Genomic DNA, 144,179 nt, shown 5'->3' on the forward strand with positions numbered 1-144,179 from the left:
GAAATCATTTTTAATCCATACTCCTAAATACTTCATTTTGTCATGTCCCCATAAGCATGGATATTGCTGAACCAATTTATGTGTGGGTACATAGTTTATTACTATTGCCTTTTTTGTTTGTTTCATTAATTTTGTACCCTGAAAAGATCTGAAACTGTTTCAAAATATTCCATAACACTGTAATGTCAGTTTCTGGTTCTGTCAGGTATAAAGTAATAGCATCTGTAAATACAGCCAACTCTTCTTGACTACCATACCAATTATATCCTTGAATTTCTGAGTTTTTTGTTTTCTTTGCCAGTTGTTCTAAATATAATGTAAATAACAAAGGGCAAAGAGGACACCTCTGTCTGGTTCCTCTGCTCAAGCAGAAATTATCAGAGGGGACCCCACTCACTTTCATTTTCATTTCTGATCCTTCATGTATCCTGATAATCAACCTTATAATTTTATCAGGAAATGCAAATGCTTCCATCGCCCTACTCATAAAGTCCCAGCTTATTCTGTCAAATGCTTTCTCTGCATCAGGACCCACCAATAACAGTGGTATTTTCTTACATTCTACTTCCCTCTGGATCATCAATGTTCTCTTAATGTTGTCAAATGTTTTTCTTCCCTCCACAATACCCCATTGATCCATATCTAACAATGTTTGCATCATTTTTGCCATTCTTTTAGCCATTATAGACATAAACACTTTACAAACATGGTTTAGTATTGAAGCAGGCATGTATAAAGCTGGATCTTTACCCTGTTTAGGTATTACAGTTACCACAACTTTCTTCCAGGATGTTGGTATTTCGCCTCCTGTTAAAATACTGTTAAAGCCTTCTACATCTTCATCAGTTTTTTCCTCTTAACTTCAAAACTTTCACACGAATACCATCTGTTCTTGGGGACTTTTCTGTGGATTGGTTATACATCACCATTTTTATCTCATCTCATCCTATCCTGTTAGTATTTGAGCCTCATCTACCTTTAACCTTGGGATATTTAATTCTTCCATAAACATTTCCACTAGTACCCGTTCTTGATTTCCATATTTCTCTGCTTTATACACACTTTCATTGAACTTCGTAAATATTTCTAATACCACTAGAGGATCTCTTGTTACCTTCCTCGTTCTAGGCTCCCTAAACTTGATGACAGTCCCTTCTACTTTCTGTTGCCCAAATCATTGTGATAAAAGTTTTTGTGTGCTAAGGTTATTATCAAAAATAGTTGCTTAACAGCAATCTTTCTAAACTCATGCATATTATCAAGGTAATCCCTTATTTTCTGTTTAGCATTCTGCAGTTGCTCCTCTTCTTTTTCTTTGAGATTCACCCCATTCAGCAATGCTTTAACATTTGTCAGCCCTGCTAAATAATTCTTGTTACTTCTTAACCATATCTCCCTTTCTTTTATTTCCACCCTATTTTTAAACTGCACTTTAATTTTATCCCACTCCCTTGCTATATTTTCATAGAAATTTCTATCTTCTCTAATAGCTCCTGAATAGTTTCCACTACCCATTCCTCAAATTCCTTTCTTTTCAACACATGGGTGGGAAAGCACCAGTGTCTCACTTTTATTTCATTACCCCTTATTTTTATTTTAGTTATTATTGGTGCATGAGCTGAAATAGTTATAGGGTACATACCAAGACAGTCAATTAAATGTGCATGTTCCTATGAAATGTAAATTCTGTACAGCTCCCCCACCTTTTTTTTTTATATATATCTTGGGGAATCTTCTTCTTCTTTCGGCTTTTCCCAGTTAGGGGTAGCCACAGCGGATCACCTGTCCGCTCATGATTGACAGTGGAATTTTCCAGCATCGAATTGCCAGCCCGGCACCCAACCTTCCACAGAAGGCACACACACTCATGCCTAGGGCCAATTTAGAGTGTCCAATCCACCTACAGTATGTCTTTGGGATGTGGGAGGAAACCAGAGAACCCGGAGGAAACCCATGCGACCACAGGGAGGACATGCAAACTCCACACAGAAGGCTCCCCAGCCACGGATCAAACCAGAGAACCTCTTGCTGTGAGGCAGCAATGCTAACCGCTGCACCATAATATGTAAATTCACTATGAACACCTAGTACTGAATTCACATCTTCATGTCAAATATTTTCATAAATTTCTTCAAAGGTCTCTACCCTCCTTTGTTATACTTTCCCTTCTGGACCCCCCCCCGACACATCTTCACTGCTTCAAATCAAATTCCAGTCCCCACCTATAAGTCATATTCATTGCTGACAACTGATTATTTCTCCCAGAATTTTTCTTAAGCTCCATTATAGCAGTTTGAGGTGGAATATAAATACATGCCAATGTAATCCTTCTCCCTTACCAGTAGCCCCTTAGTACTACAAATCTACCGTTAATATATATTTTTATCTTCTTCTATCACTATTGGAGCTCCTCTTGCAATTTATATAAGCACTCTCATTTTCCTTTGTCCCAGGCATTCTGCTGAATATCCATCCTGAAAACTTTTCTTTATCAAATTCACATGTTCAGTTATTTCCAAGTGAGTCTGCTGTAGCATAGCTATTTGCACTCTACATTTTAATACAGTTCACTACTCTTTCTTTTTATCTGTGAGACCATTGACATTTAAAGACATTACAGAAAGCACCATTGTTTTTAAAAGTTATTATTCCCGCCTTTTATGTATAACAGTTTTTTTTTTTTGTTAAATGTCTAGTTCCAGCTTTTGTATTACATGCATTCACTGTTTGGCAGGTTGAACTTTTATATAGTTGTTTCTTGTTGTGTCCATTTGAGCTTATGGCACATCTAACAAAACATTTTGTTTTATTGAAAGTCCTCCAAAAAAAAACCCAATACCTATTAACTTAATGCTAACACACAAAACTATGTACATGTTCAAATACTGAAGTTGTACCCTCCTAATAGCAACAAATGTCCCAAACTGACAGCCACACTCACAGACTTGAGTTAAATGGTTATCCATGTTAAGATAGATGGTGCAGCCTGTGCTCCTACTAACTTTGGTCTGGTTTTGTCTTATCTTTATAGCTCTCTGAGCTGGGAAAATCCTTGAATGCTTTCAGAGAACATTATCTGCTAGACAATTTCTCTATTTCCTAGCCAATTTGTCTTTATCAGATTGTCTCCATGGAGACATGAGGACCAGATGGAGAACTTCTACTAAGCATACATTTATTGTTAGAAAAAAGCCTGATGATGTTCAATATTCCTTTTAATTTACTCTCTTAAAACTTGTCACTAGTTCAAGCTAATGGCCTTAATCCAGTTATTTCCCTGCGCAAGAATGAGAAAAAGCACATTTTTATTTTGTCATGTTCTTTTAACCAGACTTTTTTTAAAATATTGCAGTGCCTACATTTCTTAAACTGAAAAAAATAGAAAGAGAGAAGATGGGAGAAAGAAAGAAAAACAGGAGCACCTGTTTACAACAGTATCCTCGTTACACTTACAAACAACTGAGAAAACTTTACTTTACAGAATGCAAAGAAAATCATATACTATAAAAACAGTACTATTAAGAAAAAACATTTGTTTTACTTACCTTCTTCCTCATCTTCTCCTCCCCTAAGTATTTTTCTGAACATTAATGACATGAAGTAGGGCATATACTTTAGAGTTCCCCACAAGTGCAACAAAGTCCAAAAAAGTCCAATATTTTCAGATTTTCTTCTTCTGTCATACTTCACAAATATAAATATTGCTTTGTAATCGCACATTTGTTAGTTTCAAAGTTACTAGTTTTATTCCTGTTCATCTCCATTTTGCAAATCCTGTCTCTGCTTCATTTCCAAGCTACTCTCAATTATTCTGTTCAATGCTTGTGCTTTTTTTCTTCTCTCAAGCTTCTTCCATTTTTTTCCAGCCTTTTGTTGTTTGAGTTGATATACTCCATCAGTGTTTAATTTATTTTAATTGTGTCCATGCAGTTGTCTTATGCTTTCCTCTAGGTTACTTGAAGTCTGGTGCTTGCACTAGTTTTTGCTGAACAGCTGCAGTACTTTCCACAGTCAGTGTTTTTTCCTCACCTTTTGTAGCTGATTTTCATTCAGGTCCTCTGTATTTCATTTTCCTTGGCATCTGGGCAATGCAGTTACTAGTCAGTTACTGAAATTTACCCAGAAACACAAATGTCTTGTGGCCTACTCTGTTGAGCTTCTGTTTTCATAATGGAGAGAGCTAGAATTAAGCTGTTGCTCAATGTGCAGCCATCTTTTCCTACTGACTCTTGAGAGGCAATCTCTGCCTTTCCTACAGACCCTGAAAATATTTATTTATTGATTTGCTTTTGTTTAATGGGAAAGTCCATCTAGGAACTGAAATAAATGTCATTTTCAGTGGAGGCCCAATGAGAAAAGCTCTAAAACAAACATAATACATTTTGACTATTCAAAATATAAAATATCAATGAACATTATTTACAAAGCATATTAGATTAAGGAATACATGTTATCAAGATATTGTGAGTAGAATCAAAAATACTATATTAATACACTTGCATAGACTCCATGGGCAGAGTTTGGATTGAATCCAATCCAATGTAACCTCCTACTCATCCACAGAACTAATACCAGCCTATACACTCACTCAAGAGACCTAAACTAACACTGAAACATAAAAAGGACCTGTTAGCAGTATAGATATCTTTGACAAAGTGCTTCTTTTAGGGCTAAACTTACTTCTCTGAGAGGTTAAAGCAGATTAGCCCTTATGGAGAGGAGACAAAACTAAGTTGTATCTTGGTAAATTGGTAGGATGGTTGCCAAGGCTACAAATGGTTCACTGAATCAACAACCTTGGTATGAATCTATGCTTCTATGCACCTGTGGCCTCTCTACTACTCAGGCTCTATACCTTGGTGTGCAGTTATAAGCATTGTGATTCAACCACAGCAAATTATTCTCATGGGTATATTCATTTTAATAGCAGCTTATTATGATAGTTCATAGCAATACTCAGCTGAACAATGTTAATTAGTCCACACAAATTATGTAGTTGTGAATCCTCATATGACTTTGCCAGTGGGAATTTTTTCATGCCACAATCTTGCATCATATTGGGAGCACACCATGTCATCAAAGGTAATTTTGTCAAATGCGAAAAGAATGAGTGCCATTCACTGAAATTACTTTCACTGACAGTGTTTTTCTCCACTGTTGTGTGACCTCAAAGTTGGTATATATAAATCTGGGGAGTGTGGGCAAATGTCACGAAAAAAAGTGGATAAATGGTGCTGTCGCAAACCAGTAATCAAAATCAGAGCACCACTCGATCAGTATGGATATAGGCAACAGTTTATTTAATGTCCAAGCACCAAACCAAGTCAAAACCTGATCAAGTCAAAAACTGATCGAGTGGTGCTCTGAGTGTGGGCAAATGGATGGGGGCTTGCCCCCTAGCCAAACAAAATTGTTGAGTTGTTCGTCAAAGGTAGTTTTGGCGAACAGTTTAGATTTTTTGCCATTCGAGAAAATTAACTTTGATAACTCGACATGCATCCATCATCATATTGTAAATAATTTCATGATTTCCTTCTACTGTCCCTACAAAAGTTTGGATTTTTTTGCCACAGGGTGAGGGGATTCCCAAAGATGGGGACAAATCTGCTGACTGGTATGCGTTACTGCTGCTTCCTCAGTATAACTGCATACTTAGGCCATCACTTCCCACCACTGAATCAGTATGGCTTGGGAGGTGGTGGGTAAAGGAGATTGCATAATTAATGCTCCCTCTGGGGAGGTTACTAGACAGACTACTAAGTGAATATTCTTATCTCCCAATCATGCTGAATGATGCAGCTGAGTGAACTTTGAGTGGTATTGCCCGCACCGATGCACTGGCGTATTCCTCTACACCTCTGACCATCCTAGAACAAGTCAATCCTCCTTTGATTCAGGCCCTAGTTTTAAACAAAAGCCATAGCTTTCTTATGCCTCCACCACATGCCCATATCATGTCTCCCAGGGAAAGGTGAGTAGACATTGCTTCATTACTCCTCTTCCACCAGCTCCTACAGTGTCAGGCAGCTAGTTGAATTTGGGTCATGTGATATTTCTGTTGAACTGGTTAAATCATTTAAGGTGTTTGTGCTTATATCATTATTTTAAGAATTCAGTACTGCAACCCAAGAAGAATAAACTAAAAGAAGAAAATGGCAATTCTATGTACAATGACTGCATTTGATGAAAATGTTCTGCACAACAATGCAATTTGTTGTGGTAAGTGATATTACAGATAAAGAAAGAGCTTCTTCCTTTCCTTCTGTGTGGATCTAAAACTTACACTTCTACTAAACCCAGCATAATACATATGTGCACCTGCTATTCTTAATTGCATAATCATTTAAAACTAAACTCGTATAAAAAAAAATGAATAAACCAGTAAATGAGGCTCAGACAATAAAAGATGTTGAGATGTGTAATTAGGGATAAATATTTCAGCAGATGCTGAAAGACAGAACTGAATGTGGAATAAATACACACATACACAAGATCACCAGAAAGTAATCTGATATTTAAAAAATACCTTAATGTTGCTTTGGTAATGGAAGTAAAAATATGCAAATGAAACAGTAAATTAATTAATTAATTAGTATAGTAGTATGTTGCCATAGACATTACTGCTTAACAGTATGGCAAGCAACAAAGTTACACTTGCTAAATGTACCTCACATACCTTCACAATGTACATTTAAGGAAAAAAAAAAAAAGACAAGCGTGTGACAATGTGGGACACATAGCAACAAATTGTAAATCTTAAAAAAAGATTTACAGAAGCCTATGCTGGTGGTATAGAGGTTACAGACCTGACTGCAGCGCGACTCAAGTCTGTCCAGCAGCTTGGGCATATGAGAGTGTAGTCAGGGAGGATGGGGAATTACCAGCCTGAAGGGGGAGGCGTTGGTTCCTACCCATCCCACTGCCCCAATGACAGGACATTGGCTGCAGAGTAAAATCCTGTCATAATTTAAGGATAGAGCCAGGCTAGTGCCAGGATGATGTTGGAGTGTCTAACCAAACCAGTGACAAAGGCCCCTGTCTGTGCATGTAGGGGAGCATGTATGACAAAGGGGCATACGCAGCCCTTGCAGTGATAGGGTTAGACCTCATAACAGAAATAGATGCCATTTCTGGGATGCCATCAAAAGCACAGAGCACTCTCACAGCTGCCTGGAAGATGGCTCTCCTCAGTCCATGTAATTCCCAGTTGAGGGAGATGCTTGATGATCAGCAAGCATGGATGCAAAATTGCCATAAAAAAGAAATAAAATACAAAAAATTTGTGTTAAGCTGAAAGGAAGCTTAGAAATAGCTCCTAAGGACAATATTTCCTTTACATGCTGTGCAATGTTTAAACCTGCAAAAAACTAATAGTAGAAATTAATACAAAAGGCCTACCTATGAATTTTGAAGTGGATGCCAGACCTAGGATAACCCTTATGAATGAACAAGAGAGAAACTGATACTGTACTGAAAACTCATATAGGACAGCAAGTAAAAATTATGGGAAGTGTAAAAATTGCTTATAAGAATCAAAAGGAAACATTATCCGTCTTTTTTTAAATAATTTAACCATTTATCTTACAAACATAATACATGGTCTATCTTCCAAGTCCAGTAACACTACATTCACTGATATTAAAGTTGCAGTCATTACCATCGCAGTGTGTTTGTATATTTTTTTTAACACCTTGCCCCACTACCTGTTGACCATTAGCCCATTCAGGCTAATTATCCCACTTGTTCCCGATCACCAGGGTTCAGTCAACCAGAGTGGCCATCATTTAGACATGCATTAGGGGTGATTCAAGGGTTTTTGTCTTTGGCCCTAATTTTCCCTCACAGATGCTCAGCTTGGGAAGCCAAAGGGGATGTGCAATTGGCTGCCCATGTTGGTTGTCTCTTACGTCGACAAGGGATATTATCAGAAAGCAATCCACAACCTCTCATCTTAAGCACAGTAATTGGTTTCCCTAGTTGCCACCAGAGAAATCACACATCCCTTTATGTTTCCAGAGCACTCACTTTCCTCCCTAATCCTGAGAGAGTTGAATAAGCCATGCCCCTTCACACTTCCTCTGTCCCTACCTGGCTCCTGTAGTGCCAGGGTTGCTAATCAAACTCTGGTTCCATGATTTGCAGTAAGGGCTCCATCCCTCTGCACCATGGAGACAGTCTCAAGTGTATTTCTTTGTGGACCATTTTGGAAACCTTACTGAACTGATTATTACTCTGTTTGCAACCATTGACAGGACCTAGCATCTTAAAAGTCATCTTATTACTGTCCACTGAAGTACTTCATATTCAGATGTTGTCAGAATGCTCCACCTTACGTCGTAAGAGCTATGGGTTTGGCCACAATGCTTGGTGATGGTGGGAAACCTCTTAGTTTTATATCATACACTTAGGCCTGCTGTGTAATAGAAATACTCACTACTGCATATAGAATATTTATTTTTGTTGAAATCTAAACATTTCAAAAGTATTTTATGTCCATTTTATTACATATAATGGCTTGACAGACTTTGATAGCAATGATGAAGAAAAGGAAAGCTGAGATTATGGGGGAAAGGCTGCCAGAATTCTAATTAATTTATAGAATTATCCCCAGAATTATAACCAATTTATTTCAAGCAGAATTGTCTAAGTTAAGAAGCAGTTGGCTTACTTTGATTTGATTTGAAATAAATATGTGGAAAAAACAATAAGCCCAGAAAAAAAAGACTTTTAGTAAAAGCAAACAAAACTGATTTTTTTTCCCACCTGGAGATAAAGTGCATGTGAATTACTGCAATTAATGTCTTTCAGCATAACCAGGAGTTTGTATATCTTATGCTGTATTTAGTGCTCATGATTTATATGTGAAGACAAGTCAATCACCTCAGAATAACAAAGATTCTGTACCTGTTTTGTGAATCTGAACAATAGAGGCAGAAGATACCCTGAGCAAAGTTGGTGTTCATACTTTTTTTTGTAATGGAAACAGCTGAGATAGCCTTGGAAGTTGAAAAAACTGTCCTGCATCTGTGGCGAATGTATAAATTATATAACAAATAAAAAATAAATTAAGCCAATGCACAATTCTTTTATGCACTTACTGTGACAGAAAACAGACTTTCATCAGAAGTCTTAAAAATTGTCCCTGTTGTCATGATCTCTAGAGAATTTACATATAAAAAGGCTTTTTTTATGTGAAAGGATGTAGAAGAGTGGTAAAGCCTTTTTGCTTGGAAACAAAAAGTGTGCTATGGTTCCATCACAGCTTGGGTAGACCAGTAAGACCTTTTTAGTTAGAAAATGTCAATAAAGCCCTGGAACGCTAAACAAATACCTTACTGCTTGTAATGTCTTAGAGTGAAACATTTTAAAATGGAATAAAATTAAAGTTAGTGCACTCTTAGGGAATCTGATCATAATTTGATTATAGCTAACTAAAAGAGATTGAAGTCTGATCACCTTGCCATCATACAATCTCAGAAGCCAAGATCACAATGCTCCACTGCTCAGAACACCATCTCCCAAACTTTGGCATACTGACTATAGCTTCTCTACTCTAGGCCCAAAACTTTGGGAATCTCTTCAACATTATCTCATAAAAACATCAAGGAGTCAAATTCCTTAGGACTCTGTCTTGGGTCCTTTATTGTTTAACCATATTTTTGTTAAAATCTACATTCAGTAGATGGTATTCTGTGAATTCAGATAGAGATTGTAACTATGGGTATTCAATCCTTGAAAATATTTTACAGATTACTGTAGAACCAACAGTAAAATGAATAGGGAATAGTAGCCTACCTAGACAATGCAGTCAAAAATTGATAACTATATATAAGAAAAAAGATGAGGTAATTAAGACATTTTTAGAAAATATTCTCTGAAGAGGAATAAAGCTAAATTAAATAAAATACCTAAAAACTTTCTTACAAAAATGCATCGGAAAACAGAATTATATAAGATTATGATAGGACTGATAAAAAAGGAATTTTAGAGTTATATTAACTATTATTGAAGGGTTAAGAATCCCATTCTGACTTTGACTATGGAGCATCAAACACTGTCAGACCCCAAGAAATTACTGATGAGTTTCTCAAGCATTTCTCTAGTATTAAAATGAGAATGTGAAATTTAGGTACATTTTTTCAATCTCACCGTACATCTCATGAGGAGGATTATTGCCCAGTTATTTCCTTGAGCATTGTTAATAAAGACTTGCACAAAATAAAAAGTAATACATATATGGGTCCTGACAAAATACCTCTAAGTATGTTAACCAGTATTAAATCAGATTTGATTTCTTTGCTGCAATTTTTTCAGCAATTTGGTCAGCACTGGTACAATTCTTAACATGGGAAAAAATCATGTACAACAATTTATAAAAAAGGGCAAGGCAATAGACATTACAAACTACAGGGCAGATAGCATTACTCCAGTTTTGGGGAATTGTTTTGAAAGATGTCTGCTTGACCTTGTGAAGTATGACATTAGGTCAGTTGAAATCCCTACAGTTTAATGTGTGAGAGATCGACACTCACAAATCTGGTCAAATTTTATGACTGAATTACTCTTGTATTAAGACTTGTGGATTAGGACTAGCATGAGGCATAATAGTTCTTGCCTTACCCAAAGCCTTTGATTCTTTGCCTCATAAAGTAATACACATTGCACTGATTATGTTGGTTACAGTTCTTTTTTACCAGGGTAAAAAACTGGTTCACTGGGAGAATCCAATCTACTGCTGTTCAGGGTTTTTCATCTGAGTCATCAAAAGTTATTTGTAGTCTTCCACTGGGTTCTATCTTGGGTCCTTTGTTTTTATTCTTGTTTCTGCTGAAGTTCCAATCTATCCCAGATGTTGGTTTAATAAATAAATTGTTTTTTGCAAAATTGGCTTTAACATTGGAAGTAGCAAAGAGTTAGATGCTATAATTTCCTAATTTTCAAAAATAACCAGTTGGGCATCTGAAACAGGTATTGACTTCAATATGGATAAATGTAAAATAATGTTTTTCGAAAAACAAGATTTATGGAACTAATAACATTACAAGGTTTGATATTAGGTGAAGTCTCTGTTTATAAGGGCTCAAGAATTAATATCTCCTGCAGTCTATCTTTTGCAAATTGTTAACAGAGCTTCAAGACATTTGCTGACATATGAGATACATGTTTAAAACATCTATCTGGTAGAGACGAAAGCAGTGTGACCCATTTCTATAAGACATACATATAACTGGGTCTTGAATATAACAGTTCTATTTGTATTTATACATTACAGCAGTTAAATAAACGTGAGTCATTTCAAAGAACACAACAAAAAGAACAAGAAATGTTAAGTACAATGAAAGCTACCAACAATTAAAAATCATACACTTAGCATTACTGTTACATAAGAAACTAATATTAGCTTATTAAGGGCCTTCATTGTGAAAAACTGATATTGGCATCAAACTTGCATATTTATAACTGTAATAAAATTTCTAAATATAATAACATGAAGTTTTGCATCAATTATAATAAAACTATGTTGTTGTCTTTCGACTTTTCCCGGTTAGGGGTCGCCACAGCAGAACTCCAGTTCGCTAATGATTGGCAGTAGATTTTTATGAACGCTGAAGTGCCAGCTCGACGTTCAACCTTCAGCGAAGGCACGCCCATTTATGCATGTCTTTCGAACACCCACCCAACCGTGGGGAGGACATGCAGACTCCACACAGAAGGCACTCCCCGCACTCCAGCCAAGAATGGAACGGAAGAATCTGTTGCTGTGAGGCAACAACGCTAATAAAACTATGATACAGGGAAATTTCATTTCCCAATATATTCCTATTATCTGGAATAATATCTCTTCATACAAAATTCAGTTTCCATCTCTGCCTTTAAAAACAGGATTAGTGTTGGTGCTTACAATCAAAACTTTAAGGAGTCAGAGTTCCTTGACAGCCTTTGGGACTGAACTCTGTAACATAACTTATGAACTTATACAGACCACTGAACTAGATATACGCTTGAGTTTACACAGATACTTACTCAGATAAGAAATTTAAGTTGTTGTACCTTCAATATTAAATGATTAGTCCTTGCTAATGCAAACTGCTGAGACTAAATCACTGGAAGGTACTTTAAAAATAGTTTTGAATCCCCCCCCAAAAAAATCCATGAACTTTGACACAAAACCTAGACTTAAACTCCTTCCATTATCATATCAACAGACAATACAGACACTGAAAATGGCACTTCCTTTAAATACCCCTGAATTTGACTAGGAATGTCTCTTAGCTTTTAAATCCACCTAGGCAAAACTAGAATAAAAGTAAACTCCCTCCTATTCTGGGCTAGACAAATATCCTTGTGTAAAATAGACAGTGGGGAATCAGCCACAGGTAAAGGCATCCTTCTGTTTTAATATGACCTACCACTTATTGCTGCTGCCTCAAAAATGGACAAACAAAATTCAAACTCTTTCCAAAAAAAGTATCACTTTCTCCCCCCAGACAAGAATACCACTGCTCAACCACAACAACAGAGAAATGGCTTTGAGTAAAAGGGCAGACCATCTATTGGCCTCCCACTTAAACTCTTAGCATTCACATTCTTCTAGCTATTGGCAATCAAGCTCTATCCCACAACACCAAGCTACAATCTCGAGAGACAAGATAAAAATGTCCCTCTACTCAAAATATCATCTTTCGAATAGTGTATTAGGAATCGCTTCTCTATTCTAGGCCTTACAACTTTGGTAATATCTTACACCCAATCTCAAAGAAATTACTTCTTATCCAGCATTCATAACCGAGCTGTAATCCCTCCTCTTCACTAAAGCAAAATGTAAATACTTGCAAACAGGATACACAACACCTCTTCCATATCATCACCTCACTCGTCACAGAATACCTTTATCCATTAATTATACATTATATGTATAGATCTGCAACCGTGGGACTCCACACATTTCTACTGACCTCACAAGATCCAAATGTGGTGAAAGTTTTGAAATATGAGAAGAATAAATTAAAGATGACATCTCTGCTTAATTTAGCAGAAGCATATCGACGTCAAGCAGGAATGGAAATCAAACCAGAAGTGGATAAAAAACAGGCAGCAACTGAATGTGCTAAAAAACAAAAGAAAGAATATAAAGTGAAGGACCAGATGAGAAGGCAAGAAATGTGGAAAAAACAAATAGTTGCAAGTATAGAAAACTTCTGGAAGAGCCTCATATTGATCAAGAACGAACGCATCAATGGTTAAAGAGAGGTGAATTTACATCAAGAAATGAAAGGTTAATATTGGCAGCCCAAGATAGTGGGCTACGTCCACGCTGGTTTACTAAGTCCATTAAACATGTGGGAGAAAGACATATGTAGGTTTTGTGGACCCGAATTGGAAACAATCACACACCTTATTGCTGGTTGCGACTCTCTAATGGCAGTGAGACTGTATACATAATAATGTGGCGGGATTGTTACACTGGAAATTGTGCAGACATTATGGTATCGAAGTGACTGGAAACATGAGCCACAGAGAATCATAGAAAATGATGAAGTTTACATCACATGGGATCACCCAGTACCAACACTCTAAAAGATAGATGCTAGAAAACTGGATATAGCGGTCCAAGAAAGGAAGACAAAAGTAACATTGATTATTGAAATCACCACACCTAGTGACTACAGTGGCTTGCATACAGAGAGACACAAAGTCATAAAATAAAATACCTCTATCTGCAGGCAGAAATGAGAGCCATGTGGAAAAAAAGATACCCAGACAGTTCCAATAGTAGCAGGAGCAACTGGTCTTATAAAAAGAATTTACAATCATATTTAGATACATTAACAATTCATGTAACACTGTACGAATTGCAGGAGTCATTACTGGGCACATTGCGGGTGCTGCGAAGAGCACTTTTGGCTAATATCAAAGAGTGAAACAATACTAATTTCATGAACTTTAATCGTACTTTGACTTTGGAATGGGGTCCATTCCTGTCATGGTATTAGAAACCCAAAAGACTTGGAGAAATTAAAAAGGCAGAATACCTACTTGCCTGTAGACTTTTACTACATTTAACAACGTTATTTCCCTCCTCCCTCACCGATTTTTATTTTTCCTATATTGTACATATGGGAATAATGCTAGTCAATATACATTGTAGTCTTTTACTGAGATATTCTAGAATTTTATATCACCTGTTATTCATCTACTAAATGTACCTACTGAGGTATCCAAGTTACTCATGTCAGTCTTGTGGTTTCCTCTGAGCTTTCACTGTAACTAGTCTTTTGAAATCAGGGCAATATCTCAGTTAACAAATTTCAGTAACTCAAAACTCCATTTTTATTAATACTGCTGTTAGAATTTCTTTCACCATTAAAAGTTGCCCTTAAAATAACGATCACTGTACCTGCACTCCATTAACAAATTCATAAAACATACATAGAAAGCAAAGAACCACGCTGTAAGAGACTTGTGTGCTATAGTACTAACGGATGAAAATGAAACAGCCAGTACAACGAATGATATGTTTACAAGGCCAATTTTATTGATGCGCGCTCCCGCAACATAAATGCGCGCTCCCGACGCCTATAATTAGAAAATCGTTTGCGCCCCTAACACACGGGAACGCGCACACGTCACGTGGCCCTTTGAAGCCCAATCCCTTTGTTGGGTGCAAGGAGAAACGCGCGTTCTCGAGATTAACACCGGCGGGAGAGAAATAAGGAAAGTTGGGCGGAAGAAAGGGTGCTTATTTTTTGTACTAAGTCATTTCGAAAAATGTCCGACGATAAACCAAAGGTGAGTGCTTAAAGAACTTACGAATTTCTTTTGTGTAAAAATAATGTGGAATATTATTGCATTACAATTAAAAGAAAACGCAATTGTGGCCTTCTGTAGTTACTGTCGTTGAAGCCGGGTTGTGGCCTAATGCGCCAATTTTACGGGAATAAATCTGTAGGATCGTAAAAAATGCAAATATTCCTTGGAATTGTGTCAAGTTTATCTTCAAACTATGAAGTCCTCGTTGGGACCTGCAATAGACTCTTAGCTGCAGTAAGTGGAATAGAGCTGTGTTTGTTTTGAAAGTAGCAGGCCACGAGCGTACATTGCGCATGACGAGGAACATTCATTTTTATAAATTGCGACTTGTATTTAACGATAAGGGTAGTATAAGATAAATGGTTAAGTGTTTGCAAGTTTTAAGTACTTAAATGCGATCCTGTACCGGCTTCCGTATATTTGAAGGTTTACAAACTGGTTCAGTAGGGACGAATACGAAAGCTGGGGTCACGTGTTACTTGCGTTATGAGTTTCGAATTGGTTGGTGCGGGAAGGTACACAATAGGAAATGCGTGGGAGGAGCTGTTAAGCGCGGGTTAACACCGGTTTGAGGACAAGGAAAGGCGCTGCACTTTTAGTATCAGTTAATTTGGAAGTATTTTTTTATCAATAATGCAAGATAAGGGTCATAAGGTAGGGTACTTTTGTCTTGCTTATCGATAAGTAGTTGAGTTTAATTTTCTGTCTTTAAACTGTGCGTAGATTCAGATGCACTTTTGTGATGGATGCAATATTGTAAGGAATGTGGCTATTTAGTAACCAGAAATTATCCCAGTAATTTACTTTCCAGGGATATATTTAGGCTTGGAGTGATATTTTAGTGTTATGCTTTTTTAAGGAAACCAAACTGATGTGTAGTTGGAAGCGTCGTAGGTGCAGGAACTTTTAACGTACGGGGGTATGAGACAAGCTGTTTAATTCTTGCACCTCTGTCTCAAAATGTTTGGTTTCAATAGAAACTGTGTATAAAATTTGCAGAACAATTTTTTTGGCATTCTCTTAAGTCTTGCTGTTTATTTGCTGTGTAAGAGGCGTTTTGCTGTTGTGTATTGCTGTAGGAGATGCTTGATCAAGAAACTGCAATCTTCGCTCTGGTATTCCGGAGAGTAAAGTGTGGGATTACAATTTTTTTGCACAAATCGTTGGCTTGTGCTACATACAGTCCGATGTCTCAAAAACGAGGCGAGGATTAGTTGGAGGAGAAGGGGGGATTCTGTGTATGTTTGCAAACGCTGTATGCTGGTGTAGCTCGTTTTAGAAGCGATGTTTGTAGCAGATGCTGACTTAACTGCGGCACACATTAAAAACTAGTACTAATGAGCGTGCGGACATGATGTTTTGGTAGTGTTTTCCGTTAATGCACGCGGTGTGTTCTTTCCAATTTACTCGCAGATTTCTAGGATTACTTGTTGGACTTTTCTGTTTAGAGATGAAAGACCCGGATGCTGGGGGTGGGTTTTCTCCATCTGTAAAGTAGCCTCACGTTTTACCAATCTCCAAAGGTTGCTGCTGTAGCTGCATCGCTGTCTTGTATAGATGGAACTTCTCTTTAGACAGATTTACCGAAAGTCGAACGACATGATTTCATCTCTCACAATATTTCTATTAAGTATCACATGGGATGCGCAGTGGCGCCGCCCCCTTCAAGTTGTAACATGTTTGTCATTGTGTATTTTCTGAAGGATATAATGTTTGAACTTTGCCAGCTAGTATTGTTTAGTGACTGATTTTATAAGAACAGACCAAACGTAGGAGGCAAAAATCTGTTCTACGAAAATCTGTACAGTGGCGAGGTATGTGCTAGAGTAATAGTGAAGACTGAACCGCGTTAGCGAGTTGTGTACTGTTTAGATTATCAAAGTAGTAACTTACTTTCCGTTGCGCGCTGCTGTTCCAACATTCTAAACGTAGTCAGTCAGGGTTTTAGGGAAAACATTGGACAAAGCAAGTAAAAACGTCCCCGGCTAATCTTATCACATCGGGTGCTAACATATCACGTTTCTTCGTCTTGTTTTGCTGAACTATTCCGGTTTTGTGATATCCCTCAAAATATTTAAATTTTCTGGTAATTCGTCGTTATATTTTGCACATATTGTGGCTTCTCTCTTGGCTCTCTCAAAATCCGCATGGATACAAATTATCCCTGGTATTTCTCTCTTCCCCTGCTCCATTTCAAATTGTGCTGGCTTATCGTTCAGGGATTAGAGTTGTATTCTTATTCCGAAAATACAAAACAGTAATAGCCCGACTATATGTCTAGTGTAATTTAAAACTAAAACACGAAATTTTGGGGTAGTAATGGAGAACACTGGACTGTTGACTGTGCCTAAATGCGAATCTAGAATACCAAGTGCCGTGGTTACGCAAAGTCCAGTGTTCTCCGTTATCACATGAAACTAAAAATTAAGTTTTCCATTATCCTTGCGCATATCTCTCGGCTGACCGTGATATTGAGGTAGAACATCGAGAAGTATGGACTTGGGGGTATGTGTGACCATAATGGGCCCATAAAAGTGACCGTTATTTTTAGCTTTGGTCAGTTTCTTGAGCAAAGCAGTTGACACTAGATAAAATGATATTCACACATTTTAGCAGCTTGGAGTAAAAAAAAAATCGGAGAGCTCAATTAGTGTCCAGGCATTGTCAAATTATGGGGAGGCAATCACATCGGCAACGGTAGCACCCATAGTGCTACTTTTGAGTATGGCACACATTAACAATTAACACCAACTACTTAGTTGCAGGTGGGTTAGTACTCCACAAAAAGCCAGGTGGATTAGTACTTTACAAAAGCCCAGTATACATATCAACTTATGAGCATATATGTCCTGTGACCCAGCCCAGTATACATATCAACTTATGAGCATAGATGTCCTGTGACCCAGGCATGTAAACAATCATATATGTGGTAAATATTATTCAAACTAAGCATGCTGACTGGACACACCACTCAATGTGCCAGTTGTAAACAGAACATTACTCAAGCAGAGAGATCCATCTGATCATGTAGTACAAAGTTTAATTTTTAAAGATTATCACTTAATAGCTCAGAAGCATTCATAGTAATTTTTGTGCACACTCACAGTACTAAGGAAGAACAAGAAACTGCTAGGGCAATATAAAGCGTACTAACTCCAGAGCGGGACCGAACGGATTAGTGAACAGACTGTCAAACAATGACTTGTAAACCAACTCCACCCATTAAATTAGATGTTGGAGCAGTTATGCATTTGCACAGGTTTTTTTTTTTTAGGTTTCTAGGAAAAGTACATATTTTAATTAGTACTTCTCACAACACTTGTCAAGGATGTACAGGGATATCCATCATGGTTATGAGCACTTATGAAATGCTGTTCATTACTGTAGTTTTACTGTAACACTAACCTGCTTTTGTTTTCAGACTCTTGAGCTGAGGCAGAAGGGGAATTAAGAATGGTATTGAGTGTGATTATTAGCGTTTTTTGTTGAACCTTTACGCCATGATGTGCCATGGAAATTAGCATGCCTGTCACTCTTCCTGTATCGCATACCAATCATGAAAGGTGTGCCCAAAGCTGCGCAGAACTAACTGCGACACTGGTATATTACCAAATGATATTTGGCTGTTAATTATTATGCAACTGCCATCATTTCTTTTTCCACGTGTAGCTCTCAGAATTTGAGAGGCCCCGTGTTATCCATTATCACCAATTTTGGTACCCTCAGGAGATGGGCATGTGAAACCCCCACCCTCAATCTGTCTCTTATTGTGAAGTGATATCAAGATGTAGATGAGCATTCATTAGCTTGCGTGATCTACTGTTGAGTATTAAAAAGCAACCACATGCACACACGCGCTTTTTTTAGTTGCTTTGTTTTCCAGACGGAGCTTATCCCCCACAGTAGATATTTTAATGCGTTTGTGGTAGTCAGTTCTTGAGGTCCAGGACGAGTTATTTGTGTTTACCAAGTTAGTGCCTTTTTTACAACGGACAATTTGTTGCCACAGCTTTGGTAAAGAAATTCACAGAAAATAGAAGTAGTTTACAAATGGGTAGCAGTAACGGAAGATACAAAGTTTAGTAAACAATAGAGATATTGAGCAAATATTAATATGGACTAATTTTATCTCTAAGGATTCCTCAACATCTAATCCCACCCCTGCCCAACAGCCACATTTGTCCACCTTCAAACCTGTGCCCCACATCCTATATAAAACTACTCCGTGCTATTCACCTGATGACCTTCCAAGCGACTACATAAAAATAGTAGTCAGTAACATTACCTAGCCTGTCTCAGTCATTAAATAGGCTAATCCAAGAATCTTGCATTCTTTCTCCTTGGAAAAAGTCACACATTATCCCTCTGCATAAAGGAGGGCATTCAACAGACATTAAAAATTTTAGATCTATGGTAGTCTTGTCTTTCCTTGCCAAAATACTTCAAAATTGCTGGACTTGAAAATCTCCCACAGAAGAACTCCTGCACAACATGGGTTCTGTCCTTCCCGTAGCACTAGTGTATATAGATAGTTTCAATAAAACTAGAGAGAGAGGTGAACTAATCCCCTTTTCCCTGGACTTGTCTAAAGCATTCAGCACAACTTGTCACAGCAAACTTCTACTTAAAATTTCTTCACTAGGTCTCTCACCCCACCCTTCTGTGGTTCAAAAGCTACCTGTCCAGTAGGTATCGGTCAGTAAAGTGGCACCTTTATGCTGTCTCCTTACCTCCCTCCCACTCACCACCGGTGTACCACAAGACTCTACCCTTGGTCCCCTCCCTCCTTGTATGCAGTAGGCCATCCTAATACAATACACAAGATTTCACTCACATTTTCACATCTGACAACGTGGTACACCTCCAAAACATACTCTAAACGTAGCCACTGACACATGGCTTCATAACTCACAACTCATGTTGAACTCAAGACCAAACTACTACTATTTTGTCCCCAAGTCCCCCTCTCATGGGGGGGGGGAGTTTAAAGTTCTCTCTTGATGATTCAACCATTGAAGTCTCTTCTCATAGCAAACTATTAGGTATGATAGTGGATGATAATGTTACATTTGACCCGCATAAGCAACATTGCGTAAAAAAAAAAAAAAAACCTCTCAACTATGGATGCTTTGCAGAGCTAAAAACTCACAGGCACAACTAAAGCTACCCTTGCCACTAATCTCTTCTTTATGGTACTCCCATCCTCACAAACCACAGGCTTCACAAAATTAAAACTTGAACAATGCTGTAACAAAGTTGCTAAATTTGTAGCAAATAACACCTTTCAGAAAGGCTCTACTTAAAAATGTTGATTTACCAGAACATTGCCGTTAACAGCATAATGTCAACTTCATAAAGCCGAACTCCCGGAGCATTGCAAATTAGCTCTGGGAAAGTAACCACTGGGCCACCATGGTGACCTCTGTCCTGTTCACTGTAGTGCAGACTCAGAGTTGGTATATTTACTTAGCGGTGGTGTGTGGGGCAAAGCCCCCCAAGCTGGTATTTAGATTGCTTCTTGTCATATTAAGGTGATTGGTGGTCTAGTGGTTGTTTTCTGGGGTTAACTTGCGGTATTCCGGGAGTTCAGTTTTATGAAGTTTCAACATTGTGGTCTCTCTGTGAACATCATTCTGGTAAGTTGGCATTTTTAAGTAGATCCTTCAGAACACACCACTGTATAGCACTGAAAAACTTAAATTGGTTGGAACTGCCACATCAGTTAACATACACAACTTCTTGCCATCTAAAAATGTGTCCTGCATCCGTCTGCCTGTCCAGTAGTAAAAACATTCTATACAAACTGTTCCCCATAGGTCATTGCAATCAAGTGACCATAAATTCCTGCCTAGCAAATCTGCTGGGTATTGTCTGTACTTGTACACATTTTGGTAAGGCCTGGAACCCCTTACATGCATCTGTCAGGTCTATACCTTCCCATTGTTCAAAACCACTCTGAAAGACTTCTAGCTAAAATCTGGCTCTGAGCGCAAGCATCTTTTTCATTCCTTTTATACCTTGTATCAATTTTTATCAATGTTTTTGTCTAACTTGTAATTATTTAAACTGCAAATGTTTTTGTTGAATTTTTGAAGATTGTAAAATTATACTTAAAATGTTATGTAGTTCGTAGCTTCCCCTCTGCTGAAAACTGGCTTCTATCCTGCCTGACTTTCCCGTTAATCAAATGTTAGTATAAATATGGGTGGTAAGCAGCGGTTGGAAGTTGAAGTGATGTAGTTAAGTGAGGTGTTCATCGGAAAAGCTCTTGTCAAATTTTTGGGTGTCTTGTGCGGTGTCTTGTGCTGTGAAAGTGGTAAGAGAGATTTCATTGAAGGTAGGTTGGGGGGGGGTACCAGAGTTTATATGCAAGAAGGCATCTGCTTGAAATAGTTTGAAAAGAACCTAGGCGTAGCACGATTCTGTAGTTGATTCAAAATATGCTTGTCTTTTGGAAGGGGGTTAGGAGTAGCTTGTGGTGGTTTAGCCAAGAATGAATCCTGTTGGAGGATAGTTAAGTGGAGCCTTGAGGCACTCCTTTTGGTGAGGGGTGTTTGGGATGTGATATGGATGAACTGATTTTTGACTCTTAAGTCTTGGAACAAGATGACTGGGTTGGACACTTTTTCTTAGAAGTGAACAAGGAAGTAGTGGTCAGTAAGGTCAATGAAAAGTGCTACTGAAGTTTCACTGAGAGAAAGATGTCATCACTGAATGTTCTAGCCAGCCCAGAATCCATACCATTTGAGAATACGGTGCTACTGGATTTGAGTGGACAGGTGGTTGTAGATTAGGAAGTATTTGCAGAGAGATGAACCAGGGGAGTAGGTTGTCTTCAGTGATGTTTTCTAGGAATGGCTCTGTCTTTGTGTGTGAATTATTAAACGGAAATGGGGGTGATAATGGTAGGTTTGGGGAGGCAAAGGGTGTGGCCTCTGAGAACCTTTACCTTTGTCAAAAATGGTTGTTTAGCAGGGTGAGTTGTTTGTAATAGGCTTTTTCAATTAATGGCTTGCATACCTAGGTTACACATAAAGGTAAAAACAGATTTTCTGGTGGTACATGAAGACCACACATACTTTCTCAGGTTTGTGCAGAACTTTTAGTTGAGTTGGCCAGGAGTTTTTGTATTTGAAATGGTGTGTGAGAAGGGAGCAACTTGCCTTGTAGTTGTATATGTTTAAGAGCTATGGCAACAAGTTGGACACCTTTCCATTTATAAAGGTTTGTCTTGAGGGATATTTTGGTATCACTTTTTATACGTAAAATATTTCTCCTGCTCAACAAGAGGTTAAACAAATTCAGATACAAGGGAACATTTTGAGTAATCTATCTCTAGCGTGTCTTGTTTTCCAGATGTTTGTGGAGTCAGTAAATACCCATTACCTACATGGTCAGCTGTTAAGAATGCTTGACATTTTAAGTGGGAGTATTTATTATGCACCAAGCTTCCTATCTGGTGTTTTGCTTTAGTTCTGTTTTCATTATCCACCTGAAAAGATTGTGCTTCCTGAGTACTTTAAACATCTAGGTGGTGTATTGGAGAGAGAAATTAAACTGAGGCGTAATTAATTTGTGTAGGTTGTTACAACTTGGAACCAGTTGCTGTAACGAACACCATTTAAATTCTAAAACAGCTTTGCTCATCCTTAGCAGCTGTCTGGTGTAGCTTGCTTGCACATGCTTTCTTGAATGCAGATTCAAGTCCAATAGCTGGGAGTCACCAGGGTTTTTACTTGTTGCAGACTAACACACCTACCAGTGAGCAAAACCTACTGGATATTTCTCCTTGATGAGATTATGCCAATTAATGTTGGGTTTTACCACCTTTGAGATGATTGTGATCATGATGTAGGTTAAACGATTGCTAGATGACACTGCCACGTGGAAATCTGTAACAAATGCATGCCACGTGGAAATCTGTAACAAATGCATACAGTGTATGGAAGCAAAGAAGTCTGTCTTAAGCCCAATCACTTTGCAGTGCTAGCAGAAGGAATGTGACTAGTTTTAAAGGAGAAAACTGTTCATCCCAAATTTTCAAACTCCCTTTAATATACATACTGTCATTCAGCAAGACTAGTGTAGAAGTGGTATCCCACACCAAACTAATAGGTGTGGTTGTAATACTTGCCCTATTGTATGCCACTGTGTAAGTAACTAAAATTGGTACTTTTCCATTAAACCCCTACCCACGTGTCTTGGGACCCTGACTGGTGTGTCTCGCCCTGTTCTTTCCCCAGGGCTTTGTGTTGGGGGGAAAAAATATATATATATTTTTTTCCCAATTTTTGGGTGCGGTTCTCCTTTTAAGGTTTATCCTGCTACAACTGACTGTCACAACCTAAGACAAGTACAAAACATACCTGTGCAGCATCTAACCTCATCACTGCAGTAAAATACATGACGTGCATCAACATAAATGGGCCGCAAAAGGTTGTTTCCACTCAGAATCGCGCACCTGGACGTCATTGGCGACTGATAAATCGTCATTTTCCATCACACTCTATTCATAGTCTATGGGCTAATATCATTAGGCGCCCTCGTTTTGTCCATCCATTTACTATTTTTTATGAACCTCTTCAACTTCAATATTCTTTGTGGACCTTCTTACAAAAGGTGTGTGACGTGAAGTAATTTATTTTCATTCACAACAACATTAATTTCCCTTTTTTTTTTTTTTTCCAAAGCCCTGGGGAAAGGGACTGCCGAGACGTCAGTCTGCGTCTCAAGACGCATGGTAGGGGGTTTAACAGAAAAGTACCCTAAAATTTATTTTCAGACACAATAGTGGGTATATTTACAAATTCTTATGCAAAGCAGTTTATCTACACAAAAGGGAGTTAATTTGTGTAACCTGTCAAAATTGGGAGGCAGTTGGGCTTGGCCATAACTGGGATCATACCATGAATAATCTGAGGAGACTCGTGTGTGGTATAAAGCATTTAGGGAGCGGTCTTTGTCAGTTTGTATTACGTGGAGCAGTCTTGGTATAGTTTCTGTATTCCCATCTTCAGATCCAAGTTGCTCCTGAAAATGGATGTTTGTTTTGTGTGGGTGGGGTGTCTCTTCCACAATCTGTATCTTTTACAAGATCTATTCCTCTCCAAACAATTCTGTTGCAGACAGAGTACTGTTTCCACTTGACTTGCTGAGCACTAAAGGATTCTTTGTATGCCAGACACAGATCACCTCTTAGCAGTCTTGTTCATTTAGGACCAGTTTGTTTTCTATCCTTGTAAAGTATGTGTTCCAGTTTGTGTCTGGACAAATGCATGCCAAATGGCATATTATATTTAATAGCCTAATGAGGACTGAGTAAAGGGGGACTCTCTAAACCTAGACATTGTACAGTCCCTTTGTTTATAAGCTGTGCATTACAGAAGGGTTTTCTTGTAACAGTGGGTATGTTGGTCAAAAGTCGGGTCACCGTCCATACAAGTTCACAAATCCTGAACTGGGTCCACTCTTGGTGACATGTTGCCAGTATGGTAGTTGGTATTCACATGTATAAATACATTGGACCTGGTATTTACAAGTATGGGAGAATGCTGCTTCCCACCTAGTGCCTATTCTCTCTGGGTAAGGTCAGATCGCAGACTAGTCTCCTTTTGAAATAAAAATAAATTTTGCAGTTGCAGAGCGCACTGTTCCCAAAACTGATTTCAGCCGCTATAGCTTTAATTGGTCTTCTGCAGCTGTTCAGCTTTCAAAACTTCGGGTCATCTTCCAAGTGACCAAACTATCAGGCAGCTTTATCTGAGCAGACAAGACTGGGGCGAAGCCCTTCAGAGCTTTACTGCTGCTGAAGCGTACACTCCTGAAGCTTTTGATGATCGGCTGTTGGCTTGCGCTTTCCTTTTGTTGGTCTGATAAGTTACCTTGGGGTGAAAACTTAATTTACTTTTCTTTTATTACTTTTCTCATAAGGAAAGTTATTTTAGAGGTAGGGATATTGTGTTTTAACAAACCTCTTTCGAGTTATGTAAAGTAACTAAGTTTTCTGTGGAGATTTTATACTTGTGGCTTTGGCTTGGTGTCTTTTTGCTGTGCTTTTCTGTCAAAAATGTTTGTGGACTGGTAGTGTGTACTGAAATTGCTGTCTCCCACAGGAAAGGGACACCATTTTCAGCTTTAACTTGGAACAAACTATTGGTCCCATAGTCCGGCCCCAAAAGAAAAATATTAAGCAAATCACCTTTGCCTACTAACAATCTGCATTCACCACAGGTGGGTGACACTGCTGTGGCAATTTCTACCTCAGACCATTTGTCTTTACCCCTGGATCTGTCTGGTGTAGAACCAGCTGCCACTGTGAACCTGGGGGTTGGCCACTTCTGTGGCTGTTGGAACTGAGTGGGCAAGGAAAGAGCCACTTTCCCTGTTGAGTTTGTGCTGTACTCAACCTTCAGAAAGCTGCTGTTGCCATTATTAACATGGTTGGTCCTTTTTCCTGTCAAAAAAGAAACTGACAACCTAGCATGAATTTACTTCATTTTGTTTTGATAGGAGTAGTTTACTTTGGCTCGTGGTTTAGTTTGGGCTATTGATCCTTCTTGTAAAGTGGTTTCTGGTAAGCAGGAATATTTTCCTGAAGAATTTCGGTATTCTGAATCTGAACAGGGAAACTGAGATGGATACAATATTTTCTCCTCTAACTTCTGATTCGTACACGAGGAGCTCTTTCTCGATGTGGAGTGTTTCTCTGAGATCTGCTAGAGTGTGGCAGTGGTCTCAGTGGGAAAACTGAGTTTTGTCAGTCCCTCAGAAAAATCTGTGGGTTGTTAGAAGCTTGCGTTACATGTATTGGCATATCTGAAAACTATAAATTCTTTTTGTGAACACCATTGCTTCTACTATTGGAACTGTGTATCCTCATTTGTCTACCCTACAAATCATGATATTTTATGATTGTCCCTGTACATAAGATGGTGTAATCACTGGTTGTAGCAATTTCAGTGATCAGTGCTACTCTCGTTATTTTCGTGGACTGTGTCCCGCATCTGTGTTTTGACCTGTTGGTGATCCCTTGTGTCGTGCCTCATGTTTCCAATGCTTCTTGGCTACTTCAGTATTGTAGTCCCCAATGCAGCAGTCTTGCCACAGTGTTATGCATTTCAAGTATATAGGCTCTCTGCCATTAGTGGTCACACTCCACAACAAGATAATGCGACTGTTTTACAAAACCTGCGGTTGATGGCCCCACTGGAATATTCCCCTTTGATTTTTTTTTTTTTTTTTTTTTTTTTTTTTTACTCGAGAGGATAATTGGTTCTTTGTCGCGGTTTAGCTACAAAGTTGTTTTGTTTGCTACTGTTTCATAGTCCCAAATGTAATTAAGCAATGTAGGGTGCATCTTGTACTTCTATAAGCACTCCTTTTATCCATGAATGTGTCAGTTGCCACCATTTCCTGCTCCTTCCTTTGCAACTCCAACTGAATTTCTGCACTGGCTTCCCTCTGAAGGCTGCAGACTGTCCTTCATGTGGCATCTGATCAGATATTTCTGTTCCACTTGTTTCTCCTTTAATTTGGGAACCTGCTGTTCCCTTATGCTGTAAAGTTACCAGAGTTGGATTTTCTACACTAAGCCCTTCATCACAGGTAATCCATATCTTCAGTTTATATATTTTTTCTCCTTTTTACTAATTCTTACCCCCCCCCGGAAAATTTTCATATCTGTATGCCTTTGCAGCATTTCTCTTTGCTGCTTTGCTTTTTATTTTTATTATTCTGTCATTTAATTTGCATTTGAATTGTTTGACTTTCTTGTGAAGGTGTTTTTTCTTTCCATTTCTCGCTCTTTAACATCTGTCTGGAAATTCTGGGCTTTTTGCATAGTAGTAATTATGTAATTTTCTTTTTCTTAGTCTATTATATTTATACTGTAAATTGTTAACTAGCACCCATAGGCATTGGTATATGCAGGATAACTAGTTTCTGGTTGCTTGAGTTGCTACTAAAATTAGGCCTGACTAATACTGTACCCTGTACTATGTGGTTTGACTTGTTCACATGTTGGGGGGAAGAGGGAACATCTTTTTTAAGTCTTAAGCATGTAAGGTATGTTTCTGTGGGGCGGGGGGGCAACACATTGTACTGTATTTCTTTGATTTGTTTGCCGGTTCCTGAGTTCTGATTAACAACTGTAGCGTGCTCTTGGCCTGTCATTTGTGTGTTTTTTGACCCCTTCTTACAGGGGAGCCATCTTTCCCCCAAGCCTGGCCTCCTATTGTAGGAATGTTTCCATGTCTTGAAGATTTTCTCTTTTCAAGACCTGGCACCAGTGTGCCTACCAGGATTGGGCATCTTTTTATCCTGGGGTTTGTGCCATCTGTCCATGATACATGTGCTGTATAAAATAATGCATCAGTGCATCTTGGTGATATTTTGTAAAAACAGGGTCCACCTCGTGAGTATACTCAAGACTTTAGGATTATTTAAATTCTAGTAGTACTCTACTCTCCTTTGCTGCTGCTTTTTATCTCTTCATTTGGACCCCCTTCCTTTGTCACTTCTTTTTCAGGCAGCTAAATGTTTGAGATTGTATTACTGTATTTTACAAGTAAAATACATTTTGTCGTTTAATTCTTTTTATAGGGGTGGTGATGAGAAAGTAAATTGTTTTGGTTATGAGACTAATTATTTTTACTCTTGTCATCAGCTGTTTATCTTACTGCTTTATGCTATGAGCTGTATGGTGTCTCTTCAATCTTGTGTTATGGTGTCCTGCTGCAACATTCTGACTTCCTTCCTTTGCATAGGAAGGGGTGGGGCCTAAGTGAGTGCTAGGTGATGGAATATATTGGTATGTCTGTGTGGCAACATCCATGCAGTTGCATAGGAGGCTTCTTTGCTGAGAAGAGTGCTGAGATTTAATCTCACAATCTTTTAGTTCTGCCTGATAAAATTATTGTGGCATTCTTTTACATGATTACAACACTGCCCCATCACATTAGGAGTGCCAGACAGCAGACAAACTCCCATCTTGAATGGGCATGTTGACAACTGCTGCACCCCCCCCCCCAAAAACAAAAAAGCTCTTGCCTAAACTGAGTTGCTTTCCTTTATGGATGGCTTAGAGTAGCAGTTGGGAGATGCCCTTTTAAGAAGAGTGAATCCATAGCCTGGCACAGTAATATGTTGAGAGTGTTATCCTTTTAATATTCAATGTCGTTGAGGCTAGGGACAGCTTGTGCACTGGAGTTAAAACTGTAGTTTTTGGGTGATGGCAAGGATTCAGGATGTTCTGCCAAAAATCGTTTTTGGTATGTCATTGTCACTTCTCATCCATTTCCTTTGAGATTCTGGTAATGAGGGGTTTGTCAGTGGTTTAGCTCCCTCAGAACATTTGTTACACACACACAGTTTGCACTCCTTGGTGATTACATTTGCAGTTGTTAGTGTGTGTACTGGAGTGTCTTTAGTTTTTTGTCTAAAATGACAATCTGTGTTTCCTTTTTTCCAAAGCCTTGGAAATGTCTACTACCTAGCAGGAGGAAACTGCCTTCAAGCTCACACTTGCATTTTTTTTCTTCTTCCCTCTCTTCTAGTGTGGAGTTTTACTGCACACTTGCGAAAGAGCTGTGTAGAATCTGCAGCAGTGGTGATGTATAGTGCACACTTTGGCATTTGTAGATCCAGCTAGACTTTTGGATGGGTGTTGAGAAGTGAGTTTTTTTTGGGGGGGGGGGTTAGCTTTTTTATTTATTTTTTTTTATTATTATTATTTTGCTGTCATCTGCTCATCCCACAAAGGGAGACTACTTGAATTACTTTGTGTGGAATACTTTACTGTTTGATAATGTCATAACCCCCATGTCAAATATTTAACAGTATACAACGATGTGTGTGCTTAAGTAGTTTGCCCGGTTTGCTAATGCAGGTTAAAACATGGTGATGGGGTGAAAAATGCAGATTTGCCACACTCATTTGTTTTACCATATTTCTTACTGCAGGAGGGAGTCAAAACAGAAAATGATCACATCAACCTCAAAGTGGCTGGCCAAGATGGATCGGTGGTTCAGTTTAAAATTAAACGCCATACACCCCTCAACAAGTTAATGAAAGCATATTGTGAGAGACAGGTATGTAATTTGACTTGTCATGTTTTACAGAACCAAATACCCATTGTTAGAACTTGAATCCCAGAATTGATATCTAGTTGTAGATGGCTGCTGAGAAAGCTTTTCTGGTTTTGAATGGCTGACATGGAGTTGAAAGAATTTGCTGATTTCCCGTAGGGTGTTTACCAGCAGTACTTTGTCCTGATTGCTATCGCTTTGTTGTGGTCTGAAACTATATGGGACACATCTTGCCAAGGGTTAGATATCTGGCCAGTGTGCAAAAGCTTTTGGGTACTTTTCACATGCATTGTTTGTCCAAGGCAGCATTAGGGCAGGCTGGCATAAAAAGGAGACATAACGGGCACTAGTATTAAGAACCTTCTTGCTGAGGCAGGTTTTTTTTTTTGTCAGATTTGGCTTTGGGGCAGCCAAGACTGACATGAGCCAGCCACCAAAAGCTAATCAGAAGTTTGCTTAATAGCATTAGCATTTTTCTCAAATCAACATGTCAAGTCCTTTACTCATTTTTTTCAGTGGATTCTGTTTCAACTTCCTCTGTCCACTTTCTGATGGCTTAAATGCTTCCAAAGCTGTTCTACAGTCTACCTGTAATCGCCTGTCTTCGACAGACTCTGCTGTGGACTTGGGGTTTGGACTGTCTGGATGAACTCAACCCCTCTGGCACTGCCCTGGGGGTTGTTGCTCGGGTCAGGAGTGTGGCCTTGTGCTTTCAGAATGACTTGGAATCTGTTGCTCAAAGTGTGGATGCAGTCCAGTTATATTAGTGCGGGCTTGTATTGTCAAAGTAATTTAGATTAGGCCTTTTCTAAAGCCCTTAAGTCCTTGGTGGTGGTCTCCAGCCTTTCTTTTTTTCTCGCTCTTTCAAGTAAGGTTGGTTAAAACTATTGGTAGTCACCTTCTGATTTAAAAATCTGTTGGTTTTGCAGGTAACCAAATAACCACAAAATGTTCATATTGTGCAGCTGATGCAATTTTCAGTGCTACTGCCAGTGTTTTTTAAGCACGTGATAAGCTTGGCTTAGATTGCAAAGTTTCCTTGTGTGCAAAGGCCCCGATCCTTAATGCTTCTGTGGGACAAAGTTTTGTTTGGTTTTCTTGGATGACATTGTAATGTTTTGACACTAAGAATGCATTCAGGAGAGTAAGAAATTGGTTTTTACTTTTCTAGTCCTGGGTCCTTTCCCAGGAAAATCCTTTTAACCTGTCCCGGCAAAAGTTTGGGAAACTTTAATGTAAGAAGTGGCAAGGGTATTCAAAGACAGTAGTTCCCAAGTTCTAACCAGTGCTGAGAGAATATTCACTACTATGTACTCGTACAACCAAAACCCAGTGCATATGTCATTAAATAAAAGGGGAAGTTTAGAGAGACTGGATCTGTCTTAAGTTTTAAAAATGCTACCCTTTAGAAGCTTTCCCTCCATTCTGCTTTCTAGCTATTTTCTGTCGTGTCCATTCACAGAGACCTCCAATCTTGTTTAAGGTTTTCTGTATCTAGCTTATCCTTTTAATTCATGTCTTGCCTTTTGGGCTTTCCACGGCTCCAAAGGTGTTTTACAAAATGCTTTGCTCAAATAATTTCTTCTTGGAGACTCCAGGGGATTTGCACTTGTCCCCATTTGGACAATTGCTTTATTTTTAGCAGACTTTCTAATTTCTCAGAGATCCTCTAAATCTAGATTTTCATCTTATCCTGGATAAATCTTGCATGTCACAGCTGACATTTGTTATGCAATCCTCAGTGGTTTATCTTCCTCAAAAAAAAAATTGCGTTGTACCATCTCCACTTCCTATTCGTGAAGTTAGTAATGTTTCAGTCATTGGTGTTGGCCAAAAGTGCTCTTCGCAGCACCCACAATGTGCCCAGAATGGGCGGCTGCATTTCAGAGTTGCGTGTATTGGTATAGTATCTAAATATGACCCTAGATTCTTTGACCCTTTCCTCCTACTACTACAAGAGCTGTCTGGATATTTTTCCTCCACACACACATTAGACTGCAAATTCTGATACTTTAACTGTCCACTGTGTGAGGGACTAAATCGCTAGGTGTAGCAATTTCTGTAATCTGTGCTTTCGGCCTTTTTACAGACCCCCTTTTTTCCCCCCTTATACTCTTCAGTGGCATCTTGTGCCATCCATTCCTCCTTTATACAGGAATTTATTGGCCCATCACTCTGCAACATCGTCTTGTTTCCACCATTTCCTTCTCCTTTCCTTGCTGTACAACTCCCAACTGAACTTTTGTGCTAGTTTCCTACGGAAGGCTCTAGAGAATCTCAGTGGGTATAAAAGTTAAATAGTATGCCCATTGGGGTATTTGTATTTTTGTTGTAACTAAATTTTTTGTGAAGCAATATGGTTTTGATGAATTTTCTTTTGAGATGCATCCTACGTGTAAGTAGACTTGGTGTTGCCCCCAGAAATTAGTCTATGCTGTCAGCAGTTATAAAGGTGAAATTGCATGTAGCCTACCATGTGTTTAATTGTGTAAAAAAATCGTCATCTTTCGTCTGTTCCCGTTAGGGGTCACCACAGCAAATTACCTGTTTCCATTTCTTCCTGTCCTCTGCATCTTGCTCTGTCACACCAACCACCTGCATGTCCTCTCACCACATCCATAAACCTTGTCTTAGGCCTTCCTCTTTTCCTGTTACCTGGTAGCTTCATCCTTAGCATCTCTTTCCCCAATATACTCCGCATCCCTTCTCAGCACATGTCCAAACCAACATAATCTTGCCTCTCTGGCTTTGTCTCCAAACCTTCCAACCTGGGCTGACCCTCTAATATACATATTCGTAATCCTGTCCACCCTCTTGACACCCAGTGCAAATCCTAACATCTTTAACTCTGCCAAATCCAGCTCAAACGCCTGCCTTTTTGTCAATGCCACAGTCTCCAACCCATGTAACATAGCTGGTCTCACTACCCTCTTGTAGACCTTCCCTTTCACTCTTTACAGGTACTTGTCTGTCACAAATCACTCCTGACACACTTCTCCACCCACTCCATCCTACCTCTATTCTCTTCTTCACCTCTCTTCCACACTCACCGTTACTCTAAACTATTGACCCCAAGTATTTAAACTCATCCACCTTCACCACCTCTACTCCTTGCATCCTCACCATTCCTCTGTCCTCCCTCTCATTCACACACACATATTCTGTCTTAGTCCTACTGACCTTCATTCCTCTTCTCTCTAGAGCATATCTCCATCTCTCCAGGGTCTCCTCCACCTGTTCCCTACTCTCATTACAGATCACAATGTCATCTGCAAACATCCTAGTCCATGGGGACTCCTGTCTGATCTCGTCTGTCAACCTGTCCATCACCATTGCAAATAAGACAGGGCTCAGAGCTGATCCTTGATGTAACCCCACCTCCACCTTAAACGCATCTGTCACTATCACCGCTGTCACACTACCCTCGTACATATCCTGTACCACTCTTACATATTTCTCTGACGCTCCTGACTTCTTCATACAATACCACAACTCCTCTCTAGGCACCCTGTCATATGCTTTCTCCAAGTCTACAAAAACACAATGCAACTCCTTCTGACATTCTCTTTACTTCTCCCATCAACACTCTCAGAGCAAACATAGCATCTGTTGTGCTCTTTCCTGACATGAAACCATACTGCTGTAAACTAATCATTACATCCCTTCTTAACCTAGCTTCCACTACTTTCCCATAACTTCATGCTGTGACAAATCAATTTAATCTCTATGTAGTTACTACAGCTCTGCACATCGCCCTTATTCTTAAAAATCGGTACCAAAACACTTTTTCTCCATTCCTCAGGCATCCTCACTTTCCAAGATTTCATTAAACAATCTGGTTAAAAACTCCTCTGCCATTTCACCTAAACACCTCCATGCTTCCACAGGTATGTCATCTGGGCCAACAGCCTTTCCATTCTTCATTCTCTTCATAGCTATCCTTACTTCCTCTGCAGCAGTTCTGATGTACTGCGCATGCGTATGCCTACGCAGTACATCAGAGCTGTGGGCAAAAGCAACGGAGAAAGCAAGATCTCCGTTGCTTTTTACAAACTGTCTCGCTATGTTAAAGGAGTTTAACATAGCGAGACAGCTTTTTTTTTTTTTTTTTTTTTTTTTTAAAGCTGTCTCGCTATGTTAAACTCCTTTTAACATAGCGAGACAGTATGAAGCAACTGAGCTGTTGCGTTCTCCGTTGCTGTAAAAAAAAAATAGTAATGGAAAAGGTCCAGGCGACCGAACCTTTTTCCATTACTAATTCTGATTTACAACGTGCACGCTGACCAATCAGCATGCACATTTTTGAACATTAATGGGGGGTCGTATAATATTTACCCCACAGTTGGCTTTATTTAATCACTCTGGCTTCGGCCTCGTGATTTAAACCACACCAGCCATGGGTAAATCTTAATGTACCCCAACAAAGTCTGTTATTGCTGTACTATACAATGACATTATTCAAAAGAAATATTTCTCTTAAATGTCTTTGTATAACAGCGCTGTGGTGTGGCGCTTCAGTTTCTGCTGCATATCCTATTGCTTTTTTTATGTACTGTGCATGTGTATGGGACTTGTGTTCCCTCTCTACTTTGGAAAGGAAGCAATGGCGAAAGGAAGGTCTCCATTGTTCCTCTTAGTAGGTTTTTTTTTTTTTTTTAAATAAAAAAAATCCTAAATTTTAGGGGTAGGAGAGAGAATGGAGGAAATGCAAGGAAAATCTGATACATGTCAAGCTTTGAGTAGCGTACCTGATTTTCCTAATATTTTCTCCAGCCTCTCTCTCGTATGTCTGGACTCTGTATTCTAATTTTGTTTTAAAAAAAAGGGAGAAAAGTCCATGTGACTGGGCCCTTTTCCATTCTTATATGCTCTGATTTACAACGGGCACGCTGGTTGGGCTGACCAGTCACCGTGCTTATTTTTGAATGCTAATGGCCAGTCATTTATATAATAATGCAACAGATTATATGCCTGACTGTGTACTTCATGTCCTTCAAATAAAAATCAAATTAGAAGTTTGTGTAACTGCACAAAAGTTTGTACAAAATGTCTGTAGCTTGTAGAATACTATGCGAGATGCCGTACTGTGTTTTAAATGCGCATGTCTGTGTGCAGTTAAACACAGTTCAGTATTTCCTTTTAACGTTTTTAATGCAAGGGCACATATTAAATGTGTTTAAATTCCCCTGTATATTGTAGTTGCCATCAGTGGTCACATTTCTTTATGGACTACAAAATGCTCATGCACTGTAAAGACTGACTAGGTGGGAATCTTACCTTGGGGTCTGCGTGTACCAGATATGTATCCCCCTCTGGAAGGATGTCGCCAAAAATAAAAAAAAAAGCTAGACCTTTTTAGGAACAGTATCTGTGCATGTAGTTGATAGGCTTGCCACTCATCTCTCTGCAGTTCTGTGTTGTCTGGGGCTTGAAAATGGTATATTTGATATTTTACAAGAGAAGTATTTTCTGATGTTTCTCTAAATGTCACCAGAAGTCATTGTTACAGTTAAGTTGTCTTGACAGTATAAGTAACAAATTTTAGCATTTCAGCACTGTGTATGTAAATTTGTCAGAAGTGACTGTTGCCTTTAAACACCTGACTGCTTTGCAGTGGAGGGGAGTGTTGAGTTATCTGTACAATAAAATCGGTAGAAAATGGTTCCACAGATTTGTCTTGTTTTATAGCAGCTGCTTTGTTCCTGATGTTGGCAGGATTAATTGCCCATCCTGAGACTGCAGCAGTACCTGACACACTAAACTACAGATTGATCTGTGTCCATGCTATGTCATGCAGGCATAGAGAGACAAATTCCTCTGCAAAATGTGAGAAGTTCAGCTTTAAAAAAAAAGGTAGGCTTTCCCTTCCTTGATTTCAAGGAAATGAAAGTTAAGTGTACAGGTAGATTTCTGGTACTTGCACAATATTGGAACCATATTACGGGGAGAAAAGAACCCTAAGTATTGAGTCAAACTGTAGGAAAGGGCAGAGTTTTTTCCATTTATATTGTCATTGTTCCCAAACAGGTCTACACTGAACGTATGCCTACTGTCTTCCCCTGTTCTCTTCTGTGAAGTCTGCCTTCACAGCAGAGGGCAGCGATGGTCTCCAACCCCCCCCCCCCAAAAAAAGTTTTTTTTAGACTTCAGCCAGCAGTTGCTTTGTAATACAAAACTCAAGCCATTACAGGTCATGGTCCATTCCAGGTCACTGTAGAGCGAAATGCAACATAGTTATAAAATGAGGAAGTGATGTGGTTAATATTAATCGCTTATCATTTTTGTAGACTTTTGCAACGAGCTGTGAATGCAGCCTGTTTTGTAACAGCTTGCTAATCATTGTGTATATTGGCAGTCGGGGATTTGTTTGGTAGCAACTGTACAGAGGGCATTATTGTCAGCTCTAACATGCAGTAAGCTGCATTGTATGTACCATGTTGTGCACAGTACTACTATCTTGCATGTGTGTTGGGTTTTTAGCATGTATTGCAAACCGGATCATAACTTTCATCCTTTTTTTCCCTCCCCAATATACAGGGTTTGTCAATGAGGCAGATCAGATTCAGGTTTGATGGTCAGCCCATCAATGAAACGGATACACCTGCACAGGTAAGAGAAGTTCTTCAGGCTTGGTGTCTGCCACTGTTTATCTTGCAGTGCATTTTGATAGGAATTTATAAAAGGTTGTTCTGACCAATCAACAGCTGATATTTTTGGTAGTATTTAAGTTGGCTTGAGTAGTTGGTTCCCCTTTCGAGGCTTTTGTATATGGTGTCTTAATCGGGTGGAACTGTGACAGATTTAAAATGGGTTATTCACCTTACATCCTTGTGCATTTTTGGTGCTGTTTGAGCTCTTAACCAAGGTGGATTGAGCTGCAGACTTTCTTTTATAGGGATTGGGATTAAGTTTTCTGAAAGACTGGTTGCAGCTGATTATTATTTTGGAAGCTTTCTTCATGCTGTCAGTTTCCTTCTCTGCTATCCCCGTTTCAGTAGTCTGCTACCCATTTCTTTCCAGCCTTTGCCAAGTTTATACTGTTACTAAAAGTTCTAGTTTTCAGTACACAAAAAAGCTAGAACTAGCCAAGTGTTCCTTTGTCTACCACATTGCAAACCATGCTTCATGCTGGCAGTGGTCTGATTAGAGCAGGAAGGTAAGCACTACAGAAGTGCCACTTTCAACCTTGGACATCTGGTATAATGGGCCGCCCATGGGGCAAGGATTAACAGGAGTGTTCTAGGTTGTCATGTTATCATGTGGAGGTGAAAGTGTGTGGCTAGGTATCATTTGCACTCTCTTGGAAAGATTCCACTGTTGAGAGAGGCTTAGGTTCATAAGTAGTAGTTCCTGGGATTACATTATGGGGGACCATCAAGGAAACTAGCTCAAATTTCTAGATGCCACCAAGCATTGTTTTGACTAAATGTCTTTCTCAGGTTCAGTAGGAACACTAAGGATTCAAACCACATACCACACGAGCTAGTTCATTAACATTTCCTAATCCTCTGCACTAACTACAAGGCTTCTATGTTGGCAGTTCCTGTTTCTTAGTGAGAACTGTTAATGAGGGGTTGCTCCTTTAGGTGTCTACATTTAGCACAGTTTGACTTTGTGTTCTTATGCCTAACACTTGCAGAGCTGTACTCTCGAGTCTCTGGTTCCCTGCATCATCTGAGACAAATGCTGTTGCAGGAGCACACATCTGGGGAACATAGCCAGGCCACCAGCACAACTTTTATATAATTTTGGTGTCCTAGTGCCTGACAAGTGCTTTTCCAAGTTTTGGAGCCCCTCCAGGCGATCTTGTTCACACCCAGTGTGTATGGGACCTTTTAATTTTCTGTCTTTTTTTTTTTTTTTTTTTGCTGTTAGCTAATTTTTTGAAGCTTAAATAATCTCTCTGGCTTTTACTTAAATTGTTTGTGTAACTAGCTGTCGTTTCTCGCAATTGTCCGTCCCCCCCCCCCCCCAATTTGGCTGTCTCTTGTTTGGCCTTATTCACCTCCTCTTTATTGTGCACTGTATTGTTTAATAGTTAGTTACACTTTGCTTAAGTTGGAAAGTGTTAACTTCGCCTGTTTTAGAGGGCTTTTGTCTATCGGATGTTTGCTGGGTTTTGACAGTCTGTTTAATTTAGAGGGCTCTGTCTCCTTCCCTTTCTCGTGTGTGTCTGAACAGCTTCATCTGTTTGTTAGAGGATGACGGTTTCCTATCTTTTAGTTAAAAAAAACGTGTAGTTTTCTTGGTAAAAATGCCTTGTAAGGATACTAAGCCATTGGGCTTTTTAAAAAAAAAAAAATGCGTGCAGTGTGCAAAGAAAATGCCCCTGAGTGAGCAGTGTTTGTTTTTATTGCTTCGGGGCTGTCAATCTCAGGAGTCGTGCTCCGTCATGCTTTTAATCATAGAGCCCTCCTGGAGAGGAAAAACAAACTCTTAAAAGGAAAAAACCTTCTCAGAGGTACTGGAGGATGGCCCGGGTTCAGCTAAATCAGGCAAGTCTGCCTCCTTAAGTATGATAAATCTGGGAAGAGTCTTCCTCGATCTCTTTATTGGAGCCTACAAAAAAATGATTCAAAAAGTTTCCTCCTCCAATCCAAGGTTTATCGGATCCGACAAAGATTCTTCTGTTCTGACGCCTCTCTCTCTGCTGGTTCAGTTAGAGCTACGGAGCCAGTCTCCTACCTTGAAACTGGTCTCCCCTACAGTTACATCTCCGACTTTGAACAAGTCTAAATCTCCCACTTCCTCTGCTCTCCTTGACTCCAAACCTTGGTTTTGGAGTCAGAAGATCCGGAGCTGGTGGGTCAGAGACCTACCTCAGGTTCTTTGGATCCAACCACGGCTTGGATGTCCTCTTCCCCATCGGAGCAGGAGGACTGGTCTGTCGGGGGGGGGGGGTTGAGTCACATCGGACAGATGTCTGAACAGATATTGCTTTTCGGAGGCCTCATCTAGGTTGTTTGGCTCCTACCTCATCCTCTGGTTTGTCGTCCTTGATTCTGTGAGGGGGTCCCAGAGATCCGGGTATTTTCTTGGATCAGGGATGTGGGGCTTTCGAGGTAATGAGGCTGCTATCTCTACACACAGTTCCAGTGTCACCTCCAGGTATTCTGCCACCTCCAGGTATTCTGCCACTAAAGTACTAGTTTCTGTGTCTGCCCTTCATCCACAGCGACAGAGATCCTAGGCCTCAGGTTCCCCCACAGGGCACCCCCCACTCTTCTGAAACCTCCCCAGAGTATCCTGAGGAAGTCCCTTGGCAGAGGCTGTGCAGGAGGAAGCACTTGACTCTCCAGAGGAGTCCATCACTTCTGAGACAGACCTCGAAACCAAAGGGTCCCTACGGACACCTTCTGGTGTCTCCTTTGGAGATGTCCTGGAAATGCTTAGAGAGGCGGCTGGAAGTCCACCACCCCTTCTGCTGAAGGTTACCTGAAGGCGTTCGGATCTCACTCTTCCACCTCTTGGATGTCCCTGCCATTCGTTGAACTTATGAACCTAGTTTCCCGAAAGGCGTGGGAGTCTCCAGATTCATTAGAACCTGTTCCTAGGAGACTGCCAAATTTATTACACCCCCCCCCCCCCCCAGATAAATTGTCTTTTTAAGGAAGTCGCAGTAGATGCAGTGGTTGTGGAGATGGACATCTTCATTGTCTACCCACCAAATAGGGAATCTCAAATAATGGATAGGTATGGAAAGCACATCTCTTCAGCCTTTTTCCCTTAGATCGCTGAACTACCTCACTCATTTTACAGGACTGCAAAACGATTTCCTGAAGGATATAGGAGATGCTTTTCAAGGTTCATTAGCTGAAGGGGTTGTATCTACTCTGCTTTCTACCTTTAATGTCTATTGTCAGTGCTTCTGTGAGAGACTCCTATGCAGCCGATGGAGCAAGTAGAGTTGCGGGTTCCAGGTTTTCCTTAAGGCCACATTCCTGGATGCGCTTCTGACTTTGCAGAACCCTTTAAGTCTTCCTTTATAAATACCCTGCTTGATGGCTCGTCCTTTGGGCCTAAAGTAAAGGATACTCTTGCCAGGTGTGAACAGGAAGGAAAGACACTCTGCCAAAGGAGTCTGTTTTTCCTTGCTTACTAGACCTTGTCCTAAAGGTCAGCAAGGTAGTGGTAAAATGTTCCGAAAATCTCCATTCTTTTCAGGACATGTGTGGTGAATCTTCTCCCAGAGGCACAGGGGGAAGTGATTAATGGAAGATGCCAAACTTGTGGCAGAGGGGGGTCTGCAAACTCAGAGCGGCAAAGAATCTCCCTTTGGCAAGCCTTTCTGCTGTCCTGAATAGAGGCCCGACTGTTCAACTGTGGAGGCAGTCGGCAGTTGCATGTGTGTACCCAGAAGCCTGGCATGTTCTGACAAGACAAATGGGTTCAGAGCATCATATCCAGGGGTTACAATTTCTCTCCCAGTCCCTCAGGTCAGAAAAGTTCCAGGCGTTCCACCCAGTCGAAAAGAACACGCAGCTCTAGAAATTCAAAAGTTGCTAGACAGGAGTCGTCCAAAAAGTTCCCGCAAATCGTAGGATCTGTAACTTACTCAAGATGCTTTCTAGTTCCGAAGAAAACAGGGGACTTGAGACCAATATTAGATATTGGCATTCTAAGCAAATCAGTAAAAAAGACCAAATTCTGGATGGTGACACTGCAGTCGATACTCCCATTCTTGGGGAAAAGATGATTGGATGTGCTCGATAGATCTCCAGGATTTGTACTACCACAGAAAAATGGATAGGTGATTTAAGGGGAAATCTGCGCTCTTTGGATGGGAGCCAGTAACTAACAATTTCGTGCTCTGCCCTTTGGCCTCACTACAGCCCCCAGAGTGTTCGCCAACTGTGTGATAGTGGCTCACTTGAGACGTCTAGGGTTCCGGGTGATTCCATACTTGGATGACTGGCACTTAACTGCCACAAACAGTTTGCTAATAAAAAAGAGATACAGCCTTGCAACTCTGCTCCCACCAGGGCATTATAATAAACTTTGAGAAATCTGCCTTAGAGCCCTCTCAGCAAGTGGTTTTCATACCGCAACGGTTATCCCACAAAGGGGGAGCCACGGCAGACCCTGGGAACTACAGCCCCATTAGCCTGACGAGCGTGGTCTGCAAAGCCATGGAACGTATCATCGTGGAACTCGTAAACAAAGACATTGGAGATTTCCAAACTCTGAACCCCACACAATTCGGGTTTTAAAAGGCCGATCATGTCTCCTAAACCTGGTAGACTTCTTTGAAACAAGTCACCCAAAGCCGTAGATGAGGGTAAGGTGGTTCACACAGCCTATATAGATCTCGCCAAGGCGTTCAACACCATCCCCCACTCTGAAATTGTAGATAAACTCACTAAACTAGGTATAAATCCCTATGTCACAAGATCAGTTGCCAACTGGCTTACTGACAAAACCCACACACTGAAAGTAGCAGACTCCAAATCAGAGTTCAGACCAGTGACAAGTGGAGTACCACAGGGTTCGGTCCTGGGTACACTCCTGTTTGGTATCTACTTCTCTGAAGTACCAGGTAACACAGAAGGTCTTTAGGTAACTAAGTTCGCAGATGACTGCAAACTAGGAGCCATAATTGAAACTCCTTAACGATGTGGACAATCCTACAAAAGGGCCTCACTGAGACAAATGCCTGGTGTCAAAGCCATGGCCTCAAGCTCAATGCCAAAAAGTGCATTGTCATCCCCTTTGGTAAAAACTCTGTACCCATGAGCGACCACATAGGCGGTAGTCTACTTAACACCGAAAGTGTGATGAGACCTTGGGACACAGGTGGACAGTAGTCTCTCCTTTGATCACTTCGCCACAGTGGCAAGGAAATCCTTCTACGTGGCACACAGGACAAAAGGTTTCTCATCCAGAAAGAGGTCATTGTTCCCCTCTACTAATCGCTCATTAGATCCATTATAGAGTACACGCCCCTTTTGGTATGTACCTCAAGACCTCTACAACAACTGGAAAGGCAGCAGAAATACCTGAGGATTACTGGCCTCAGACAGATGCCCTACGCAGACAGTCTCAAACTCCAGCTTTATTCCATCGCATATTGCATTCCATCACATATTGCCTACTATCTCTGCCTAACATACAAAGCTATGTCAAACCCAGAGCTGTTGGACATGCTGCACTTAAAGAAATCCCAATCCCTCCGAGCTACACGTTCTAGGGAACTAAACATTGTCACCACAATAAACAGAACATGCTGGAAGGATAGATTCCTGTCCCAGAGACTTCCCATACTCTGGAACAGACCACCTGTTTGTCAAACAGAGCTCCTCCTCAGCACTCCAAGAAAAATTTTGATTGGATGGGAAATGGGAAATTCACCCTGGGAGTCACTTCTGTGGCTCTGCTGGACAGGGGCACAGGAAAATAATTCTCTTGGGTGGCGAAAGCCAGGGTACCTTTTTGGCTAGGCTTATATAGGCCCTAGGGCAAATAGCCTAGTACCTACCTATGAATGTGGCCTGTATGCTACCTTAAGCTAACTGAAAGTCTGAGTTTCAGTCTTCACATAATCCTTGACAGTGGGTTCAAGAAAGTGCAAGAGAAAACACTTGGACTCCCCTGAAGAGTCCTATACAGAAGATACCAATTTTTGATGAAGGGTAAGGTTCCCCAAGGTCACCCCCAGAAGACCTATCATTTTGAGACATTTTAGAACTCCTAAAGCAGAGGTGTGGCTGGACATCCCATCAGCCTTCTTCCGAGGAGTTAGTGTACCTGCAGGCCTTCCGTGCCCAACCCTCGACTTGTATTTCTCCGCCAGCTGACTAAATTGCTCACTGGTGCCTGGAAGATTGCAGACTCCATCGAACTAACTCTTCAGAGACCAGTCTGGATTCTGTTAGCACTTGGGATCAGCAACATTGGTCAAAGGGTATTCAGTAGATGCTATGGTGGTTGCAGTAGCCACCAGGAAGGAACTCTGAATCCCACTATCCATCCTCCTAACGAGTTTGGGACTATGTATAGATTTTGGAAGTGCATATAGGCTTTGACCTTTGCACTCGGGGCCTTTTGAACTATGTACATTTCGAGGCTTCAGCGAGATCTGATAAAGGAGCTTTTAGATACTCTGACAGGGCCCCATAGCTGAGGGAGTGCAGGATAAGGTAGCTTTCAAGCTGGCAAGCCTGGAGTCCATTAGTCTGCGAGGCTCGTGGCACTTGCAGCTTAAGGGTTTACTAGGGCTGTGTGGGTTCAGACGGAGCATCTGATAAGTTGTCAATCTCGCCTTCATTCTTGCTGGATGGGTCCAGAGCCGATCCTCTGCTCGGACTAGGCCTATACTAAAGCTCGAGAGCTATTTGTACCGGCTCGAGGCTACCCTGTATCCCACAATGCTAGGCGCTAACTACCCAGATCTCGTTTGCCGCTTCAGCTGTGAGGTTGCGTTTTTGCCGGCTCAGGTTAGATTTGTAAAAATCTTTTCTGGTAAAGTCCTTTTCCTGACCTTTTTCAGTAGTAGTTTTACTGTTAGGTCCTGCTTACCCCTCTAGTGTATTCCCACCTTAGTTCCCTTTCGGGATTGTTTCTATCTTCTTCTCGTTCCCTACCCCCACTCCGTAGATTACTAGGCCTTCGGGCTAATTTTAATTTTTAGTTTTATTTAGTTTAAATTACTTTATTGTCAGTCAAACTAGTCTTAGTCTGTGTGTGTGTTAAGTAAGTTTGAGTGTGGGTGTTTGTGTGTGACTTGTCATCCCTGTCAGGATGTCTAAAGATTCCAGGGTTTCAGGCTTCAAGAAGTGTGACTTGTGCTGTCAGAAGATGTCTCTGACAGACTGTCACACTTCTTGTGTTTATTGCCTGGGCCCTCTGCACCTGCAGGACTCTTGTTCTGTCTGCCATGCATTCAGTCCAAGAGTCCTGCAGAAACGAGCTTATCTTGAGAGGCTTGTTGAAGCCCGAAGGTTCCCCGACCAAGTGTTCGGGCAAACCTTCGAAACCCACTAAGCCGTCGGCTCCACGAACAGAGCCTTCGACTAGTGGTGCTCTTTGTGCTCCTGTGTCTGCTCTGGCCGGAGCCGATGCTCCCAAGACTCAGTCGGCTAAGATTGTTGCGTCGGAACCGTCTACGAGCCGTAGGCGCTCCAGATCTCCTTTGGAGTCGGTCCATTCGGCTCAGATCTCCCTTGCTTTCGGAGCAGAGCTATCGGTCCCATTCCTGTCCGTCTTCCAGGCTTTCAGAGCATGACCTCGAGAGGGTGGTTAGACTCCTTAAGTCGCGGGCACTGGCCCAGATGCTTCAAAGCCCTTCTCATCAGACAGCGGCTATCCCCATCCCATCGTCGATTCCTCCTCCGACATTTCCTTTGAGCTCGGAGCCGGAGTTCGTGGGAGCCGGGACCATCGACGTGTCGGAGCCGATACCACACCTTTAGGCTCAGTCTGCTCCGATTTCTTCCATGGTTCCATCCTTGGAGGGATCTGGGCGCCGGGACTCCCTCGTCCGCTCCGAGGGGGGCGAGTGGCATCGGACCCTTGTCCGACACCGTTCTCCCTCTCGGAACCTCTGCGCAGGTGAGTTCGGCCCCGACATCGGCCTCGGAGGGGTCCTTATCTCGTTGGAGCGGGGACCTTCTTCCCTGCCTGATAGGGGTGCTTTTGAGGTCATGAGCAGTGTGCTGGCCCCTGTGCCTGCTCCATGGTCAGCTCCCTCCGCTCCTCCCACTGTTGTGCCTGCTACGGTCTCTACCCATCCTCTCGACCCCGACCGCAGAGATCCAACGCCTCAGGTGCCCCCATTGGGAGCGTCCTCTTCCGAGGCCTCTCCTGATCCATCGGGGGAGCCCCCTCTGAAGAGGAAATGCAAGTGGAAGCATGCGGACTCCCCTGAGTCCGTCACATCTGATACCGACTTGGATGAGTCGGAAGGGTCCCTACGGTCCCCTTCTGAGGATGTCTCCTTTTCTGACATGCTTGAGATCCTCAAGCAGAGGGGGAACTGGTCTACCCTCAATCCTTACGAGGACGAGTCGGTTTACCTAGAGGCTTTTGGTTCTCGCCCTTCCACCTCCTGGGTGTCTCCGCCCTTTGACCCCCTCATGGAAGTGGTGGCGCAGAAGGCATGGACGGCCCCTGACACGATGCAACCTACCCCACGGAGGCCTTCAAAATTTATCACAGCCCCTTCTGATGAGCAGTTTTTAATCAAGGGTGTCCCTGTTGATGCCATGGTGGTGGCGGCAGCCACTAAGAAGGAACTGGCTGATCCTTCAGTACCGATCCATCCTCCTAATAAGGAATCTAGGACTATGGATAAGTATGTCGAGCAGATGTTGTTCGCTGAATTACTTATTTCACCCGCCTTCAAAGAGACATGCTCAAAGAAATGGGTGATACTTTACAGGATCCAACAGCTGTGGGGTCTCAAGACAAAATCGACTCCCATCTGGCAACCCTGAACTCGATTGTTTAACTCCTCCATGCGGCTTATTTCCTATGTGGCCGATGGAGTGAGTAGGGCTGCAGGCACAGGCGTGGCCTTAAGGTGTCACGCCTGGATGCGGCTTTGTAACTTTGCTGACCCCTTCAAGGCGTCCTTCACTAACTCACCCTTTGATGGTTCGGCATTGTTTGGACCTGAAGTGAAGGATACTTTGACCAGATGCAAACAGGATGGCAAGACTCTCTCTGCCGTGGGAGTCTGTTTTTCCACCCTGTCTAGACCATACCCTAAGGGTCAGAAGGGTGGAAAAATGTAAATTCGCAAATCACAGGAAGCCGCGCCTGACACACAAGGTAAGTTCCCCTCTAGAGACAGGGGGGGGGCAATAACAGACGCCGCCCTAGGGGCAGAGGGGGTCCGCAGAATCAGGGTAGCAGAGAAGCAGTCTCTGGCCAGCCCTTCCAGCATCCCTGAAGCTGCTCGACTGTCCGCCTTCAGAGGCAGTCGGGAGAAGATTATCACTGTACCCAGAAGCCTGGCTTTCCCTCACCCAAGACAGATGGGTACGGTCGATCATATCAGAGGGTTACGAAATTCCCTTTGTCCACACCCCAACACAGCCAGAAAGGCCCCTTCCAGATGTTCCACCCAGTCTATGGGAACAAGCAGTATTAGAAATCTCAAAACTGCTAAGAAAAAGAGCCATCCAACCAGTCCCAGCAGACCAGCAAGGATCCGGAATGTACTCTGAGTTCTTTTTGGTACCAAAAAAGACAGGGGGCTGGAGACCAATTTTGGATCTCAGCAGGCTGAACAGGTCTGTCCAAAGAACGAAGTTCCGGATGGTCACGCTACAGTCCATTCTACCCTTTTTGGGCCAGGACAATTGGATGTGCTCTATAGACCTTCAGGATGCGTACTGCCACATCAAGATGCACAGACGCTCCAGGAGGTTTCTCTGCTTCCGGCTGGGGGCCAGTCACTACCAGTTCAGGGCCCTGCCCTTTGGTCTCACTACACCCCAGTGTTCACCAAATGCATGGCAGTGGTCATGGCTCATCTGAGACGTCAAAGATTCCAGGTGTTTCCATATCTGGACGACTGGCTCCTTACCGCCACCACCAGGCGTCAACTTCAGTCCAAAGATTACACCATTCAAACTTGCAAAGAGCTAGGTATCTCCATAAATTTAGAAAAGTCTGCCTTGTCGCCTTGTCAGTCTATTACTTTCATAGGCGCCATATTAGACACAGCCGAACTGTCCACAAAACTAACCGCAGATAATTTCAGATATTCGTGGACACGTTCACATCCTTCTTCAGAGCAACAGAATCCAGGCCAGGTTTGTACTGAAGACTTTAGGTCTCATGGCAGCAACCATTACGTTACTTCCCCTAGCTCGCTTTCACATGCAAATCCTTCAGTGGATGCTCTTTTCCCAGTGGTCTTTTCAACAGCTTCAATGTTGCACAGCATTTTAATCACCCAATCATGCAAGAAACGCCTTTCTTGGTGGATGGTCTCCCTTCAAGTCATTCAGGGCAGACCCTTTGTCCCCCCAGTTGTTACGGTGACGACGGGTGCCTCCCTGATCGGGTGGGGGTGGGCATTTTCAGGGCAGGACAGTCCAGGGCACATGGCAACCTTTCGAGTGCCACCTGCACATAAATGTCCTGGAGATGAGAGCAGTACTTTTTAGCGTTGCAAGCCCTTCAGGACTCTCTTCCCATCGGGACTATTGCAGTTCAGACGGACAATATGTCCGTAGTGTGGTATATCAACAAGCAGGGCGGCACCAAGTCCTATCCCTTGTGTCGAGAAGCACTCAGACTTTGGCAGTGGGCGATCTCTTCTCAGCGGTTTCTGATAGCAACGCCTATCCCCGGGAAGTCCAACGTCATAGCGGACAGACTGAGAAGAGCCATTCTCATGCCGCACGAGCAGTCTCTCAAGCAGTCAGTAGTGGAAAAGATTTTCCGAAGATGGGGTCAGCCTTGCTGCAATCTTTTCGCAACACCTCAAAACAGCAAGTGCCACGACTTCTTCACTCTTCCCTCTTCCTGGCCACTCCCCCAGAGATGCTCGCCACGATTGGCCCCGGGGTCTTCTGTACGCTTCCCCCTCTTTCCATTAATCACACAGTTGATTCAGAAAGCTACCGCATTGAGATCCACAATGATCCTCATTGTCCCTTACTGGCCTCTACAAATCTGGTTTCCGTTCCTGCATAGTTACCTCTTGGAGCAGCCCTGGCATCTGGACCCAGTGCCAGATCTCTTGACCCATCAGTCGGGCGAGCTGCCACCAGTTCCTCCCCTCTCTCAACCTCACAGCTTGGTTGCTCCACTTCCAACCTTAGCCAGGCTTCCCTTTATTTCCCATTCGGTGCGTGATGACATTCTAGCTTCCCACAAATCTTCTGCCAGGAGGATTTATGCTAGCAAATGGAAACTTTTTTCCTTCTGGGCAGAGACTAGAAACATGGACACTTTCACTGCACCTATCCAATCAGTCCTAGATTTCTTGGCCAAACTTTTTCAATCAAGTTCTTCGTCGTCCACTATCAAGAGTTCAGTTAGCGGCCATTTCAAATTTTCATGTTGGCTTGTCGGACTCCACTGTTGTGTCCCATAAACTTTGTAAAGCCTTCCTTAAAGGTATCTTTACTTAAGCCCCCGATCAGAGATCCCCCACCACAGTGGGATTTGAATCTGGTTTTAACCTCTTTGATTCTCCCTCCCTTTGAACCTGCGGCTTCCTGTTCCTTGAAGTTACTCATGGAAAACTCTATTTCTAGTGGCCATAACGTCCGCGAGGAGAGTCTCAGAACTTCATGCCCTTTGCGTTCGTCCTCCTTATCTGGTTTTCCATATAGTGTCCCTCAGAACTAACCCATCTTTTTTACCTAAGATATCTTCTGAGGCAAATCTAAACCAGACTATCGATCTCCCAGTTTTCTTCCCTAATTACTCCAACAGAGCGGAACAAACATTGCATTTTTTGGATGTTCTCCGTCAACTCCGTTACTACCTGGATAGAACCAAGCAAGTTAGGAAATCTGAGCAGCTCTTCCTGTCTTGTGTGGAAGGGAAGAAAGGCCTTTCAGTTTCCAAAGTAACCCTTTTTAGATGGTTGGCCTCTGATTACTTTCATTTATGAACTGAGGCGTCAAGAACTTCCTTCAAGGCCTAGAGCCCACTCAACTAGAGCCTTAGCTACGACAATAGCCTTTCAGGCTAGGTTGCCTATAGACTCAGTTTGTGTGGCAGCCACATGGGCCTCTCCTCATACCTTTATTTCTCATTACAAACTGGGCATGGCCTCCAGAAGCCGAGCTAACTTTGGTTCCACCGTCCTCGAGTCTGTTCCGATGAGCCAGCCAGGGTTGAGGTGCTAGGGATGTGGTCCCATCCAGCAAGAATGAAGGAGAGATTGACAACTTAACATTGAGAAGTTATGTACCTACCATAACGTTCCATGTTAGTTGTCTTCTCGCCTTCTTTCTTGCGTCCCACCCTCCAAACCCCAAGCCTGGACAGACCGAAAGGATCCTTCTGGGCCTTCTTTCATCCCAGCTTGGACTCCCATGGTTGCCTTTTCTTGGTATGTTCTATATATAGGTATTCCTCTTTCTCCTTTGTTCTGAGATCAGAACTTCTATGGTGTTGGCTATCAAACGAGATCTGGGTAGTTAGCGCCTAGCATTGTGGGATACAGGGTAGCCTTGAGCCGGTAAAAATAGCTCTCAATATTTAGTATAGGCAGAGTCTGAGCAGAGGATCGGCTCCAGACCCATCCAGCAAGAAAGAAGGCGAGAAGACAACTAACATGGAACGTTATGGTAGGTACATAACTTCTCATTTTTGGTCTTAAAGTTGGAGACCATTGCTAGATGTTAGAAGGATGTAAATACCCTATGTGCAGTGGGCTTGCATTCCTCTGCTCAGTGGCCCTATTCCAGGAAACTGAGGAGTTCTAACTGGTCATCCACTTGTTCTCCACCCCAAGGCATCATGACCACAGACTGTTCCCAGGTAGGGTGGGGGGCATTATCTAGGAAAGTCAGTTCAAGTTAAAGGCCAGTTAGCATATAAATGTTCTAGAGATAAGGGCAGGAGTCTTAGCGCTACAAGCATTCCAAGAAGTCCTCCCCTCTGGAACAATTCCAGTCAGACAATGTCACTAGTTTAGTGCATCAAACCAAGGGGAACTAGGCAGATTGTTACCCCTTTGTCGAGAAGCACTCTGGGTTTGGCAGTGGGCAATTTCATCTGGCTGCTTTTTTGTGGCAGCACACATTGCGGGGAGCTCTGCCTTATTGCGGACAAATTGAGCAGGTGCATTCCTAATGCCTCATGAGTGCTCTCAAATCTTTGGCAGAAAAGATATTCAGTCAGTGGGACCAGCCATGCTGCAGTCTCTTAGCATATCTCCAGAACAAAACGTGCAGCAGCTACTTTGCTCTGGTCCCCCTTCTGGGGGGGGGGGTGCAGAGAGATGCTGTTTTTATGATCTGCCCTCCAGTCTACTTTACACCTTTCCTCCGATATTCCTCATTTCTCAGTTTCTGAAGAAAGCCAAAGTGTTGGTCAATAGAGTAATTCTCATTGCCCCCTTTTGGCCTCTCAAATTATGGTTCCACCTGTCTTTGGCCTCTCCTTATTCAGAAACCTTGGATGCTGGATCCAGATCCAGGTCTGCTGGCCCATCTGGATGGACTAATTCATCAGAACCTTCTCGAGCTCAAGGCATGGCTTCTAAACGTCCCATGATAACCAGGCAGGCTACCCTCACTGTCTCAGTTCAGCAAATTGTCCTGGCTTCTCTCAAACCCTCTACTAGATGATTATATAGCAGCAAGTGACGCACAAATTTTCAAAATATGCAGCAGACAGTCTTGATCCATATTCTTCAGTAGTTCATAAAGTATTAGAATTTTTAGAATCCCTTTTCGATGCAGGGGCTTATCTTTGATTACAAATAGCTGCCACTTCAAATGTTTACGGTAGTCTAGATAACAATGCTCTAATGTCCCACGAGCTTTGTAAAGCCCTTCTGAAAGGACAATTGCTACTTGGGCCTCCGTTAGGATCCCACTGCTCCTTGGGACCTCACCCTAGTGTTACAATCTTTTTCATTCCTTCCCCTTTTGAATCGGCAAGTTGTAAGCTGAAATATCCATCTTGGAACACCTTGATATGTGGTCCCATCTCGCCTACATTCTTACCCGTGGGTTCAGAGCCGAATATCTGCTCCGACTCGGACGATTTTTACTAGCTCAGTCTCTCATTGGCTGGGCTAAGAGGGTATCCCATGGTGCACTGCTCCATATCCCCAGATCTTGTTTGCCGCTTCTGAAGCTCGGACGTGGTCTCGCTTGGCTGTGGCTAAGTACCTTTTTTTGGCAATTTTTTCTTGAGAAAATTATTAGCCAAAAGCTATTTTCATAGCTATTTTTTGTTAATCGCTGTTGGTGTGTTTTCTGGATTGAGTGTAAAAGTTTTTCGTTGGTATCCCTACTGTTCCAGCGGGATAGGCCCGTTTTAGAGGACCTAGTCCTCTCCCTGGTTGTGTAATCCTTCCCGATAGACATATTTTAGCTATTTCTTGAGAATCTTCGCTGGTTGTGGGTTTTGTTTTTAGGTACTGAAGTGTGGTTTTGTCTTTTGGTATCCATTTTGTCCCAGCGGGCTAGGCCCGTTTTAGAGGACCTAGTTCTCCCTTTAGTGTCTTAAACGTTTGTGTCAGAGTTTTCCTGGTGTTGGTACTGTTTCCTGTCTAGTTGTGTGAACCGTTTAAATTAGAGGTTCTCACAGTGTACATTTTAATGTCTTCCCTTCCTTTTTTTGTGCCTTGCATCTAGGTGCTGTACTTGTTTACACAATGTCTAAAGATCAAAAGGAGCATAAGCAGTCTGGCTTTAAAAAATGCTCAAAGTGCGGATATAAAATGTCCATCATGGATGGACATTGTCTACTGTCTTGGAGCCATCCACCTACAGGAGTCATGTAGCTTTTGCCACGCGTTCAGTCCTAGGATCTCTATCACTATCCTCCAGGCTTTCTGATTTGGACGTCAGTAGGGTAGTGCAGAGGCTCCTACAATCGCCGGTGCTGACCATATTACTCTCTGCCCCGACCTACTCTGCTCCGGAGCCGGTTCTTATGACCATTTCGATGATTCTTCCTCAGAGCACATCTTTGTCGTCTGAGCCGGTGTGCTCCGCTCCAAGTGATGTTCCCGTGCCGGCTCCGATACCCACTGTGCCGACATTGGCTCCAACCATGTCTGTTCCGTCCACAGGGTTAAAGACTCGTGTCTCTTCGGTCGGGCCAGAGGGGGATACTTCGGTTCACCTGTCGGTTCAGAGTCTCCCACTCGGTGCATCGGCTCTGGGGACCCTGGCCTCGGAGGCCGGTCGGTCCTCTGATTCGGGGGGACCTGCCTTCGAGGCCAGACGGAGCGCGCTGGCAAGATAGTCTGCTACATCCAAGGATCGGTCATGCCGTCCCCAACCACACCGGCAAGAGCTTCTGACACTCGCCTATCCTTGGACAGTAGAGCACCAGGCCCTAAGGATACCCCCACAAGCGGTCCCCAACTTTCTGAGGGTCCCACAGAGTCTGTGCCTGAGGAGCCTCCCAGAAAGAAGTTGTGCAAGAGGAAGTATGTAGACTCCCAAGATGAGTCTTATCTCCGATACTGACCTCGAGGAATCGGAAGGGTCCCCCAAGTCTTCCTCTGACGTTTCCTTCTCAGATATCCTGGAGATACTGAAACAGAGGAGACTGGCCTTCCAAAACTCCTTCCGAGGAGGAGTCAGTATTTCTTAAGGCTTTTGGCGCTCAACCCTCTGCCTCCTGGGTGTCTCCACCCTTTGAAGAACTTCTTGACCTCCATTTGTCGTAGGGTGTGGGAAAACCCTGATTCTGTGGAGCCTGTCCCCAGTCCCCCTAACAAATTCCTGTCTGCACCCCAGGGGAAAGAGTTCCTATCGAAAGGAGTCCCTGTAGATGCCATGGTGGTGGCGGCAGCCACCCAGAAGGAAGTTGGAGTCTTCCTCATCGGACCATGGACCGGTACATGAAGCGTACCCTTTCTTCAGCAACTTTCACCTTGCGGTTGCTGAATTACTTGTCTCACTTCATTCTGCTCCAGAGAGATCTGAGTTGGGAGATACTCTTGCGGGTAACATACCTGAGGCTGTGGCTCAGACTGTCAATGCACAGGTTTCTACCCTCAACTCCATAGCTAACTCATCCATGTGGCTCATTTCGTATGCAGCCGAAGGAGCGAGTAGGGCAGCGAGCTCAGGGGTTGCCCTTAGAAGGCAAGCCTGGCTGCGCCTGTGTCACTTCGCAGAGGCCTTCAAGTCTTCCTTCACTGATGGTTTTTGACTGTTCCTCCTTGTTTGGGACCAAAGTGAAAGACACCCTCACCAGGTGCGAGCAAGAGGGAAAGATGGGTGTTGAGGATAATTTCCGGAGGTTACCGCATTCCATTCTCCAACACCCCCTCCAATAAGATAAATCCCAGATGTTCCACCCAGTCAAAGGGATCAAGCAGCATTGGAGGTCTCTCAGCTGCTAGAAAAAGGAGCAGTCCGAGTCCCCTTAGACCAAATCGGATTAGGGACACTCTTTGGTGCCGAAAAGAACAGGGGACCAGAGATCCATTTTAGATCTGTCAACTCAACAATTACATATAAAAGTCCAAGTTCCGTATGGTCGCACTTCAGTCTATTCTTCCATTGTTGGGAGAGGAAGTATGGATGTGCTCCATCGATCTCAAGGATGCTTACTACCATATCAAAATGGACAGAGCATCCAGGAGTCACCTACGCTTCCGGCTGGGAGCCAGTCCTTTCCAGTTTCGAGCCCTGCCCTTTGGTCTCACCACAGCCCCCAGGGTGTTCACCAAATGTATGGCAGTGGTGACGTCTCACTTGAGACGTCAGGGATTCCAGGTGTTTCTGTACCTGGACGACTGGCTCCTTACCGCTCCCACCAGGCATCTACTAGTTCAGAACAGGGACGCTACCATCAGCCTATGTCAGCAGGTGGGCATAACTATAAATTGGGAAAAATCTGCCTTATTGCCCTCACAGCGTGTCCCCTTTATAGGAGCAGAGTTAGACACTATTCACATGAGAGCATTCTTACCACAGGAAAGAATCACAGGATTGCAGCAACAGATACGCACGCTGATGCCTCGGAGAAAAGTGAAAGCAAGACTGGTTCTACAAATTCTAGGGACCATGGCGGCAACAATCATGTTGGTGCCCCTAGCGAGATTACACATGAGACTACTTCAATGGCTTCTCTTTGTCCAATGGTCTCTCCAAAGACTCCCTCTATCTCATCCCATCCTACTTGGACAGATGCAAGCAGGACCTCCGTTGGTGGCTATGCACAGACTATCTGAACGGGGGGAAACCCTTCGTTCCTCCCATCCCGGTTGCCACAGTGACAACTGACGCTTCCCAGATGGGGTGGGGGGGTATTATCTCGGCAGGACAGTCCAAGGCACGTGGCGGGAATAAGATGCATCTGCATATAAACGTCCTGGAGGTGAGCAGTGCTTCTTGTGTTGCAGGCACTTCAGAAGTCTTTCCTCTAGGGACTATTGCGATACCACACTACGGACATGTTGTCCGAGTGTATCTCAACAAGCAAGGGGAACCCGGTGTTACGCCGTATGCAGAGAGGCTATGCGAGTGTGGCAGTGGGCAATAGCTTCCCAATGGTTTCTGGTGGCAACGCACATTCCGGGGAAGGACGGCGTGATAGACAGGCTAAGCAGAGCGATACTTGTGCCTCACGAGTGGTCCCTGAATCTCAGAGTGGCGGAACGAATCTTCAGCACATGGGGTCAGCCTTGCTGCGACCTTTTTGCCAGCCCCCTTAATGTGAAACGCAGCTACTACACGCGGATCACACACACACACACACACACACACACACACACACACACACACACACACACACACACACACACACACACACAGGAAATCACCCAGGGACGCTCTAGTCCACGATAGGCCCTCCGGTCTGCTGTATGCTTTCCCTTCCTTTCCCCTTCTCTCAAGGGTGATTTCAGAAAGCACAGTCCTTGGGAAGCAGGATGATTCTGATTGCCCCACACTGGCCTCGTCAAGTATGGTTCCCCTTTCTTCAACCATACATTGTGGACTCTCCTTGGATTCTGGATCCCTTACCAGACTTACTGACACACATGGGACAGTTCCACCCCTCTCTGAGGACTCTCCGGTTGACAGCCTGGCTGCTCCACTTCCATCGTTACTCAGACATCACAATTTTTCACCAGAAGTGGTCCATATATTATCGTCCTCTCATAAACCATCCACTAGAAAGATTTACTCTAGCAAATAGAAAAGGTTCTCTATCTGGGCTCATACGAAAGGCATTGATCCTTGTACAGCTCCAATAGATTCAGTTCTAGAGTTTTGTCTGTTCTATCAGGGGTCTGCATCAGCCACTATCAAAGTTCAGTTGGCTGCTATATCTAATTTTCCCGTAGCAAATGAACCCAGTCTCATGGCACACAGACTATGCAAAGCATTCCTAAAAGGTACCCTGTTGCTTCATCCCCCGGTGTCCGAACCTGTCATGCCCTGGGATCTCAATGTTGTGCTCCAAGCTCTTGAGCCTGCAGCTACCTGTGATTTAAAATTCTTAACATGGGAAAACAGCATTCCTAATAGCAATCACTTCAGCCAGACAGGTGTCGGAAATTCGGGCTCTCAACAAAACCCCCATATTTGATCTTCCATAAAGATAGGGTCTCTCTGACCAAACCCCTCCTTCCTTCCAAAAGTGGCTTCCCTGTCTAACATAATTCAGTCTATCGAACTTCCGGTGTTCTTCCCCCACTTTTTTTTAACGAGGCAGAATTTAGATTTCAATTGGATGTACATAGACAGCTGCGCTTCTATCTACACCCGACAAAAGATATTAGGAAATCTGACCAACTCTGTCTCCTTTTCGGAAAACCGTTTAGGTTCTCCAGTGTCCAAGGTCACGCTGTGTAGATGGATCACCAGTTGTATCTCTATCAGGCAGGAGGTAAAAGCTTGCCATTCCCAGTCGAGGCACATTCAACGAGGGCTGTTTCTACATCCACAGCCTTTCAAGCTAGATTATCGATAGATATGTGCTGCAGCTACTTGGGATTCTCCACACACCTTTGTTTCCCATTACAAAGTAGACGTAGTCTCCAGGGGCAGGTCTTCCTTTGGCTCCACAGTTCAGGAGTATTTTCCTATGAGCCACCCAAGATATAGGTGCTAGGGACGCTGTCCCACAGGTAAGAATGTAGGCGAGATAAGACCACATAACATCAAGAAGTTATGTACTCGCCATAACGTTCGATTGATGCATGTGGTCCATCTCGCCTCACATTCTTTCTTACCCCCCCACCCCCACCTTCCCCCTGCCTGGAGGATTTCAAGATTAGGGTGTCTCTTGCAGAGTCCCTTTTGATATGGATGTGAGGTGTGCGGTGTGCATGATCTACATGTCTCTTTCGCAGCAAACAATCTCGAGATATGGAGCAGTGCACCATGGGATACCCTCTTAGCCCAGCCAATGAGAGACTTTGAGCTAGTAAAATCGGCAGAGTCTGAGCAGATATTCTGCTCCGAACCCACATGTGAGGCGCGATGGGACCACATACATCGAATGTTATGGTGAGTACATAACTTCTTTTTAGCTATAGCTTCTGCTAGGCGAACTTCAGAATTACAAGCTTAATCTTGCAAAACCCCCTTAACTGCTTTTCCATAAAGATAGTGACGTTAAGAACAAATCCTTTTTTACCAAAGGTGGTTTCTGATTCACATATCAAACTATTAACCTTCCTATTTTCTTCCCCAGTTTTTCAAATGGAGGGGAATATTGCCTCCATATGCTAAATGTTCACAGGCAGTTTTTCACTTTCATAGAGCAAGATTGATCAGCTGTTTTTTTTTTCTCCCACTGCTCTGGGTAAACCAGTTTCTAAAGTTACTTTGGCTGAACCGCTCAAAGATTGTACAACCTTCATTTATAACAAACAAAGTGTAACTGTCAGGACCAATAAAAGCACATTTTTACAAGGGTCATGGCTGCATCTGCAGTCTTTCACGCCACTGCTTCTGTAGATGTATATGTGCAGCAGCTACTTGTGCACCCCGTTGTACCTTTTATTACTCCTTACAAACTGGGTACGGTCTCTCGGACAAGCATCATTTGGTTTGATGGTTCTCAGGATTATGCTTCCATGAGATCTCCCACTTTTATGGGTAGCTGGGGAGCTGTGTCCCACTGTCGAGGGTTATGGGAAGATTGTCAACTTTTTACCATAACGTTCCATCTGTATAATATGTATGGGTTCCCTTCAAAACATCAAAGTACCAGAATATTGTTAAAGCAGACAAACGGAAACCAGTAAAATGCACAAAAGCAGTCCGGACAAGCACCGTAAAGCCCAAAAAAATGTTAAAGTCCTTATTGTGAAGGCTGTTTGCAATACAAGCTGTAACACTGAAATTGAAATCCACTTGCATGTATAAAGCCACACTGAAGTCGGAAAAAACTTAAACCTTAACGCACTTTATTGTTAAAGCAAGAGTTTTCGCTGTGGTTAAAACTACAGCTTTATCAGAGGCAAAAGTAAAATGCAGTGTCAAGTTTTTATGCAACACACCCACGCCTTAATTAGTAATGCAATCACAATGAAGGCGTGTTAGCAGCATTTCTTGCAAAAGTAAATTCAGGGAATGGAAGCTCTGTTTAGGAGCATTCTCAAAAGTATGTAGTTTCATACTTTTAAAACAGTTGGAAACCATAAAACATTGATGCATCAGCAGTTTGTTACATTCATACACCAAGCAATGTGCATTAAAAGCATGAAGCCTTCACAATAAGGACTTTAACATTTTTTTGGGCTTTACGGTGCTTGTCCGGACTGCTTTTGTGTAAAGTACCAGAATATGGAATCCTGATGACTTTGCTGAATCTTCAGTACATTGAACACGTGGAACAACTCTTCTGGGTAAGCAACCACTTGACTGCCAGGACAAAACAAACAGCGAAACAAACCCTCCAAGTGGAAACACTCTCCTAACTCCTCTACCAGCTCCGAGGGTGCACTACAATACTCTCCTAACTCCTCTACCAGCTCTGAGGGTGCACTACAATGGAGAAAGGGCAAGGCTCACCATGGTGGTCAGGTCTGTTCCGTGAGTTTGATATACTGAAGATTCGGAGAAATCTTCTCTAAGCTGGATTCAATATTCTGGTAACTAGTGCACACCAGTAACTGGCAGCAAATTGAAGAGGTGCAGTAATTTTCATGTGTTGCACTTTGGCACCGCACAGAAACATACTGAGTTCTATTAGTTGGGCCTATTTTTAATAGTAACTCTTGAGCAAACAAACTACAGATATGAAGTTGTCCTATCTCGTTTCCATTCTATACTGATGGGTTTGGAACCGATCCTCTGTTCTGACTCTGCTTTACTATAGCTCGAGGTCTCAAACCAGCTTGTGGCTCCATCCCTATCCCATGATGCTGTAGCGCCTTCCTCCGATCTTATTTGCCGCTGAAACAGATTGGGTCTACGACTAGCTCTGAGTAGAAAATTCCTTTATATTACAGCAGAAAATTCTTTGTTACAGCTTTACTATAGTTTCCTTGCATCATTTTTCATAGCGTTCCTTAATGGTTTAATTAGTAAATTAGTTTTTTTTGAGGCTGTTGTATTTAGACCTTCTAGTCCCTATCCCCCTAAACATCCCATTTGCAGTGTTCAAGTTTTTAGATTTTTAAATAGTGATTGCTATATTTGAAGTTTTGGTGGTAACTTGATTTATTGTGACCAATTTGTAGACCTTATTCTGAGAGCGTTTCTCTTCTCTTCAAGGGCTTGTTTAAGTTAGAAAGCTTTTTTTCCTTTCCTTGGCTCCCGTTTAACTTAAAGGGTGTCTTTGTGTGTTATGTCAAAGCAGCAAGAAGAGGTGAAACCTGGTTTCAAGAAATGCCCTAAATGTTCACAAAAATTGTCAATCACCAATGGATATACTAAGTGTTATTGTCTAGGGCCAGTCCATTTACAGGAGTCCTACTCCATTTGCCATTCGTTTAGTTCTAGGCTTCTACAGGAGAGAGAATTAACTTGTATTAAAAGATTTAAGTCTCTTTACAGAAGCCATGGGCAAAGGTCAAAGTCATCCACAGTCTCATGACAAAACTACTAAGAGGTCCTCTCCATCCTCTACTTCTGGGTCATCGGAGCTACTGACTAAACTGCCAAACATGTCTGACCACCTCAAAAACTCTGATCGTGACAGTCCTGCCTCTGCGCCATCTGAAGCAATGGCATTTCTAGTCCAGAGCTGCTAATCTGCAATGCAGCCGGTCTCTCCAATGCTTGGGTACCTATTACTGCTGTCTGTAACATCTGCTCAAGCACTGGTGCTAGCCAAATTGCTACCGGAGCTGACTCGGAGAAGCTGTGAACACTGTGCCCATCCTGTTATCTTTGCCTCCTCTGACCCAAACGCTGGTTGTGGAGCCTATAGTGATGGAGCTGACGGAACCAAGACTATTAGTCTCTGGTTCCTATAATTCTGGGGCTGTTGGTTCCGGGGAGGATGGTCAAGCTGAAATCTTTTCTGCTCCAACTTTACCTCTTGGGGCCTCTGCTTGGTTGAGTTCCGCTCCTACCTCTGCTTCAGAGCCTGTCCCCAGTGGTGCCAAGAGGGTCCTCGGATTCTCTGCACATGGAAGCACCCAACAGTGGCGAGACCCTAGGCCTCAGGATGCTCCATCGGGTGAGACCTTCTCTTCGAAACCTCTTCGGAATGTCCCCCCACAAGGGGTTCCTCGGAAGAGATTATACAAGAGGAAGCATGTGGACTCCTGGGATAAGTCCATCAAATCGGACACGGACCTCGTGGAGTCTGTCCCCACGGTCACCCTCTGAGGATGTCTCTCTTGCGGATATCTTCGAAATCCTTAGAGGCGCAGCTGGAAAACCATTACCCCTTCTGATGAGCCCATGTACCTGAAGGCCTTTGGGTCTCTAGCTTCTGCCACCTGGGTGTCTCCGCCTATCAATGAACTGATTGACTTAGTTTGTCGAAAGGCTTGGGAGTCTCCAGGTAGTGGAGCCAGTCTCTCGGAGGCCTAACAAATTTCACTTCCCCAGATGGCTCCTTTTTAACCAGAGGAGTCCCTGTAGATGCTATTGTGATGGCGGTGACCCCGAAGGAGCTATCTGAGACTTTCCATATGTCCATTCCTTGAGTAAGGAGTTGCAGATGATGGATAGGTACGGAAAGCGCATGTTTTCCTCAGCAGACTTCACTCTTGGGTCCCTGAATTACCTTACGCATTTTACAAGACTTCAGAGAGATCTAAAAGCTTGGAGATGCTCTACAGGGTACAGTAGCTGCAGGGGTAGCAGATAAGGTATCCTCCCAGCTGGCCACTCTCAATTCAGTGGTTTAATTTGTCCAAGAAGGCTCATTTCTTACGCAGCCGATGGAACGAGTAGATCAGCAGGTTCTGGAATTGCCCTTGGCAGATATTCCAGGATGCACTTGTGCAATTTTGCGGAATCTTTCAAGTCCGCCTTTGTCAATACCCCGTTTAATGGCTCGTCCTTGTTCTGGCCTAAAGTCAAGGAAACGCTTACCTGGTGTGAACAAGAAGGAAAGAGACTCTGCCATCGGAGTCTGTTTTTCCACACCACTAGACCTTATCATAAGGGTCAGATGGGAGGGAAAATGGTTCCGAAAATCCCAGAGGTGGTTCCGAAAATCCCAGAGGGCCTTTCAGGACACAAGGTGAACCTTCCTCCAGGGGCAGAGGAGGAGGTAAAAACGGAAGATGCCAGCCATGTGGCAGAGGGGGTCTGCAAAACCAGGGTGACAGAGAATCTTTGGTAAACCCTTTCAGCACTCCTGAAAGGAGGCCCGCCTGTCCCTCTCTGGGGGCAGTCGGGGGTTGCTTATCTCTGTACCCACAAGTCTGGCTGGACATAACGAAAGACAAGTGGGTGCAAAGAATCCTATCCAGAGGTTATTCGATCCCCTTTTATATGCCACCTCCAAGGATCAAGAAAATCCTGGATGTTCCACCCAGTCACAGGGAGCAAATGACTTTAGAAATTCAAAAGTTGCTTCAAATGAGTCCTCCAGCCAATCCCCACAGACCAGATAGGATCTGGAACCTACTCAAGGTTCTTTTCAGTTCCAAAGAAGACTGGGAATTTGGAGACCTGTATTAGATCTCAACAAACTAAACAAGTCTGTGGAAAAGACAAAGTTCCGGATGGTCAAGTTGCATTCAATACTTCCCTTTCTAGGGCAAGCCAATTGGATGTACTCTATAGACCTTCAGGATGTGTACTACCACATATAAAAAAGGGGGTTGTGAGGGTGGCCTAATGGTGAAGGTGTTTGCCTTACAAACACAAGGTGCAGGGTTTGAATCTCACAAGGGATAACTGGCTAGACTTAAAATGGCTCACAAGGGCAGTTAGCTTAGTACTAACCTATGAACAAGCAATCCAGGAGTCCTCTGCGTTCGGCTGGGAGCCAGTAGTTTCCAATTTCTAGCTTTGCCCTTTGACCTCGTTACAGCCCCTAGTGTGTTCACCAAATCCATGGCAGTAGTTACGGCTCAACTGAGGCGTCTGGGATTCAGTGTTTCCATACCTGGACGACTGGTTCCTAACCGCCACTACCAAGCACCTACTTTGTTTCAGGGTAGTGTCTCTTGCCTGACTATGTGCCCGGCTAGGGATTTCAGTAAATTATGGAAAGTCTGCCTTATTGCCATCACAACATAGTCTTTATAGGCACAAAATTAAATATGAAAACCATGGTAGTTAAGCTGCCACCAGACAGGGTTCAGGCTCTTCGTCTTCAAATCTGGGACCTCCTCTTCACGACCAATGTTGAAGCAAGGACAGCCATAAAAGTACTGGGCACTATGGCAGCAGCAATAATTGTGATTCCTCTAGCAAGATTACACACGAGAATCCTCCAGTGGATGCTTTTCACCCAATGGTCCATGCAGGAACTGCCTATGTCCCACCTCATAACCCTGATGGAAACCTGCAAAAAAAAAAAAAACCTTTGTTGGTGGCTTCACTCCAACTAAGTAACGATGGGTCGATTTATTCCCCCCCCCCCCCCCCCGTATAAAGAAAGCCGCAGTGACCACGGACGCTTCACAGATAGGGTGGGGGGCATTATCAGGGAAGAACTTCCCAAGGCCTTTGGCAAGGATCACGAGGCTCATTTGCACATCATTGTAGTAGTGATGAGCAGTGCTGATGGTGTTGCAAGCATAAAAATTTCAACCCAAGCTGCAGTCCAAACTTCCTTTCTTACAGCTTCATAAACACAAAGTGCCTCTCAAGCATTTTCATTCCAAATTTTACATGATTTTTTCAGAACAAAGTAATCCAGTACAACCCAACCTTAAATACATGTCGGATTGGTAATCTTGCATCTTAATATACTACGCTTGTTAAAAAGTCATGTGTGTATAATATATATACATAAATAAAAACCTAACCTTTTATAGTACCATATAACACAATTACATCAAACTTTCATGATCATATATTTATCATCCTAAAATGTTTCTTAACTTTAACACGCTGTTAATGCTCAACATGCTCATTAATTCCAGGGGCTTTTGTGGCATTCAATAGCAACTGCCATTTAAGTAATATTCAAATTTTCATCTATCACAAACCCCTGTTTGTTCAACCACGAGAAACCCAAACTTATGATTCTGATGTTCATTAATGTGTCTATACAGGGGATTGGTTAGCTTTATATTTCTAATATCAATGACATGTTCTTGTATCCTGTCTTTTAATTGCCTAAAAATCTTTCCTATATAAAATGCTGGACACACCAAACATTTAGCCAAATAAGCCACATTTTTGCTCCTACAATTGTAATGCCCCCTAATGGTGGTGTCCTTTCCATTAAGACAAAACTTCCAGTCCCCAGTAAATATGGGCATTGTGTGCACATGCCACATTTGAAGTTTCCAGACTTTTTACTTCCTTCTCCAAAGTTATGTAAACCAGACATGTCCCTTCTATTTAAAACTAGGCTAATCGCCCACACTACTTTTATAACTTATCAGCACATAAAATTTCCCAATTCTTAATCACTGCTGCTGTATTGTGAGAATCTGTTATAAGTGGAAATAAAAAAAAAATCTCTTCCCATATGTTTCTCATTAATACTACTAAAGTTATTGGACGTTAACCTTGCCTTATGGTTCAAACAGGGGAATGTTGATAGTTTTTTTTTATTTTTTTTTAATGTAGTGTTTACAACCCTCCTTTGGCCAGTGTGGCTAGCATTTTTGAAAAGGTTTGAGAGCCACAATTTAGGGAAGTATTAAATTCCAAAAATTATAACTTGACTGACACTGAAAGAAATTTATTATGGGATATTTCAAGTGATAAATGTAGTTATGAAACCTGATAAGGGTAGTGGGGTGGTCGTAATGGGTAGTAGTAATTTTAGTAACAGCATGTCCAGCATGTTGAATGAGGATACATATCAAAGTTCCCCCAATGAAATTAATACCTCTTATAGGCAAATTGACATGCTATTGAAAGACATGCTGTTTCAAGGGTCAATTGATGAGAATGAATACACATAAAAAAACAAAAAAAAAAAAAACAACAAAAACAACCTGGTGGTTTCAAACATTTTTGGAATTCCCAAAATGCATAAAGGTTTTCAGCACTTTCCCTATTATATATTAAAGATTCTTGGCAGTTTTTGGATAATCTAAATAAAATTGCGTACAAGGATTTGGCATGGTTGGAATTACAACTAGCAGATACTGGAGGATAATGTGTTTAGTACATTGATGGAAGTGGTGCTCAAAAAAAATTGTTTTTCGAAGGACAGTATTATAACCAGGTTACTAGAGAAGTAATGTCAGCTTGCACCCCCATATTTGTGAATTGTCATACTGGGAGAGAAATACATTTTCAAAGTCAATTTTGGAATAATGTGTTTTTTACTAGATACCTGGATAACCTGTTTTGTTGTGGACAGCTGAGACAAAAAATTAATTCTCTCTCCAAAGCAGACATCACTTTCATTGCATTGGAGACTCAACATGGCAATTCATACACAGATCTTGCGTAACCCCTCATAAAATGGAACTTGTGTTTAAATATTGGCTGCTGGAGATGTGATATCAATAAAAGCATACTGGCAACATATGTTCTACAGATGCCATTTGATTAAACCATATTGGGATAAAATTATTTTCTGCAAATGGTATTCAATGACATTCAAGATTTCCAAATCTATTTTGTTTAATGCACCTGTACCTATGTACCAAGAACAAAATATGTAATCTTGTTGACTCTCCTACCATTGCAAGGAAGAACATTACATCAAACTGGAAATCCAAAGCTTCTCCAACTTTTAAGCAATTCATGAATATGGTGTCAGCAGTATCACAATTGAAAATTAACACGATTTAAAGGAAGAACTGAAAGAACTACATTATATATATATATATATATATATATATATATATATATATATATATATATATATATATATATATATATATATATATATATATGTGTGTGTGTGTGTATATATATATATATATATATATATGTATATATGTATATATATATGTATATATATATATATATATATATATATATATATATGTGTATATATATGTGTATATATATGTGTATATATATGTATATATATATGTATATATGTATGTATATATATATATATATAGCGTGGCAAAAAGTAACCAACACTGGAGAGTGACTGTAGCAAATTATAATCCGGAAACAATTGTATAGAAAGTCAATTATATGTCAGCAATAGACACCCTTGTAAAAACTTTATTTTGGTTTTAATGTTTGATATTTGTTTATTGGTTTAGCCAACCTTTTTAAATTTGTAAATACTTCACTTGTCGTAACCTGTATACGTTCTTGTTTTTGGAAATGAATAAATATTTACAAAAATTTTTTGGATTGTATTAATGGAGCTGTGAACTTTTTGAAATTTACATATGAATGTAGTCAGGATAACGTCATTTTTATTTAGATATTGAATTGAGGGTTGATTCACAAAAAAGGTCTAGGATTTACAGGAAGCCCACTTTTTCCAATTCATATCTGGCGCACACACCATCTGAAAAAGGCAGTTAAGGGACAATTAGAGCAGCCAAAATGGTTAGCCTAGATAGAAAATTTGAGGAGGACTTAGACTTTATTTCAAATGTTTCTGAAGAGGTTATCCACAAGCCTTTATAGGTAATATTAAACAGGAAGTATTCGGTAAGAGATTTGAAAAGAGATATAGGCCCATATTAGAGGATATTAATAGTGAGTTTGATAACGTCCAATAACATTAGTAATATTAATGAGAAGAAACCTATGGGAAGAAGTTTAATTTACACTTATAATATTGATTCTGACAATATAGCAGCAGTGATTAAGAAGAATTGGGAAATTTTACGTATTGATGAAGTTTTAAAATTCGTGGGTTTTGAGCCTGGTTTTGTATGTCGAAGGGACAAGTCTTAAAGAGAATTTTACAGTCTGGTTTACATAACTTTGGAGAGTGGCATGTGCACACAATGCCCATATTTACTGGGGACTGGAAATAAGTTTTGTCTTAATGGAAAGGACATCACCATTAGGGGGCATTACAATTGTAGGAGCACAAATGTGGTTTATTTGGCTAAATGTTTGGAGTGCTGAACAGGTGCTATTGAATGCTACAAAAGCCCCTGGAATTAGTGTGTGAGCATTAACAGCATTTTAGTCATGAACATATTTATCATCCTAAAATGTTTCTTAAAAGTTTGGTGTAATTGTGTTATATGGTATTGTAAATGTTAGGTTTTTATATATGTATATTTTATTATGCACACATGAATTTTTAACAAGCGTCGCAAGATTGGTAATTGGATATCAATACTAATTAATTTGGCATGTATTTAAGGTTGGGTTGGATTCCTTTGTTCTGAAGTCCTGAAAAAGTTGGGGTGAAAGCGCTCAACAGAGGCACTTTGTGTTTATGAAGTTGCAATAAAGGAAGCTTGGACTGCTGCTTGGGTTGACCTTTTTGTCCTTGTTGGTAATTTGGTTTATTCGTGAAGAATTGTGTTGCAAGCATTCCAGGACACTCACAATAGGTACAATTGCAGTACAGACACAGTATGTCCGTTGTGTGGTACATAAGGAGAAACCAGATCTTGCCCCCTTTTGTCGAGAGGCCCTGAGAGTATGGCAGTGGTTGACGTCCTCCCACCGTTTTCTAATAGCAACACACACATCCCAGGAAAATCCAACGTGATGGCGGACAAACTAAGCAGATTCTGATGCCACACGAGTGGTCCCTGAAGGAAGAACTAGCTGAAAAGATATTTCGCAGATGGGGCCAGCTTTGCTGCGACCTATTCACTACAGCCACAAGTGCAAAATGCAGCAGCAACTTTGCCCGTTCTCTCTCCCGTCCTTCCAGGGGAGGCCCCAAGAGATGCAATTATACATGATTGGCCCCCAGGGCTCCATTATGCATTTCCACCCTTTCCCCCTAATACCCAAAGTTCTTCAGAAAGCTAGCAATCTGGGAAGGACCTGGATTCTAATAGCCCCATACTGGCCTTGTCAAATATACTTCATCTTCTGGAGGAGCCTTCGATTCTGGACCCAGTGTCAGACGACCTGACACTCAGGGACTCTCAACTCCCTAAAATTGGCAGAATGGCTGCTCCCAGTTCCCAATATAGCCAGGCTACACAACTTCACCCCAGAAGTCCGCGTTTTAATTTCTTCTCATAAGATGTCTACAAGAAAACTTATCACTGCAAATTGAAAAAATTTTCAATCTGAATCTCACAAAACTCCATCGACCCTTGCGTCTCTCTTGGCATTCATTCTAGAATTTTTAGCTAAACTTTTTTTTTTAGTGAGGGAGCAGCTGCAGCAACTGTTAGAGTGCAGCTGGCAGCCATCTTGAATTTTCATATTGGGAATGAAGGAACGAATGTCATGTCTCAAACTTTCAAATGCTTTCCTGAGAGGCTCCAGTTTGCTAAGCCCCCCCCCCCCTTATGACCACTCCTTCCACTGTGGAGTCTTAATTTTGCTATGTCCCGCATAATCCTTCAGCCTTTTGAACCAGAATCATCTGTAGCTTAAACTTGTTATCCTGGAAAACTGTTTTTCTAGTAGCAATCTCATCAGCTAGAAGAGTCTTGAGTTACAAGCTTTAGCAATTAAACCTCCCTTCCGTAATCTACTGCGGTGGTGGTGCGGTAGCGTTGTTGCCTCTCAGACGTTGCCCGTTTGATTATCAGTTAGTGTCTTCTGTGTAGCGACATGCGTGAATGGGCGTTCCTTCGTTGAAGGTTGTGCGTTAGGCCTGGCAAGCCAGTACGTAAAAATCTACTGCCAATCATTAGCAGACCGGAGTTTTGCTGTGGCGACCCCCTAACCGGGAAAAGCCGAAAGACACAAACATGGTATTCAATAATGATAGGGTTTCATTACACGTAAACCCTTTTGGTAGAAAAGGATGTTTAGAGTTTAATTAAATCAATCTATAGATCTGTCAGTTTTCTTCCCCAAATATGGCAATAAGGCAGAGTACATGCTTCAACTTGATGATCATAGACGGTTATGTTTCTATTTGCACAGAACAAAAGAACAAAGAAAAGCTGATCAACTTTTTGTCTCGTTTTCAGAAAATAAAAAGGTCTACCAGTAACAAATTACCTTTTATCCAGGTGGCTATCAGAATGCATCTCATTCATCTATCAATCAGCAGACAAACAATTGACAAAGTAAAGGTACATTCTGCCAGATCCTGTCAACTTGTCAGGCCTTTAAAGCAAGATTACCATTGGATACTATTTGCGCATCAGCAACATGGGCAAGATTTCACACCTTTATCACTCATTACAAGGTAGATTTGGACTCCAGGGACAGGACCTCATTTGGATTCACCATTCTCAAGAATATTCTTCTGTGAGTCACCCAGGAAAGATGGTGCTAATGACGCTGTCCCATCAGTATAGAATGAAGAACAGATAGGACAATTTCACATAAAGTAAGATCTGAAGTAGTTTACTTCATTTGATCTTCAAATGTGGGTACCAGATCTGTATAGGATCTGAGCCGCCAATTTCACTAGCATCTTCTCAGAGCGCCAAGCTCCTCCCCTTACCCATAATACACCTCCAGTACCTTCCAACCCCCAGATCTCATTTGCCGCGGCTTGCCATAAGCATTGTGTTTCTGAGCTCAGTCTGAGTTGAGTGGCTTTTGATATTCTAGTGGGTTTTGAAAGTTTGTGTAGTTTTAGTGTAGGTTCCCTCCCTTCCTCCCCTCGCTGGTGTATCATGTTTGATGCTTTGTGTAGTTTTAGTCAGTTAGTGTATAGTTCTCTTCCCCTCCCCCCTCAGCGTTGTGTGGCTTTTGAGAGTGTGGTGAGTGGGTCTGTGTAGAAAATAGTTTTTCTTTTTCTATATTTGAATTTCATATTTTTTGAGATACATGGCTGATCTGAGTGTGGCCACAATTTGTCAGCTGCTAATGGCCGCACTCTTTGCGTGATGTTTGGGTGTAGCCCATTTAAACACTGGTGCCATTTGTGCGGGTTTCAACCTGCGAGCCATCAAGGATAGATGGGTCAAGTTAGCCTAGAAATGCCTTCTACCTACCACTGAGGCGGATGTCTCCTCTACTGCTTGTCACAGCGGTTGCTGTGGCCACCTCTCCTTCCTCTCTTGTCCTTCCTTCTCCCTCCCAGGCTGGTACTCGCCCTCCCACTTCTAAACCTGCAGAGCGCAGAAAAGGCAGAGAGAATGAGAGAGCGCAGGATAGAGAAACGCAAGAGGTCCCTGGACCTTTCAGCATCGGGAACTCCCGCCAAGAGTCTGTCTAGGCACAGTGACTCCCCTTGGCACCGATCTCACAGATTTTCTCCAGAGGCAGAGGAGCCACGACCACCATATCTAGGGCCTCAGTTCCTTAACCCGTCAGGTTGGAGTCCGTGGCCTCGTCGCGGTCCACCCAAAGCCTTTCTGAAGTTGACATGGATTAAAATGAGTTCATTCATACACAAATCCAGATGAGTCTTGCCAGCCCCCTCTCCATCTGGAGCGAGGGGGGGCTCACTTCCTTTCTTCACGCCACCTTCTCAGATCCGATCTTCAGGTTTGGAGTACATGGATCCGTGGATGGCTTTAGCAAACGGTACCAGTGTCCTCAACTCCGGCTGCCTGGACTGTGTGGGATCTGATCATTTCAGGTCAGAGAGGCTCTTGGAGCCGGAGCCTGGGTGTCTGATCAGAGGGAGTGAAACTTTTTTTTTTTTTTTTTCCCCCCTCCATCTGCTCCATTGTCGGGCCAAACCCCCTCACCCCACGCAGAGCTCTTGGCCCGGCTCAGATTCTCGTGTCTGATCCGGGGAAGAGTGGTTTCCTTATTGGTGGCCCAGGAAGCACGTTCTCCCTCTGCATTAAACATGGTAGGAAGGGTTCTCTCCACTGGGTTGGGACCCTTGACTATTTCCTCGGACTCCGCCCTAACTCCCTCTGCTTTGTCTACGAATCCCATCATTTTACCTGAGTGACCACCTGTGCTCTGAGCCCCAGGCGGTTCCTCCTGAGGAACAAGTGGCTTGCGTGTTCCCCCGGAGAGCCCCACTGGAGATGTGCCTCTCAAGCATATGTGCAGGAGGAGGCACTTAGACCCCCCCCCCAATCCCTCAATGAGGACACTGATTTGGATGATGGGGAAGGTTCCCCCATATCACCTCCCGAGGATGTCTCCTTTCGAGACTTCATGGTAATCCTGCGCCAGCGGGGACGTTTGTCAGCCCCAAAGCCTTCCTTGGACGAATCAGTGTTCCTGGAGGCTTTTGGCATGGCCCCATCTACTTCCTGGGTGTCCCCTACCACAGATCCCATGGTGGGACCTGGTTGCCTTGCGGGCTTGGAAGAGCCGGACACTGGAACCAATCCCAAAAATACCAGACATTGACCCCCCCCCCCCCCCCCCGTCTGACAGACCAGCTTTGAACAAAGGGTCCCCTGTAGACTCTATGGTGGTGGCAGCAGCCACCAAAAAGGAACTAGCCCAGGAGAGTTCCTCTGTTCATCCCCTTGACCGAGAGCCTAGGATGATGGACCGCTTAGGGAAGCTGTTTTGTGTCGGCGACCTTTTCCTTTAGTGCGCTGAACTATCTGGCCCATGTTGGACTAGAGCGTGACCTGGTAAGGGAACTGGCAGAGTCTCCCCCTAAGTCCATTGCGCAGGAGGACGGAAACTCTGTCACTTGTTGCACTTGGACAGCATGGGAGTCTGTGACATCAGACCATTGGGTGCTTCAGATAATTTGCAGAAGATATTCAGTCCTGTTTTGTGGTTCCTCCCAAACCTCTCAAACACTTCCCACAAAGGGAGGCGGCAGCACAGGAAATTTCCAAGCTGCTAGAGAAACGAGACATTGAACCCCCCCCCCCCAGATCAGTCCAGATCGAGCATCTACTCGAGGTCTTTGGCCCCAAAGAAAACGGGGGACTGTCTACCCTGAACCTGTCAATTGCCAAAGAAAAGTTCCGGATGGTCACCTTAAGTCCATCATGCCATACCTGCAAGAGAGCGACTGGATGTGCTCATTCGACCTCCAGGATACCTACTATCACACGAAGATGCACAGAAGCTCCAGGAGGTTCCTCTGCTTCCGGCTAAGAGTCTATCGTTACCAATTTTGAGCCCTACCCTTTGGTCTCACTACAGCTCCCAGGGTGTTCAAAGTGATGGCAGTAGCAGTGGCTCACCTGAGGCTTCAGGTCTACTCTTACCTGGATGATTGGCTCCCTACTGCTCCCACCAACCAGATCTTACCCCCTTTGTCATGAGGCTGAGAGTTTGGGAATGGGCGAGATCCACCATTTGCTTTCTGACAACGCAGATTCCAGGATGGTCCAACGTCCTAGTGGACAGGTTAAGTCGGACTATACTGATGCCTTACGAGTGGTCTCCTGAATCCTTCAGTAGCAGAGATCTTTCTGGAGAGGGGTCAGGCTTGCTGTGATCGCTTCACAGCGAGTTTGTCGCTCTGAACCCCCAGCCAGGGAAGTCCCCCAAAGATGCTCTAGTCCATGCTTGGCCTCTCAGTCTTCTGTATGAACAGATTACCCTCCCTTGCCTCTTATTCTGAGCTTTCTACAAAAGCTTGTCGAGTGGGGAGCAAAGTAATCCTCATTGCCCTGTTTTGGCCTCGCCAGGTATGGGTTTCCCTTCCTTTGGTTTCATATTCTGTCTCTATCTTGGATCCCGTTCAAAGTCTTATTTCACATCCGTCGGGGGTTCCTTATCAGAGTCTGGACAGTTTGAAGCTCACGGCTTGGCTGCTCCAGTTCCTCTAATTGCTAGGATTCCTGGGTTGTCTTCAGTCAGGTCTGTTCTGGTGGCAGCTCGTAAGTCTTCTACCAGGAAGGTTTATCGTAGCAAATGGGAAACGTTTTTCTTTTTGGGCATCTCAAAGGCGTGTAGACCCTTTCATGGCTCCTGGTTTAGCTATTCTTGAATGTTTGTGTTTTTTTTTTTTTTTTTTTCCTTTAAAAAAATATATATAGATTTCAACAAGGAGCTAGCTCTTTTATCAGGGTTCAACTAGCTGCCATCTCATTTTCACGTGGGCGAAAATTCTGCTTCTCTAGCTTCTTCCAGACTGTGTAAAGCTTTTGAAGCTACTTTCCTATTGCACCCTTCGGTCAAAGATCCTATTCCCCCATGGGACCTTACTGTGGTTCTTCAAGCGTTGGTCGCTCCGCCATTTGAACCTGCAGCAACCACGGATCTTACATTTTTGTCTTGGAAAAGTGTTTCTAGTGGCCATCACCTGTGTTGAGGGTTTCAGAACTGCAAGTGTTGTCTATTAAAGTTCCATACATGTTTCCTTAAGGACAGGATTTCCCTTTTGTACCAATCCCATCCTTTCTTCCCAAAGTGGTGTCACAGGTTAACATCAAACCATTAATGTACATGTTATCTTCCAAATTTTGCTAACAGACTTCATATGTTGGATGTTCATAGAGTTAAGATTCTATTATACACATTACTAGAACCTTTCGTAAATTGATCAGTTGTGTCCTTTGAACCCTTTTTGCGTCCTCTCCAAGGTCACCATCGCTAGGTGGATCTCCTTGTGCATCCTACAGGTCTGGAAGGATAAAGGTTGGTCTCCCCCAGGTCAGGTGAAAGTTCATTCGACTAGGGCAATAGCAACTTCTGCGGCCTTTTGGTCGATAGTCTCATTGGATGATTTGTTCTGCAGCTACTTGGTCCTCATCTCGTACCTTTATTTCTCACTATAAATTCGATTTGATTTATCGAAGATCAGCATCCTTTGGTTCTGTGGTGCTCTGGAATATCTTCCATAAGGGCCACCCAGATGTTTAGTAGCTGGGGGCTCTGTCCCACAGGTTGAAGGTCAAATGAAGTAAACTCTTCCCCCTGGCCATACTACATGGACAGCCTGTTTGGTTGAAGTTTTAGGTGCATAAGGTGTTTTATCAGGTCGGGTTCTCAGTATAAGTGGCAGAAAATTCGATCTGGGGGTTTGGAAGGTAGTGGAGGTGTATTATGGGCCAGGGGAGGAGCTTGGAGCAGATGCTAGTAAAATTGCCGACTTGGATCCAATATGGATCTGGTATCCACAGGTTGAAGACAAATGAAGTAGAACTACTCTGATGGAACATTATGGTGAGTACATAACTTTATCAACAGTTCTCTATTTCTTAATAGTGAGCTCCCAAGGCTTTACTGTGACCCAGTACTTTTTTTTTTACTATTGCTTTGTTTAGTTTGTCTTTGCTGTAAACTTGCATGTCTCTAATTCTCTCAGCAGCAGACTCCTGGAGAAAACTTCCAAGTCAGATACTTGTTTTGAGAAAGTACCAGCAGCTGTAGCAGTGATACTGTGGCATTTGTGCTAGCTGTTTTTACGGCATTTGTGCTAGCTGTTTTTACTTGGACTTTGTGCCTATGTCAAGGTTTGCTTTTTGTTCTTACAACTTTTCTCTTTAACGAAAGTACGTTCTGTACTTTTTTTTTTTGGAGGGTCTGTAGTCTGTGATTTCACTAGAGTTTAACAACCCCCCCCCCCCAAGCTATCTACTTGGCAGTGGGTGTATATTACCATATACATTCACTGCATCCCTTATATGGTCTTGTTGCACACCACTACAGCCTTGATATTTAATTCCTTCAGGAGTCTCTTGCGGTATCCCTGCCTGTGGATTTAAGACTTTCTGGGAACTTTCATGTTTCTTTTCTCTGAACCACTTTGAAAGCGTTATTTGGCCTCAGTCTCCCACCGTTTCAGTACTGTTGCTGGGTAGTCACTTTGTAGATGTAGGACAAAATCTTGCATAGCCCAAACATGCAAGTTTTTATATTGCCCTGTTTAAATATATGATGACTTTTTGGATATTGTGCACATGGTCACTAAGTGGGCATCCTCTGCACCTCCTCTTAGGTTATCTCACTAGTAGTTTGTATCTTAATGTTCTGTCCTGGAGTCCACTCTCAGGGCTCTCCACTCGAGTTCCACATGAGAGCAATTGACTTGGTACTCTGTCCTGTAGTTGAGGGATACAAAACTACCAGTGTGTGATAAGTTACGCACTTGCAGTAACGATTGATCTCGCTTACCAGTTTTGTATCCTTTTCCATTCCCTTTCTCCTTGCTCTGGCCTTTCAGTTTACTGGTTGCTGTTTTTCTCGTTTGCTTCCCCCCCCCCCCAATCTGTTCTGCCCTTGTTTGGAGATGGGTCGTCAGGCAGTGTGCATTGTAGTTGAGCAGGAGGGGTTAGGATGTCGGGGGGGGGGGGGTTCAGCCAGACTAAATACCTGCCAGTCTTACTGTTACAGGTGACAGTCTGCATTAGTGGTTTTCATGTCAATCATTACAGCAAGTGCATGGCTTTTGTTTTTAGTTGCCTATCTGCGGCTCAGTCCTGGGACCCCTCTCTTGTTCGGTATATATTTCTCAGAGGTACAGGCCAACACGGAAGGACTGTGGCTGACCAAGTTTGCAGATGACCGCAAACTGGGCGCCATAATCGACACTCCAGCCGACACAAGCATCCTCCAAAAGGGCCTCATAGAAACAGACAACTGGTGCCAGAGCCATGGCCTTAAGCTAAACGCCAAAAAGTGTATAGTCATCCCCTTTGGCAAAAACAAAGTGCCCACAAATTACCACATAGGTGGTAATCCATTAAGTACAGAAGAAGTAATTGGGGACTCCAGTTGATAGCAATCTCTCATTTGACAACCACGTGGCCAAAGTGGTTAGAAAAACATTTTATATAGCCCACCTAATTGAAGGGATTCATATCTAGATTGGGGGAGGTCATTGTGCCTCTTTACTCATCCCTCATCAGGCCCATAATTGAGTACAATGCCCCTTTTGGGATGTACCTTACCAGACACCTGCAGCAACTGGAAAGACCCCAAAAGTACTTCAAGAGGATCAAAGGGCTCAAACAGATGCCATATGCTGCCCGGTTAAAGAAACTCCAGCTCTACTCAGTGGCGTACCGCCTGCTCAGAGGCGATCTGTGCCTGACGTATAAAGCCATGTCCAACCCGGAATTAATGGACATGCTGCACCTCAGAAAATCCAAATCCCATTGAGCTACGTGCTAGAGAGACTTGAACCTCAGCACTGAAATAAATAGGACATGCTGGAGGGACAGATTCATAACCCAGAGGCTCCCTTCACTCTGGAATAAAATCCCAGTCCAGGTTAGGCAGAGTCCCTCATTTCCTCTCTTCAAGAGGAATCTTGATGAGTGGATGGGAGATCGTAGGTTTACCCTGGGTATCACTTCTGTCTCACTGTTAGACAGAGGCACAGTATACTAACCTCGAAAAAGGGCATAGCAAAATTATTTTAAAATGGGTGGCGAAAGCCAAACACTCTGGCTAGGCTTATAAATGCCCTAGGGCAGATGGCCTAGTATGAACATATGCAGACATACCCATTTGGTACCTTCTGAGAAACTGGGGTGGAAGGTACTGAGAAGAAAACCAATGTCTACTAGCTTGACTCTGGACTAGTCCAAACAAATGGCTTTGAAAATATTTGATTAAAATTAGTGAGATTGAAGCACTTCTTGAGGACAATATTGATGTAGATGCTGAAGAGGATAAACTGGATTATGTAGGCCAAGTTCCCCTATCCTTACAATTGTGACATAAAGGTCATCTTCTCCCCACAGGGCCTCTTACTTTGTCGCCTTTCACAGGATGTAGACATTCCAGTAGTAGTATTGAGAATTTTCAGGCCTAGCACTGATGTGAAGCTTTTGTGGATCTGATGCATCTTTGGAGCTGAACATCCTTTATGTACTGCCAGGTAGCCTGACTGGTTCTAACAACCATTCCCACTGAATGGAGAATAGAATCTCTACCCTTTTGGGAAGAGTAGTAAAACTGCTCCTGCAATGCCAAAAGACCCTAGTTACACTGGTTCCACCTCTAATAGAAAAGGATGGGTGGGGAATGGAGTGGGAGAGTACCAGAAGGTGAGAGTGCATGAAAGGTCCATGGAGACCTGTCCTGGTTTCTCCAAACTTGTTTCTTGTCCTATAGTTCTGACCTTTCAAAGTTTTTTTCCTCTCGGGTCTCTGTTTACCTTGGACCTGAAGGATGCTTGCATATTCCAATACCCAGAGATCACACTATGACCTTGTAGTAGGGGAAGAGTATTTCTATTTCCTTGTTAACTGCAACCATGGTCTTTACGAATTTTCTTGTAAATAATGGTGTTTGCTTTGGTGTGTGTATTTACTCATGTGTCTGATTCAAGCAGTCTCCTGGGAGATCGGCCTTTATCTTCACCCTTGCATGCTATTAAACGAGTGATGGCTAACCTTTTGGGTTTGGTATGCCAAAATTTGGATAATGCCTAACTTGACTCTGCTTGCATGCCCCCCCCCCCCCCCCCCACACACACACACAAACACCCATTAGGGAAGCTCATTCTGGCCCCTTTTGAGCTAGTTGCTTTTAGCCCACCTCTGGTAGTACTCTTGGAAGACACTATTTTGGTGGTTGTAATATCTGCAAGGAAAGTAGATGAATCGCAAAAGCTGATATGCAAAATATATTCTTTGCACTAACCCCACATCTAGGGTAGTAGTGACCAGTTCTCTCTGCAGTAACCCCACATGTAGGGTAGTAGTGATCCTCATTTCTCTAAATGAAGTCATTCTCTTCCTCTTGTTTCCCTTATCCCCAGAATGGTTCAGAGGAGGATTGTATTCTTTGAATGTGCATAGACAAAACCGATCTAATTTGGATGGTACAAAAGGTTTCAGGAGCCCTTTACTCTTTGCAAAAGGAAGCGAAGAGAAGCCAGTAATCCACACTGTGTAAAGTGGATTGCCCACTGTATTTAATGCTGCTGTTTTATCGATGATAAACTGCTAGCCAGTCGTGTTGAGGGCCATTCCACTAGTCTTATGTAGCTAGCACAGTATTCTTTCAGAGATCGGTACCAGTCTTTCTCTATATTCACACCTTTCCAAAGCATCATATTCCAAGATGTCTGTGGCCAAGCTATGGTTTTTCTGATCCTGCTGTGCTGTTTGTAGGCCAGCCACCTGCTGATCAAACACACTGGGATCATCCCACTGAGGACTGCAGCAGTAAGTGGCACAATAGCCGTAGTATGGTTAAACGAGGTACTTTCTGTAATTGAGTATTAGTGTATATTACTTCACTCTGCGTTTCCTCTTTCCATCCCATCTCTGTGGTTGAGCGTCCTGGGGTTGGGGTAGGTACCCTAGCTTTTTATCACCCCCCCCCTTCCATTCCTGTCTGACTTCATCTAGAACTTGTCCTGGGAGGGAGATTGGAGCCGTGGTTGTGCTCTTTTCTTGTCAAATTGGATTCTTTCCAGCCTTGGTATACTTGTAGCTGGCACCAGGGGGCAGTCTCCTGGACTCTTTTAGGCAAGAAAATCCTGAAAATGTCTGCCAGCTTCCCCTTCTCGCGATCTGAATCTGAGGAGGTGGCATCTTGTAGAGGTTAAGTGAGGCCAAGGTAAGATGTTTGGATACTTCCTTCCCCCTTTCAAAATGGCTGCATTAAAGAAAATGGAGGGGTGTGAAGAGAAATTGTTCCAGCAGTGAACACTGACAGGTATGGTAACTTATCACATCTGTAGTGTGGTGTTTTTTTTTTTTTTTTTTTTTACCTTGGCTATTTTGAGTGATAGTTGAGAGGATTCCTGGATGTTGTGAACCAGTAAGTAGTTGATACTGAGGTGTGATTTTCACTGTGGCCTTGTCACATTATGCCCTTCACTATAGATGTAGTGGCCAAATGTTAATGCTTGGAGAAGGTGTGGACAGATGACCATGTAGCTGCTTCTGACATGGCCTAGATTGGCCCCCCAGGCTACTTCTGAGTTTGTGGTGACTGCCTTAGTCATGAATGGTTCTAACTGCTGAGCTTCACCCATTTCTCCATGAACTGCTTCCTTGTACAAGGCAGTGATGTGGGAAGGGGGCACTGCAGTGGGTGGACATGTTTGTTTCCTCGTCTCCAGAAATGAGTGGGGAGGGTAGACCACCACATTACAGTTGATTCCTTGTGAGATTGTTTTCTTTTTAGTCAGTTTGCCATTCGTCCTCCTGAACTGTTTTTTTCACTTTTGGCTGCCTGTCTTCGTCTTAACTCTGGTGGAGGGGTTGACTTAAAGCAGGGTAGCTTCTGCGGTATTTGACAGTCCAGTGTAAAGTAGCTGTTACACTGGCTGCTTTGTAGTTGAGAATTTCTGGGGAGTGCGAGACAAGTTGGTGCCCCAGTGACACCCTTGTCTCCCAAGGCAGGCATTTTGTTTCTCAACTCATGGTGATCTCACCATGGTGACTTCCATAGAGTGGAGCACCATCAAATATGGATAGTCTGAAATGTCTGTCTGCAAAGGTCAGCCTGTGCATAAGCATGTAGGGGGGGGGGGGCAGGCCCTCTCCTGCTGCAGGTATTTTGAGATTCCCGTCCATGCAGTAACATGGAGGTAGCATGATGGAACTCTCTACCACCTTTATGGTCTTGAGGCTTTAGTAGTGGGTTGTTGAACCACTTACTGGTAATTGTATAGACTGGAGAAATCAACCCTGTAGCATACAGGCACAAGTATGTGCATGCTGAAGGTCCCTCAAGTGGTCTTTCGTGAGTTCTTTCACTGAAGATTGCTTTGTTGCAGTCTTATCTCTCCAATCGGTGCCAAATGAAGTAAACTTTCTCAATTTAGGACATAAGCCTGGCAACCTTAGTCTGGAAGTAGTTTTTCAAGTCATCTTTTTGCTTTCTCTTAATTTTTCTTCCACGTTCTGTACAAAAAAATACAAGCAAACCGGGTCATTTTTGTAGTTCCATTCTGGTCACCAAACAAGGTTTCCCCTGCTATGTATTCACCTTTTGGTGCAGGCTGAGGCCCTTGAGGTCCCATTTGGTAAGCCTTGTCCAAATGTTCTCATCCTTGTGCTAACTGCTTGATGTGTCTAGTTCTGATGATGGCTGGGAACTCCAACTTCTTAGCGTGGTCCAGTGCAAAGAAATGTATAAAGGCAAGCAAACTTGTATTAAGCATTGGAGAAGGGGTATAGACCACTTTAATTTGTTTCAAATGGTCCTTGGTTACCATGCTTGTACATTAATTTAGTCTGACATTTTCTTCTGTCACAATCCGCATGGCAGCTGTCTAGCTGTCTTTTCTGAGCCAATACCTGTTCTGTAGCCGCCTCTTCTGGTGGTAGCTGCATCCATTAAACTGATTTCAGAACTCCAAGGTTTTTATGCACCACACCATTATTTGATTTTTCATGAAGCACTGGTTATCCTTTGTACATTTCCCTCATCCTTGCCAAAGGTTGCTGTTGAGTTCATTTTTGTTCCAGTGTTTTTCTGTAATTTTGCCAACAAAGAAGCGTTTGTATTTGGACAAACATAGGCAGCTTTTGTTTATATATCATAGCAAAGATTTCAATAAGGGTACTTTGTTTCCATTGCCACTGCCCAATCGGGTGCATGTGTCTAAATTCACACTGGTTGTATTGAAATTAGGATACTTGTCAAAATTACTCGGGGAGTGCCTAGAGCTTGCTGTTTTAGGCCACTGGCCAATTTTATAGCCTTTTTCTGAGGTCTCTTAATTGGTAGTTGTACAGCTGCTACATGGGTTTCACTGGGCATTAAAAGTTGTATGTCCTCTCTAGGTATTTGATTTCCTGTGAAACCACTGTAATCTAATGTGTTTTTGTTAGACAGTCTAGTTTTGTTGGAGAGACTGCAGTTTCAGAGTAATGAACCATACCATGTTTAATTCAGAAGCTGTGTAATTTATCATAGCATTAGAGTTGTATGGTTGTGACTCATTCTGAGATTCTTGCCAGCATTTCACATGACCAGGGAGGAATGGGGAGATGTTTGTAGTGGTGAGAGTTGCCTTTTGTGGGTATTTCTCTGAGAGAACCTACTTTGAGCTGGAGAAAAGGATGGGTGTAAAGGGAATCGATGGTAAGGAAAAAGTTGTATTGGTGATGAGCAGAGTGAGAGGTGGCATTTCAACCCCCCCCCCCCCCCATTTACAGTTAGGCCATATGACCATTTCAGGCTATTCTAATATGTGGTTAATTTAATTCATAAATTTAGATACTTCCCTACTTGATTTTAACCCAGATATAAAGGAAATCCTACTACTGATGTTGCCGTGCAACATGATGTAAAGCTTCTGGTATGTGAATTCCCCCACTACATTGTCATTTCTTAAGTGACGGTATAATAATTCTTTTGTCTACATGCATCTGACCACCAGGGAAATTGCACACGACTGGTGTCCACATCACATGGAGGCCTTTTAGTTCAGAGCAAAGCTGGATTAAAGTATGTGTAGAACTCTTATTTGTTGAAATACCCCCCCCCCCCCTGGAGTTTGTCATGTCTATTTCCTACCTTATTCCAAAGGTTTTATAATTGTGTCCATGCCATTCCCCTCTGTGCTGTTCCCTCTTGACCCCCCCCTCCCCATTCTGACCTTTGGGGTCAGAAGTTTTATTTCAAGAAAACCAAACTTTAAACTGTAAATGTAGTAGGTAGATTCCAGTGGATTTGAGATTAAGTGCATTTTTGATGACTGCAAGTTCATTCTTTATCTACTGTAAGTGAATGCTTCAGCTTTGGGTTATGTAACAGTAACATTTCTGATCTCTTTTTCCCCCCTATTTCAATAGCTGGAAATGGAAGATGAAGACACGATTGATGTGTTTCAGCAACAGACTGGTGGAGCGTGTTAAGAGGAGCACTCCTTTAACAGGGAGAAATGGACTTTCCATGGACCACACTTCCTGTTTGCCCCCTTCTGTTCCATACTGTCTCGTGTCACATGTTGGAGTGCATTGCATCTAAGATGCTTCTACAGCCTCGGACAATGATCAGGACTTTTCCAGTTAAAGGAAATTTTAACAATTGGGGGGGTGGGAGTATTTGTAATCCCTTTCATATACATAGTTGTGGATGCGATTTTGTGATAGGGTTGCTTGACGGTATGAGCAAGACTTGATCAGGGTGCACCATTCCATCATTGTTGGAGCCACATTTCTTTAGTTGTGTTTTTTTTTTTTTTTTTTTTTTTGTAGTTTGACAGCACCTTTTGGCTTTTTTTTTTTTTGTAAACCAGGGCAGGATCTGTAGCCTCAGTACCATTTCTACTTTTTTTTAATTTAATCATCTAAGGACATTCTAAGAACAGTGTATTTATTTTTCCTTTCATGTGAGTGGTGGTATACACAGGATGAAAATGTATACAGACACGTTTAAATCTTTTGTAGCTTGCATATTCTGAACTAGTAGAATATAAAGTTATGTACTTGTTATCATGAAAGCGGCTGAAAAAAAATTGCTTGTGGTCAGGAGAAGCAGTTTGCATGCTGACTAAATGAAACAAATGTGCCTCGTTCTCCTTTGTTAGAAAACACTTGTACACGGTGTACTTTGAAGTCCAGAACTTGTGAAGGTCTTAACAAAAGTGAACTTGCCAGATTGTTGGCTGGCGTTACAGATGTATTAGGCGTTGAAATTAACTGTATTTTTGGAATCCTAGTCTGTACCCATATACTGTATGACTTATACTCTGCTCCCAAATCGCATATTTGAAATGCCAAAGTATATTTGGATATGTTTAAAAACTGCAGCAAACCTTTTGAGCCTTCTTTTCTCATGGAAAGAAATGGAGAAAAAAAAATGGAGCTTTATGTAAACTTTGTAAAATGGACGTGTCTGAACATTCCACAGTTAAAAATGAAAAAAATTTCCTGACGCATGTTTTCTTAAACGGTCTTGCATCTACTTAAATCATTGCTTTCAGAAGAAATTGTTGAAATATGAAAGCTTTAAAATGTTAAGTACTACTCTTCCAAAACATTGCTTTGGAAGTAGTGACCGGCTTGGATGTATGTTTTCAGAACTGGAAAAAAGTTTTCAGTTATAATTTGGCTGGAGATTTGTACTTTTTCACATTAGTTCCCTGCTAGTTTAGGGCACATTAGTACCACTTGAAAATGGGGGGGGGGGGACCAACAAGTGTCATGTTGCAGTTAGTACAGCTGATATTTGTAGGAGTCTCTTCTGTAAAGACTTGAAGGTAAAAGTTCCCTAATTTTAGTGTTTGATATCCCTGCCTGGACAATTCTAAAGGCATTTCCTGAAGTCTGCTAAATACTGCTTGTTATTTGAATATATGCTGTTTGTTGCAATTAAGCAGTTGTATTAATTTTTAAAAGGACAGTCAGTGTTCGTGAAATCCTCTTTCTTGGTACTTTTTGTACTGTTATGAATGGGCTGGTTTATTTCACTCATTTGTCCTTTACATGTACAGAGCAAGGTACGTGACACTGGTAGGTGCAGTCGTAATTGCCCGGTTATCTGGACTGGCACACAACAGTAACAATTAGTTTGTTTTTAACCCATTATTGGAAATATTTTTTGCAGGTAATTGATACTAAGCATTTAGTCACGTGCTCATGTGGTAATGGTGATGCTACATTTCCAAAAAGGCAAATTTTGCCAAGTTTGGGCCAGTCACTTCCTTCATTTTAACTGCTGCCATATGTGTTTTTTTTTTTGTGGGGGGGGGGGGGCACTCTTTCTGAAGGATGTTTGGCTGCTTCAAGACATCCTGTTGAGGCAGTAGATTTGAGTCGTATGATATAACTTGGATGCTTTGTATCCTGACTGTTTATACCATGCACTTGGCAGGTGGTGGTGCCCAAGAAGTTATTGGGTGTACCACTGTGGTTAACAAGGTCCCAGACAAAAGGATAAGTGTTTTGGGTTTTTATGTATAGTCATTGAGAGCCATCGTAACCTTAACTATTGCTATGATCTCTTGCTAACCAATGTTGTTCAGTTATGCAGGTGGAGTAGTGAGTAATTGGCATATACTGGTTATGTCACATGTTTACTGTATAGAATGTTCAGTTATGAAGTGTATACACTTGGGCCTGTAATATTATGCTCTTGAGTGCAGAGTGGCAGCAGAAATGCTGAATGACAGCTGATCACATGATCTGTGTTTTCAGACACTTAATTTTGTTAAATAAAAGCACAGCATCTTTGGGTTACACATTTCTTGAAGTTAAAAAAATATATATATCGCCTGAATTATGAGCAGTTTCACTCAGCATTATATGTTTGTCTGCTTGAGTATGGCATGAACCACTTACAGGTTTGTACTTGTGCACCACAATGAAGTCAGACTTGGACAGCTGAGATTTTAAACTGCAAGCCCCCCCCCCCCCAAAAAAAAAATTTACCTCTTTCAGTTAGTCTGCCATATGGGAAACTTCACCACCCATGTTTTTATGGGTTGGAGTGAGCTCTGAGTAGATGAGCCCTTTTTTAAAAACCTGTTTTGGAATGAATCGCTTGTAAATGGGTTACCATCCTCCTCTTACCTTGTCCTGAAGCACTTTGTTGTACCAGAGTATGGTGACAACAACTATGATGGAAATTAGGCAGAATGTTATATGCAACTGCTAGAAACTAGGATTTGTTTGAAGAGGAATATTTGAAAAATTAACCGGTGTAGTTAAATTTTGAACAATAGTATCTTTGTGGTATCAAAGCGTGGTTCAGGTGTTACGGTTTTATAGTCTTATTCTTTTTCTGTCTGAAAATGCTAATGTTGATTGGATATGTGCATTTCAGAGTATGTCCATGAGTAAAAACGAGGAGTAAAAGTGCATAAGCTCTCATCTTTGTGGAAGGTTGAAGTCGGGTGTATTAACTTGTGTTGAGTGACATATACAGTAGACTATAACTGTGGAACTGCACTGTCATTTCGATTTTATGTAGAACATTGATATTGTGTGACTTGGTCCTTCCACTTCAACTTCAGGACTGGTTAGTAGCAGGAGACTCTTCCCAGGCTCAAACTGTTTGTGATTCACTACACTTTCCATATCTCACTTGCTGTATTCAAGACAGCATGAAGAGGTACTACCAGGCATGCTTGGCAGCAAAATCAGTATAGACTTTGGGTTATAATTCTACTTAAGACAAAGGTGGCTTTTATTTTTACTGTATTCCAGTTATGGCATCTTAGACTAGGTCAGTTTGTGATGCGTGCTAAGGCATGTCATCGTGTGTGTTTTGTAAACAAAAAAACAAAAAATGCTGTGTTTGAACTTGATTTTTACAGGTATTTAGCTAAATGTTGCTCATGTAGGATTAACTTTGGTTGTCATTCTGGCTCAAAGATCAAGTTTTGTAAATGTAAATGCGGACTTAAAATTCTCCTTGGGACATTCCTGTGCAAGCTGAGGTAGGGCATCTAGATACAAGTTTTGAGAAATTTGGCTCCATAACTTGGTGAGAGAGAGAAATGGCTCTTTACTGTTCAAGTCCAAGCCCAGGAAAAGCCTGCATAAGGAATAGAGAGGAATTCATAGATTCAAGTAGGTCCTCCCTTCGGCTTTGAAGGTGATGTTTTTCGTGTTTCACTGTTGCAGTCATTACATTTCGGTTATCTGCTTGCAGGTAGCCCTTAGTAGGCCTGATTAACAAAGTCTTGGGTCCTGCGTCGGTTGATGCCCCTTCTTCCATGACGTCAGGGGTATAAAACATGCAACTGACGCCATTACGCAAGTCTTTCTTGCCGTGCGGTGCCCAAAGCAGTTTACAAGTGCTGGTCGGCCGACTCCTGAAACTTTCGTTTTGGAGTTTCATAACCAAAGTCTTAAACTAAAGCCAAGTACCCTGTTGGGGAAACTTTTTCTTAACTTTTACTGACATCAGTAAAGAGTAATTGCATTACTTGTGGAAAGCAAATACCTCCTAAAGATTTTCATTCGTACTGTATTCCCTGCCTAGGTCCTGACCACGACGTACCTTGCTGTCGGTTTTGTGCTTTAATAATCTGCGCACTATCAGTCTCTGTATTTTAGCCTCTAAATATTTTGGTTTTATGTTTAATTATCCAGAAATGTCTGTTAGCCTTCAGACTACCAGGATTCTGAAAAAACGCAAAGATAGAGACACGCCGCTGACATCCAAAACTGCCGACAAAGCTTCTCCTAAGGTAGTCGCCAGTTCTACTCAGGCACCTTCGCAGCCCCTGATACCTGCTACTTCTGATTAGCAGGCCTCTACTGAGACCCATCTGAAATGCCGCGAGATGCTTCAACTATGGAACCCGTGGATGTCTCTACCTTGGATGTATCTGGAGCTGCTGTGCAGGCACCGGCTTCTGAGGTTGTATTCAGGCCTACGGACTTGCATATTAAACCGATGCCTCCTTCTCTTAGGCCTAGATCTCGAACCGTGCCTAAAGACACCCAGACCACATGCTCAGGCCTCTATGCCTAAAGAAATAATGGCTGAACATCTGAGTAATCAGGGGTAGCCAATCCCCCCCCCCCCTTTTCTAAGAGGCCTAGGACTGAAGTGACTTATGAATCTTCTGACCAGAATTCTGTTTTTTCTGATTCTTCTGATGATCTGCCCTTAATCTACTTATGAGGATTCTGATACAGAGGACTCAGATACAGAGGACTCCATCTCCTCTAGAGGATTTTTTTGGGGGGGAAACCTTGCATACTCTAAGGGAGCATTTGGATTTTTCTGATTCTGAAAAGAGGCTTTGGGATTTCTTACTCCTACCTCAACATGGGCCTTCAGCTGTTCGGCCCAAGGGCTTTAAGGTGTCTACTGCTAAAAATCCTACCCCTTTTGATGGAGACTCTAGGGCGCTGGATAGATGAGATAAGAAGGCTTACACTTGTGCAGCCTTGGCCATTAGGGCTTTAAACTGCCAGTTTCATATGTTAAAGTATCCGCAACATGTTATTGGATTGCTTAAACAGAAAATGATGTTGATGCCTGACTGTGTGGAAAATAAAGAATTGCAGGATTTAATGTGGTGCTGCTGTAGTAGGGTTGTCGCCTCGCAGTAAGACGCTGTCTGGTTCGAATCTCTGCTAGAGCGTCTTCTGCGTGGAGACATGCGTGAATGGGCGTACCTTTGTTTGAAGGTTGTGCGTCAGGCCTGGCAAGCCGGTACATAAAAATCAACTGCCAATCATTAGTGGACCGGAGTTCTGCTGTGGTGACCCCTAACCGGGAAAAGCCGAAAGACACAAACAGGATTTAATGCATTCTGCTGAACAAGTTGGAAAGCATACTTTGCAATGTGGTTTTGATTCATTAGAGGCCTCTTGCAGGGCCGCTGTTACTGGGTCTGTGCTCAGAAGGCATGCTTGGCTTAAGAAGCAATCTTTGCCTGATCATGTTAAAGCTAAATTATTGGATGCTCCATTAAATCAGGGCCGCCTGTTTGGTAACAAGGCTGAGTAAGTTCTTAAAAAGATGGAAGATAAAGCTAAATCTATGCAGACTGTTAAAGATTTCTTACAAGTTCAGTCTCCTAGATTTAGTAGACACTAGCCTACTAAGAATTGGTCCTTTCCAGCCTCTTCCAGGTCTTCTCAAGCCAAACCCAGACACAGCAAAAATCCCAGGTTTCGGTCCCAGGGGAGACGCCGGACTAAGCAGTGGGGGGCCTTCACTTCCAAATCTGGGAAGTAGTAAGACCCCCCCTGCCCCCCATGATAAACTGCCCCAATGATTTCCTTTAAAAATTTCCAAGCACTTAACTGGCTGCCTCTTTGGGTGGAAAGATTGCTCTTCATGCAAAGAACTGGGAACTCATTACCTAGGGCAAATGGGTTTTAAATGGTGTCCCAGGGATACAGATTTCACTTCCACATGTTGCCAACACCAAGTGGGTGGCCGGACCTACCCCCAAATTAGTGGGCGGTGGCCCAAAAACAAATACTTTCTCTCTTAAGCATGGGGGCTATTCAACTGGTACCAGAAGAGGAAAAGGGACAAGGATTCTACTCGTGACTTTTCCTGGTACCCAGAAAAGATAATTCATGTCATCCTATCCTGGACCTGTTTAAACACCTTTTTGGAGATTCCAAAATTCAAGCTGCTGACTCAACAATTACTTCCTATGCTAGGCAAAGATGTGTACTTTGCGACACTAGATTTTAAAAGAAGCTTACCTGAATAATCCCAATCGGGGAATCTTGTAGAAGATACATAAGCTTCAAAGCAGGCTACACGCACAGTCAGTTCTCTGCACTGCCCTTTGGCTTATCTACTGCACCGAGGGTATTCACAAAGTGCTTAGGTCCAATTGTTGCATTTTGCAGGCAAAGAAATATTCAAGTTTACCCATACCTGGACGATTGTCTAATTCAGGCAGAAAGCCAGGACATGCATTTGAATCATCTGGCCTTTGTACAAAGGGTTCTAAGTTGTCTGGGGTGCACCATAAATGAAAATAAATCACACGTGGTACCGTGTCAACAAATTATATTCCTGGGAGCAAGCTTGAATACAACTTCCCAGATGGGCCTACCTCACGCCAGAGAAACATTTGACAACCTACTTCAAGTAGCCACAAAGACCCTGCTATATCTACAAGACAAATGCTGCAAGCCTTTGGGTTCATGGCTTCCTGCATTCTTCTAATTCCATATGCAAGACTGCATATGTGGAAACTACAGTGGTATCTAAAAAGCCTATGGTGTCAACATTCTCAGGATCTAGAAGCAATGATTCCTGTCATACATTGCCTGCGCTTAGAGTTCCTTTGGTGGGCAAAGGCCTGCCACCAAAACAAGAGACTATCTTTCACACCACCCCCTGTCACCCAAGCCCTAACAGACTATGCATGGGGGGGGCTCACCTGGCAGGGAAGTACATTCAGGGCAAATGGAACCCAAGTCAAATGCACCTGCATATCAATCAAAAAGAAATGTTAGCTGTACAGAAAGCTCTGACAGCCTTCAAGGACCACATTCTTCCAGGACAACTAATGGTAAAGACTGACAACACCACTGTTATGTGGTACATAAACAAGCAGGGGGATGCACATTCTTGGCCCCTCTGCAGACTAGCAATGGCATTGTGGAACACAACCCTGAGCTACCAAGTGCACCTACAAGCTCAATTCCTGCCAGGAAATTTAAATACACTGGCACACGGGCTAAGCAGATACCTCATGGAACCAAGGATTTTCAACATGTTGACAAGCAAATTGGGGGAGCCCAGATATAAACCTGTTTGCCTCTCCCCAGAACTACCAATTGGACAAATTCTGCACAAGGACTCCCCACAAACAAGCCTGGAAAGAGGTTTTTTCCAGCTGAAGGACAGAGCATCCAATCAGTTTATGCCCCCCCCCCCCGGCCTCTGCTCTCCAAAGTACTAATAAAAATCAGGACAAACCGCGGATGATTTTGATTGCTCCAGACTGGCCATGCCAACACTGGCACCCCCTCCTGCGCAGTGTCACTGTTACCCCCATGTCACTTGACTCCTTCCCTGTTGTCTCAACAGGAGAACCAGATTCTGCACCCTCAGCTTCTAACACTGAACCTTGCAGCCTGGCTAATTACATAATCTCTCCTTTACCGTCCTTCAGTAAACCTGTAATGGATATCATTTTAGAGGCAAGGATGCCTAGCACTAGAAAATCCTATGCTGAAAAATGGGAAAGATTCTGTGCCTGGAACCAGTCTTTTGGGATGAGCAAAGCAGCGCCCAACTTACCTCAGATTTTACAATACGTAACTGAGATGCTTCACCAGGGCCTGTCTCTTTCTTCCATTAAAATCCATGCCTCAGCCGTTTCAGCTTATAACAGAGCGCCCCCCCCCCTTTTTCTTTCATCCACTGCTCAAGCAGTTCCTCAGAGGGGCCAAAAATTTAAAAGCACCCAGGAGAGCTCCGACCCCAGCTTGGGACCTTAACTTTGTTAGAGAAACTCGCCCTCCCTCCTTTCAAACCAGCTGCTACTGCAGACCTAAACTTTCTTGGGAAAACAACTTTCCTTGTAGCAATCACTTCAGCTATAAGGGTATCTGAATTACAGGCCCTTATGGCAGTGGAGCCTTTCAACTTTCATGCAGACAGGGTGTCCCTCAACTAATCAATCCTTCATGCCCAAGGTGGTATCCAGTATGGCTCTGTCAGTCCATTCATTTGCCAACCTTCTTTCCCAAGCCACAGAACAAAGGGGAACAGATATTACACTCCTTAGATGTGCACAGACAACTCAGATTCTACTTGGACAGAACTAAACCTCAAAGGAAATGAACTACTGCTGGTGGCATTTGCTGCAGGGGCAGAGAGGAAGGCTATTTCAAAGCAAATTTCTAAATGGATAGGCCATTGCATTCATTTCTGCTATACGCACCATGGAACACCTATCCCCCAGGGGATCAGACCTCACTCCACCAGGGCTGCATCTACCTCAACAGGCTTTCTCAGAGGCGTCCCTACCAGGGACATCCTAGAAGCTGCTACCTGGAGTTCTGTACATACTTTCACCGAGCAATACCATTTGCCGATTTTTCTCTAAATCCATAGCTGGCTTTGCGACTGGCAGTCTTGCTTGTCCTAATGCGAGCAATACCATTTGCCGATTTTCTCTAAATCCAGAGCTGGCTTTGCGACTGGCAGTCTTGCTGGTCCTAATGCTATCTAAATTTCTCCTCCCAACCACAGCTTTGGGAATATACCCAAATATAATGACTGCAACAGTGAAACATGAAGAACCTAGTACAGTTGTGTACTCTTTCCATAAATGTAGATGTTTGAGTGTATTCACTGTTGCAGTCCTGGTTACCCTCCCTCCAGCCCCCTAACTTTTGGCTATACCTCTGCTTTCCTTTACTATGCTTAAAAGCCTTTTTGGTGTATTTGCTTTTTTGTTGGAGGTATATCGTACTTTTATATTTAATTGCTCCTCCATTAGGGGGGCACCTGACATTTGGGGCAAGAAAAACTAATGTAATGGCGTCTGCTGCATGTTTTATACCCTAAACGACTTGACGTAATGGTAGAAAGGACAGCGACTGACGTAGGACCCAAGACTTTGTTAATCAGGCTGAGGGCTACCTGCAAGTAGATAACCCAAATGTAATGACTGCAACAGTGAATACACTAACATCTACATTTATGGTAAGAGTATGCAACTGTACTTTATAGCGGGAGGTTGCTCCTACACCTAGACAGTTCACTTTGTTCGTCATTATCAACCAGTAGCTGTTGGTTGATCACAGCTTGAAATATATGTGGCTTCTGTTTCCCCACTTAGGGAAAGGGCTGCAGTTTTTCTCCTAAAAGGTTATCTGCCATTCTGTCCATTCTAGGTGTCTCTAGCTCCTTACTGGAAAAAAAGGTTCATAGGATCATAAGTTACTAAACTAATGGCCCTGAGGCCCTTTTAAGCCTAACCAAGAGTTTATCCCCAGGAAAGAACTCTGCACCTGTCACCCTGGTCGGTGAGAGGCAAAGGTGGAACCCCTGGGACAAATTTTGTGGCTTCCCATACACTCAAGTTTGTGCTTGAAGAGGGCCAGTGAGGTACTCTGACATGTATGGGAAATCTATTCCAGAAACTGGACAGCCTCTGGGAGGCAAATCTGTATCCAGCAGGTTTTGTTGATGTCTCATTAGATTTAGGCCTATCGAGCGGGTAATATAAGAGGAGTTAAACTTAAAGATGAGCTTCTCTAGTTGAGCAGGGTCTAATATTGCCTTGTAGGTGAGGCAAAGATCACCTCTGAGCAGTCTGTATGGTGCTGAGTAGAGTGATAGTGATTTGAGCCTCCCTGCATAGGGCAGATGTTGGAGGTCATGGATTCTGTTTTGTGATGTATTTCTGCAGCCTTTCCAGGTGGTGCAGGTGTTTGGAGAGGTACATGCCAAACCGGACGTACTCTATTATAGGCCTAATGAGAGGGGGAGTACAGAGAGGTAATGACCTCTTTTTCTGGGTGCAATCCTTTTTACTTATGAGATAAACCAAGTAAAGGCTTTTCTGACCTACTGCCACTTGATGGTCGAATGTGAGATTGTCAACTTGAGTACCCAGGTCTCGCCACCACAGGTTGTGTGCTTGTGGGGGTTGCCTTTGATATGGTAATTGGTAGGGGGGCTGTGTTTTTGCCGAATGGTGTACTTTTATTTGGGTTCAGTTTAAGGCCATGACTTTGCCACCAGTTATTTGTAGGCGAGAGACCCTCTTGCAGTATGCTACCATCATTTTTTTTTGGGGGGGGGAATCGGTGATGGCACCCAACTTGCGATCATCCGCAAAATTGGTTGGCCACAGGACCTTTCTTTGCCTGGACCTCTACAGATCCCTGGGGAGCACCACTAGTGACAGGTCTGCTGTCGGAGGTGGTGGCATCTATTTTGACCTTGTGGGTCACATTAAGCCAGTTGGCCACCCACCTGACGAGATCGGAATTATGCCATTTGGTATTTCGATGCCAGAGTGGGGGATTGTCAAAGGCCTTGGCGAAGTCAAGGTAAGCTGTATGTACTGATTTACCCGCATCCAGGCATTGGTGACTGTCTCAGAAGTCGACCAAGTTCTGCAGGCAAGATCTGCCCCTGACAGGTCTGAATTGGGTGGAGTGAGATGCTTTGAGATTGCATATGTTCTTGTTTGAGATCCATAGTAATACGCTCCATGGCTTTACAGTTCAGACTTGTCAAGCTAATGGGGTGATAGGTGGTGCCCCTGCTGACCCAGGAAACTTTGTGCAAGGGAATGACTGTGGCAGTTCTCCACCCTGCTGGAATGAACCCTGTAATTAGGCTGTGGTTGAATAGGGTGCTCAGTGGTGAAGCTTGTTCTTGCTGGAGGTGGTACAGAATACAGCCTGGGATACTACTGGGTCCCATGGAAGCTGTGTTCTTTGCCTTGGAATAGGGCCTTCCACATCTCTGTAGATAGTGTTAGACAAGTATCAGGGATGTCGAAAGGGCCTTTGGGGGTGAAGTTTGTGCTGAATCTATCAGCTGGCAGGTTGTTACATCAACAGGATCAGTGTAAGTGGTACCATTAAGTAGTATTCAGAACAAACCTGGGCTTTGCCATGGAGGTTCCTGGAGTAACTGAAGGACTTCTGGTTTCTCTCTGTTTTGGAGGCTAGTTTCAACTCCTAATTGGCTTTGGAGGTTTTCACTTGTGATCTGATTTGCTTGTTGAGGCTAAGGAGTGCTTTTCCAATTTGGAATTTGTTCTTTTATCCTTGGGCAGCAGTTTCTTTTTGTAAAGCCTGTTGATAGAGGATGTCCACCATACCGGTTTGTTTCCTTGAGCAGGTTTTAGTTCTGTTGGGTATAGCTGAGTCCATGCAGTTGTGTGCCTTCTCTGAAGGGGGCGGTGATGTGAAGCTACTGCTACCCTCCCTTTGGAGGTTGTCAGCCTTTTGATAAGTTTTTTTTTTAGCCTGGTTAAGCTGGCTAGGGGTTGGGTGGGATAGAAACTTCGAATGAGACCGAAGATCTGGTCTCACCAGGGAAGAACATGCTATGGGAGTGGTGCAGCGGTCGCCCATGTAAACCAAGTCCAGAATGTCATCTCCCCTTCTTGGGGGGGGGGGTGAGACTAGCTGGTCTAGTGCATTAGAACTGAAGAAGTCAAGGAATGATTGGGTGAGTGCATTAGTGCAGGAGTGGTTCACCCAGTCTATGGTGGGGTAGTTGAAGTCACCAATGATCAGGGTGTTGGGGGTTCCTTAATGTAGTCAGGTAGGAGGAATGGATGTATTGCCACAACAGTCAGTTGCACCTGGAGTAATTCCAGTGCGTCATGCTGGCAAACCTGTCTGGAGGTGTGCTTGCCCTTAATGAAGATGGACTCCAGCACCCTTAGTCTTTCCAACCTCATTTTGGGTTGGAAAGTGTGGAATGAGGTGTAGCCTGGTAAGGCAGGGGTCTCTGTAGCCCTGAACCAAATTTCCGTAACTGCACAGACGTCAGCATCTTCCAGTGTGAAGAGAGCCTCCAGTGAGTGCATTTTCAGGCTAAGGCTCCTAGCGTTAAGCAGCGTGACCTTCAGTTTGCTTTTTGACAGATATTTTATGTTGGAAGATTTGTCTTTGGGACAGTGGGGGAGGCAAGAGCCTTTGCAAATATCAGGTACCCCGGGTCTGAATTGGTTTATTGCTGTGGCTAATGGGCTGTGTTTGTTAGACACTGGTGTTGTCTACAGTGTATTATGTGACAGGTGTGTGTGGAATGTTTGTGTGTTTTTGGGGGTCTCTGTTTAGTTAAGTTTTAGCGGATCCCCGCATAGGTAGGTGTGTTGTGCTTGACTCTGATGTGGGTGGTGTTTGTGCTGGCAAATCTTTGTCAGGAGTACTGATTGTGGCGTGAGTATGGATTCCAGCTTACTGATGCAGATGCATTTCTCGCAAGTCGAATTATGTGCTAGGAGAAGACTGTTCATGAACATGAGGTGAGAGTGAGCGTTGATTCTGTTTATGTACATGCATCTCTTGCGTGTTACAGTACCGTAAAAATGGGCTGTGAGTGTACGTGAGGCAATTGCTACATTGCCTCAGGATGTCTAATTTGACCAGGTACACTGGAGAAGTGGGGTATTGTCCATTCTTAATAACAGGTAAGAGGTGTGGTTGATAAAGAGATCAACTTGAAGCTGCCTGATGGGGTTCTTGTGCTAGGGTAGTCCACTAGTGTAGATGAAAATATGTAGAGGGTAGCGCAGAGGCTGATCTGCAGACTGGAAGAGTCCCCATTGGAAAACATGGGTAGGGGAAAATGTACTGTTCTATACCTGGCAAACTGGACCTGCATGTTTGTGCAGTAATGCAGATGTGGGGCTTTTAAAATAAATGGGGGGGGGGACTTGCTGGTGGGCAAAATAACCAGTCAAAAGCTCAGGACAGGGCCCTAGGCCAACAAGCTTCAATGGATGGGATACTAGCCCCACCACCATCCTGCCACCAAGGTGCAGAGGGCCCTTGCCTGACGTTTGCTGGGCTCAATTCCAATATGCAACAGGATTAGACACCGAATCTGTGCTACACAATACATGTACCCAGAACACTGGAATAATGCAGTTGAAAATGGGCAAAAATTACAGTTGAAAAATGAACTGCAAAACGATGGTAGCAGTTGGGTGCAAAAATGAGTTATCTTTTTTTTTGGATGGCCCAAATGCGGATTTGGTGCAGGCTGGTCCCTTACCTCACTGGCTCTGTTATAATGAGCGCAAATGTGGGGCAAGGCCTTTTAGAGCTTTACTGCTGCCGTAGTTTGTGCTTCTGAGGATTGGTGGAAGGCTTGTGCTTTGCTTTCAAGGGCACACAAAATAATTTTTTTATTTTTTTTTTTGCTTTCCCCTTTTAGTAGTGCTAGGTTTTATCATGGTGTCAAGACTAATGTACTTTTAAAAGGCAGCACCTATTTTATTTTTTTGTCTATCTTGTTTAGCAGGCAGTATGTGTTAAAGTGCTTTTTTTTTACTGTGTTTTCTGTCAATAACTTGTGGAATGGTAGTATTTACTGGCAATTGCGGCTTGCCTTTTGCAAGAAAGAGGCACCTTTTTTACTTCACGGAATGGATAATCGGTCCCACAATATGCCTTTCTTCCAGCAAAAGAAAAGTAGTTGAGAAAAACAGCTTTTGCTATCACAGCAGGTTAGCAGTTTGCCTCATCTACAGGTGGGTGAGACTGCTTTGGCCATTTTGTTGTACCTTAGAATAATTTTGTACTCCATATCCCTGTAGTGTAGCACCTGTGGTCACTGGACTTGGGGGTTAACCATGTCCTTTGTGGCTGTCTGGTTGCCCTTAGTGAGCAAGGGAGAGCCACTCTTGTCCGTCCTGGGAGAGGTTTTCATGTTGTCAGAATACTGCCCCCCCCCCCAATCCCTGGGGAAGCAACTGTTGCCATTAGTAACAAGGTTCTCCCCACTTTTTTCTTGTCAAAAAGAAACCGCAAAACCAAGTGTCTACTACTGGGTCTGACATGGGGTTTAACTTAGGCTAACAATACTTTATTTTTTTTTTTTTTTTTTTTGTAAAAGTAGCCTCTGGTAAGAGAATGTCCTTATGTTCTACTGTTGCAGTTTTCTTACTGTGGGGATCCTCTGCCTCATGAGACCTGAACGTTAGCTCATATACAAAAGCTTTCAGCCTGGTTGCTGTTGGTGAGTGGAATGTCACACAGGGTCATAAACCAGCTACCTTAAATGTGACATCTGCATGTACAGACCAACTTTTCTGCTGCATGCTATCGTCAGACTAATCATCACTGCTCTCTATCAAGACATCTAAAACCAAGTACCCTGTTGGGGGTTTCTTACATTAATTGCTTAAGCTTGGCTTGCTTTTACATTGGCCTATGTCTGCTAAGAAAGGTAAATGCTGATGAGGGTGTCAAATTCCGCATAATGATACCCATGACTGTTGTCTTGTCTAGGCCAGGAACAAGATACCTCTTGCTCAATCTGCCATTTTTTTGTCCTTAAAACTTAGCTATTTGGCTGCCCTTAACCTGTACTTAGAAAATCAAAGGCTTAAGAAGCTAGCCCTTAGGATGGAACTGGACTCTGCTGACCCAATGGAACTACCACAGAAAGGCCAAAGTTTCGTGGCCTATTACCACTGGGTCTCCAGACACCCTGCCAACTGATATAGGGGTTGAGGGATGTCAGCAAGAGCAGTCTGCTTCTGCGGCTCCCCTTGAAGCCGTTGCCAAAGCGCTCTCGCACATCTGTGGAGTTCTCAGACATCAGTTATTTCAGAGGGGGAACCAGGTTCTACCTGACACCCTTCTGGATCTCAGGAGTCTGCCTCCTTCCTTTGGTAAGGCCTCAGAATTGAGGCCTACAGTATTCCCAAAACCTACTCCTTTAAAAAAACAAAAAAACTAAACCTTTATCTACCCCTCCTGAAGGAGAACCGGACTGGCAGTCTTACTCAGTCCCTGATGGAGGCCTTCATGGCCCTTAGGCCTATTACCTTTTTGGCCTCCTGTACTGTAGTGCTCAGCCAATGCCTACTTCTGCTACCTCATTCCTTCCCCTCTATTCCTCAGGAAGATGAGGCTGTCGCCTACTCTTCCCAAATAGCCTCCCCTTGGAATATTATTCCCCAGAAGAGGGTTCTATTGAAGGAAGTCCCCTCCAGAGGACATAATTATCACTAAAATGAGAATCCTTCAAATGGTATACTTCCCAAATGACTGACAAAAAAAAAAAAAAAAAATTAAGAGTTGTTGCAGGCTGAATCACCTTCCCCATCAGCCGTTCCTCCAGTGACCCCTGCATACCTTGACACAGTTGTTTCTTGCTTTGAGAACCCTGGCTCTCAGCCTGTTGCTCCTGAGAGTGCAGACCGTTTCTATAAGGTGCCTGATCACCACAAATTCCTAGTAACCCCCCCGGCAGACTCTGCTATTACAGTTGTGGCCCCAGGTAGACAATCTAGACTGCTCCCTTCGTCGGTTACCTTCAAGTAGTAAAATTATGGATGGGCTAGGCAAGAAGACTTGCGCCTCTTCCACCCTGGCCTTCAGAGCAATTGACTACCAAACACATGAAATACCTTGGATTTCGGTATCCTATCCCTCTATACTTCTGACTCTCCTAACAGAGTAGCATCTAAGCTATCTCTGGTATCCCAGGTGGCCAGTTATGACGCAGCAGAGGCCTCTGGTAGATTAGCTGAAACTGGATCAGTTCTGCATAGATGACTGCTGGTTTAGGCTCCAACTGTTGCCAGGAGATTTTACATCCTAAATGCACCTCTTGATGACCTGTTTGGTAAGCAGTCTGCAGATGGTCTTCTTGATAACCTGTTTGGTAAGCAGTCTGCAGAACTATTAAAACCTACAGAAGAGCAAAGAACTAAGTTATTAAACACTTGCTTGTATCTGTTGTACCAAAGTACTATAGAAATTATCCTGCCAAAATATCCTATGTCAGAAGGGCCCCCTCCATGACCACCCCTTCTACCAGGCATAGGAAAGGGACTAGGAGGCAATCTTCTAGGGCTACCACTTCTCAGCCTAAAGACAGGATAGAAATAATGGCAACAGTGCACGACTGCCTTGCCCACATCCCTGTCTTCCCATCTCACTGTCTGCACCTTTGGAAAGAAATAATCACAGACCACGGAGTGCTGGCAATAGTGGAAAAAGGATATTTCCTGTCCTAGTAGGAAAGACCCTCTCCACAAGGCATTTCTTTTCCACTCGACTCAGCTTCACCCAGTTATCCAGGATTTATGGGCACAAAGCACCATAGAACCCATTCCATCAGGACAAGAAGTAAAAGGTTTTTACTCCAGATTTTCCTAGTTCCAAAAAAGGATGGACCATGGAGACCAATCCTGGACTTGTCTGTTCCAAATATTTTCCTTAAAGTACCCTCTTTCAGAATGCTGTCCCTACAGACCCTGCTTCCACTATAGCCACCACAAACATTCATGGCCCCTTTGGACCTGAAGGAGGCTTGCCTCCACATCCCTTACACTCAAACCACAAGAAATACTTCCACTTTGCGGGTCTTGCTCTCATTTTCAATTTACTGCCTTGCTCTTTGGTTTGTCCACTGCACTGAGGGTTTTCACCTAATGCCTAGCTCCTGTCATAGCCTTCTGCAGGACCAAGGGCATACAGATCTATCCCTACTATTTAATTTTTGCAGGAAAAGGAGACCCTCCCCAAGTCATCCCTATCCGCAGAACGAGACCAGATGTTCTTGGTGTTTCACTGTTGCAGTCCTCACACTTGGGTTATCTGCCTGCAAGTAGCCCTCTGTCGGCTCAAACACTAGAGTCTTGATTTCTGCATCGGATGCTGTCTCCTCTTCCATGATGTCAGATCATCAAGGGTATAAAACATGCAATCGATGCCATTACATCAGTCTTTCTTGCCGAGAAGGAGCGTGCTGCAGTTTGCAAGGCCGGTTGGCAGCTACCTGAAATTTTCGTTTTTTCGAGCTTCAAACCTGAAGTCTGCTAAAGCCAAGTACCCCGTTGGGGATTCTTTTTTCTTGCTTTAACCAATGTCAGAAAAAAATTAACAGTTGTCTTGCCTGTGGAAAGCAAAGTACTTCAGAGGTTTTCATTGTTACTGCGTCACCTGTTTAGGTAAAGACCACAACGTCCCTCGCTGTCGGTTTTGTGCCTTGTTTAACGCCTAGACCATTTATCTGGCTATTTGTTCTAAGTTGTGAACTGCTGATTGAGGGCTCAGTGTCTGTTATTCTAAAAGTGTATTAGTTCTGGTTTAAGCACTTTGGCTTCAGGCCAGTTATTTTACATTAAGAAGGTATGTGGTCTGCACTCTTGTGGGAGGAAAGGCTGGACTCTGCCCTTCTGAGCTGGGAATTTCTGGTTAAAGGCTTATAGTGCCTGCATATTTGAACGGTTTCTTACTGAAATTGGTACACCTTGTTTGCTGTAGCATAGACTAGATCCAGGCCTGCTGAATCTAGCTTTATTTGTATGCTTGTTTGCTTATTTCCCTGAAACGCTAATTCCACCTAAAACGCAGCTTTTCAGTGCTTCTGTGGATCCCTAGTGATATCTTCATTGCTTACTGTACTTATTTCCTTGTTTCACTTGAAAGAAAGTTACTGTTTGTCGTTTTTGCATTTAAGTTATCTGTAACACATTGCATTTAAGTTACCTGGCACTTGCTCACTAAAGCAATTGTATGTCAGCACTAAAATATTAAAAACACTGCACCCTCACAAACTCCCCCTTGAGTACCTCATTCCCCATTGGCCCTTTTTTTTTTTTCAATTATAAAGGAATTCCCAATGCTATTCTAGCATGTCCAAAGGTCAGTTGTCAATCTCCTCTCTGGTCCAGCTGATGAATCTGGGAATCTTGAGGCAATGTTACAACTGCCCGATGTACACAGACAACCCTCTCCTCCTCCCAACAAATTCCAACACATGAGATGCAACCATATAGCCATTCTGGAGGCTAAGCTCTCTCAACTCAGTACTGGCGAAACCAGTCAGGAGGAGAAGGAAACCACACTCGCTACAATTCCAGTCTCGCATAGACCTACCATGACAGCAAACCAAACACATAAACACACAAACATACTTGGAGGCTCTAAATAAAAATCTGCCTAAGCAGCAGAGACCTCCAAAGCAGACACCCAAGCAACCGCTACCCCAAAACAAAACACGTGTAACACCGCTCACAAAGCCAGTGTGCCGAACAGTCACAGCCCTTAAGGCTAAACACACCTGATACACTTGTAATAGGTGACTCTATCGTCGGGCACACTGACGTCCCACTCACCAGGCTGAACAAGGAGAAGGTCACGGTGAGCTGCCTGTCGGGCGCTAGGATCCGCCACATAACACAAGCACTCAGGTCACTCCAAGGCAAGTACAAATATGACTCAGTCATTGTCCATGCTGGTGTGAATGACCTGAGACGTACCTCCCTGGACTACATGAAAAGATACATAGAGGAGCTCTCTGAGCATGTAGCCCAGGCCGGTATGACCCTGACATTGAGTAGCATCTTACCCTCACCAAGAATGATGCCACAATATGAAGACAAGATGATCAATTTCAACAATTGGCTTAAGTATTGGTGTCATTCAAAGGGGATCCAATGCCTATCAGCCTGGGATGACATGCTCGACAAGCCACGATGCTTCGCTAGGGACGGCTTGCACCTGTCACCCCTGGGCTTTTGGATATTGGCAAAGGCTCTTGCTATCCCCATAGCGCCTTTTTTAGGCAAGGCTCAAAAGACAAACCCACCTCCATAGGTATCACAAGGGATAAGAAACTGAGTAATGCTACTCAACGCCAGAAGTCTAAACCTCAAGATGTATGCACTCGAAACTCTCCTTAGCATGGAGAACATCGATATCTGTGCAGTAACAGAAACCTGGTTCAAGGCTCCCGAGAGCACCCCAGCACTACCAGGTTATACCTCATACCATGCTTTTCGGCCCCAAAACTTGGACCGAACCACAAAAGGAGGGGGAGTATCAATATTCGTCAGATACCCACACCTCCAGGTTGGTGGCACAGCACGAAACATCAAGAGACTATCCATGTGCAACTAATGGTAAAACTGCCTTCCAGTTTATAGCCTGCTACAGACTACCCTCCCAAACCCAGGAACCCCACTCTGCCTTCCTGGGAACACTGGCAAATATGAAGGTCTCTCCAAACACAATTATATTGGGCAACTTCAACTACCCAAACATAGACTGGGAGCATTACTCTAGCTCCAACACCCCAGCCCAAAGGTTTCTAGAATTTATAAACTCAAATGCTATGGAACAACTTGTTACTACTCCCACAAGAGGGGAAAACATACTGGACCTGATCATCACCAACATGGGGACTCTATGCTCCAGACCAGAAGTGTATCCCTCACTGGTAAGATCAGACCATAAACTAATCTCACTGGATATTCACATCCCGACTCCACCCCCTGCTCTGAAAACCGCAGTGAAAAACTTCTCTAAAGCAAATTTCACACTCCTCAAAACCGAGGTGGAATCCTTCAAAGCCCCCGGACCTGTGGAAAATACGGCCCAGACCGCAGAATCCTTTATAAACGCATTCTATGAACACCTTCAGGAATGCATGGATCATGCAATCCCAAATAAAAACCAAGACCCAATCCTCCAAAGGCAGACGTCCTGTCTGGTGGACCCCAGCCATAAACTATACAATAGAAGGAGGAAGCTACTACATGATGGAGCAAAATCCCAAAAATGGAAGGCATCTCTGATCAGTATTAGCAAAAAATTACGGGCACTCATAAAATAGTCTAAGGCCAGCTTCGAGAGAAAAATTGCACAGGACACTAAGGATAATCACAAGGCTTTCTTTAGTTATGTTGGGAACCTGGGTGGGGAATTCCCAGATATGCTCAGAATTAGTCCAAAATGACAAAAAATACACCGAAGCCACAGACCTTGCCAACATCCTAGCTGACAGGTTCAGTGCAAACTCCCCCCCCCCCACCAAAAGGGTAAATATCCCAGCAGAGTGCTGCCCCCCTGACATCTCAGATGCTCAGGTAAGAGCTGCCCTCTCCAAAGCAAAAAACAGCATCAGTGGGGCCAGACTGTGTCCCGGGCTGCGTCCTACATGAACTCCAAGAAGAGCTAAACCCAAACAAAACTACTGTTCAATCTCAGCCTTACTACAGGATATGTACCCAAAGAGTGGCGTACAGCAACAGTGGTCCCTCTCCACAAAGGTGGTGTCTCAACGGATCCTGGAAACTATCGCCCCATAAGCCTGACTAGCTTGGTCTGCAAAGCTATGGAAAGGATCATCATGGACCTCAGAGATATTGGGGACCTACAGATACTGGATCCTACCCAGTTCTGCTTTAAGGGCAGATCCTACCTCTTAAACCTGTTTGATTTCTTTGAAACAGTCACCAAGGCCATTGACGAGGGGAAGGTGGTCCACACAGCCTACCTGGACCCCACTTGGGCATTATAGATGAGCTCACCAGCTTAAATATAAACCCCCTATGTCACTAGATGGGTTGCAAACTGGCTCAAGGACAGAACCCACATGGTTAGAATTGCTAGAGCCATGTCGGACTCCAAACCAGTTACAAGTGGCGTCCCACAAGGCTCAGTCCTGGGACCTCTCGTTCGGTATATATTTCTCGGAGGTACAGGCCAAACAGAAGGACTGTGGCTGACTAAGTTTGCAGATGACTGCAAACTGGGTGCCATAATCGAGACTCCAGCTGACATGAGCATCCTCCAAAAGGGCCTCGTAGAAACAGACAACTGGTGCCAGAGCCATGGCCTCAAGCTAAACGCCAAAAAGTGTATGGTCATCCCCTTTGGCAAAAACAGTGCCCACAAATTACCACATAGGTGGTAATCCATTAAGTACAGAAGAAGTAATTGGGGACCCAAGTTGATGTCAATTTCTCATTTGACAACCCCGTGGCCAAAGTGGTTAGAAAAACATTTTATATAGCCCACCTAATCATGAAGGGATTCACATCTAGATCAGGGGAGGTCATCGTGCCTCTTTACTCATCTCTCATCAGGCCCATAATTGAGTACAATGCCCCTTTTGGGATGTACCTTACCAGACACCTGCAACAACTGGAAAGACCCCAAAAGTACCTCACCAAGAGGATCAAAGGGCTCAAACAGATGCCATATGCTGCCCGGTTAAAGAAACTCCAGCTCTTCTCAGTGGCATACCGCCTGCTCAGAGGCGATCTGTGCCTGACGTATAGAGCCATGTCCAACCCGGAATTAATGGACATGCTGCACCTCAGAAAATCCAAATCCCATCGAGCTACGCGCTCAAGAGACTTGAACCTCAGCACTGAAATAAATAGGACATGCTGGAGGGGACAGGTTCATAACCCAGAGGCTCCCTTCACTCTGGAATAAAATCCCAGTCCAGGTTAGGCCGAGTCCCTCATTTCCTCTCCAAGAGGAATCTTGAGTGGATGGAGATCATAGGTTTACCCTGGGTATCACTTCTGTGTCACTGTTGGACAGAGGCACAGTATACTAACCTCGAAAAAGGGCATAGCAAAATTAATTTTAAAATGGGTGGTGAAAGCCAAACACACTCTGGCTAGGCTTATAAATGCCCTAGGGCAGATAGCCTAGTAAGAACCTATGAACCTATTTGTGTAGCTAAATTCTTTTGCTCTCGTTCTCCATATTCCAAAATGGCTTCGGTAAGCCATCCAATTACTTATCTTCCGAAAAAGCGCAAAGACAGAGATGGCATAGGTCAAAAATTGCCAGTGCTTCTGTTAAGCTTGTTGCCAGTCTCCAGTACTCAGTGAAGTGCCTTTGCAGCCCCTGATGCCTGCTTATACAGATTTGCAGGCCTCTGCTGAGACCCATTTGGAGTCTGGTATGCCACGAGATGCTTTTTCGACTGTGGAACCTGAATGTCTCTACCTTTGTGCAGGCAACTGCTTCTGTGGGTGTATTCCGACCTACTGATATTCATATTAAACAGACAACTTCATTTTCAACTAAAACTACCAAGTTTCTCGGGCCCAGAGTTTGCACTATGCCTAGAATACCAATGCCCAAAGTGCATGCTAAGCTCCCATGCCACAAACACATGCTTAGAATGGCTGAAGACTTTATTACTCTAATTAGGGGAAGCCAGCCTTCCCCTGCTAAAAGACAAAGAATTGAATTTCCCTCTGATTCTACAGACCAGGAGTCTGACTCTGACCCTTCTGATTACCAGGACATACCCTTATCTACTTAAGAGGATTCAGATGCAGAGGAATCCATTCCCTCTGCCTCCCCTCCAGAGGATTTTTCTTTTTGTGAAACTTTGCATACCTTAACTAGTTCCCTCCAGTAGAGCTCTTTAAGTGTACTTTTAACTTTCAGTGGGTGTGGCTTTAGTCTTTAAAAAATGAAGTTATTGCTTTACAGTTAAATACTTATTGACAGCTCATATAGCAATACAGTTTGCCATCATGTATTTTTCAAGGTAAAATATTCTGATATCTTGTATGTAGCATGATTTTGGAATGAATGCAATTATGAACAGGCAATATTTGATGCCTAGATGTGTAGTAGGAGGTAACTGCAGAAATGCCTTGAAGTCAGTCGGCTGTAATGAGAGCATTTCCGCTAGGAATGCCAGGACTGTCCTCAGTCCAAAGAGACTCTTGGAATTTTTAATTTGCCTCAGCACAGGCCTCTAGCTATATCCCTTGTCCTGGATATTGTAGATGTCTTCATGGAATCCAGTCTTACTCCTGAAAACCTGACTGGTACTACAGAGTACCTGACTCTCAAATTTCTCTGAGTCCTACTGTGGATCCAGAGACCATTTCCCAGAGTCCTAAAGGCATTACTACAGCCAAAAACCTTAGCTCTTCAAACAGGGATTCTAGAGTTTTAGACAGATTGGGTAAAAAGGTATATACTTCTGCAACTCTTGCCATCAGGGATTTGAAATTGGCAGTTAAAGATGTTGAAGTACTAGCAACATGTTATGGAACTAATTAAACAAAAAAATGGTATTACTTCCAGATTGTGCAGAAAATAAAGATTTACAAGAGTTGATGCAGTCTACAAACCAAGTTAGTAAACATACCTTGCAGTGTGGTTTTGATGCCTTAGAAGTATCTTGCAGGGCTGCTGTCAGTGGACCTGTACTGAGAAGGCATGCTTGGCTAAAGGAACCAGTCTTGCCTGGCCGTGTCAACAAAATTACTAGATGCTCCATTAAATCAGTAGCGTTTGGCAAGTTCTTAAAGCTAAATCTATGCAAACTCGAAGATTTCTTAATGGTGCAGCCACCTAGATTCAGTAGGCATTGGCCTTCAAAAACTGGGCCTTTACAGTCCCTCTCAGGCCTTCTTGGTCCAAACCCAGGGGAAATGGACCACCAAGACTACAGTCTCGGGGTTATGCAGAGATCTAAACAATGGAGTGTTTCCACCTTGGAGAGGGAGTGGTAAGCCACCCCCTTATGGAAAATTCACAATGACTTTCCGATTATTCTTTCCAGCCATGCCCAAGTACTTGCGCCCCTAGGAGGAAAACTCACCCTTCATGCAAAAACCTGGATGTCCATTACTCAGGACTGATTGGTTCTAAACATTGGATCCCAGGTTTACAGATTCTACTTCCACTCACTACCAACTCCAGGTGGGTTGCCAGACCTTCCCCCAACCCAGTGGGCAGAGGCTCAAAAGCAAGTACTTTATCAGGGCTATTCCACCTGTTCCAGTAGAACAAAGGGGACAGGGTTTCTACTCCAGACTGTTCCTGGTGCCCAGAAAAGAACTCATGGTGCCCTGTCCTGGATCTATCAATTCTCAACACCTTTCTGGTCGTCCCAAAATTCAAAATGTTTACACAGCGACAGCTTCTTCCTATGCTAGCCAAGGATGGTGGACTTAAAAGAAGCTTATCTGCACATCCTTATAAGGGAGTCTTTCAGGAAAGATCTACATTTCAGGGCAGGCTCTATGCACTGATAGTTCTCTGCACTTCCCTTTGGCTTATTTACTGCACCCAGAGTATTCGCAAAATGCCTGGCTCCAGCCATTGAATACTGCAGGCAGAGAAATATTCAAATCTACCCATACTTGGACGATTGCCTGATTCAGATGGGCATTTAAGAATTGCTACTTCAGCACCTGGCATTTGTAAAAAGACTTCTAACTTCACTGGGATGCACAATCAACAAAAAAGAAATCACAACTGGTGCCCAGCCAACAAATTGTATTCCTGGGAACAAGCTTTAACAACTTCCCAGATGGCATTCCTCACTCTAGAAAAGTAGGTCCATTTGACATATTGGCCACCAAAACCCAGCTATCTGCAAGGAAAATACTGCAAACTTTAGGATACATGGCCTCATGCATTCTGCTAATTCCATATGCAAGACTGCGTATGAGGAAACTTCAATGGTACTTAAGTCTCCTGGTGTCACTATTCTCAGGACCTGAGGGCAATGAGTCCTGTCCTGCCTTGTCTAAGGGCAGAACTTCCTTTCACTCAACCCCTCACCACCCAAACTCTTGACAACAGACAGACTATGCATGTGTATCTCGCATGACAGACAAATGCATTCAAGGCAAATGGAGCCCAGAACAAATTCCCCTGTATGTCAATGAAAAAGATACTAGCTGTACGGAATGCTCTGACAGCCTTCAAATACCTTATCCTTCAAGGACAGCGCCTCATAAAGACTGACACCACAGTTATGTGGTACATAAACAAGCAGGGCGGAACTCATTCTTACCCACTTTGCAGGTTATCCATGGCTCTGTGGGACACAGCCTTGAGCAACCAAGTGTACCTACAAGCTCAATTCCTGCCAGGCAAGCAAAATTCACTGGCAGATGACTTGAGCAGGAATCGACTGGAACCCAACTCATTCAAACCTCTAACCCAGAGGTGGACCTGTTTGCCTCCCCACAAAGCCACCTATTGAGCAGATTTTGCACCAGGAACCCTCACAGCAGAGCCTGGAAGGTGGGTGTCTTGTCCTTTACATTGGAAACTCTCTCAATGTATGCCTGTCGTCCTCTCAAAGGTACTACTCAAGATCAAACAGGGCAGGCCAAGGGCAATCCATATTGCACCAGACTGGCCATGCCAGCACTGGTACCCACTCCTATGCAGTCTTAACAGCAGTGCCACCTGGGACCTACATCAGACACCTTCCCTGCTGTCTCAGCAGGAGGGACAGATTTTGCATCCACAGCTGCAAATCTGAAACCTTGCAGCCTGGCTTATCCCCTGAATACACTACCAGCATCCCTTGGCAAACAGGTGCTGGACTTCATCCTTGAGGCCAGAAGGCCTAGTACTAAAATCTTATGCTGAAAAGTGGAAAAAATATTGTTCTTGGAGTCCGTCTCAAGGAAAGGACACAGCTGTGCCCACCTTGCCTCAAATCCTTGATTACCTAGCAGAGCTGTTCCACAGAGGCCTATCCATCTCATCCGTAAAGATTCATACCTCTGCCATCTCAGCTCATAATACTGCGCCACGTCTCTCTTATCACCCTCTCAAACAGTTCCTGAGAGGAGCTAACAATTTAAGGCCTAGGAGAGCTCACACCTTGGCCTGGGACCTTAACTTTGTACTGGAGAAGCTCACATTTCCCCCTTTTGAACCTGCTGCTTCAGCAGAGTTAAAATTCCTCTTGGAAAACAGCCTTCTAGCTATTACTTCAGCAAGAAGAGTGTCTGAGTTACAGGCACTAATGGTGGTGGAGCCCTTCATTATTTTCCGTGCTGACAGTGTTTCCCCAGGCCTACCCCTTCTTTTATGCCCATGGTGTTATCCAGTGTGGCATTAAACCAATTCATCCATTTGCCAACCTTTTTCCCTAATCATCAGAATAAAGGGGCAAGGATCCTGCACTCCTTGGATGTGCCCAGACACCTCAGGTTTCTACCTTGACAGGACTAAACCTTCAGAAAATCTGACCAGCTGCTAGTCAGCTTTGCTACAGGGACAACAGGCAAGGCCATTTTGCAGCGAACCATTTCCAAATGGGTAGCACACTGCATTCATTTCTGCTACAAGCGCCATAGAAAACCTACTCCTCTGGGAATTGGAACGCATTCCACTAGAGCTACTTCAACTCTGCAGCATTTCTCAGGGGAGTCCCTACCAAGGACATCCTGGAAGCTGCAACCTGGAGTTCTGTACACACCTTCACCAAGCATTGCCACTTAACAGTCTTTTCTAAATCCAGAGCTGGGTTTGCTACAGCAGTCTTACAAGGCCTGCTAGCCAGCCCTAACACTTCTTGACTGCCTCCACCCTTCCTCAGCTTTGGGAATCAACCAGAGTGTGATGACTGCAACAGTGAAACACAACATAGTACAGTTGTGTACACTTGCCATAAATGTAGATGTTAAAGGGTATTTCACTGTTGCAATCCTGGTTTCCCCTCCCTCCAGCCCCCTTGCTTTCTCTCTCCTTTCTACCGATCCTCTTTATGGCCATCTTTTATGGCAGGGGTATTTGCTTTTTATTGGAGGTGTTCCACACCATGTAATAGCTTTCTAAGTTGGGGGCTTCTGACATCTGGGGCAGGAAAAACTAATTGTAATGGTGTTGGCAGCATGTTTTATACCCCTGATGTCATGGAAGAGAGCATCTGGTGCAGAAATTCCAAAACTGGTATTTGGACCAACTGAGGGTTACCTGCAGGCAGATAACCCAAGTGTGGTGATTGCAACAATTAATACACTTGAACATCTACATTTATGGTAAGTGTACACAACTGTATTGTCTTCCTAGGTTGCAGGATTCGGACAGAGACCTAATGAAAGCATTTTTACCACAAGAATACAGTAATCTCCATGGCAAACCATTTACAGGACCTTCTCCAGATCGACTAGCTGTCAGCAAGACTGTTTGTGCCTTCTGGGTCTTGTTAGCCACCATCCGTATGTTTCCCCTAGCCAGGATACACATGAGGAAGCTGCAGTTGTATTTAAGGAATGTGTGGTCCCAGCACAGCTGTCCTCTAACTTCAAAATGTCCTTCCTCCCTTTTCTACAGACAGAGTTAAGGTGATGGATAGAACAGGTTCAAAGGAATCCAGGACTATCCCTCCCTCACCAGCTCAGCATATGTACGCAGACTCCTCAGATCTGGGCTGGTGGGGGCTACCTTGAAGGGACTCTAGGTACAAGCACCTTGGCAGGCATCCCTCTTGAGGAAACATATCAATGTCAGGGAAATGACTGCAGTTCATTTAGCCCTAAAGGCCTTTCTCTCTATCCTTCAGTCAGGCCCTGTTAATCTTCAGACAACACCACTGTCTTGTGCTACATCAGAGGGAACCAGGTCCTATCTTCTCTGCTGGCTGGCAATGCAAATTTGGGAATTGGCCTCACAGAACAGCTTATCTCTACAGGCAACATGCATCCCTTCCCAGGACAACCTTCAGGCAGATGCTTTAAGCCAATCATTCTCTCCAGCACAAATGGATTTTACACATGGAAGTTTTCCTAGACATGGTCCACCACATAGATCTGTTTGCCTCTGCTCAGAATAGATAACTAAGAAAATTCTGTACAAAACACCACTCTCCCCTAGCTTGGACAGTGGCCGCCTTCACCGTATCATGGAAGGGGTGGTTTCTGTATACCTTTCCATCCTTCTTAAAGTTGTCCTGAAGATCACGAGAAACTTGCCAAAAATCTTGCTGGTTGACTCCCTACTGGCAAAGGCAGCATTGGTTCCCCCTTCTACAATCCCTTGCCAAGGTTAATCGCCACAAGTTACCTCAAGGTAGATCTACTCGTACAACAGAAGAACTCTAATCCATCCACGCCTAAAGATGCTGAGCCTGACTGAGTGGTAAACTTCTAGTACCCTTCAGACACCGCTACAGAGGATGTTTTCTATCCTGCAGGGAGGCCAGGAAACCCAATACAAGGAGATCTATATTTCTAAATGGGAGAAATTCTTCAAATGGTGTCAAAGACATAAGGACCTCCTCCTAGAAGATGTCCCTTTAGTCTTGGCTTGTGTGTGAGCTGATTTAAAGCAGAATTTTCATACTCTTCAGTGAAAGTGCATCTTTCTTCTATCTCTGCCTGCCTACCCCTGAAACCCCCTTGACTCTCCAGGTTGGATGTTAAATTATTCTTGAAAAGTGGTCTTATAAGACCACCCAGAAAGTGTACACCACCACCCTGGTACCTAAATTCTATATCCTGGATAAACTTGCACTGACTGCATTTGAACCTGCCACTTCTGCATCCATGCAGATTTTATTTAACACTTGTTAACTGGGAAAGTCAGATTTTGAACTAAACCAATTTTCAGCGGAGGCCTGGGGAGAAACACTCTAGATGAGCACATGGAAAACAGTTTTGCTGGTAGCCTTTACTTCAGCAAGCAGAATTGGAGTTGCAGGCACTCGTGGTATGCCCTCCTTACGTTATCTTCCATAAAGACAAGGTGACCCTGTACACCAACCCCTCAATGCCCAAAGTGTTCAACAGGCCATCACTAAATCATTCCATTCATCAGCCTTCTCTCCCCAGAATGACAGAATACTACACTCACTGGATGGTCAGACAATTAAGGTTTTATCTGGGCAAAACCAAGTCCATCAGAAAATCAAAACAATTTTGTTTCCTTCCATCCCCGGAGCAAGGCAGTTTCCAAACGGACTGTTTTCTGTTGGATCAGGAAAATTGTTTCTACTAATACCAGAGGAAAAACCTGAATCTGGATCAGGGCTCATTCTACTAGAGCAGTAGCTTCCCTCAAAAGCCTAGACATGGCTGCCATCCTTGACAGCCACCTTGGTTCATTGTATCTTACCAAAACATTACAAACTGGACTGCATCTCCAGAGCAGGTTTCACAAGTGCAGTCCTGCAAGAATTTCTGGAATTCACTATCTCTACTGCCATCCTCCTTCCTTTCTGAGCTGTGGTACTCTCCCACAGAATACTGCAACATGAGAATAGGGCATCTTACCATGACCATAGATGTCTTCTTTCATGTTGCAGTATTCCTTCCCTCCTGACCCCCTAGTTTCTTATCTACAGGCCTGTGGGCCTTCACAGAGTTCCTACCAGTACTGTTTATTTGTGGACAGTCTATGGCATTCCACCAGCCTGAAGGACATGTTTTGGCATCTCCTAAGGTACTGTATGACTGGGCAGTTAGTTTTGAGGTCTGTGCATGTAAATTTATTTTTGGGTCCCTGGTTTATGGCCCTGTGTGTGATGTCCCACGCACACCAGGCTGAAAGCTTTTGTATAGAAGCAGACATTCGAGTTGCCCGAGATGGAGGATCCCACAGTAGGAATACTGTAACATGGAAGAGAAGAACATCTATGGTTATGGTAAGATTTTACACAACTGTTCTTCCCTCTTCCTGAAGAGATTCAAGATTCTGAACATGAAGATGCAAGGGGGGGGGGGTACAGTAACCCCCCCCTTAGATGTCTTGTTCAAACTTGGAGGAGAGCTCAGTTTTTGATTCTCCCTGTGCAAGTGTTTTCAGTGGGAGAAAGTACAGTTAACAGTATTCATAACCAGTGGGCTCTTTTGCCAAGGATAGCCATAAGTCTGGCCAGTATACCAAAGCTTTTAATTCTTACCAGCATCTTACTTCAGATGTATGCTCCCATCAGAGTAGGGTGTAAAGATGATGTACAGATGCTTCCAAACTCAGAAGTGAAGTGCCGCAGGAAAACAAGAGCCACCACAGGAGATTGGGAAACATCTCTCAGTTCAGCAGATTTTCCCAACAGGAAAAGAGGGCTGGAGGGAGGGACTGAATACTGCCGCAATGAAGAGGGCATTTATGGTTATGCTAAGATTTTACATATCCCTTTTGCAGTGCTCATAACAGATTTGAGAGTACCAAAACTACTAAGGTAGAGAGGAGCTGACTGCCAACCCATGATGGATAGCCTTAGCAAAACCTGCCCTGCCTCAGAAGGTGACATCCAACTTGTGTTTTGTGAAGGTGTGCAGAGAAGATGGAGTAGTAGCTTCAAAAATGGAATTGGTGTCCAAATTTTTGAAAGCCCCTGGGGAGGTCAGTGCCTTGGTAGAATTTTGCCTCTGTGTCCTAAAAGGAATAACAAAAGATGGCTTTTGAATTCCAGGAGGAGATAGTTTGCTTAGAAACTGCTAAACCCAATGTCCTAGCATGCAAGACAAAAAGTTGCTCAGACTTGTATAGCCTTTGTCTTATCTAAGTAATACCTGAGCTGTCTGAAGATCCTAGATGTGTGGAACCTTCAGACTAGCCTTTTTCCTTCTCTACAACAGATGAATAGACTTAAGGGCCCATTCTTTAACCATCTTGGGCATAAATGGATTAGTACACAAACTTGTCCTTATAAAAAAGGAAACTGCCATCAAGGGTTGGAGTTCAGAAAGTCTTGGCAGAGGTGAGGGCAGCCAGTAAGTCTTCCATTTCTAATGTGGATAAGCAGCAGCTTTCTAATGTGGATAAGCAGCAGCTGGAGTAAAGTTATCTATAGCAAAATTAAAGTTGTGAGGAGGAGGGATGGGCTTTCTTGGGGTCCTGATGTGGAAGATTCCTTTCAGGAATATTTTAACTTGACATCAAGAGGCTACTGGTGGATTCAAAGGTAGATGAGCAGAGGTTGCTAACAAGTGAGCTTTGACAGAAGAATATGCCAAGCCAGCATGGAGCAGTTGACACACATAAGAAAAACAAAGGGTCCCCACTGAGGAAGGAATCCTGCTGTAGCTTAAGATGCTTAACAAGAAATCTCTTCCATTTGGATAAACACAAATCTAAAGTTTCTTCCTATCCATCACTGATGGGTTTGGTTCTGAGCCCTCTGAACCGACTCTGCCTTTATACCAAGCTTGTGTGCACCAAAAACACTCTAGCTAAGCTGCTACCCAAAATGCCCTTTGCTCCGTTACCTCTGATCTAATTTGCTGCGCAGCCTTATAGCAGTTTCACTGAGCTCTCCAGGTAAGTGTTTATATATATATATATATATATATATATATATATATATATATATATATATATATATAATTTGCTAGTTTTGGAAAAGTTTATATAATCTGTTGGTTTCTACAGTGCTTCATTGTTGGCAATTTCTTGGTGTTTCTAACTTTCTACCCTTGTATCTTACCATTATTTCCTTTCTCTCTCCCATTTTTCTATCTTTCCTCAATCTTTCCCTTTTGTTTGTGTTCTGGGATCACTGAAAAGAAGGGAGCTTATGGGGTTTAAACACTGCTGCTCTTGCAGTGGTAAACTAACAAATAGTGACCTCCATAAGTGTGCACTGTTTGGGGGTTCTGCATTTGTCGGTGAAACCCCCCCCGGTGTGATATTTGTGCTAGTTTTAGTCAGCGAACGCTGAATGAATGTAACAAAACTGATGTTAAAGGGCTTGCTTTGCTTTTTTCAGAGGCTATTTCTACGACTGAGGTCTCATCCCCTCGTCCTTTGGACAAGAAACGTCCTTTATTGGACTCCTCTTCAGCTGGTGACAGATAAGTCACAAGCATAAGTCCTCATCTGAACACCATTCTGTCTCCTCGGTGCTGACTAAATTGGCTCTGAGCTTGGCTCCAGTGAAGTTTACCGAGGTCGCCTTGGCGCCTACCCCGGCACAGACTACAGTACAATCTACTGCCTTAGTACAGACCAGCGTATCAATTTCTCACCGACATCGTCTATTTCATCTCCGATATCTGTTCAACTACCTTGGGACCGTTTTTGTCATCCACCCCCCATTGTAACTTCGGCTGCAAGCCTGTTTATGGAGCCAGCCATACTGTTGCAAAATTGGAATAGTCAGTACCGTTCTGTGACACACCACAGACCCAATACTCGTCTACTGTGGACCCGTTTGCCAGACAAGCCTGCAGTCCCTTTTTGGACTGGCCTGATTCCCCCTCGGGCATTGGTGAAATCCACCAGGAGCCTTTCCAAATTGGATGTGGTGTGCCTTTTTGACCAGCTGCTTACTGCCAGGGGAATTGCAAATCCGCCTAGACCCTAGCCCACCCCAGGCCTTGGGTCTATTTCTCCAGCAACCGCTACTTACTTTCTTAGCTTGGATCCAAGGCTCATTTATCCAACTTTTACTGAAGGACTCCCTTCCTTGGTGCCAACAAGGACTCTTGAGACACCTTTGGGTGTCGGTTCTGTCGGACCCCACCCTTCCTCAATCTCATGCTTGGTCTCGATTCCGACTGTTTTGTTGGTGCTGACTTTGGATCCGAGGGTGACTACCACTCAGTCTGCTTGGCTGTGTCCCCTGGGATGGACTGTCTGGAGCAGGGTGTGGCCCTGGTTCAGATTGTCTCCTAAGGTTCCGGGCACCCATTCCTCTTTGGGTGGGCCTGCTTTCCGGGTGATGGAGAGGGTGCTTGCTGCTAGCAATCCTCCGTTTGTTATTCCCCCAGTTCCTTCTGAGCCGCAGCTGTCTAAGACCCCCCCCCCCAGGACTCCCAAGAGCACAAGGCCCAGGAAATCCTTGTCCAGGGCATTTCCCTTTGAGTCTTCTTCGGATGCTCCCACTGAAGGAACTCTCTTGGAAAAGGGTTTGTAAGAGGAAACACATGGACTCCCTCATGGAAAATACAGACTACGATGATGGGGAAGGATCCTCATGGTCACCCCTTGATGTCTCCTTTGGAGACATCATGGAAATCTTGAAACCGAGGGGTGAGTAAGTCCAACTCCTTCCTGGGAGGAATCCGTATTCCTGGAGGCCTTTCACTCTTGGTCTTCTTGGGTGACCCCTCCCTGCTCATGATTTGGTTAAACTCATCGTGCAACGGGCTTGGAGAATCCTGACTCCGTTTGAGGCCAACCCCAGGAGATCAGACAAAGTAGTCTTTCCTCCAGAGGATCAACCCCATTGGTCCAGAGGTTTGCCAGTGGACGCTAAGGTGGTGGCGGCGGCAGCCATGAAAAGGACCTTACAGAAGAGTCTTGCTGTTCACCCACCCAACAGAGTCCTGGGCAGTGGACAGGTTAGGGAAGAGGGCCTTTGCATCCGTGATCTTCGCAGTCTGGTCTCTGAACTTTCTGACACATTTTACGAGGCTCCAGAGAAATCTCATCTCCGAACTCACCGGAACTCTCGTGGGTCAAGTATCAGATGGAGGACGAGATAAAGTTGCTTCCCAACTTGCCACTCTAAAATCTATATCTAATTCATCCATGAGGTTGCTGTTACACGCAACCGAAGGAGCAGCTAGAGCTGCGGGTGCAGGCCAAGTCTTCCTTTCTAAATGCCCCTATCGAGCCAACTGCTTTGTTCAGTGCTAAGGTCAAGGATACATTAGCCAGGTGCGAGCAAGACTGGAAGACCTTGTCTGCCGATGGCCTATGCTTTTCCAAACCTCAGCGTTCCTTCAAGAATCAGAGGAGTGGAAAGATGGTAGTACAAGAAGTCTCAAGGTCCTTTCCGAGACTTGTGTGGTGAGGATTCCTCCAGAGGCAGAGGGGGTTCCAATAATGGAAGATGCCCATTTTGGGGCAGAGGGGGTCCCCAGAACCAGGGCTCCAGAGATGTCTTCTCAGGTAGACAATATCAGTGCTCCTGAGGTGCTGCCTGATTGCTTTCCTCTGGAAGCAGTTTGGGTGCATTTGTCTCTGCACCAAGCTGTCTGGCTCGCCATTACGAACTATCAGTGAATGCAGAGAATCATTACCAGAGACTACCATATTCCACTAATAACTTATCCAAGACCTCCGAAATCCCTTCCCGATGTTGCACCCAGTCAAAGGGAGGAGGCTGCTTCTGAAATACAAAAGCTGTGTCAAAAACGAGCCATCCAACAGGTCCCTTCAGATCAGTGCAGATCAGGGTTCTACTCAAGATTCTTTGGTGCTAAAGAAAACTGGACTAGAGGCCCATTCTGGATCATGGCCAACTAAAGTCAGTAGTTTCGCATGGTCACGTTTCAATCCAACCTTCCCTTTCTGCGAGAGGGTGTGTGGATGTGCTCATTAGATCTCTGGGATGTGTATTACCATATAAAGATGGACAAACGCTCCAGGTGTCTCCGCTTCCAGTTGGGAGCCAATCACTACCAATTCAGATCCCTGTGTTTTGACTGCCCCCAGAGTGTTCATGAAATGTCTTGCAGTTTTAACAGCTCATCTGAGACTTCAGGGATTCCAGGTGTTTCCATATCTAGACTGTTGGCTCCTCTCCGCCCCCACCAAGAGTCTTCTGGTCAGGACCCTCTGCTACACACTGGCTCTAGCAAAGTCATTAGGTATCACCATACATTGGGAGAAATCAAGCCTTCAACCATCACAACTGGAATTCATAGGGGCAATATTCAACAAAAAGTCAAGCCTGATCTCACTTCCTCTCCACAGGCTTCAGAGACTAAGGGCAGAAGTTCAGGTGATACTTTGTCGAAGCAAGGTGTCTGCAAGGGAAATCCTTCAAGCCTTGGAATTGATGGCTGCGGCCGTCCCCATAGTTCCCTTAGCCAGACTACAAATGATTTCTACAATGGCTCCTTCAGGCCCAGTGGATACCCAGTATTTACCCCCCCGAGCTCAAATATTCTCATCACCAACATTTGCAAACAGGATGATCTCTGGTGGATGAGTATGGACAAAAACCTTTGTTGCCCCTTCTAGGTTCCACAGCAGCCACGAATGCTTCCCTGATGAGGTTGGGGGGCCACTTCCAGGGAAAGTCGGTCCAAGGCATGTGGTCCGATGTAGAGGTCAATTTGCATATCCGTGTCCAGTGGTTGAGCGGTGCTGTTAGCGTTGCAAGCTTTTCATCTAGACCTTCCATCCAGAACTATTGCTGTCCAGTCGGACAGCATGTCTGTGGTCTAGTACATAAACAGGGAGGGACCAAATCTTACCCCCTATGTCACGAAGCCATGAGAATCTGGCAGTGGGCGATGGCTTCCAACTGCTTTCTGATCACAATGCATATCCCGGTGAGCTCCAATGTGATTGCAGACAGACTGAGCAGATGCATTCTTCATCCTCATGATTGATGTCTCAGCCAGAGTGTAGCGGTGGAAATCTTCAGCCATTGGGGCCAGCCATGCTGTGACCTTTTCGCCTCCCCTTCAAACACAAAATGCAGCAGCTACTTTGTCCTCTTCCCCCTCTTGGGGAGTCACCGAGAGATGCTCTAATCCATGATTGGCCAACTGGTCTCCTTTATGCTTATCCTACGATTCGTCTGATTCCCCTTGTTCTATGGAAAGCTATTGCCCTGTTCTGGCCTAAAGTGTGGTTTCCCTTCCTTTGACCTCATCTGTTACAACCTCCTTGTATCCTAGATGCTCGTCGGGACCTCTTATCTCACCCACAATGGCTGCTCCCCCCCGAATCTGTCCACTCTCAAGCTGACTGCTTGGTTTCTCCACTTCTGTTAGTTGCCAGGCAGGAAACCCTCTTCACCTGTCCATGATATCTTGGCCTCTCATAAACCATCCACCAGGAAACTTTACAGGGATAAATTGAAAAGATTCTCTATTTGGTCAGGTAATCAGTAGCTAGACCTGTTCTCGGCCCACATAGCCACTATTCATTATCTGGCTGAACTGTTCAACAAAGGGGCCTCGGCTTCCACCATTCGAGTCCATCTAGCAGCTGTTTCCAACTTCCATAACAGGTCTGAAGGAGTGCCACTTATCTCCTCTCACGTTTGCAAAACCTTCCTCAAGGGTATTTTTCACAGCAGGTCTCCCATCAGACAGCCAGTGGAGGCATGGAATCTGTCCTGGGTTCTGCAGATGCTCTCTTTGCCCCTGTTTGAGCCGGCTGCAACATGTGATCTAAAATTCTTGTCATGGAAATCCTTATTCTTGGTGGCTATAACTTCAGCCAGAAGAATTTCTGAACTACAAGCATCATGTATCAAGAGCCCTTATCTGATCTTTCATAAGGACGGAGTATCCCTTAGTACTAACCCATCCTTTCTTCCCAAAGTGGTTTCTGATTTTTTGGTCAACCAGTCCATTGAGCTCCCTGTGTTATTCCAAAATTACTCTAACAAGGGATAATACTGCTTCCATTCCTTGGATGTTCATAGACAATGAAGTTTCTATCTGGACAGAACTAAATCCTTTTGCAAGTCAGATCAGCTTTTCATTTCCTTTGTGGGCCCTAGACTGGGAGGTGGATGTTCATGGTCAGTGAAGTTTCTATCTGGACAGAACTAAATCCTTTTGCAAGTCAGATCAGCTTTTCATTTCCTTTGTGGGCCCTAGACTGGGAGGTGGAGTATCAAAAGTTACTTTGTCTAAATGGCTCGGGGATTGCATTGCCTTCACATATTCACTTAGAGGGATTGAAGCCAGGCCAAATCAAAGCTCACTCAACTAGGGCTATTGCAGCATCTGTTGCCTTCCACTCTAGGGCCTCCATGGATATCATTTGTGCAGCTGCCATTTGGGCTAAGCCCCACACCTTTATCAAGCATTACAAATTAGATCTGATCTCCAGGGGAAGAGCGGCCTTTGGCTCAATGCTTCTCTGGAATGTTCTTCCATAAGGGCCACTCAGGTTCTCAAAGTAGCTGGGGCCTCTGTTCCATCAGTGATGAAAAGGAAGAAGATTAATAACTTCAGATAAAGAAGTTGTCTTACCATAATGTTCCCTCTGAGTTGGTTATCTTCTTCCAGTCATCACACCCTCCTAAGGTTCCTGGCAGGTCTTTTGGGTCTTTGTGGTGTATTAGGGTTTCTGTGCAGAGATGGCCTCTGACTTATTCTTCTATATGTTGCATGCAAACTTGATTTGAGGTAACTGAGCAAAGGGCATTGTGGGTAGCAGCTTGGCTCGAGTGTTTTTGGTGCACGCAAGCTTTGTATAAGGCTAACTTGGTTCTGAGGGCCCTGAACCGAACCCGTCAGTGATGACTGGAAGATCAACAACTCTGATGTTATGTTCTAGTAAGACATAACTTCTATTGTTGTATTGGGTTTCCTGGCTTCCTGCAGAGTCTTAGGTATGTCCTCAGAAAACTGATATTGAAAGGGACTAAAACCCTATCAACTAAAGTATTAGTTGAAGTGTCAACACAGATGGTAAAAGGACCCCTTATGTGAGATAATCTATTCGGTGAAGTAACTTGTCATTGCCCCTGGCCAGATGAGAGGGAACCAGTGCTCTCTCAGCCAAAAGGGAGTCACCAAGATTTTTGGAAAGTCTTTGAACTGTGAGCCTGGGAAGAAGAGGAGGAGGGGCATAAAGGAACATCCCCTTCCATGAAACTGACAGGGTGTCCACCCCTCCAAGTTGGAGAACTTGGTTTCTTCACTTAAGTTCCAGAACTTGTCTGTTCAGAGGGAAGGAAAAAAGATGAACTTGGGAATACCCCACCACCAGTAATTTCTCTCTATGAAGCATCCTGTGTTGAGGTTGTGTCCAGGTTTTTTTTAATGAAGGAATGTAAACTGCCTGAAGAGAGAGCTGCGGTTACATAGCTAGATCTCTGGCCTGAAAGGCTAGTTTGCAAAGCAGATAAGACTTTGTCCCACAGTGTGATGTACATGACTGGTGGTGTCTGTATAGACCCTTAAAGGGCCTGGAAGTCCTGGAGAGCAAGAATGACCATCTTTGATATGGTCTAGTTGCTGCTGAAGGGGGGCAGCGATCCTGAACCCTCAAACCACTGGAAACAGTCCTTCCAAATCTAAAGCATCTGTAAAGAGCCGCTGAGGCAGAGTAGGAGGCTGGAAAGGGATGCCTGGGTTGGGGGATGTGGGCTGATTCCATTAAGGACGCCATAGTTTGAGACAAGGGAGTAAGGGAACTGTAAATTCCAGATGGTGACCATGCTGAAGCCACACCAACCATCGGTACTATTGTAAGTTCCTTGTGATGCTTGTCATGAGCCATGGGGAATGGTTAAGGTCATGAGCCCTCAAATTCTCTGGCAGGCATGATAGACTGAGGATGTAATGACTGGATGTAATTTAATAGCACCTTGGGAGCAGGCAGAGGGGCCAGCTTTAGAGTAGTGTGGATCCTGGAATGCAGAATGATGTGATCCTGAGAAGGGAACAGGACCGATGTTTGAAGATTTTTGAAACCCAGTGTGTGCAATAGGAGTCAGAAGTACAGGTTCTGAAGAAGCCTGCAAGGAGGGTGATTAGATCATCCAGATCAGAAAATCTGTCATCCTTGAAGCCTGCAGAATGACAGGAACCAGGCACTTGAATACCATTAGGATTGTGGAAAGACCAAGGGGCAAAGGAGGGAATTGAAAGAGAGAGATGCCAATACCTCCTCAAGAGGATGACTGTGAAGATGGAGGTGGGCATCCTTCAGCTCCATTGAAATTAGAAAGGCTTGTGATGGCAAGATAAAACAGTACCTGAAGGTGGGTATGTTAAGTGTTCAGAGGAAAGGTCTAGAATAGGCCTCCAGGACCCCTCATTTTTTGGGAGCCAGAAACCACCTGGAATAATACCCTGTACTCCTCAGGGCCTCTGGAATGGGTTGAATGTTTTCATCCAGAAACCCATCTAGCACCCCTGAAAATGGGCAGTTTGCTTTCCCATTTTTGGGGGACATTCCTCCACCCCTTTCAGATCAATTTCCAGATCATGAAGCATCCTTGATGGATGATTGACCGAATCCAAGAGTCTGAAGTAATCTGTTACCAAACAAAATGGCTAGAGTCTGAGATGAGGGTAGAGGAGGACAGAATGTCAGATGAGGATGGGTTTGTTCCGCAAGGAAAATTGAGGTCTAGATGCCCGAGTTGGTCTGTTAGAAAAATACAACTATGAATTTTCTTACCATTGGAGGGCTGATGAGGCTGTCTAGAAACAAAAATAGTTTTAGTAGGTTAATTCCTCTAAGACTTATGAATGGAAGATGCAATCTGCTAAAAATCTTTCATGACCATACCTTGGTCCTGCAAGGTATTAAATCAGCCACTGGGGAAACCAAAGAGATTTCAGAGTTTAGCCTTAATATTTATCAAAGCCTAAAGACTAAGCCAAACATAGTGTTTTGTGACAGGGCCTGAAGTAGCAGTGTTGTAGCTATACTTGGGGAGGGTTGCACTACTTGAGATATGGGTGTCTCACTAGCGAAAGAGTAGTGGACTTTGCCACAGAATCCTGGCAGGTAAGACGGAACCCACCCCCCCAGTCTGAGCTAAAAGGGGTAAAATATACCTGCTTGTGTTAGTTTATGGCACAAGTATAGACCTTTTGCCTTGGCCTCTCCATCTCTTGCCTGTTCTTGTCCAAGGGAAAAAGGTTGGAGTAAATCAGCAGAGGAGCAGTCCATCTCTAACAACTTGTCTTTTTGCTGGATGTCTGAAACTTGGAGCTTTTTAATTGGGACTACTCCCATCATGTGAATCACTGTATCACCAATGGGCAGTTTTCCAAAGGTAAGTCAGTACTTAATGACTCTTACTCCTCACAGCCATAATCCAAAGGTGATGGCATTTGGGAGAGTTAGGCCAAGGAATCCTCATAGATGTCTGATCCCTCTGTTTATTTAAGAATGGAGGACCAAGGAAGAGCAGGGTCAGAAGCTTCCCCTGGGGTGGTTGCAAAGCTATTAGAGTATGAAACCCAGAGTAAAATCATGCCACTCTTTCTGTGGATCTTTTGGTAGTGGAGGGAATGTACTTATTTTGTCATAAGGGCGACATTGGCTTTAACCAACCTTGATGGGTTAGAACTCTTCCTTAACTCACTTGGTACCAGGAAGTTCTTCCCTAAATTCTGGTGAATTCCCCCAGGCCCTAAACTTCTCTGATGTGATCAGCTGTGGTTTTCCCTTCCCTCTGAAGCTTTACAAACATCTGCAGCAGTTGTGAAGTGTGAGAAGCTGGTACCATGCTGGCCTTTGAAAAGGTTGCAGCAAAGGGAACTGATGTCTGCATGTGGAGGTCTTCTGGGTTGTTATCCACCTCGAGAGATGTCTGGCTGAGGCTGGACTGCAGCATTATCAGACCTTGACTTTTTCTCAATCAGTGAATGTACCCTGGGGTGGGTGGATTCAGCTGTGGAACAGCTTGAGTTGTTGCTTTTTGAGCCAGATTTATGCCAAGTTGCACTGTGTGGTCATAAGTGTCTACATAAAAATACACACTTGGGAGGCAGCTTTCCCATAAGCATTGCCAAACCATCCTGACACTTCCCATTCTTGATGGCATGCCCACTCAAAATTGAATGGATTTAAAAAAAAAAAATCTCAATTGAGTACTTATCTGGAAGAGGCTTGGTACAACAAGAGTACTGAAGAACATTTAGAAGACTGGTCAACTATGGTGTTCAGGTAGCAAAAGTAGTAGCAAGTCCAGAATGTCTATTTGTTCCCTTTCAGTCTGGTCACACAGGGAGCACATGCTTTATGCATAATGCTGGTAATAATTAAAGGGTTTGGTATATCGGCTGGACAGGGCTATTCTTGGCAGAAGATCCTGTTGGTTATTAGTAGTGCCACAATGTTATGGAAGCCACATCACTGAGGCTGGAGTCCTTTAGAAAATAATATGAATTGTTAAAGGATTTTCCAAATCTTACCACTCTTGCTCTTCTGTCTGTTAAGAGGATGCATTACTGCTTGCAGTCTTCCTGATAGCCATCTGCCTCTAAGAAAGACTGCTGGGATGAGTAAATTTCAAGTCTTTTACATTTTTCTACACTATTCCTAAACCCGAGCCAGCAGCTATAGCTTTAGTGAATACCACTGCTGCTAAGCACTTTAATTCCAATCTTATCCTTTCTAATAAGGATGGGAAAATTGATGGGGTTGTGTAATACCACTGCAGTCTTGATTTTGTCAGAAATGTGAATTGTTAGGCTTATGCTAGTTCTGACAAGGTGTGAAAGTATGAGGAATGTTTGTCTGCAGCTTCTTGCGAGGAAAAAAATCTGTTTTAAATGTTTCTTCTATTGCACAGGTCCTTCCTCATTGGTTGTATTGTGTGCGACTGATGCTGCTTCAGGGCTGTGGCCACTGGTACTAGTTTGAGTTTTGACTGGCTGCATTCCCAGTCTCCCAGGTGGTGGTGGGGAATTAGATTTTAAATTCTCCCTTGGTTAGAGATTGTGTTTGGTCCATCGGCTGCAGAGGTGATCAAAAAGTATGGTGAAAAGGGCAAGCTGATCCAGGTTAAGCTCTAAGAGATTTTTCTGCCCACCTTTTCCAAATTATCTAAGGGATTTTGTATCTTATTCCAAGTTTGACACACAAAAAGGTTTTTTTTTTATACACAAAATATGGGTAAACAGTCCTTGAGAAATGGCAAGGGGGATGTTCTTCATGTTTCACTATTGCATTCCTCACATTTGGGGTTATCTGCTTGCAGTAAACAAAGTCTTGGGGTCCTGCCTCCTCTTCCATGATGTCAGGGGTATAAAACATGCAGCTGACGCCATTGCATCAGTTTTTCTTGCTGTGTGGTGCCCAAAGCAGAAGCAGTTCGTAAGTGCCAGTTGGCCAACTCCTGAAATTTTTGTTTTCGAGTTTCAGAACAGACGTCTTCAACTAAAAGCTAAGTACCATGTTGGGGAAACTTTCTTGCTCTTAACTGATGTCAGTAAAAGTAAATAATTGCATTACTTGTGGAAAGTGCAAAAAATAAAAGTGGAAGGTGCTGCAAACTAATAACCCAAAGTAAAGTACAGCACCAGAACAATGACACTAGTCCCTTAAATGATTTTATCATACTCTTTAGTACAACAAAATAACCACTAATGTTAAGTGCTTTCATCAACTAAATTGACTTCATCAGCACAGTTAAACAATGTAATAACTCAGTATCTGAAGTAGTTAACTTCATTTGTGCATCAACCTATGGGTATCTGATCTGAGCTGGCAGCTTCAAACAGCTAAGATCTGAGCTCCAAGCTCCTCCCCTTTACCCATAACCCCCTGCTATCCCTTCCTGACCTCAGATCTCATTTGCCGTGGTTCTCAACAGCAGCTTTGAACGAGCTTCCAGCTGTAGCATAGGAGTTTTGTGAGGAAAATCTCTTTTTTGCATTTTTTCTTTAAAAAAAAAATTGAGTGCGCTCTCTCCTAGTTAGGTTAGCGTACCTCTGTTTTGTTAGTCAGTGTTAGTGTATTCCCTCCCCGTGTGTGTGTATTAAGGTGTGTCTGTTTTGGGGGCCTAGTGTGTGGGTTCAGTATGTCTGAGGCACCGAAATCTTTCTTTTCTAAATGTACCAAGTGTGGCCATAAGCTGTCCCCAGCAGATGGCCACACTCGGTGTGTTATTTGCCTTGGAGTTGAACATCTCACTTCGGGCTGCACTATTTGTACAGCGTTCAACCCCAGGGCCATCGGGGACAGGAGGTCGAAGCTGATTCTGGCGGACTGTTGCCCTCGGACTCTGCTTCATCCTCTGGTCCCTCTGTGGCTTCTGCTGAGGCTTCGGCAGCGCCACCTTCTCTCCCTCTGGCCGGGACTCACCCTCCCATCCTTGGCCAAGAGGAGAGGGAAGCTAGGAAGGAGAAGCAAAAGCATCACAAGAGGTGGGCCGTGACCTCTTCTTCGGCGTCGCTATCAAAGCAAGCTTCTCTGCCTATGGCCTCCGGATCTTCTCCTTCCCGGCTTCGATCTCCCTGTTTCTCGCCGGAGGAGGAGGAGACCCGGTTGCCTTTGAGGTAATCAAGGCAGCATTCCCAGCCCGCCTCGGTGGCCTCGTCGAGGTCTACCCGTAGCATCTCCGATGCAGATTTGGACCAGATGATGTGTAGGTTCCTCCAGGCCCAGATGCAGATGGAAGTGCTCCTGCCTCCCCCCCACCGGGGGGAGCTCAACCCCCTTTTTTGCCCCGATCGCTCCTCCTCTGACCCACTATCTGGGCTCGGAGCCAGGTAGCGTTGGAGCTGGGGGAGCATCGGCACCGATAGTGTCTGGTACTTTGGCTCCGATGGCACCCTAGAGTCTATCGGGTCCCTTTTCTTTGGATCCGAGCTCTCTGAGCCGAGAGCTGAGCTTCAGATCCGGAGGTGTCAGTATGACTTCGGCTCTGTCGCAGTCAGAGCATGCTGGCCCTATGGATCCGACCACCTTGGCACCAGCCCCACATCGGATCTGAGGTAGGGTCTGCTCTCTGTTCCGATAGGGAGCAGCTCTCCTTTGGCGTTCGATGTTGTGGAGAGGGTATTTTCTGGCTTCGGCTCCACCCTGCACTCCCTCTCGGACGGGTCTACCTTCAATCACCCAGTCCCAGGGACAGCCTGTGCAAACGTCCCAGATTGTTCCCTTGCCGGAACAGCATGTAGTTGGTGAGGCATCCTTGGACAGCCCCCCCCCCCGAGGAGGGTCCTCACAAACGCTAGTGCAAAAGGAGGCACTTGGACTAACCTGAGTCCTAGACAGAGGACACAGACTAGGGAAGGTTCCCCAAGGTCATCCCCCGAAGACGTCTCCTTCAGAGACATCATGGAGATGCTTCGGATCAGAGGGGGGTGGTCAGCCCCAGAACCTTCCTCTGATGAGAATGCGTTTCTGGAGGCGTTTGAAGCAGGCCCATCTACCTCTTGGGTGTCCCCTCCCGCCGACCCCCTGGTAGACCTGATTACTACCAGGGCGTGGAAGGAACCGGACACTGTGGAGCCCATTCCAAAGAGGCCTGACAAAATCCTCAGCCCCCCTTCGGATAAGTCATGTTGGAGCAAGGGAGCCCCGGTAGATGCCATGTTGGCGGCCGCCACCAAAAGGGAACTGGCCCAGGAGAGTTCCTCGGTCCATCCTCCAGATAAGGAGTCTCGGACGATGGACCATCTGGGGAAGCGGGTGCTCGCTTCAGCCATCTTCTCTGTGAGGTCGCTGAATTATATGGCACACGTGATACGACTCCAGCGGGATCTCATTAAAGAATACGCTGGGTCGTCCCCAGAGTCCATGTTGGCGGAGGATAAGAAAGTGTTCTCAACCCGAATGGCCACTCTCAAATCTATCTCTAATACTTCTATGCAGTTACTATCCCATGCCACGGAAGGAGCCGCTAGAGCCAGCAGAGCGGGCATCCTATGGCGACAGGCATGGCTCCATCACTGATTTTGTGGAACCCTTCAAGGCGTCATTCGCAAATGCCCCGTTTGATGGTTCTGCCCTTTTGGCAAGACCGTACGCGACACATTGGTCCAGAGCGAGAAAGATGGGAAGACGTCTGCCGTCGGAGTCCACTTTTCTGCTCCCCAGAGGTCCTTCTCGAGGAACCAAAAGGGACAGAATAAGTGGTTCTGGAAGTCTTAACAATCCCGTTTCGCTCTGGACCCCTCGTCCTTCAGAGGCATAGGAGGACAGAGTGGGCACCACCCTAGAGGTGGTCCCTAGAACTTCTGGTCCAGAGAACCTTTCTCTGATCGGCCCACGCAGCGACCCTGAAGGGTTACCCGACTGCTCCACGCCGGAGGCAGTCGGGGGGGGGGGCATTTCTCGAGGCACCTAGCAGCTTGGGAGTCCATTACAACAGATCACTGGGTGCTTCAGATCATATCCAGAGGCTACAGGATCCCTTTTCTCAATCCCCCTCCCACTCCCCAGAGCCTCCCCGATGTCCCACCCAATCAAAGGGAGGCAGCAGCCGAGGAAATCCTCCAGCTGCTAGAAAAAAGAGCAAACAAGCACGTCCCCCCAGAGCAGTCCGGATCAGGCTTTTACTCCAGGTTCTTCTTGGTGCCAAAAAAGACCAATCCTTGACCTGTCCTTCCTAAACCTGTCAGCCAAAGAAAAATTCTGGATGGTCACTCTCCAATCCCTTCTCCCACTTCTGCAGGAGAATGACTGGATGTGCTCCACAGACCTAAAGGATGCGTACTACCACATTTTAATGGACAGACGATCCAGGAGGTTTCTCTGCTTCCGGTTTGGAGCCAGCCATTACCAGTTCAGGGTCCTTCCCTTTGGTCTCGCCACAGCCCCCAAGGGTGTTCACCAAGGTCTTGACAGTTGTAGTGGCCCACCTGAGACTCCAGGGAATTCAGGTCTTTCTGTGCTTGGACGACTGGCTCCTGACCACCCCCAGCAGGCATCTACTATGCGCAGCCAGAGACTACTTTCTCCATCTAGCTCCCCGGCTGGGGATCACGATCAACATCAAAAAATCTTCCCTTCTTCCAACCCAAATCCTAGATTTCATTGGAGCCAGATTGAACACAAACCAGCTTCTTGACTCCGGACCGGCTTCGAACTCTAAAACTCCACATATTGGCCCTTCAATCCCCAGCTCCCTCTGCGGAATTGGTCCTGAGGGCGTTGGGCTCTATGGCGGCAATTATCAACCTTCTCCCCTTGGCGCTCTTGAATATGAGAGTTCTTCAATGGACCTTGCAAGTCCAATGGTCCCTCCTGCAACATCCCCTGCGCTTCCCCGTTCCCCTCAGCAGGGTCTGCAGGAAAGCACTCTTATGGTGGCTCCAGTTCCCGGACCTCCAGAAAGGGCACCCCTTCTCTGTCCCCTCCTCTAGCCATGGTGACCACGGACTCTTCTCGCCTCTGGTGGGGGGGTACTGCATGGGCAGGACTGTCCAAGACACGTGGACACATTCGGGGACCTTTTTGCATATCAATGTCCTAGAGATGAGAGCGGTGCTTTTGGCGTTGCAAGCACTTCACAGCCTTCTTCCCTTGGGGACAATTGCGATTCAGACAGTCTGTTATCTGGTATATCAACAAACAAGGGGGAACCAGGTCCTATCCACTTTGTTGGGAGGCCATGAGCGTGTGGTAATGGGCGATATCCAACAACCGCTTTCTCATAGCGACGCACATTCCGGGCAGGTCGACCATCTTGGCAGACAGGCTGAGTCTAACCATTCTCTCACCGTATGAGTGGTCTCTGAACCCCAGAGTAGCAAAGTTAATCTTCTCCAAGTGGGGTCAACCTTGCTGCAATCTTTTCGCCTCGCCTTTGAACACAAAGTGCAGCGACTACTTTGCTCTAATTCCCCAATCCAGGGAATCCCCCAGAGACGCTCTGGTGCATGTTTGGCCACCCAGTCTACTTTGCTTACCCTCCTCTTCCCCTGATGCTAAAGTTCTTACAGAAAGCCTGACTGTTGGGGAGCAGAATAATCCTCATTGCCCCATTCTGGCCTCGTCAACCTTGGTTCCCTTATCTATGGTCTCATCTAGTGAATCCCCCATGGATTTTAGATCCCATCCCGGATCTGATCTCTCACCCATCAGGCCTGACAATTCCGAACCTGGACAACCTCAAGCTAACAGCTTGGTTGATCCAGTTCCACTGATAGCTAGGACTCCCGGTATCTCGTCCCCTGTCAAGGCTATACTAGTAGCCGCTCACAAGCAGTCTACGAGAAGGATTTATAATAGCAAATGGAAGCGTTTTTCTATTTGGGTGGAGCGTCAAAACTTAGATCCCTTTACAGCTCCGCTGCCAGCAGTGTTAGATTTTCTTTCAGCCTTATTCGACCAAGGTGCTAGCTTTTCTACGGTCAAAGTCCAGCTCGCTGCAATCTCTCACTATCATGTCGGGAGTGATCTTGGCCCTTTGACTTCGTTTAAATTATGTAAGACCTTCCTAAAAGGCACTTTCCTTTTAAGGCCTCCGGTTAAGCATGCAGTCCCTCCTTGGGACTTAACCCTTGTTCTTCAGTCTGACAGCTCCTCCCTTTGAGCCTGCAACTTCAGCGGATCTGAAATACTTATCTTGGAAGACAGTTTTTCTTGTTGCCATCACCTCTGCCAGAAGGGTTTCGGAACTTCAGGGCTTTGTGCCAAGCCACCATATTTAATATTTTACAAAGATAGAGTTTCACTCAGGACCAGTCCCTCCTTTCTACCCAAAATTGCTTCTGAGTCTAATATCAACCAATCTATTAATTTACCAGTCTTCTTTCCAAATTACCAGAATAAAAGATGAATACAAGCTACTCTCTCTAGACGTACACAGACAACTGAGGATTTATTTGCACAGGACAGCTGTTCACAGGAAATCAGACCAGCTTTTTATATCCTTTGCTAAACCCATTTTGGGAAAACCTGTGTCAAGTCACTTTGTCCAGATGAATCTCTCAATGTATCCTTTTGGCTTATGAGAGTTCTGGCCGGTCTGCACCTCAAGATGTCCATGCCCACTCTGCTCTATCGATCTCTACCTCTGCTGCTTTTCGATCTAGGGTGTCGTTGGATGACATTTGTTCAGCAGCCACTTGGGCTTCACCTCGTACATTCATAAACCATTACAAATTGGATATTGTCTCTAGAAGGAGAGCATCCTTCGGTTCTGCAGTACTCTGAAATATCCTTCCATGAGAACCTCCCAAGAATTAGGTAGCTGGGGAGACTGTCTTATAGGTTGATGCACAAATGAAGTTAACTACTTCAGATTAAGAAGTTATGTACTCACCATAACGTTCCATCTGAGTAGGTAAACTTCATTTGTTAGCAACCGACCCCCCCCCCCCGATCCATATGGCTACTCAAAGGAATCCTGCTTGTCATTGCGGATTGTCTTTAGGTTAGAGTTTGGAGGTGATTCTTTGGTGTTCTATATTTTATGCTGATAAGCAAACTCTATCTGAGGTCAGGAAGGGATAGCAGGGGGATATGGGTAAAGGGGAGGAGCTTGGAGCTCAGATCTTAGCTGTTTGAAGCTGCCGGCTCAAATCCGATACCCATAGGTTGCTGACAAATTAAGTTTACCTAGTGAGATGGAACGTTATGGTGAGTACATAACTTCTTATTATATAGTAACAGCTCACATCTGATAGGACAAGAAAACTGTCAATCAATTTAAAGAAATTTTCTTTAAAGACATAATTCAACAATAATATCCTATGAATTACATAAAATAAATATCAACATGTATGAAAAGATTAAATATATTAAAATGTACATATGTCAAATGTTTTAACCATGTTAAATATGCTTAAACTTTATCTGCCCTTTGTTTTTAATACTGATGTAATCAAGACAAAATCATTAAGACCTGGATATATATTGGCTGCCAATTGTAACTGCCGTAACATTTCTTTTTTTGTGCAGTATATTTTTCCAGTCTTATCCACTTGGATTGATCTGTACCTCATCAACTGTAGCAAATCTAAAACCACTAAAATTATTGTATATCTTGTGTTTGTAAAGGGCATTTGTCTTTTTTTTTTTTTAGTTATGTTGTATAAATGTTCATAAATTCTCAATTTCAATCCCCTCTCAGTTTTACTTATGTAAAAACCAGTACAAACATTACACTTAGCAAGATAAACTATTCTTTTAGTATCACAATTACCTTTTTTTAAAAACAATTTTGCTGTTTGCATAATTAGATAAAACAATAAAAGGTTCCTGCAATATACACTTACATTGATTACATCTTCCACAAGTTCTAGTTCCCCCTTCACTTAACTGGTTGCCCTCTAAAATCATTTTAAATTTTTTTCCAACCTTAGTGGAAGAAGGTTGGTCACCTACCAGCTTGTAAATATCTTTGTTCACCTTGAATATGTTCCAGTTTTTGTACAAAATATTCTTAATACCTTTGTAGCAAGAACTGTATTGTATAACACATGCCTGTGTGAAATCATGTATCTGACTAAATGTTAGTATCCACCACAATTGAAACAATAGTGTCCACTAATTTCTGACCCAGTGAAGGCTTATATTTGACACCCCATCCATCTAAAACTTGAAGGATGTTCATCACTAATACTGCAGGATAACCTCTCTCTAGGAACATAGATTTTAAAACACAATTCCTGGTTCAAGTATTCCTTGTGTGAAGTCATCCTTGCAATTCTGATGGCTTGTCCTTTGACAATTCCCTTTTTCTGAAAAAGTGGATGGTAACTATCAAAATGTAAGTAGGAATTGCAAAAGGTATGCTTTCGAAAAACCTTTGCCCTAAAACAGTGGTTATTCTCAAGTACATCCAAGTAATTCATTTTCAGGGTGTCAAATTGATAAGTAAACCACTAAGGTTGGAAAAAATTAAAAACTATTTTAGAGGGCAACCAGTTAAGTCAAGAAGTTAATAGTGAAGTGGGAACTAAAACTTGTAGAAGACGTAATCAATGTAAGTGTATATTGCAGGAGCCTTTTATTGTTTTATCTAATTAAGCAAACAGTAAAATTGTTTTTAAAAAAGGTAATTGTGGTACTAAAAGAATAGCTTATCCTGCTAAGTGTAATGTTTGTACTGGTTTTTACATAGGTAAAACAGAGGGCATTGAAATCGAGAATTTATGAACATTTATACGACACAAAAACTAAAAGACTCAAATGCCCTTTACAAACCCTGCAAGATATGTAATAATTTTAGTGGTTTCAGATTTGCTATAGTTGAGGTACAGATCAATGCAAGAGGATGTGACTGGAAAAATATGCTACACAAAAGAAATGTGGCAGTTATGATTGGCAGCTAATATGTATCCAGGTCTTAATGATTTTGTCTCTATTACATCAGTATTAAAAGAAAGGGCAGATAAGGTTTAATTTAATACATGACAACAGCATATTTAACATGGTTATAACATTTTTTTAACGTGCGGTTTTAATATATTTAATTTTTTCATACAAATTTTAAAACGTTGATATTTACTTATGTAATTCATGGGACATTGTTGTTGAATTATGTCTTTAAAGAAAATTTCTTTAAATTGATGGTTTTCTTGTCCTATCAGATGTGAGCTGTTACTATATAAATTGAGTTATTACATTGTTTAACTGTTCTGATGAAGTCAGTTTAGTTGATGAAAGCGCTTAACATTTGTGGTTCTTTTGTTGTAATAAAGAGTATGATAAAATCGTTTAAGGGACTAGTGTCATCGTTCTGGTGCTGTATTTTGGGTTATTACTTGTGGAAAGCAAATACCTCAAAGATTTTCATTCGTACTGTATCCCTTGCCTAGGCCCTGACCACAACATACCTCTGTCGGTTTTGTGCCTTATTTAAACCGTGAACTATCTGTCGTCTGTATATTTACGCTTCTAAATATTTTGGTGCTCGGTTCAATTATCCTGATAGGTCTTCGGTCAGCCATCCGACTACCGACGTTCCAAAAAAAATGCAAAGAAAGCTAGGTCCAAAGCTGCCGACACTTCTCCTAAGCCAGTCGCCAGTTCACTGGTACTCAGTGAGGTGCTTTCGCAGCCCCTGATGCCCACTACTTCTGATTCGCAGGCCTCTACTGAGACCCATTTGGAGTCTTGTATCCCGTGAGATGCTTCAACTGTGGAACCTGTGGATTTCTCTACCTTGGATTGGTCTGGAGCCACTGTGCAGGCACTGGCTTCTGAGGGTATATTCAGGCCTACTGACTTGGGTATTAAACCAATGCCATCTTTTTCAAGGCCTAAATCTCGAACTATGCCTAGAAAACTGATGTACAGACCGCATGGACAGGCCTCTATGCCTAAAAAACAAATGATAATGTCTGAAGACCTTATTACTTTAATCAGGGGAAGCCAGCCTTCCCCCTCTAGGAGACATAGGACTGAGTTGTTTATGGTACTTCTGACCAGGATTCTGAATTTTCAGTTTCCTCTGACTAGGATTTACCATTATCTACCTATGAGGATTTTGATGCTGAGGACTCTATTTCCTCTGCCCCCCCCCCCCGTAGAGGATTTCTCTCTTGGTGAAACCTTGCATACTCTCAGGGAGCATTTTTGTTGGGAAAGTCAGGATTTCTCCGATTCTAAAAAGAGGCTTAGGGATTTCTTACTCCTGCCTCAGCACAGGCCTCTAGCTGTACCTCCTGTACTAGACATAGTTGATGATGCATTTGCAGAATCTAGTTTGGCCCCTGACACACTACCTCCTGCTCCTAGAAAACCTGATAGATATTATAGGGTCTCTGACTCTCACAAGTTCCTTTTTAAGAATCCTACTGTGGATCCTGAGAGCATTTCACAGGTGCCCAAGGGCATTAAAGCTACTGTTGTCAAAAATCCTACCCCTCTAGACTCTAGGGCACTGGATAGATGGGGTAAGAAGGTATACACTTCTGCAACTCTGGCCATCAGGGCCTTAAGCTGCCAGTTTCATATGTTAAAGTATCAGCAGCATATTATTGGATTGCTTAAACAGAAAATGATGATTCCTGATTGTGCTGAAAATAAGGATTTACAGGATTTGCTGCGTTCAGCTGAACAGGTTGGAAAACATACTTTGCAATGTGGTTTTGATTCTCTAGAGGCATCTTGCAGGGCTGCTGTAACTGGGTCTGTACTTAGAATGCATGCTTGGCTTAAGGAGCAATCCCTACCAGATCATGTTGAAGCAAAATTACTGGATGCGCCCTTAAACTAGGACTGCTTGTTTGGCAACAAGGCAGAAGACGTTCTTAAAAAGATGGAAGAAAAAGCTAAATCTATGCAAACTGTTAAAAGATTTTTTTACAAGTACAACCTCCAAGATTTAGTAGGCATTGGCCTTCCAAGAATTGGTCCTTTCCTGCCTTTTCCAGACCTTCAGTCCAAACCCGGATCCAGCAGAGCACCCAGGCTCCAGTCCCAGGGTACGCACAGGACTAAGCAGTGGGAGGCCACTTCCAAATGTGGGAGTAATAAAACTCCCCTATGGTTAATGGTCTCAATGACTTCTTTTTAAAACTTCCAAGCACTTATCGACTGCCCCTTTGGGGGGGAAGATTGCTCTTCATGCAAAGAATGGGAACTCATTACCCAGGACAAATGGGTTTTAAATATGGTGTCCCAGGGATACAGATTTCACTTCCACACGTTGCCAACACCAAGTGGGTGGCCAGAGGCCCAAAAGCAAGTACTTTCTCTCGAGCATAAGGGATATTCAGTTGGTACCAGAAGAGGAAAAGGGACAAGGTTTCTACTTGCGACTTTTCCTGGTACCCTGAAAGACCATTCATGGCATCCTATCCTGGACCTGTCTACTCTAAACACCTTTTTGGTGATTCCAAAATTCAAGACGCCGACTCCTCACCAGTTGCTTCCTATGCTAGGCAAAGATGCCTGGTTGGCAACACAATTTAAAAGAAGCATACCTGCACATACCAATCAGGGAATCTTGCAGAAGATACCTTCACTTCAAAGCAGGCTACATGCATTATCAGTTGTCTGCACTGCCCTTTGGCTTATCTACTGTGCCCAGGGTATTCACAAAGTGCCTAGCTCCAGTTATTGCATGTTGCAGGCAAAGAAATATTCAAATATACCCGTACCTGGACAATTGTCTAATTCAGGCAGAAATCCAGGACATACTTTTGAATCATCTGGCCTTTGTACAAAGGGTACTACCTTGTCTGGGTTACACCATAAACGAAAAAAAAAATCACACCTGGTACCCTGTCAATTATACTCCTGTGAGCAAGCTTGAATGCAACTTCCCAGATGGCTTTCCTCACGCCAGAGAAACAAATTCATTTGACAACCTACTTCAAACAAGTGGCCACAAAAACCCTGCTTATCTGCAAGGCAAATACTGCAAGCCTTGGGGTTCATGGCCTCCTGCGTTCTAATTCCGTATGCAAGACTGCATATGAGGAAACCACAATGGTATCTAAAAAGCCTATGGTGTCAACATTCTCAGGATCTAGAAGCAGTGATTACTGTCGTACCTTGCCTATGCCTAGAGTTCCTTTTTTGGGTAGAGGCCTGCCACCAAAACAAAGGACTACCATTCACACTACCCCCTGCCGCCCAAACCCTAACAGTCGCATCAGACTATGCATGGGGGGTTTCACCTGGCAGGGAAGTGCATTCAGGGCAAATGGAACCCAAGTCAAATGCACCTGTATATCAATCAAAAAGAAATGTTAGCTGTACAGAATGCTCTGACAGCCTTCAAGGACCACGTTCTTCCAGGACAACTAATGGTAAAGACGGACACCACCACTGTTATGTGGCACATAAGCAGGGGGGGGGGTTTGCAGATTCCTACCCCCTTTGCAGACTATTCCATGGCATTGTGGAACACAGCCTTGAGCTACCAAGTGCCTCTACAAGCTCAATTCCTACCAGGGAAATTAAATACACTGGCAGACGGACTAAGCAGAAACCTCATGGACCCATACGAGTGGAAACTGGAACCAAGGATTTTCAACATGTTGACAAGCAAATGGGGGAGCCCAGGTATAGACCTGTTTGCCTCCACCCAGAACTATCAGTTGGACAAGTTTTGCACAAGGACTCCCCACAAACAAGCTTGGAAAGTGGATGCTCTGTCCTTCAGCTGGAAAAACCTATCAGTTTATGCCTTCCCTCCTCTGCTCTCCAAAATAATACTAAAGATCAAACAGGACAAACCAAGGAAGATTTTGATTGTACCAGACTGGCCAAGCCAACACTGGTACCCCCTCTTTTGCAGTATGTCACAGTTGGCCCCATGACACCTGCCTCGGGCTCCTTCCTTGTTGTCTCAGCAGGCGAACCAGATTCTGCACTCTCAGTTTCAAACACTGAACCTAGCAGCCTGGCTAATTACCTAATCTCTTCTTTACCCATCCCTCAGTAAACCAGTGATGGATATTTTAGAGGCAAGGAGGCCTAGTACTAGAAAATCTTATGCTGAAAAATGGAAAAGATTCTGTGCCTGGAACCACTCTCAAGGGATGAGCACAGCAGCGCCCAGTTTACCTCAGATTTTACAATATTTAACTGAGATGCCTCGCAAGGGCCTGTCTTTTTCCTCCAAAGTTCACGCCTCAGCCATTTCAGCTAATAACACAGAACCTCCCCTTTTCTCTCATCCACTGCTCAAGCAGTTCCTCAGAGGGGCCAAAAATTTAAGACCACCCAGGAGAGCTCCAACCCCAGCCTGGGACCTTAACTTTGTCTTGAAGAAACTCACTCTTCCTCCTTTCGAGCCAGCTGCTACTGCATATTTAACATTTCTTTCTTGGAAAACAGCTTTCCTTTTAGAAATCACTTCAGCAAGAAGGGTATCTGAATTACAGGCCCTTATGGCAGTGGAGCCTTTCATCATCTTTCATGCAGACAGGGTGTCCCTCAGAACCAATCCATCCTTCATGCCCTAGGTGGTATCCAGTGGCTCTTAAATCAGTCCATTTGCCAACCTTCTTCCTAATCCACAGAACAAAGGGGAATGAATATTGCACTCCTTAGATGTTACTTGGGCAGGACTAAACCTCAAAGGAAATCTGAACAACTACTGGTGGCATTTGCTGCAGGGGCAGAGGGGAAGGCTATTTCAAAGCAAACCATTTCTAAATGGATAGGCCATTGCATTCATTTCTGCTATAAGTACCATGGAAAACCTATCCCACAGGGGATTAGACCCCACTCAACCAGGGCTGCATCTACCTCTACACAGAGGCGTCCCTACCAGGGACATCCTAGAAGCTGCTACCTGGAGTTCTGTACATACTTTCACCAAGCATTATTTTCCAATTTTCTCTAAATCCAGAGCTGGCTTTGCCACTGCAGTCTTGCAGGGCCTTTTAGCTGGTCCTAATGCTATCTAAATTCCTCCTCCCAACCTTAGCTTTGGGAATCTACCCGAATGTGATGACTGCAACAGTGAAACACTAAGAACATAGTACAGTTGTGTACACTTACCATAAATGTAGATGTTCAAGTGTATTCACTGTTGCAGTCCTGGTTACCCTCCCTCCATCCCCCTGACTTCTTTTGACTATACCTCTACTTTCCTTTCTATGCTTAAAAGCTTTTTGGTGTATTTGCTTTTTTGTTGGAGGTATATCCTTGTATATTTATAGATTTAATTACTTCCCATTAGGGGAGGCACCTGACTTCTGGGGCAAGAAAAACTGATGTAATGGCATCAGCTGCATGTTTTATACCCCTTACGTCACAGAAGCAACAGCAACTGACGCAGGACCCAATACTTTGTTAATCAGGCTGACTGAGGGCTACTGCAAGCAGATAACCCCAAATGTGATGACTGCAACAGTGAATACACTCTAGCATCTACATTTATGGTAAGTGTACACAACTGTACTTTCCAGAGGTCTCTAACCTCCCCAAAACCAAGGAAAATCCAAGTATAAATTACTATTCAAGAGACCTTGTGGCCCACTCCCACCCTGGCCCCCTTTTATATTCCAGAAGGTCTGAATCTTTATTTTTCCCCACTTTGGCAACAAATTATTTCAGGCAAATGGTTTCTGAAAAATCCAAGGTTACAGATGGCACAGTGTTCTCCCAAATCAGACTGATCACATGCTGCCCCAAGGACTGATGGAACCAGTTCCTCCTTCCCAGGTGGGTTAGGGATTTTACTCGAGGATGTTCTTGGGCCCAAAGAAAATGTTTGGCGACCACTTAATGGAGCTTTTCTTCCTAAACCTGTTAGTGCCCAGATTCAAAATTGTGTTGCTTCAAAACCTGTTACCTCTTCTTCCACTCAAGTTTCTTGCTAACACAAGTTTATCACACCCCTATTCATCCAGACTTCGGATATTTCTTAAATCACTCCCTGCAATGGAGTTCTCTTGACTTAAGGCTACACCCACTGGGAGTTGAGTACTGAGGTTCTTGTCTCAGTTAAAATAAGTTATGTGGTGATGTCCTATCTCGCCTTCATTCTTCACTGGTTGCATTCGGAACCGATCCTTAGTTCTGACTTGGCCATATAAAAAAGCTCTGTCTTCCACTAGCTCATGGCTGAAACCCCTATCCCAACATGCTGTAGTAAGTCGTCTCAGATCTCATTTGCCATTAAACAGATCGTGTGCTTCTATATTGGCTCTGGCTAAGTGGGAAAACTTCTTTATTCATTATTAGAAATTTTTATTTGCTTGTTTATAAACTTGGTGATTATTGTTTTATTACATATTTAGTTTTAGTGTGTTCATTGTTGGGCTTTTGCTTCTGGCTGTCGTTTTACTGCTAGGCCTTTGTTCCCTTCCCTTTTCCAGCTTAAATACTCTCCTTTCAAGCCCGCTTTTAGAGGGTTTCCTTTTGCTATATTTTATTAATATAAAAGCTTGTTTAAAATTTGAGTTTGTCAAGTGAATTATTGCTTCATATTTTTTCGTGTTCTAACTTAAAGCGTCAGCTCATTTAAGTTAGAGGAATACTTTTGTAGCCCCTTTCCCTTATCACTAGGCAGCTTTAACTTAGATAACTGCCACCCCTTCCCCTTTTTTTGCTTTAAGGTTGTGTCTTCCTGTTTAAAAAAAAAAAATATATAATGGTGATAACAGTATAGCGAGTCAAAAAAGATTTTTTTTTGTTCTGATCATTGTTGTGGTTGACCGTTGTATTCTGAATATATCCAAGGATCACAAGGAAACCTAGCCTTCTGGTTTCAAGAAGAGTGTAGCCAGATGTCTATAACTGATGAATCACACTGTGTATACTGCCTTGGAGCAGTGCATCTACAAGAATTCTGTGCCATTTGTCACTCCTTCAGTTTGAGAGTGCTGCTTGAGAGAAAAAAACAAACTTGTAGTGAGAGGTTTACTGAAGCACTTGAATATCAGGGCACTTCAAAATCCGCCATCCTCAAAGTCTGACAAATCTGGAAAGATGTCATCTCCTTCTGTGCAAATGGAGCCTGCAAAAAAATTGACTAAAGTGGCATCTCGGGATCCGAAGACTACTGGGTCCAGGAAAATCTCCATCTGCTCTTTCTGTGTTGGGGCCAATGGAGTTTGAATTACTGAGCCGGTTTCTCCAATTTTAAGGTTGGGGCCAATGGAGTTTGAATTACTGAGCTGGTTTCTCCTATTTTAAGGTCTCCTCTATTGCAACCAGTCAGATCTTCTGCTCCCTCCTCTCTCTCTTCCAGGAGTCTTCCCAATAATGACGTGGATTGGGTGACGTGCAGACTTTTAAGGACAATGGCCAAACTGTTTGACTCCAACCCAGAGGGATTCAGAGCTAACCTAGAGTTCCCCTTGGACATCGATTTCCTCCGCTGAGCCATCCTGGGACTTCGGAGCTGGAATGCCTGGAACTGATTGTAGTGGAACCGTCTGTGCCAAGACCTATCCTGGGATCTTTGGGCCAGACATCTGCTCCTATATCCTCTCTTCTGTCTGAACTCAGAGTCTAGGAGCAGAGGCTCTCTGGTTGGGTCTCAGGAGGAGAGTCTGATCCGATGGGTGTCTGATTGGAACTTGCCTCTCGGGGGTTTAGCGTGCGTGAGCTCAGCTCCTACATCAGCCTCGGAGCCAACCCTGTTGACTCCGGAGATGCCTTCTGGTTCAATGGATCCAGGGGTTTCTTCTGGTCAGGGGTGGGGGGCTTTTGAGGTGATGATTGCTGTGTCTACAGACAACTCCACTCTCAGGTCCAGACATTCTTCCACCTAAAGCACAGACATCTCTCAGTATCACAACAGACACCTGGAGACCCTAGACCTCAGGATGCCCCATTGGGTGAACCCCTCTTCTGAAATCTCTCCAGAATACCCTTCTGAAGAGGTCCCTTGTAAGCGACATTCCTTTGGGGAGTCTAAATGCTTCCTCTTGCAGTCTGTCACTTCTGATACAGACCTTGATGAGTCGGAAGGGTACCAACGGTCGTCCTCTGAGGATGTCTCCTTTGCAGACATCCTGGAAACTCTTATAGAGGTGTCGAAGTCCATCAACCCTTGTGATTAGGTGTCTGTATACCTGAAAGCCTTTGGGTATCACCCTTCTTGCCACTTGGGTGTCTCCGTCTTTTGACAAGCTCATGAATTTAGTTGAAAGGCGTGGGAGTTTCCAGATGCAGTGGAACCTGTTCCTCGGAGGCCAAACAAGTTTATTACTCTACCGTCAGACAAAGATTTCCTTACCAAGGGTGTTCCAGTAGATGCTATGGTGGTGGCGGCGGCCACCATAAAGGAACTTAGACATCCTCATCTGTCCATTCACCGAACAAGGAGTCTCATATGATAGATGGATATATGGAAAGTGCACATTCTTTTCAGTGACCTTTGCACTGAGATCGCTGAATTATCTGACTAACTTTACTAGGCTACAAAGATCTCCTGAAGGAGCTAGGAGATGCTCTTCAGGTTCAGTAGCTGCAGGGGTATCATGCAAAGTTTTCTCTCGGCTATCCACCTTAAACTCTGTGGTGAACTCCAGGAGTCTCATTTCTTATGCAGCAGATGGAGCGAGTAGAGCAGCGGGTTCAGAAATTTCCCTAAGGAGACATTCCTGGATGTGCTTGTGTGACTTTGCAGAACCCTTTAAATCTTTCTTTAATGCCCCCCTTCGATGGCTTGTCCTTGTTCAGGCCGAAAGGCAAGGACACACTAACCAGATGTGAGCAAGAAGGAAAAACTCTCTGTCATAGGAGTCTGTTTATCTCTACGTTCTAGACCTTACAGAAAAAGGAGGAAAAATGCGGAATCCCAGAGAGCATTTCAAGACACGTGATTCTTTCCCCAGGGACAGAGGGAGAAGCAGTAACAGAAGATGCTGTCCACATGGTGGAGGGGGTTTGCTGAATAAGGGTGACTGTCATTCCATGGTAAGCCCTATCAGTGCTCCTGAAAGGAGGCTAGTCTGTCTCTCTCTGGAGGCAGTCGGGAGGGGGGAGTCACTTATCCTGTACCCAAAAGTCTAGCTAGAGATGAAAGACAAACGGATACAAAGTATCATGTCTAAAGGCTACTCAATAACCTTTTCCTTCCCTGTCCCAAACATAAACATCCCGGACATTCCACCCAGTCCAAGGGAACAGGCAAATCTAGAATTCAAAAGTTGCTAGACAGAGTCATCCAAACAGTCCCTGCAGACCAAATAGGATCCAGAGCTTACTCAAGGATCTTTTTAGTGCCAAAGAGAACAGAGGACTGGAGGCCCATACTGGATCTCAGCAGATTAAACAAATCGGTAAGAAAAACTGTTCCGGATGGTAACACTGCAATCAGTATTCCCTTTTCTGGGAAAAGGCTATTGATTGTGCTGTATAGACCTCCAGGATGTGTACTACCACGTAAAAATGGACAGGCCATCCAAGAGTCATCTGTGCTTTTGGCTAGGAGCCTGTTGCTACCAGTTTTGGGCTCTGCCCTTTGGTCTCACTACAGCCCCCAGAGTGGCCAAGTGTATGGCAGTAGTCATGGCTCACTTGAAATGTCTAAGATTCATAGCATTTTTGCATCTAGATGACTGGCTCCTCACAACCACCAAGCATCTACTAGAAAAAGCAAGGGACACCACATTACATCTCTGCTGTCATCTAGGAATCGCAATAAATCTGCCTTCTTGCCATCTCAATGTATCATTTTTATAGGCACAGATCTAGATTCAATACAAGTGAGGGCAAAGCATCCCCCAGAAAGAGTCCACATACTTCGACATCAGGTCTTGAGCCTTCTTTCCAGGAGAAAAGTACAGACACGAACAGTACTCCAAAGTCTTGGGGACCATGGCAGCAGCCATAAACTTAGTTCCATTAGCATGCCTGCACATGATTCTACAGTGGCTACTGCTCACTCAGTGGTCCCTACAACAACTTCCCATGTCCCACCAAATTTCAATAACAGTCTTGCAAGAAGGACCTTTGCTGTTGACTTCACTCATGGCATCAGGTCAACCCTTTGTTCTTCCACATACATTAGCCACAGATGCTTCCTAGGTAGGGTCAGGGGGGCATTATCTGGGAAGAACAGTCCAAAGCACCTGGCAGGATCATGAAGCCCATTTGTACATCAATGTCCTAGAGATGAGTGGTGCAAGCATTTCAGGACTCTCTTGTGCTGGAAACTCTTGCAATAGAGACAGACATGTCAGTTGTTTCGTGCATAAACAAGGAGGAGCTAGGTCCTACCCCCTATGTTGAGTGGCCCTGAGTGTATGACAGAGGGCGGCCTCCCAATGTTTTCTGATAGCAGCGCACATCCCGTGGAAATCAAACGTGATAGCAGAGACACTCCACAGAGCGAGTTTGATGCCTTACGAGTGGTCCCTAAAACAGGAAGTGGAGATGATTTTCTGCAAATGGGGCCAGCCTTGCTGCAATCTTTTTGCCTTGTCCGTAAATGCCAAATGCAGAAGCTTTTTTTGTCCTAATCTCCCCCTCGGGGGGGGGGGGGTCACCAAGGGATGCACTTGTACATGATTGTCCCTTGGGTCTCCCGTACTCCTTCCCATTGATACCCAAAGTTCTTCAGAAAAGAAGCTCATTGGGAAGGAACTTAATACTTATTGCTCCATACTGGCCTCTTCAAGTCTGGTTCACCTTCCTTTGGCCTCATCTCCAGGAGGAGCTGTGAGTTCTGGACCCAGTTCTGAACCTTCTGACTCGTGTGTCAGGGATGCACCATCCCTCTCTTCAAACCCTCAAATTGACAGCTTGGCTGCTCTGATTCCAAACATAGCTAGGCTACCTTATCTATCTTCATCTGTGAAACATATCTTGATCTCATCTCCTAAGGCTTGAGGAAATTATATATGAGCAAATGGAAAATATTTTCTTCCTGGGCTTTAAATAATCACACTGATCAATTTTCTGCACCTGTAGTGTCCATTCTTGAATTTTTGACAAAGCTATTTAATGAAGATGCAGCTGCAGCCACTATTTGAGTTCAGTTAGCGATATCTAATTTTCAAATAAGTGAATCAGGCCCAAATCTGATGTCTAACAGACTATGCAAAGCTTTTCTGAAGGGCACTATTTTATTAAGACCACCCATTAGGATTCCTCCAGTGCCATGGGACCTAAACTATTTTATCACATTTGATCCCCGTCCTTGAACCTGCATTATCCACCGATCTAAAGTTTTTGACTTTGACAACAATTTTCTTGATTGCCATCACGTCTGCTAGAAGAGTTTCAGAACTGCAAGCATTATCGATAAAGCCCCCCCACATGAGTTTCCTCAGAGTATCCCTTTGAACAAACCCATCTCTCCTATCAAAAGTATGCTCAGAGTCTAATTTGAATCAATCCATAGAACTACCAGTTTTTTCCCCACCTATGGCAAAAAGGCGGAATATATGCTACACCAACTAGATGTGCATAGGCAATTACGCTTCTACTTGCATAGGACTTTAGAAAATCTGACCAACTATTTGTTTCATTCTCAGACTCGAAGATAGGTGCTCCTGTACCTAAAGTCGCACTTTCAAAATGGCTATCGGATTGTATTACTTTTACATACAAATCTCAGAGCAAAGATCTTTCCTTTAAAGTCAAAGGTCATTCTAGAAGAGCCATAACAACCTCTTTGACCTTTCGAGCTAGACTACCAATTGACACTATTTGTGCTGCAGCTACATGGGCAATGCTGCATACCTTTATCACTCATTACAAAGTGGATTTGGCCTCCAGGAACAGGGCCTCCTTTTGGTCCACTATTCTGAAGAATATTCTCCTATGAGTCACCCAAGAAACATGTTGCTAGTGGTGCTGTCCCAACCATTGTAGAATGAAGCCGAGATAGGACATCGCATAAAGAAGTTATGTACTCACTATAACGTTCCATGTGTGTTGTCCATCTCGCCTTCATTCTTGGATCCCACCTTCCTGCCCCCAGCCTAGGGCTCCTGGAGGACCCAGAGCTTGCAATTGGTAATTAATGTGCTCTGACATTCTTCAGTACTCTATAGTTTTTAATTGGCACCTATTGTTTTATCAGCAAAATCTGAGGAGACTTACTAGAGCATGATGGGACAGGGGTTTCAACCATGAGCTAGTGGAAGACCTCCAGCTTTTGTATATGGCTGAGTCAGAACAGCGGATCAGTTCAGAACCCAACCAGTGAAGAATGAAGGTGAGATGGACAACCCACATGGAACGTTATGGTGAGTACATAACTTCTTTGTATCTATAGAACCATACATTTTTCTACTAAACTGTAAATGGCTAACTGTTGAGCACATAGTAATATTTACAAAGGTTGCATTCATTTAGTGTCTTAGTCACAATCACAGTAAATATGAAGTATCTATACACTGCCTATGTTATGTTGGTAACAATTCCAGCAATACACATACTGCCAGTAGTATTTTCTTCATACGGCTGCAGACTTTTCTATGAGGCTAAGCGAGTATGTGTCACTTGATTGTTAATGTTTAGGTAACTATTAAAATTATTACAATACAGATAAATATCATACAAGTGATATTTGATTTTTTTTTCACACTAGACAAGTCTGATATCAATAGTTTGTCATGTAGGTTTTTAGGACTGTGTATATAGAAAGGGTTAGGAATTTATTAATGTAAATAAGAATAAGCAATATTTGATGCCTAGAAACACCTAAAGATCTTACTAGGTTGTAATGAATTGAAGATGTCTGGTTTACAGTCATCTATTCTCTGCCTTACTGTTGATGCAGTGTGTAGTCCAAAGGGTGCAACTCCAGTTGTAGATTATTGCAGGCTACAGGGTATCCACTTTTTTTTTCCATATAGAGACAATTTGCTGATCTTTGCAGTCTCTGTTTCAGAGAGTCAGGAATCTCTCTTGGGTGAGAGAGCTCTTGCACAATCTAGGATTCCAAAAGAACAGTCATGAAGTCTTTCTTGACTTCTTCACACAGGATTGTTGTGGGATGTCAGCTAGAGGCCTCCTTTCAAAGAGCTTTTCTCCCCCACAGGAAAAATACATCTTCATATCTATTTCCAAGATTTCAGTCACTGTAAGGGAATAAATACCTCAGGATTTGGGGTCTAACATCTGTGATTCTCATGATGACCCTGGCAAGACTCCACATGACAGATACAGTGGTATTTGAAATCTTTATGGTCCCATCATCAACACCCTTTATTTTCCCAATCCCAGTACTGGAGTTTGGCAGAAGAAAGATCTTTTGGTGGAGATAATGAATATCCTGAAATCTAGGTGGTCTCTTCTCTCTCCCCCCCCCCTGCTCCAATGCAGTTACATCAGATGCCTGCACTTGCTTAGTAAGTAGTTTCGGGAGGGTTGAAGGTGCAAGGTGTGTGGGACACCAAGGATAGATGCAAGCACACAAATGTAAAAGATGCTTGCCATAATTGAGGCACTCAACACTCTGAATCATCTTTGGTTCTTGGGATTTATTCAAGTTAAATACCACAGTTGTGGTACATCAACTGAGTGTGGTGGGGGGACCAGGTCTTACCTTGTCTGCTGCCTAGCTATATTAGCTTGGGATATAGCTTCACAGCATAATGTCACTACCAGTATCTAGATTCTGTCAGAGCAAAATTGTGTGGCATATGAGCTTAGCAGGTCAAGGACAGACCCTCACAAATAGAAAGTAGATCCAGGGGGCCTTACAAGATTTGATCCATCTATGGGGAGTTCAAGTAGAGCTGTCTGCCTCCTTTGAACAATTAGCTGGCAAGATTCTGCTCTGCGACTCCATCCAAGAAGGCCTGGAAAGCAGATGACTTGCCTTATTTATTTTGGATAAGAATGTTGATGTGTGCTTTTCTACCCTTTCCACTAATACAAAGGGTACTTCTGAAAAAATCTGCCAAGATCAGTGTGGCAACTCCCTCCTACCTCAAGATAGTTGTGGTTCTGCCTTTTGGAAATGACCAGGTGTAATTACCACAAGCTTCCTTAGACTGGATCTGCTCTTGGGAATAAGGGGATTTGCACCCCAGCACCAGTCAACTTTAATTGACTGCCTGGATGATGCAGTCTTGATTCCTTTTAGTTTATTGAGGGTATGCAGCAGGTACTAATGGAGGCAAGAAAGCCTGCTACTAGAAAAATCATACAAGTTGGTCCCAACATGACCATCCTCATTCAGAGGTAGTTGGTCTGCTTTTGCAATGTGTGAGTTGCTATTCTATGGCCTTTCTTATTCCTGTATCAAAATGGTTTACTATCAAAATTTTGAACCACACACCGACTGTACTATCGTCAAACACGGAAGTTTGAAAATGGGAATGTCGAAGTCAAAAAAACAATCTAGGAATGGGTTTTAACATGGGTCGAGGTATAGGTGTTCAGTATTCTTCCGAACTACAAACATCTCCCCTACCATAAGCTGGAACATAAGCTGTTGGAAAGGGATAATTATTAGGGTATGTAAAGTATTGCTTGATAACGGAGTCAATTGGAGGAGGTTAGAAAGGAGTGGGAAGAGGTTGGAGAAGCAATTCACAAAGAAACAATTGAAGGAGATGTGTATGGTTCCCAAATATGCAGCAAAGTCTGTAAGATTTAGGATCTGTGCTTGGACGTGTTTACATAGGTATTTTATACCGCAAGCAGACTAAAAAGAATTTTTCCTCAAGTAGATGGCAAATGTTGGATATGTGATAGGGAAGAAAGAGGTAATTAGGAACAGTATTTTTGTGTGGTTGGTATGAACTAGTAAAATATAAAAAAAAAATGTATTTGATACTACTGCTGCTGGAAATAATGGGTGAGCAACTTGGTATAACTAAGGAAATTAATGTTTTGAGCCGTGATAATTGGAATTGCATAGACATAGAAGTGCCTTGCTGAGTTTAATCCTGGTGGCTACCAAAAAAGCGGTTACTAGAAAATGGAAATCTAAGTCTCAACTAGTCATACTAGAAGTACTGATTATAACAGAACAGGAAGTGGGATCTTTAGAAAAGGCTATGAGCAAATTGCATAAAAAAGGGAATTGTGGGAACAAGGAGGAATGAGGTTTAAGAGAAGGCAGAAATTGATTGAGCTGTGTAAGGCTGACTGTATAGAATACTATGTCATCTTTACAACTAGAAGATGTCAGTAGTTTTATTTATATAAATGTATGACTGTGTGTCAAAAGTGATAGACGCATGTTTGTTTTAAAAAGCCTCCAGGAAAACTGGTGCCCCCCCCCCCTCCTTTGGATCTTTTATTTTAGAAAAGTTAACACTTGCTGGATTTGAATCGGCTAATCAGCCGGCTTGAGGTTTTTAACATGGAAAGTGGTTTTACTGATTGCTCTGACCTCTGCAAAAGGGTTATCACAGTTGCTAGCTCTTATGGTGAGTCAACCCTATCTCATTTTCCACAGTGCCAATGTTTTATTGGGATTTAATCCTTTTATGCCTAAAGTGGTAGCAGAGTTTACTTTAAGCCAAACTATCCATCTCCCTGTTTTCTTTCCTGGATATAAAAATGGAGTAAGCTACTCCTCACCTTAGATGTCCCTAGACAACTTTGGTATTATCTTGGTTGAGCCAAATAGTTTATAGTTGTATTCTAGACTAACTGCGGGGGATTTTTTTAAGCCTAGCCATGCATCCCAGGTAAGAAACAACCATGTATATCTTGTTTGTGTGGTAAATGTCTTACCCAGTAGTGAAACCCCCCAACCTGATCAAATGTTCATTTTTTGTAAAGGTAAGAAAGAGCAACCTGTCAAAAGGGTTGTATAAAGCTATTACTACTTGTTATACTCAGCACAGCAATGTAGGGTCAAGGGCCATTCTACTAATGCCTTTGCTTCATCTATGGCTTTTTGGAAAGGGTTGGATTCTAGAAACTGATTTGGTCATCTTCTGTACATAGTTTTATAAAGCATTATAAGCTTGATTCTTTCTCTAGGTTTAGATAAGGTTTTGCAAGGTGCATTCTCCATGGGCTCCTGGACTACTATT

At 43.5% G+C, this 144,179-nt stretch overlaps 1 protein-coding gene across 2 annotated transcripts; it reads left to right on the forward strand.

Moving 5' to 3' along the window:
• Positions 1–14,645: 14,645 nt before the first annotated feature.
• LOC122792955 (small ubiquitin-related modifier 3-like) lies at positions 14,646–79,765 on the forward strand. 2 transcript variants are annotated; one of them, XM_044060546.1, is made up of 4 exons: positions 14,646–14,790; positions 28,770–28,898; positions 35,433–35,504; positions 78,682–79,765. In XM_044060546.1, exons 1-4 carry the CDS (start codon positions 14,770–14,772, stop codon positions 78,742–78,744), a joined length of 285 nt encoding a protein of 94 aa, XP_043916481.1. In that variant the 5' UTR covers positions 14,646–14,769; the 3' UTR covers positions 78,745–79,765. The 2 variants fall into 2 exon arrangements, with proteins under 2 accessions (XP_043916481.1, XP_043916482.1); XM_044060547.1 differs by lacking the exon at positions 14,646–14,790 and adding an exon at positions 15,330–15,465.
• Positions 79,766–144,179: the final 64,414 nt, after the last annotated feature.

The sequence above is a fragment of the Protopterus annectens genome, chromosome 2.part0, assembly GCF_019279795.1.
Source record: "Protopterus annectens isolate FY-2018-M chromosome 2.part0, PAN1.0, whole genome shotgun sequence".
NCBI lineage: Eukaryota > Metazoa > Chordata > Ceratodontiformes > Protopteridae > Protopterus > Protopterus annectens.

Bases quoted from the DNA above. Each gene is read 5' to 3' on its own strand.
- LOC122792955 (XM_044060546.1), top strand. From the start codon at position 14,770: ATGTCCGACGATAAACCAAAG. The intron at 14,791-28,769 runs GTGAGTGCTTAA...TTCTTACTGCAG, and splicing joins TGTCCGACGATAAACCAAAG to GAGGGAGTCAAAACAGAAAA. The intron at 28,899-35,432 runs GTATGTAATTTG...CCCAATATACAG, and splicing joins AAGCATATTGTGAGAGACAG to GGTTTGTCAATGAGGCAGAT.